This window comes from Mya arenaria, chromosome 6 (assembly GCF_026914265.1).
Source record: "Mya arenaria isolate MELC-2E11 chromosome 6, ASM2691426v1".
NCBI classification, from domain to species: Eukaryota; Metazoa; Mollusca; class Bivalvia; order Myida; family Myidae; genus Mya; species Mya arenaria.
Window position 1 is genome coordinate 45,463,672 of NC_069127.1, and position 121,896 is coordinate 45,585,567.

Below are 121,896 nucleotides of genomic sequence, written 5' to 3' on the forward strand. Positions count from 1 at the left end.
CCATGCCCGTCGTCATTAAATATTAGTCCACCCGTGTTTGGTCTTCGTCCCCTGTTGATTTGCGTTGCAATTTAAATTCGATCAAACTACGTAGTCCTGAACCATCCGGAACGAAACCTTTTCGTCACTCTATACATAAGACGATTTATATCCAAAGAATCTCAACAAATTACTCATTTCATGAAAAATAATTTTGGCCTTCGGTCAATGTGTGAGAGTGCAGCTTTTAAAGGTTGTAAAACGCTAATATTTTTCGCATTTTCTCCTTCGTTCAGTAACATTTATACTTGTATGGTTTTGAAACCATTCAGGGGCATGGAAACCATATAGAGAAGAGCACCCGCCATGCACGTCATCATTAAAAATTAGTCCCCCCGTGTTTGGTCTTCGTCCCCTGTTGTTTTGCGTTGCAATTTCTATTCGATCAAACTACGTAGTCCTGAACCATCAGGAACGAAACATTTTCGTCACTCTATACATAAGAAAGATTTATATCCAAAGTATCTCAACAAATTGCTCATTTTATGAAAAATAATTTTGGCCTTCGGTCAATGTGTGAGAGTGCATCTTTCAAGGTTGTAAAACGCTAATATTTTCCGCATTTTCTTGTGCATTTATAAACATTGTTTAAATGTCATTAGATAATTCAAGCCACAACGCGGAGAGCACCGGCCATATCCGTGATCATTGAATATTTGTTCCCTGCGCTTTGGCGTCGTCCCCGTTGTTTGAAGTTGCAATTTGAATTCTATCCAACTACGGTGTCCTGCGCCATCCGGAACGACACATCTTTGTCACTCTATGAGACGGTCATGTTAGACAAGAACGGTTTATGTAGATAGGATCTCATTAAATGGCTTATTTCAAGAAAAATAATTTTTGCAATCGTCAATGTGTGAGAGTGCAGCTTTTAAGGTTGTAAAACGCTAATATTTTTCGCATTTTCTCCTTCGTTCAGTAACATTTATACTTTTATGGCTTTGTTCGAAGCCATTCAGGGGCATGGAAACCATATCGGGAAGAGCACCCGCCATGCCCGTCATCATTGAATATCAGTCCCCCCGTGTTTGGTCTTCCTCCCCTGTTGATTTGCGTTGCAATTTAAATTCGATCAAACTACGTTGTCCTGAACCATCCAGAACGAAGTATTTTCGTCACTCTATACATAAGAAAGATTTATATGCTATGTATCTCATTAAATTGCCCATTTGATGAAAAATAATTTTGGCCTTCGGTCAATGTGTGAGAGTGCAGCTTTAAAGGTTGTAAAACGCTAATATTTTGCGCATTTTCTCCTTCGTTCAGTAACATTTATACTTTTTATGGCTTTGTTCGAAGCCAAATAGGGGCATGGAAAGCATATCGCGGAGAGCACCCGCCATGCCCGTCAGCATTGAATATCAGTCCCCCCGTGTTTGATCTTCGTCCCGTCAAACTACGTAGTCCTGGTTCATAAGAAAGATTTTAATGCAAATTATCTCAACAAATTGCTCATTTGATGAAAAAGAGTTTTTGGCCTTCGGTCAATGTGTGAGAGTGCAGCTTTAAAGGTTGTAAAACGCTTACATTTTTCGCATTTTCTTGTCCATTTAGTAACATTGTTTATGTTTCTTGAGATAATTCAAGCCACATCGCGGAGAGCACCCGATATATCCGTGATCATTGAATATTTGTTCCCAGCATTTTGGCGTCGTCCCCGTTGTTTTAAGTTGCAATTTGAACTCTATTCAACTACGGTGTCCTGCGCCATCCGGAACGACACATCTTTGTCACTCTATGAGACTGTCATGTTAGAAAAGAACGGTTTATGTAGATAGGATCTCCACAAATGTCTCATTTCAAGAAAAATAATTTTTGCAATCGTCAATGTGTGAGAGTGCAGCTTTAAAGGTTGTAAAACGCTAATTTTTTTCGCATTTTGTTGTCCATTTAGATGATAATTTAAGCAACATCCTGGAGAGCATCGGCCATGTCCTTGATCATTGAATATTTGTTCCCTGCGTTTTGGCGTCGTCCCCGTTGTTTTAAGTTGCAATTTGAATTCTATCCAACTACGGTGTCCTGCGCCATCCGGAACGACACATCTTTGTCACTCTATGAGACGGTCATGTTAGAAAAAAACGGTCTATGTAGATAGGATCTCTTTAAATGGCTCATTTCAAGAAAAATAATTTTTGCAATCGTCAATGTGTGAGAGTGCAGCTTTAAAGGTTGTAAAACGCTAACTACGGTGTCCTGCGCCATCTAACATTTTTCGCATTTTCTCCTTCGTTCAGTAACATTTATTCTTTTGATGGCTTTGTTCGAAGCCATTCAGGGGCATGGAAAGCATATCGCGGAGAGCACCCGCCATGCCCGTCAGCATTGAATATCAGTCCCCCAGTGTTTGGTCTTCCTTCCCCGTTGATTTGCGTTGCAATTTAAATTCGATCAAACTACGTTGTCCTGAACCATCCGGAACGAAGTATTTTCGTCACTCTATACGTAAGAAAGATTTATATGCAAAGTATGAGTCTCAACAAATTGCTCATTTGATGAAAAATAATTTTGGCCTTCGGTCAATGTGTGAGAGTGCAGCTTTAAAGGTTGTAAAACGCTAATATTTTTCGCATTTTCTTGTGCATTTAGAAACATTGTTTAAGTTTCTTTAGATTGAATTATCTAAAGAAACTTAAACAAGGTTTGTGGCTTGAATTAGCCACATCGCGGGAGCACCGGTCATGTCGGTGATCATTGAATATTTGTTCACTGCGTTTTGGCGTCTTCCCCGTTGTTTTGAGTTGCAATTTGAATTCTATCCAACTACGGTGTCCTGCGCCATCCGGAACGACACAACTTTGTCACTATATGAGACGGTCATGTTAAACAAGAACGGATTATGTAGAAAGGATCTCCACAAATGGCTCTTTTCAAGAAAAATATTTTTTGCAATCGTCAATGTGTGAGAGTGCAGCTTTAAAGATTGTAAAACGCTAATATTTTGCGCATATTTTTCGTAACATTCTGTTTCCAATCTTTCGAAATGTGAAGGAATTTTCATTTGAATTTCGACCTAAAGCTGCACTCTCCCACAAAATGGAAAATTGACTTAAAGAAATTAAACCATTTAAGCCATAAAACATTAATTTCCGAACGGAAATATGTAAATCTACGACTTTAATTTTTGTCAGCAATATCACATTATTTAATTTCGTATAAATTTGCTGTTTCTTACGAAAAAAAAGAAGTTGTAAAAATGGTATATCTGTGAGAGTGCAGCTTTAAAGTGCAGATTTTTTCCAAATATTGATGTTTTATCAGATCGTAGATTTTCATATCTGCGTTCGAAAGTTAATGTTTTATAGCTTACACCGTTTCTTACGATTTTAGAAAAGTACATTAAACATCATTTTTTGTAGTAAAATATAAAAATCTTCGACCTGATTTTTTGTCAGCAGTCTTGTATGTTTGTTTTTTTCGTTTTTCCCAAACTGTGCTCGTTCCACGACAAAACAATAAACAAAGGTGTCAAAACGTTCAATCTGTGAGAGTGAATCTTTAAGGCATTTACGAATGTTATCCTCATCACATGAAATAATATGGAAACCATCTGTTCATTTAATAAAGAATTCCTTATAAAACAAGCTGAAAATTTATATGCTTTCAACCACTGCCTTTGATTTCAACTTTCGAAAAACATACATGTTGAGATTTTTTACCCTCAACCCACATGCATTTAACTATTGATTAAAAATAATACGTGTTTGTTTTTTTATATTCTATTTTTCACTAGAAAACCATGGTGATATGCTGTAAGTTACACAATTCGTCGGAATAACAGATACGAATCAATCAAAATGTGTTTGCACAAAATCTTTAGTTAATGTTATATTTTTAACTGTTTATATCTTTTCTTTAATGAAACAAGAACCATCACATCTTATCGTGACAATATTTTACATTCAAGGCCAAACGATGCATACAAAAATGAATCAGGCTATCATTGAAAACATGTTTGTTTAACAGACCGTGGGTTGGACAGATTTTCAGCTGTTGGGACCAAATATGATCATAATATATAAAAACAGTTGAAGAAAAAATTACACAAAGTGGAAAATTAACCTACATAATAAATTAGAAAAATGAGAATGCAAGGATTTCGACTTAAAGGTGCGCTCTCACAGAAACTGGAAAATTATGATGTCTCCATATCATTTCATAACATTCTGCATCCAAACGTCCGAAATGTGAAGGAATTTTCATTCGGATTTCGACTTAAAGCTGCTCTCTCACAGAAAGTGGAAAATTAGCCTACATATAATATAATAAGAAAAATATGTATGCAAACAAAGTTATTTTTTGATGGACTACAGGCAGAAACTACAAGGCTAGTCAATCTTTGTATTGAGTTTCTATCTTGTATATCTTTTGTTTTTTTATGGACGACAGATAGGAAACTGCATTTGGATTTCGACTTAAAGCTGCTCTCTCACAAAAAGTGGTAAATTTACCTAATGAATAAGAAAAATATGTATGCAAAAAGAGTTATTCTTTTTGATGGACGACAGATAAGAAACTGCAAGGCTAGTCAGTCTTTGTATTTAGTTCCTGTGTTGTATATATATCCGGTGCAATTGATATAATATGAAAAACTGATTAGCATTTAATACTGTGTTTAAGCCGTAACCAAGACTTTAACGAAATATGATTTCTCAATATCTTTTCGTAACATTCTGCATCCAAACTTCCGAAATGTGAAGGAATTTTCATTCGGTTCTCGACTTTAAGCTGCTCTCTCACAGAATGTATAAAATTAACATATATAATGAATAAGAAAAATATGTATGCAAACTATGTTATTTTTTGATGGACGACAGATGGGAAACTGCAAGGCTGGTCAATCTTTGTATTTAGTTCCTATCTTGTATGTCTTTTCGGTGCCATTGATATAACATAAAAAACAACTGATCAGCACTTAATGCTGTGTTTTAGCCAAGACTTAAACGAAATATGATGTCTCCATATCATTTCGTAACATTCTGCATCCAAACGTCCGAAATGTGAAGGAATTTTCATTCGGATCTCGACTTTAAGCTGCTCTCTGACAGAATGTATAAAATTAACATACATAATGAATAAGAAAAATATGTATGCAAACAATGTTACTTTTTTGATGGACGACAGATAGGAAACTGCAAGGCTGGTCAATCTTTGTATTTAGTCTTATCTTGTATGTCTTTTGTTTTTTAATGGAGGACGGATAGGAAACTGCAAGGCTGGTCAATCTTTGTATTTAGTTCCTATCTTTTATGTCTCTTGGGTGCCATTGATATAACATAAAAACTGATCAGCACTTAATGCTGTGTTTTAGCCGCAATTGTTGTGCCGTGCGTTTTTATATCTATTAACGAGTAGATTGGAGCACCAATGGGGAATAGTTTTTCTTAACTATAAACCCGTTACTTTTGGCACAACGGGGAATTAGCTTTTAAAGTCCAAAACAAAATCCTTTTCACGACAACAAGTTCTTTTCACGATTTTATTATGTTGTTCTTTCATTACCAAATACTTGATGTAATAACACAGTGTGTGTAGTCCAAAAATTAACACCAAATATATTGTACAACAGCGACAACGCTATAGTTTGCTGGACTGTGGTAAAACCACCTTCGAGCTCAGACAAATTTCAAGAGTCCGTTTTCTATGAAGAACTACATTTTTTCTCCTCTCTTTTTTTCTAATTAAAAAATATGTTACCTTATATTGTGCAGCCCGGTCAAGCCTACCATAAATTAAACCAATAGAAAAACAGGAAATACTTCATAAAGACTGTCAGCTCAGCTCAAACTAATTACTTCTGATTTCAAATAGTTCTTAATCAAAACATATGTCAAGGTGCTAAATTAGATACAAAGGAACAATAAAACAGTTAGCTTAAGTCAATATGGCTTCGAATGACACCTCCTTTGATTGGCAATAAGCAACATCCTAAATCGTTGGCGTTTGCCAACCTGTTACAAACACAGTTGCATATTTCAAATAACAGGTGTAAAAACATCTAACAAATAATTTGTAAATAACCCAACGCTGAATTTATGAAAATGGTTTCAATTAACAAAACAATTTTATCCAAAGTATGACATGACGTACAGCATAACACAATCAAGACTTAAACGAAATATGATGTCTCCATATCATTTGGTAACATTCTTTATCCAAACTTCCGAAATATGAAGGAATTTTCATTTGGATTTCTACTTAAAGCTGCACTCTCACAAAAAGTGGAAAATTTACCTAATGAATAAGAAAAATATGTATGCAAACATTGTTAATTTTTGATGGACGACAGATAGGAAACTGCAAGGCTAGTCAGTCGATGTATTTAGTTCCTATATAACTTCAAATACATGAGGATGGGGGTTACGACGTTTATCAAGTGAACAAGTGACGTTTACATATACAAAATGACACCAGACACCATAAGATAGATATAGAAATGTTTGTTTCCTCGCCCAATCTGGTCACAAGCTTTTTTGACCCTCGGCACTTTTTTCACTTTTATCTATGTGCCCTTCACCCATTCCCATTGTTCAAATAAAATTTGAAACTCTCACATATTTGCATGCAGATAGTCTTTCAGCGCATTCGCGCTTTGATTTCTTAATTTCGTCCTCAATTACACACTTTCGTTTACAGAGCTATTTATAAACATTGCATATGCACCTATCGATATGCCCTAATTTTTGTTTCCATAGCAACGTACGCGTGTTAAGGATAACATTCTACAACCATTTTTCGAACGAAACACTTACGAAATATTATTGGAATCAAGCACCGCATTTAGTATACATTAAGGAAAACATACAGTCTCAGCTTCATACATATACTGCGGGCCTATGTTCTAGAGCCAAAGCCACTTGAAACGCCTCAGTTAAACTATCCATTTCAGAATGCCGTATTTCGAAGTCGTTACTTTTATGATAATGTATTCATATGAAATATTAACTTCAATGAAACGGAAGATTCTAATATTTCAATATGCAAATACAGGATGCAAATACCCTTAAAATAGTTATTAAATCATATTTTAGACGTTGTGTCCATGGTGAGGGACCTCAGTGCGAGTGTACTCACCATGACAAAGCGTTCCAAAAAACATCGGAAAATGGTACATACAGAACCCATATCGAATGCAACATTGGTGGTGCTAAATACCTCATTCAACGAGACCTTGAAGTTCATCTATCGTCCCACCCAGGGGAGAAAATGTATAAATGTATCTGTGGTACAGGATACGCTTCACGTTTCGGCCTGAGCTATTGAAGGGTCCAAAAGTGCGCAAATAAGTAATTGAGTGAACTGTTATTTTTAAATTGATTTGTTGTTTTATTACTTAATACATTTAAGAAAGGCTAGGATTTGAAATGAAACACTTTATCACAAAAACATAGTTCAATTGTTATTTACAGTACGCGCTTTTGCCATTGTCAAATTTCCTTCAGCATATATTTAAAACGTTACTTTAAATTTATCAAACTTGGTTTTATAATTCTTTTTCCGGTATCAAGAAGTCAACAAATTCATTTTGCAACGATAAGCGATATGCTTGTCATATTTTTATATATTAAATATCTTAAAAGTTCATACAATCTTTATCATTCACAAGTTATGAAGGTTCGCAGATTTCGGATTGAGACATATGTCATGGAAACGAGCTCAGATGTACAAGATGTTTTCGATAAAACAAATGTATACGTCGCATGCATGTTCAGAAGGAAGTTATACTGTTTATGTATAGTATTTTTTAACAATTCTTGAATGAAATAATGAACTATTGGTGTAAATATAAGGAATGAATTGAGGGGTTGATTATCGGTAATAAGAACGCAATTGGGCTGGTCAAAGTACGCGTGGAGTCTAGCTACTATATAATGAGCGATCAAGGATACTTTTTTTATTATTTTGACATTTCTTATGTATCGCTGTAACGAGTCTGCCATAGAAAAACAATCGTCAAAAGACTTGTTGACGGTCAATTAGGTGGACTAGCGTGGAGTCATTCGGTGACAATAACTTTCTAAAGATTTGTTGAATGAGTTTCAATTTATGACTCATAATGAAAATATATACATAATAATGTACAAGAATGAACATCAGAAAATTGCATTGTCAACTTTCAAATCGTGATGATCTTTGAAATTTTGGAAAACATTGGAAAAACACAATGTCCCACCAAAAACATAGGAAAAATACAAAATGCCCCGCAAATAAACCACTGGAAACACGTAATCAACGAGCCAAACTAATTGATTTAAAAAAAGAAGCCCACATAAAAACACGAGAAAACTTTCAGCAAAATATCATGAAAAAACGTAACCCATCTAGCACTTAAACATTGGGCCGATAGCAAGCCGATATCACAAGCCATATCGGCTCAACGTCGGATTTTAAGACGGACATACATCGTACTTACATATGTTTGCAACACGTTTTGATGTCGGCCCGATATTGAGTTGAAGTCTTAAAACTGCTACATAACCGACTGATCACCGCTTTTTTCCCGCTTTTACCGCGATATTTTTTTTTTATTATTCCGTTTTAACGGCATCAAACATTTAAAACGGAATAAATCGACCGGTATAAACAATGTCTTAAACGAATATTTCATTGAATGTGCCGAACACCTAACACGACCGCTGCAGATATTGTTTAATAGGATACTTGACTCTGGAAAATTTCCAAGTGTATGGTCAAAGGGAATTATCGTGCCAGCGCTTAAGAAACCACCCTCAGATGATGTGAATCACTATAGAGGCGTGACACTAATTAGCTGTTTCGGAAAGCTGTTTAAAAATGTTTTAAATAACAGGCTCAAAGACTGGGCATTGAAATATGAGAAGCTAACGGACGCACAATTTGGTTTTAAAGCTAACCATAGCACTACTGACGCGATCTTTGTACTTCATAACCTCGTCCAAATGTATCTAGATAAAAAGAAAAAGGTCTACGCTGCTTTCGTCGACTATTCCAAGTGTTTTGACCTGATCTACAGATGTGGGCTATGGTTTAAACTAATTAAAGAAGGGATAGATGGAAAGATACTAAAAATTCTTAGATCAATGTATAATGATGTTAAGTCATGTGTTAAACATACGAACAGGCTATCAGACTTTTTTGAGAATGGCATCGGCTTATTTCAAGGGGAGATGACTTCGCCGATATTGTTTAACCTATTTCGTGAATGACATTGAGACAATGTTACACGAGAATATGAACTCAGGATTAACGCTAGACCAGCTGTCAATATTCTTGATAATGTTTGCCGACGACTGTGTTTTATTAAGCGAAACAGCCAAAGGATTACAAAGTCACATTGACATGTTATATCGATACTGTGAACAATGGAAGCTATATCAACAAAACCAAAGTAATGGTGTTCCGCAAGGCTGGTCAGATACGACGAAGTGATATATTTACGTATATCGGTGAAAACATAGAAGTAGTGGACAATTACAACTACTTAGGGTTTGTTATGAACTCTGGGGGATCCTTTCGTAAAGGTATCGATAATATTGCGAGTAGGGCATTGAAATCAATTATGTCACTACGGAATATGACATTGACTTATATTTACCAATTAATATCACATTTGATTTATTTGATTCTTATGTTTCCTCGATACTTAATTATTGTTCAGAATTGTGGGGATAATCTACAGCCGATAGCCTAGAGAGACTGCATCGTAAATTCCTAAAAAAAGACACTTAATGTGAAAATGAGCACAAATAACCGAGTTTTATACGGTGAAACGGGACGTTTCCCTTTAATTGTTATCAGGAAAGTCAGAATGGTAAAATATTGGTTTAAACTTATGAATTGTTACACCTCAAACCATATACTGTACACTATGTATAACACGTTGTTACTTAGATGTGATCAATGCAAAAATAATTGGGTGAGAAATGTTAAGGAGATGACTTAACAATTGACTGGATTTAGTGATGTGTGGACATTCAGAGACTCTGTGGTCAATGTGCTCCTTTTCATCGAACAATTTAAACTCAGATTAAAGGACCTCTACATAAGGCAATGGCGAGAAGGAGTTCAAGCGCCGTCTGCATTGTCACTGTTTAGTGCACTAAAACCAAACTTTGATATGTCTCGATATCTGTTAGTTATAGATAATGTTAAACATCGACAAGAGCTATGTAAACTTAAATTGTCTTCACACAAACTATTCGTAGAACAAGGACGATATACGAACATTGCAAGAAATGATCGGAAGTGCAATATTTGTGGAAATAAGACATAGAAGACAAATTTCATTTCGTTCTTATATGCCCAACATATAGGGAAATTCGTGAAAAATATATTCCTTTGTATTATCGTAGAAGACCGAATATGTTCAAATTTGTAAACATGCTGAATACAACGAAAAAACACTTACTACACAAAATAGCAACTCATTTGATAAAGGCAAATAAAGTAAGAAACTCTGCTATCAACATCCCTGTGAGACATGTTATATTTTGTATTATACACTCTCATGTCAATTAACTTATTATTTTGTTTTCTGTGCTTGGTATCATTATCTATGTTATTGTTTGACTGTATACCATTTACATACATGTATATTTGAAAAATTGTGTGATTGATAATAAGCTGTACATGCTTACATCCGAATAAACTTTATGTTATGTTATTATTAATGTGTGTACATTACCATTTCAGTGATAGAAAGTTGAAACAAACGTTGAAACAACTTTCACGTATCAACGTTAATACAAAGTTCAGGTCATACTTCGATCGGCGCAACACTGAACACCAAACAGTTAATGCACATTTTCATATTATTAATTATTTTTTGAAGTTCAAAAGTTATTATACTATTATATTACAACAACAAGATGTCATAAATAGTGTAAATACATTTGAAATGTAATATGTGTTATATAAATACAACGTATAAGTTTCTGGAATTTTAAAATATGGTGTCCTATGTATACTAGTTACTTAAATATATAAAATCCATAATATAATAAAATTATACACAACCTTCGACCCGCAGTCGGAAAGATATAGAAGGAACAACCCTTTTTACATGCTTTTCAAGATAGATTTAATTCAGTTTCCTTTGTTGATATTCAATACACAGCGAACTGTCATGTTTTAATATTAATTCTTAAAGTACAATCAAAACACATATTCGGAACTCCTCGGCCATTTTATCGAAAACAACCTCGGATGTATGCCGGTACATCAGTAGTTCGTGAATTTTTGAATTATATCATTTATGAAATATAGTGTTTTAGAATTGTTTTTATTGATCCAAGTTTAAATTGATTGTCAGTGAAGTATATTATTGCAAACATAATTAAGATTTCCAAGAGTTAAGTCATAAAGTTTAACTGCTAAATAAAATTAATACGCGATCTACTTGCAGCGGACTTAAACGTTGCTCTTTTTGAGTATGTAAACCGTCCAAATACATCCGAGGTTGTTTTCGAAAAAAATGGCCGAGGAGTTCCGAATGTCAAAACACACAAACACATTCAGGTCCACCAAAACATGAGAAAATCGAAAGTCGCACAAAAAGACACGGGAACATAACATTTTCAGAAAAAAATAGACCATATACATCACAGATTGACCATTTTTACAACTTTTTTATTTTTTGTCTTGGAAAGAGCATTTTTTGCGTAAATATCTGCAAACCATTGATATAAGACTGCTGACAAAAGATCAGATCGCAGATGTTCATATTTCAGTTAAAAAAATAATGTTTTATGGCTTAAACCGTTGCTAACGGTTTAAGAAAAATCGGCATAAAACATCAATTTTCGAAGTTAAATATAAAAATCTGCAATCTAATTGTTTGTCAGCAGTCTTATATCACTGGTTTCCATGGATTTTCGCAAAAATTGGCTCGTTCCAAGACAAAAATTAATAAAGTTGTCAAAATGTTCAATCTGTGAGAGTGCAGCTTAAAGACATAGTCTTACAGAGAAATCGCGAGTTCAGTTACCCAACAAAAACACGGGAACATTTTGGGAAAATAAAATAAAACAAAACAAAAAAGAGAACAAATCCCTAAAGAACAACAACATAATGATAATTCACATTAATGTTTGATTTTTTTCCAAATCCACAACCAATCCTCCCAAATTAAAACCAAAAACGTATCGTCCTACAGTAAAAGACTTAACAAACATAACTCTAAACAAACACGACAGAAACAAAAACTCCTACGTAAAATAAACGCAAAATAGACATAAAAAAACCTTTAAAATAGATAATACAAACGAAAACGCACAAATAAACCTAGAACTTGAGATGAAGTGAAAATTAGCGTGATATTCGATCAATTCACTGTAGAAATAAGACCGTAGGTAAACACACCAAAATAACAAAACAACAAACATGTTGAACGGCAATCTAGACTTTTTTCTGTTGAACCCAACCAGGTCAAATCTCATTGAAATAGGGGCGAAGCAAACGAGCTCGTCTTAATCATTTCGATTTTATATCATATGATCTAACTGACTAAGATTATATAACGTTTCCAGCTTCTATGACGTCATGCGTGTCGGTAAGTTTTGAATACGTGATTTTAACGATTAAGCAAGGCATTATTCAAGGCCGGTATACGATTTCTTTGGCTAGAAATGTAGGTTATTACCATCCACATTACATGAAGTGACATTGACATTCTACATTTCTGTTCAACATCCGGGTCTTGTCAACTAGGGGCAAATAACTGTGATCTTGTGCAATATTATATTGTGGTATCTAACCTATATCGTTTCTTTTAATATGACTTGTTTTAAATCATATATGGGACTCAATATAAAATAATAGTAATTTGAAATTCTTTTCATCGTTGTTATCAATAGTTTTCGAGTTGCAATTAAAAAAGAGTATTTTACCTGGTTGACTGGTTGCTGTAAAGGACGATGTGCCTATTCGAAATTCTGTAATCCAGTCAACATTTCGCACGGTGGAAAACCAAATCGTTTGAAAAATGTAGTGATTTACAAACCAAGAAGTTAAAAAGGGTTGTCACAAGAGTCCAATAGGTGTTTTAACTGAAGTGTGTCCAAATTAAAGTACCTCACTTTGGTAAGGGATTGCTATTCTTGTATTATAACCGCTATTTTGTTCTTTAATAGCTTCATATTGTAACCGCATAGACTGTTGACACCCCTTCGTTTAATCTTAATCAACTGCGAAACTCAAATGCCTCGGAGATATGCTCGATTTCGGATACATTGCTATGAGCCTCTATAAATAAAAACATTGTACCTAGAAACAACAAAGAAGTCCTAAAAATGCTTAATTTACACATTAATTTTGTTAAGCTTAGGTTCTGCAATTTCTTTGAAAAATAAAAGCCACTTCAGTGTTTGAAACAAATTCCATGACGAAATATATATGCCAAGTTTTGCAAATACCATCACTATTCGTGTCTTTTTCACCAGCAATTGTGATACACCGTTACAGTAGTCCAAATAACTGTACGTTGACGGATTTTTTTTAGATTTTTGATATGGCAAATCCTTCACGTACAAATTGTTTAGTATCAAAAGTGGGTAGTTGTTCCGATCAGGATTCCGGGTTAAAGCATATAGCGTCTATAAAATATCATAAAAACAAGAAATATTACCAGATAATGTTATTTTATATTAGTTCCGTACACAAAAAAATAAATATCCAACTTATAATTATGAGTTTGACGGCTTTTCTTCATTTCATTCTGTCAAAACATAACGATATATACATGAAGGGCACCTGCAAGGCTTCAGGGCACAGTTTTAAATCGCTCGGAACATTTCGGCCATGGCCGAGTTGTTACGAATGTATAACGAGGTCTTTCTCGAAGCTTTGTCGGAGGAGGCCGAGTTCTTACGATTGTAACGAGTTGTTCCCCTTCGCATAATTGTTGTCAGTGTCAGTCAACTTTCGTTTTATTGGAAAGGTAAACAACTTGTTTTAATGCATGAAATGCTTGTTTAGTGCAAAATAACATTTCACTTACATGGTAAAATATGAATATAACTCTTTATGATCAATTTCAACCATAAATTACTTCACTTAAAAGAATTTCAATATTTTTAAAACACCCCCGTTTTTTGCACATTCCCGTTTAGACGTTAGGGATTGGAAGAATCCCGTATAACACGTCTATTATTTTAGACTAACCGCTACAGATATGGGTTTGTAATTGGCATAATTTTATATGGTTTACATTGAGCCAATTACGATATACTGGTTGACAGTACCTTTCCTAACATGTCACAAATCAAGAACACCTGTTAAAACACACATTTGTTCACCATGATCGATTATTCAATGATCTAGATCAATACAGAGGCTTGCTTTGGTCATAAAATCCAATTTATCAAAATCCGCTTTCCTTGGCGTTTTCACCCGTTCACCCTCCGAGGCTGATCAGTGTACCGTATAATTACAATCATCGCGTTACTTGGGGTGAAAACACTGCGAAACTCTGAGAAAACTGATAAGAATCCAGTCTTTGACGTAACACACTTGACCATCGACCATGTCGAGCTGTTTTCCGCTCGGTCAACTGAAAAAATCAAGTAACTAGCACGCCCTGTCGAGTGATTTTTCCCGAAAAATAATTATCCGAAATGTTTTACCTATCGGTATCCATATCTGTTACAACAGGCTACCTAGATGCTTATTGAAATAAGCTTAATGGACGTTTGCACTATGACTGGTTTACTGCTATTCGCATCAGATCGATAAACGCTTATTCAAAATGTAACATTTTGATTACTTGTTGAGGGACGCTTGAAAAATTGAGAATGGGATACAGTCTATTCCTGTAGCTGTCATTTCTTCACACTGAACGATGTCACTTCTACGTTATTTCGAAGGAGCTACCCCGAAAAGAAAGGCTTCTGCTGACAAGCCTGATGCTAAAAAGGAGGTAACTAAGGTTTACGAACAGGCAAGAAAACGAAAGTTCCAGACATTTTGGACTGTGAACAGGCCATGGCTTTGTTACAGTGAGGGTATTATGACGACTTGGAAACACACGACTGAATGATTTGATGGCTATCAAGATCATGTCTCCAACCATCGAGAAGTTCGACAATGAAGCAGCCATTGCTGAATGGATGGTAGGTTAAATAAAGCAAGAATTGATATAGTCATTAAAAAGTATATGAAACTATATGAATTCAAAAGCATGACAAACAATAATTGAATAATCTACATGTTTAATACAATGTACATGTTCACAATTTCAGACCTCTACTCCATCTAGCTAGAAGAGACGAGTAGGAGAGCGCATAAAGCAGCCTGCCAGACCCAAGTAGGTCATCACCCTTGCAGACTCTGATCTCAACTAGGCAGATGAGATGGACCAGGCAGACGAGGTGACAGACACAAGCTCTCAAAGTACCAGTGAAATCCAGGTATCACAATTAAACACAAGATCTCAGTTACAATAGAACTGTTTGTACTGAATTTTACAATAATTATTAAATACTATTTTCGGTTGAACAGTTATTTTGACAAATAAATTTTATGCCATTTCATGCATTACTTTTAGGCAACTACGACATCGCTGGTGCCAGAGAAGATGATGTATGATGGAGACGATAGTGACGGAAAAGCGACTGCAAGATGTCAGAAGACCTTGTGTTTTCATTGTTGATGGAATACAGTAGAGATTAAAATGAGAAAACAGTTTATTGGTGTTATAGCTTTATTGCCTTACACATATATTAAAATATCTCTGTCAAAAAGTTATTTTGGTTCGGGCTAGTGAAACTTGATTCTGGCTAGTGCTTTTTCCAGGCTACTAGCCCGACTGGGCTAGTGCATGAAAAAAATTAGTGCCAAGACTGAGAATCTCCTGCCGTACATGTATCTGATTTTATGTAATTTATTTAAATACTTTCTTTTATTGTGTTGTTTCAATAATTTTCAGGCTTACTTGCACATAATACGACTGGTAATCCTTTGATGGCGCAAAATGCAATATTTGTCGTTGTTTATTTTTGACCCAGTTCTAATTATATCTTTGTATATGACTTTTGTCCCAGTTGCTTAAAGTAATTTAAACATTCTGTTTGCTACATTAATTTCTCTTTTTTACATTTAAACTTCCAGTTTGATAACACAAATGCAATTTTCGCAATAACAAACATGCAAAAACCAAAAGAAGTCTAAATTTAGCCACGATACGTCACTCTGAAATTTGCATATCACTTGACTTTCACATTCCAAAAAATACTAGATTGCGTTTCATACTAATAATTTCTAGTAATTAACTAAGTAAGAAGTAATGGTTTCAATATTTTTTAAACACAATATTCAAACTAACACCATAACTTTCGTAAAATAGTTCAACTGAAAGCTGAATTGTATTAATTTAGAGAAGGAAATAGATTATGATAATATCTTCATACAGATGTAGATTAAATTGGTGATTTTTAAACCACAGAACATGAGTTACCTTCATTCTTTTATAACGTTATAATTAACAATGCAATTGAAATATTATCTGCAATGGTAAAAACAACTGATATGTATCACAAAAGAAATAGTGACAGGAAAAATAATCACTCTTACATGGTACTCAACACCTGAATTACTCTTTTCCAATTAAGTTCTCAAAAACACGATAAGAATATGACGTAATAATGGTAAACAAACATACACATGGTGTTATATCAGAAATACGTGGATATCAACAGGCAATTAGTTGAAAGGTAAATTAATAACCGAACGAGATATAAATGAATTGTTTTATTGAGTAAGTCTTCTTTCTGTCTTTACAATGAAAAGCTGACAAATGTGCAGGTAATTGATTTTAATAAACGATGTAACTGCAAATGTAATTATTTATTTTCAATAGTAGCAAGGTAGTAGCAAAGCATACAACTTGGAGTTCTGCTTTGAGGCCAATAAAACAACACGATTACCAGTGATAAAGGCAATAAAATGCTTGGCAGAAAACAAGCAAATCAGACAAACTCGGCAGATTTATCGGCAGTTGTCCACGACAAATTAAAAAAACCTCTGAGTGACTGAGGAAAGTGGTAGTTCCTCGTGGAGTGTACTGTAGCACACAGGGGAATGATGTCAGAAGGCGCATGCGCATCTTTGAGGCCATGCAGTTATGTTGACCCACGGGTGTAGAAATTAATTTAAGTAGCAGGAAAAATCCCAAAAGAAGGCGGGGGGGGGGGGGGTGTCTGGGTGTCCTCCCCCAGTCAAGGTCAAGGGGCTTGTGGGATGAATTTAAGCCTTTTTAAACCAAAATTTCTTGTGTTCTGGTGCATGTTTATTTTGTTACAAGGAAACAGGGAAACTATATGAAAATGTACTTGAATATGATACTGAATCTGAGAACTACCCCACTGAATCTGAGTACTTCACTCCACCAGTGAGGGCTAACTAATAAACCAAATAACTGTCAAATTCAGATTCAGGATAATATTATAACATTCCAGACCACATGCCTTGCAATTTGCTAGCAATTCCCTCCCAATGGTATACTGTGAAATCATTTATATTCGTTGGCATGAAATATCATGGTTTGCCGAAAAATTACATTTTTGTTGGTACTTGAATTCGTGGTTTTTCATTTTTGAAAAAAAAATAATCAAAACTGCGATCGTCTTACATCGTCTGCATTATCTCCACGCGCTGGCCCGTGGTTTCTGTCTTCTACGTCATCCGGTTTATGACACTTGCTAAAAGGGTATGACATGCCAATTAGTGCATATATCCATGTCAATTATCGATTTAATTGAAAATTAAGGTCATAAGAGAAGATGTACCCTGATCCTAAATACAGATAGCAGATAGGCGCCATTGAATGCCAATTAAGAATTTTGCAAACTGAAAACACCGAGAAGGTCCTCATATGGGTGCTTTTCAAAATAATGAGGCAAAAGTGGGGTTGAAAATTCAAACCCAGTTTTCATGATTGTCACCTATTTTACATGAAAGTAAATCCTTCAAATTACACGGAAATAACTTTGGGAAATTATCAGGAAATACAAATAAAAAAATATTTTGACCTTAAATCCAAACATTGCAAACATTTCTTACAATATGGGTGATCTATAAAAGTGTCTTATGACAAGAACCTAGCATAAATCAGATGCTTTTTCTAAATTTTATAATCAGTAATTGGTACCTCTGTGTAGTCATGTGCATAATAATTCAGTTGTTTAAGAAAAATAAAAAAATCAACACATTTTGTCTAAATTTGAAACCAAAAATAAATTGTTACCTCAAAGTTTTTGCTGTAATTAAAACTAGAATCAAATAAGGGAAAAATCTACATTTACTTCACCTTATGCATCTTTATAGACCACATACCAAATTTCAAGAATGTATTGTAATTTACAATTGCCAAATTTTCATTTCAAAATTGAACTATTTTTCGGTGCACATGGGACACAAATTGAAAGCCAATATAATATGCATTTATATTCACTTTTATGTTACACAAACATTATTTGTGATCAACTTAAGACATTTCTGTGTATATGTTAGAGTGTATTCCTCAAAATTTCTTCAGTATCACATTTTTCACAACAATTTCCTCAAAATTCAACAGCATGTAATGAATTATGATGCAAATGGAAAATAATGGCAAAGAGAACAACTTACAGCAAACAGTCACATATATATAAATTTATTACTTCAAATTGAGTCCAAAAATAAGAAAATATCATCAATGGTAATATAAAGTACTAGAATTCATACATGTTTAGTACTTTGTTATGTAATGGAAAGGGTGCACAGGGGACAAATCATAATGCAAGTAATATTTTTTAATTATGTAATTATTTTTGTAACTTAACTTTTCCTGGTAAACATTTTTATGCCCCCTTTTGAAAAAAGTGGGGTATATTGTTTTGCACATGTCGGTCGGTCGGTCGGTCGGTCTGTCTGTCTGTCGGTCGGTCGGAATACCAAATGGTTTCCGATCAATAACTTGAGAACGCTTTGACCGAGGGACCTCATACTTGGTATGTGTATTGGTCATCACCAGCAGATGAACCCTATTGATTTTGAGGTCAGTGGGTCAAAGGTCAAGGTCAGTGTGACCTTTACATGAAAAACGGTTTCCGATCAATAACTTGAGAACGCTTTGACCCAGGAACCTCATACTTGGTAGGTGTATTGGTCATGACCAGCAGATGAACCCTATTGATTTTGAGGTCAGTGGGTCAAAGGTCAAGGTCAGTGTGACCTTAACATGAAAAACGGTTTCCGATCAATAACTTGAGAACGCTTTGACCCAGGGACCTCATACTAGGTAGGCTTATTGGTCATGACCAGCAGATGAACCCTATTGATTTTGAGGTCAGTGGGTCAAAGGTCAAGGTCAGTGTGACTGTAAGCTGAAAAAAGGTTTTCTGATTGTCCATATTTTATTTAAGTGTCCAAATCCTACTAACAATTTGGCTCCCAAGGGGGCATAAATGTTTCACTAACATCTCTTGTTACAATAAGAGGAACTGTACTTTCAGTAAAGCTTGAAACAATACTGTAAATGTATGAAAGATTACATTAGAGCCTACAAAACTAAATTTCTAATCAATGGAATAAAATATGTCCACAGAGTGGAATAAAGTTTTTGGTCTCAATGCACCTGTTACCATTAAACACTTTGTGAACATGTCTAAATTAAAAGATGCCTCTTTGCCTTTGGCTTCCTACTCAATAGAACAGTATCTGTTTTATTAGGCATTATTCAAGAATTAAATTCAAGAAAATTCTCAACTTTTGGTTTCCACAAGGATTTAAGTTCACCTGGCTTTGACATGGTTTTACTTTGGTCCATTTTTAGGCGCTCAAATTGCCAAAGACTTATCTTGCAACTCCACATATTCTTAGCATTGCTTATAAGTGTATACTAGATGCCTTTTTAATATTTTCCTAATTTAGTTGGTGTGCCTACTTTTCTTATGACTATGACTGACAGACATCACCAATTGTGTAATTTTCTACGACATGATTTATTTTAAGACCTTCACTTCGGTTTACCAGACGGTTAGTTGTGGAGGCCCATGCCATGAAATCCCTCTGAAGGGGTTGTTTTGCATGTTGTGCTTTTTCTGAACTGATGCTGCTTCAACTGTGTGTGTTCATCCCTTCTCATTTTAACCTTTCTCCTTTTATTATGTCTGTCATTTTCTGGACTTTTATTGTTTCCTCATTTCTCTTAATTTTATTTCTTCTCTGCCTCTGCTTGTTTAGTTTCACCTTTTCTTTTATTTGTAAACCATATAAAGGATCTATTTGTCCTCTTTCTTAGGGTTTGAGCAATACCTGGCAAATTCTACTCTTTTTCTCTGAGTATCTTGATCTCTGTCATACATTTTCTGCAACTTTTGATCTTTCCTAAGTCATTCTCTGCCCTTCCTAGACTTCATTGTGTTAATGTTTTCAACAGTCTTTTCTTCATTTATTTTCATATTTTCTATGTGATCTCTGGAAAAGGAAGCTTAACTACAAGCCTTTCCATTAGTGTACTTATTTCCTGTACAGAATTATAATCTGGTATATCGATATGTGCTATCCATATAAAAAAATGTCCCCTGTGCACTGAATTGAACCATATAATACCTTGCACATATAAAAGCATTACATGAATAATTTCAATTTGATTCAATGTTTTTTAATTGTTATGATAAATCAAAATAGAATATTTAAACAAAATATGTTATCTTGTGTGCCTCAATATTGAAACTGTATTTAAATTAATTTGATAAACCTTTAAAAGTAAACATTTAATGGCTTTATAATTAAATAATAAAGTAACAGTATTTATAACACACTTACAATCAAGTTGCTAAACTATTAAGTGATGCCTAAATATAACATACACACTTCTAAGAATGTGGAAATAGCACCATATTTGTCAGTTATGACATTTTATTGAAATCTGCTAAAACAGGGTGCACAGGGGACATTACTTTAAACCATGCAGATGCTTCAAATCTCTGTATGTGAGAGGCTGAAAACTGTTTTTGCATTTGTTGTAACTTTCTTTTTTGGGAAATACAGCAGAATATCATTTTATTGAAGAAATTATAGAAATCTGACAACTAACAACCGAAAAGGTGCACAGGGGACATTTTGGAGTAATAAGACATGCATCTGAGTTACAGACAAAATAATGTATGAAATAATAAAACTATGTCATTTATATAAAGCTGACAGGTTAAAGTTATTAAAATAACATAGTAATGTAATATAAATAGTGCTTAAATGGAATGGTAGTGTTCTCAATGTGAATTGAATATTCTATCTTCTTTTTTAAATGAATGGGGGTCCGCCATATGACATTAAAATTTGGTTAAGTAAATACATATTTTTTTATTTGAAGTATGTTTTTTAAAATGAGAAAGGGTTCAGTTACATAAAAAACAATACAATTGTCAAATTCCAATATGCACCAGCGATTGTTTAATTGCAACGACATCTTTCTTACATTAACTTTCAGTTTCACTTTCACGTTTTTCTTTTTCTCGGAAGTAAACAAAAACATTCAACTTTGACCATGTGAGCTTTTTAGACCATGTGAGCTATGAAAAATGTTTATTTTTCTGTTATACATGAACAACTTATAAGATATATTTTAAATTGACACGAAATATAATAAAACAACTTAAAATAAATGAACAAAATATGTCTTAGCATTGTTGTTTTTCAAAACCATCATACTTAGTGAAAAAGCTATCAGTTAATTTGCATAGTGGGCTGAGTTAATATTACGTCATTGAGTTTGAGCGCTGCTAATGGACACGGTTACCGATCAGATTCCAGATCGATAATCACTTGTCACTTCGGATGTTAATTGCTCTCGCGGTTTAAACAAACATTCAGATCATGCATTGAGGCTCCTTTCAGATGATACCGACTCTCACACTGAAATTCTTAATAACTTAATATTGACAAAGGTCAGATTTTCATAGCCAATCGGGCAATCGGATTTAATTTTTTCATAGCCTACATTCAAAATACTTATAATTTAAATTGCATGCTTGAAAAAAACAGCGGAATAAATAGCATTGCAGTTATCTTGGATGTAAAATACACGTGTCTTGATGAATATGAAGAAACTTGTTAGGGACCTCTTTTTGCACAAAAATGATGGTTTTTAGCTCGACTATTCGAAGAATATGGAGAGTTATACTACTCACCCGAGCGTCGGCGTCACACCTTGGTTAAGGTTTTGCATATATAATGTACATGATTTTAATATGTGCATCTACACTTTTGTAGTGTTTTTAATAGTCACTGAAACTTGCACTGGCAAAACCAAAGACATCTGGCTCATTGTTTGTGTCTAAAATGTTGATTAACATCATTTTGGATATATAATAATATAATGAGATAAACAACACATCTGAGGAAATTTAATGTCTGATACAAGGAAGAAACAAGGTATGTAACTCGAACTTACCATGTTTTACGTTGGAGTCCAGTTTTTTTAAGTTTCTTAATCAACATACAAACAATCAATTTTAAAAAAGGTGACATGAAAAGAGGAGTCAATGCCCTTTAAAATGGTATGCAATATGTTGGTATATCTTTATTGCCTTTGACAAACAAGCCAAATCCAATGTCACATTCTCGTCTTTTTCTGTAGTCGGAAACTGTACAGCAAATTCCAATTTTCAGTGTGTCCCCGTGTAAACACGTCTACTCACAGAAATATTTAAGTGATTTTATGCTTTGATATAAAGAAAATACAATTCTTTTCCGATATCACAAAATGACAAACGCCACGATTTTATGAACAACAGTATCAGTCTTCAAACTAAATCCACTTTAAAATTTCGTAAAAGGCAGCCATATTCTTTACAAGCGCTTAGATGATGATAATAAGCAAGTTTCATTTTCATTATGGCATATAATATGCATGTGATATCACAAAGCAATGAAACATATTTCAGTAAACATTATAAGCAATAAACTGTGGCATCCGCCATCTTGGAAATTGTGCGCGATAATTTTTTGCTGTTGTGAAATTAGCGTTAGGTTAAATAACACTAAATTTTATTTTCTATCAGAGATCGAAGAAACAGGCGGCAGATTTTTTTTTTTATAAAGTTAGGAATTTGAATCTTTTTCTTATTTGGGTTTTGCAATATTTAGGTATGGCGCTCCCGTAAAATGAAAAATAAAAAAAACTCTGGCCTTAATGCAAATAATTGGCCTTTATTATTTGACTTAGAAATTCTGGTTAAGGTTTTGCGTGCAAGCACACATAGGTTTATATCTCATCGACAACTTCATGAGGTTTTGCATTGAGACATGGCACAATGGTACTCAACCATCCAACCTACTTAATTAACCAAGTAAGATAACTCATGTTAGCATTTAATCCAAGTAATTGCTCTTTATTACTTGACTTAAAAATTCTGGTTATGGTTTTGCATGCAAGCACACATCAATTAATATCTCAGGAACTACTTGAGGTATTGCATTGAGACTTGATACAATGGTACTCAACAATCTAACCTACTTAATTAACCAAGGAAGATAACTCAAGTTTGCATTTAATGTATATAATATCCCTTTATTATTCAACTAAGATATTCTGGTTAAGGTTTTGCGTGCTAGCACATATGGGTTAATATCTCAAGAACTACTTGAGGTATTGCATTAAGATTTATACAATGGTACTCAACAATCCAACCTACTTAATTAACCAAGTAAGATAACTCTTGTTTGCAAAATTATATTAAATAATGGCCCCTTTTTTAGACATAGAAATTCTGGTTAAGGTTTTGCTTGTTACCACTTTTAAGTCAATACCTCAGCGAATACATCATGTATTGCATTGAAACTTTACACACATGCTCCCAACCATTTAACCTTCTTCTTTTATCAAGTAAGATAACTCTATCTTTCGTATTATATAATTTTTGCCCCTTTATTATGCAACTAAATTCTGGTTAAGGTCTTGCATGTTAGCACACATAGGATAATATCTCAGAAAAACTTAAAACATGTAAACAAAAATCACCAACAAAGAGTGTAGTTATGTTACACAAAACAACAAATTACTTCTAGAATCAAATGATAAATAGACAAAAGGTATTTAAACTGTGAATGTATTAACTAACAAGCCTTTTCTTAAACCTATGCATGACCATGCAAAATGGTTGAATTGATGTCTTTTTGTAGACAGTTAAAAAAATATTATCTTATGAGTATGCAATTAATGAAAATTGCCTGGCCAATTCCGTTGCCGTACTGGTAAAATGAACTTTTGTCTTCGTCATTGACTTATGATTCAATGCCGTCATGTAAATTTATTTTTGAAAACGAGTATTAAAAAGGTCATACTTATACCGATCTGTCAGCTAGTAAGTCATATAACTCTGCCTACCGACGCTACAGGGTACCTTGATGTACGGGTTAGTCAACGGTTTTTAACACTGGAGTTGGGAGTGTTAGATAGATAGATAGATAGATAGATAGATAGATAGATAGATAGATAGATAGATAGATAGATAGATAGATAGATAGATAGAAAGATAAGATAAGATAAGATAAGATAAGGTAAGGTAAGGTAAGATAAGATAAGATAAGATAAGATAAGATAAGATAAGATAAGATAAGATAAGATAAGATTAGATTAGATTAGATTAGATTAGATTAGATTAGATTAGATTAGATTAGATTAGATAGATAGATAGATAGATAGATAGATAGATAGATAGATAGATAGATAGATAGATAGATAGATAGATAGATAGATAGATAGATAGATAGACATGTTTGTAGATCTACCAGAACCAGCTACTTCTGCCTTACAAATATTGCAAACGGTCTTGATATCGTTTTAATTTATGTCGAGCTATATTTTTCGAATATTCATACTTATAGTAAATTTACGGAATTGTTTCCTTTTGAACCGATATGCAACAATAACGATGACCGAATTTGAAGTAAAACATTGGTTCAAATTGATTTATCTGTATATTGAGCCAGCACTAATGTTCATGAAACTTAGTCAGAAGTTTATATTGATTAGCTCTAGGCCAAGTTTGAATCTGGGTCATGTGCAGTCAAAAACTAGGTCACCAGGTCAAATAATAGGAAAAGCATGTTAACACTCTAGAGGCCACATTTATGACCATATGTTCATGGAACTTGATCAGAATGTTATTCTTAATGCTCTTGCTTGTATCAGGTAGGCAATACAGGGCCTTCAGGGCCCTCTTGTCTTTTTATTTTTGGCTATTTCATCATACAGAGTACAGCCCCTTTAATTATTGCATCTCACAGTTCATAGGATATAATCACTAAGTTATTTTTTAAATACTTTGACTATTCAAATTTAAGGAAATCAACTTAAGTTATGAATTGGCATAAAGATGTTTTATGAATACTGCTCCAGACCTTTTCAAATTGTGATTTCTTTTAAATGTGAAATTCAAGTTATCTATTCAAATAATGGAAGAATGACATTCAGTTATAAACAAACACAAATATCAGCATTTGGGGTCCCTAGGGTCAAGGTCAAGGTCACTGTTACTAAAAATAGAAAAACAGTTGAAACTGAATAACTTTAGTTAGGGTTGACATATATTGACCAAACTTGGTCAATAGGAAGAGTTTATGGATACCTTTCATGGGATTGTGTTTGGGGTCCCTAGGGTCAAGGTCACTGTTACTAAAAATAGAAAAACGGTTGAAACTGAATAACTAAAGTTAGGGTTGACATATCCTGACACAACTTGGTATTAAGGAAGAGTTTATGGATACCTTTCAATTGATTGCATTTGGGGTCACTGTTACTAAAAATAGAAAAACAGACACAGGCTGAAGTTCTTCTGTCAATTATTAAAAACCTGGTTTCGTCACATTGCGGCGTTTCTTGTTTACCTTTATTCCAAATAAACCTTTGATTAATCAAGTTCAGTACAGTCAAACCTGGTTGAACGGTCACCTGCTTTAAAGGGTCACCTGCCTTATCGGGCCACTCAAAATTCCCCCCATGCGTTTATACTATATAAAGTACGTGCATTAAGTGGCCAACTGTCTAACACGGCCGTGGCCACTAATATTTGTCCCTGTGAAGCCATAAAAACACTAATGATGGCCACTAATCCCTTGTCACTGACACTTCCGCAAGTAATGTTTGCCAATACACAGCTTTAATTGATACTGAAGTTGACGGAAAAGAACGACAGTCTCGGATATTTCCGTTGTCCAATCAAAATGCCTATAACATCACATGATTACCATGCGTGTTTACTTATTGAGAGATCATGTTTATAACACGTCGTCGTTTCAATCAGAATTGACACACTTAATGAAAATATTTTAATAATTATGAAGATAATTGTCAAATACCGACAAAGAACGCCGGATATGATAATGATGAATTTACAGTTTGCACTGTCACTTGATGGTGTGAAACGAGTTACGATGTAAATTCATTTTTGTATTAATTTTCAAAGTGCTCGGCTTTATACTTCTACGAACATATACTTACATTGTATTCCTGATATTCTTTTCAATTTTGGTTATGGCTGACAATAAAATAAATCAGAAGTGTTTGACTCTAAAAGAAGTTGTCGAGCGTATTCAATTATTAGAAACGGCCGTAGTGCAAGAAGAACTTGTTTTTTTCTATATTTGCATTCAGCCTTCTTTAATGGTACTGATGATACTGATTGTGGGGTGAGGTGGTGGTTAAGATACATAATTGACCTCTGTTTGAACAAAGCCAAAGTGTCAGAAAAGTCCAACCTGGACTAAGTGGCCACCTGTAGTAAGCAGCCACTTTTACCTATTCCCAAAGGTGGCCACTTAATACAGGTTTGACTGTTATTGCTTTGATAGAAGAGATGTCTTTAGATTATAACACCGAATATATAATTATTGTCTCATCATTGCTAGAACAACAGAGGCCATACATGAGTGGGAAAATTATGTACTTAGGTTTCTGGAATTATTTATGTCCAAGCACTCCAACTTGAACCAAATTATTATATTTTCAGAAGGCAATGGCAGACGGTTCTCCATCACCTAAAAAGGTATGTATTGTAGGTACCCTAGTTGCCTCTGAATCAATTGTTTGTTTCAGCTTGTATTTATGAGCAGGATTTTCCCTGATACAGAATACCAATGTCCCTGCCTTCAGTTTTAGCTTGACTATTCGAAGGATAAAGAGGGCTTTATTACTCGCCCCAGCATCCGTGTCGGCGTCTGGTTCAAGTTTTCACTTATAACTCTAATACCCTTCATTCAATTCACTTACCGTAAATGACTGGTTATAAGACGCCCTTTTTTCCCTCAGATTTCAATGTAAAAAATGCCTGCGTCTTAGGCCAAATAAAAAAATAGGTCTGTTTCAGGTTACCCGACTGACCCTATTTTTTCCCACCGACCCTAACCTATTTTTCCTTAAAAAAAATGTGATTTGGGTACGATAAGCATTCGTTACGAAATGTATGTACGTAAAGTTGACAATATTAGAGTTGGATTTCTGAATGTATTTACCGTACTTCACCTTAGAGTTCGGACACCTTAAAATAATTAATTTTTCGCTCTCCGAATTCATAGAAAATAACCATTTTTACATGTTTATCTACATGCAAGGTAAACCTGCCTTTTTTCTTTATGTCTGCATTTTACCACTTATTAATTTATCCGTAGTTATCAATGATTATTACGCCTATAAGTGTAACTCCTTCATCAAGTTAATAAAAATCCCATTCAACACCATTTTTAAACTTTTTTATACATGCATTGAAATGAATAAACACCTTTTATTGGCTTCAGATCAAACAGTCACATTGTGTGACATCACATAACTCTCAGTTATACCCACGAGGATCTCGTGGAGAGCATGGGTATTGCTATGCAACTTATCACAGTGATGTATACGGTTAGGTAATCTAGCCAGGCATTGTAAAGATAAAGATCAATAATATTTGTCTGTGAGACTTAGTAACTGTAAAAGTTACAATCGATGTCCTTTGGGTGTCCGAAAATTAGATACCTAAAATAAATTATTTTTGAAAATGGATGTCCAAATTTTTAGATTGTCCGAACTCGTAAGGTGAATTACGGGTAGTTTGTGCTTGTGTGGCAGGTATATTTCAATTCTTGAAATATATTTTCTTGTCAGATACAAATGAGTCAGATACTGACTTTCGGATTGATATGTCAGACTTCAGTGTGCAATTTTGGCAATAAAACCTGCATGTTACTTGTTCTTCAAACCTGAACCCCCAGGTCCTCTTGACAGCATTGAGGTTTCCTTGGCTGATGGCTTATATGGTAAATTTGCTGTCCCACTCTTCATGTAATTATGTTACAGGGAGGTTAGCATTCTACAGAGGGTGATTGAAAGCAAAAGGGTGCATAAAGAAAAGTAAAACCGTTCCTGGAAAGTCTTAAATAATAGCAGAGTGGTGTACCATAATTTAGTTGAAATCCAACCATCATTGTCAAAGTATTTACCAGACAAATAAAGAATGTTTCCTTTGAAGGACGGAACATGTTTAAAAACTACTGATAAACCTGAAAATTGATTACTTTTATTTTTGTTACTTTCTGAGTCAACAGTTATTGAAATCAATATATCAAAAAAAAAAAAAAATAATAATAAACAAAATAAAAAAATATTCCGACCTACCTACCCTATTTTTTTTGGCAGCGTTACCTGAAACACACCTATTTTTTTATTTGGCCTTACAAACAGTAACAAGCATTTGACATTTTTTCTGAGGTGGATTTCAGCCCCAAATTGGCTCTTCAGAGAAATTAGCTAAATAACTTCAGCTAACACATTATAAACTACCTTTTTGGATGTGTTAATGTGTAGTAAACATAAAAAATATCTACATTAAAGTTTTGGAAGCCAGAACTACAGAGAAATAAATGGTGAAAAAACTAATTTGTTTAGATTTATGTAGAAAGGGATGTAACTCGTGTCATCTCGATCGAGTTTATACGGCTTAAAACGGCAGTTGAAGATTGTGATACGGTGTAACGTTAAACGATTATTATTTAAAATTTTCATTATTGTACAAATAAAATTAGGCCTTTTTTTAATTATTTGTTTTACTAACGGCCAGAGATGTTAAGTGTCAGAGGAGGAGGAAAAAAAAAAAAAATTACATTTCTGGAATTTTATTTTTTGGTCGGTGGAAAAAAACACACAGAAAAGCAAAAGCTATGATGTATCCTTGATGATTTTCTATTTGAATGTCATGTCAATATATATGTAAGTGTGTGCACATTTGTTTTTGTTTTGTCTGACAAGTTCACTTCATATTTTCATTAATCACTCTTTATACTTTGTTAAGGCCACTCCTTTTTTATTTTTGGTTACAAGAATTTTCAGAAAAAATGTCCACCAGGTGGTCGAAAAAAAAAAAAGGGAAAAAAGTCACAAAACATACTGTTGAAGGGCGAAAATCAGAGAACAACATAAACATTGAAAAATTATATCATTTACTTGACATTCTAAATTTTAAAACTGCTATTAATGCATGTTTTAATACACTCAAAGTTCTAATTAAACACACAGTTTAAATCTTACATACTGTGCATATAAAACATCAATGAAATTGACTATAAAACATGTTTACATGTATAAACTACACTTTTTTCAAAGATACATTGAATACCACTCAGCAAGACATTTGTTTAGCTTTAAGGGTATGCAGCATTTTTATTGTTAAAGCAAAAGTAAATGCAGAACACTTAATAACTGACTGATATTAAATTGAAAAAAAGAAGGCGAATTTTACGCATTAAAATACACAAAAATTGCACTGTATTAAAACAATACATTTCATTTTCTAAACATTGTTTCATTTAATTCAATGTTGGAAAATGTCAATGAAGTGAAATAATTACCTATTTTGTAAATAAGGAAGTAACATTTTAAGAAGACATTTGAGCTTTAATATTATGAAAACAATTCCTGAAAAACTCCAAACCAAACTAGACCTTAATTTGAGTTTTAATTACCCTTACCATGCGGGGTCCTACTTTTGTGTAACCCGGTCCATGCTAAGTCCGGATATTTTCGGACCGGGATATTTACCATGGGATGTTCACCAAATCCATTTCAAATTAAAATCTTGCAGCAAATTACCACATCAGTACATAAAAATCACATATCAAAATAATAAATCTAGCATGTGACTTAACTTTATGTACCAATGATAGTAAACTGACCGTGAAATCCATAATTATGTGTGGATATTTTCATCTTCTCCCAACTCTGCCATTTTGTGTATACATGAGTTCACAGGGCATCTATACTTGCTTGTTTATTTTTCATTTCAAAAAGCATTCCTTGGTTACAACAACAAATCTCATTTATAGTGAAATATCAAGTTCATAACAAATTAAACGTACTAATTCAAAAAAGTTTTCTGTGTTGTTTTATCTAAATGTTTTGCACAGTAATGTCATTGACACATGTGTTCAACTCTTTCATTGTTTTTACTTTACTTTAAACCCAAACATGAATAAATATGTAATCTAGAATAAACACAAGCTTTAAATTGACTCAATGACAAGTATTTCCAAACCAGTCTGTGATTTAAAATCCATAAACACCACCGATTGAACTTGTGAAACTAGGTCACCGGTGTCAACTTAGAAATTTTACTTTCGATTTCACCACTACTAATTCGATGGCAGCCGCTGACACTTTTATTTTTATCTATAAACAACAGTATTTTCATGACCTAAATTGGCGGGGAAAAACAAAAATCACCTGTTATTGTTAGTGTATGCTGTTAAATTTGCCAATGTTTTTACTATTGTTATTTTAACATTTGCATATTTTGATAAATTATTTCATACATAGAATGACTGCTATTGTCAATTCTGCCATTGCCAACGGCGCTGCCATAACAGTTGGATGGCTCACATGCTATCACTATAAATACTGCTACGGAACAACAAACCAGTCGAGATCTACTGCTTTCGTACTCTTATCTTTCATTTTTAGCTCCACTGGCCGAAGGCCATGGAGCTTATGTCGTCACAGATTGTCCGTCGTGAGTGCGTGCGTGCGTGCGTAAACTTTTACTTTAAACGACATCTCCTCTGAAACTGATAAGCGGATTTTGACAAAACTTCACAGGAATGTTCCTTTGGTGGTCCTTTACCAAAATTGCTCAAATGGTTCCGGTCCATTGCACAATATGGCCGCCAGAGCTAAAAATAGCAAAATCTTTAAACGACATCTCCTCTGAAACGGTTCGGCAGATTTTGATGAAACTTGACAGTAATGTTCCTTGGGTGGTCCTTTATTAAAATTGCTCAAATGGTTCTGGTCCATTGCACAATATGGCCGCCACAGCTAAAAATAGCAAAATCTTTAAACGACATCTCCTCTGAAACGGTTAGGCAGATTTTGGTGAAACTTGACAGAATTGTTCCTTGGGTGGTCCTTAACCAAAATTGCTCAAATGGTTCCGGTCCGCTGCACAACATGGCTGCCAGGGCAAAAAAATAGAAAAACCTTTAAAGAACATCTTCTCAGAAACCGATGATCAGATTTTGATGAAACTTAACAGAAATGTTCCTTGGATGGTCCTTTATCAAATTTGCTTCAATGGTTTCGGTCCACTGCACAAGATGGCCCCCAGAGGTAAAAATAGAAAAACCTTTAAACGACTTCTCCTCAGAAACCGATGATCGTATTGCAATGAAACTTGACAGAAATGTTACTTGGGTAGTCCTTAACCCTTTAGCGCATGTATACGAGATAGGCCGACATAGCTCATTACCAGATGTATACGCATTTGGCCGACCGTATCCATTACTGGATGTAAACGCATGGCCCGCATATTTCAATAGGGTCATTTCAATATTTCAATTTTGCATCTTTCTTTTTGTAAACAATATCCCGGATGTTTATAAAATTAAAGTTTAACCTTTTGTGTATTGATTTTTCCTTGAAAATATCGTCTGCTAAATTGAGAAGGTGTTTATACTCCCAATCGCAGGTGTGATATCCCATTGTGACGTAATAAGACCACGAGCTAAGTACTGTATGGAATTTCCCCCAAATTCATTGACGCGTAAATCATTAAATATATTACGTCAGTTCAGTTTACCATTAAAATCAATTGTGATTATATTTACTTAAAGGTAATATTTTGTTTACAAACAAAAGAAACAATTAGTAAACGAGAAAATGATGGGTAAATTTTCTGTGAAGCTTATATAATGTCCATCATAGTTTTGGCTGTAAAATAGGTCATGTGCAAGCGTTTTGTTTGATCTAGATCTTTTTATTCATACCGGAAAATCATTTATCGGCTTTCTTTTTTTGTAAACAATTTTATGAGGGGGTAATAAAGTTTAACAGACACCTTGGACTGGATCTCTCAGCTGGATGACACCGGATGTTCCTGACATATTTCTGTGTATTAATACACAAGAACATAAATTGTCGGCTTTTTAATCCAGATGGGTCTTTTTTATGATAGGGGTAATAAAAATTAGACCGATACCAGCATTTTATTACCCTTTGATTTAATGCAATTATGACATTTCAAAGAAATGTTACAAATCCATCTTGAAAATACATTCACAGCTGAAATAAAATAATTTAATATTTCATCATTGACACCATTTATTAAATAATTTAATTATCTATAAAAAATGAATTCACATAAAAAAGATTTGGACACAATTATTTGGAGTAACATTGATTTTAAGGTCATACTGCTGTATTCATTTTCTCATTTTCAAATATCCAGAAAAGTACCTATGCAGATAAGGACTGCTTATCAGTAAGATGGCTATTGACTGGGAGGTGTAATCTGGCCACTTGTCTATGTGCTAAAGGGTTAACCAAAATAGCCCAAACAGTTCTGGTCTGCTGCACAACATGGGCACCAGAGCTAAGAATAGAAAAAAACGTTAAACTACATCTTCTCAGAAACCGATTATCAGATTTTGATGAAACTTTACATAAATGTTCATCGGGATGCCCTTTAACCAAAATTGCCCAAATGGTTCCGGTCCGCTGCACAACATGGCTGCGAGAGTTAAAAATAGAAAAACCTTTAAGGACTTCTCGTCCGCAGTCTTCACGAAAAACATTTTAACCTACTAGCCAGTTGGACTAGCATAATGGCATATTTTACTAGTCCGAATGACAATCTAGTAGTCCGACTATTTTGCCACATTATAAAACTGTATGCTTGAGGTAAATACCTATTTCAATTGAGCAGCTTGCAGTTTGAGTAAACATTTCTTTATTATGATGCTCATGCAGTGATAGGGAGTGACATCCTTCTGTTGGGAATAGTGGTCCTTGTTTTTCAGAACCTATGGGTACTATGTAAAAACAAAAGGCATCTTGCTTGAATAGACTGTAATAATATCAACATGGTTAGAAAAGAAATGCCATGCTTTAATAGCTTTGATTACATTTTACTACTGAATTACCTCCCTTTAATAGAAAAAAAATAATGTCTTAATTTTTCACGTATAGCATCTTTAAATAATTTTTAAACAATAATAATTTATGAGTAAACATATAAGCATAAAGTTCTCACAAAAAGATCAATTTAAAAACCTTACATTTATACATAGGAAAGTATATATAGACTGAACATTAATTTTCGTTTAAGTGACATTCTGAAAGTTTATGAAACAGCTATTTTTAGTAACTTAAATGGCCGAAAAGTGTAAGTGAAACACCACGTCGATTCTATCTCGTCAGTTCTTGTTCAGGTTAGATATTTGCTTCATAATCTATTCAGATTAAATGTTAACCGATGATCAGATTTTGATGAAACTTGACAGAAATGTTCCTTGGGTGGTCATTAACCAAAATTTGTTAAATGGTTCCAGTCCACTGCACACCATGGCTGCCAGAGCTAAAAAATAAAAAAAACTTTATACGACTTGTCGTCGAAACCGATGACCTTTTTTCGATAAAACTTGACAGAAATGTTTGTTTGGTGCTCCTTTACTCAAATTGCCCAAATCATTTCGGTCCACTGCACAACATGGCAGCCAGAGCTATTAAAGTAAATTTTTTTTTTAAATAACTTCTCCTCAAAAATTGATGATTGTATTTCTATGAAACTTGACGAAAATGTTCGTTAGGTGGTCTTTGCTTGAACCTTTTGGCCAGTGGAGCACAGGCACTGATGTGCCTCTTGTTCTTTAGTTTCGCACCAAATCATTATGGTCAGAAAAATAATAAGTGAAATTCATTTTTATTTTTTTTGTACTTTTCGGAAAATTAGACCCGCCTGTTTTGTAAACCAATTTATATAAAAGTAGTGGCCTAATGCATGTTGTAATAGACAAGTGACATAAAAAAAAATCAATTATTTTCGGTAGACCAAAGCTTGTCCGAGTGATAACTCAACAATCCTTGGACCCATTGTCATAAAACTTGACATGTAGGTTAGGCCTGCCCAGTAGATGACCCATATTGATTTTAGGGGTCATCGGGTCAAAGGTCAAGGTCACAGTGACCTTCAATGGTAAAAAGATTTGAAAGCTTGTCGTGTGATAGCTGAACAATGCCTAAACCTTTGGTCATCAAAGTTGAAATGGAGGCTGGGCCTGACCAGTAAATGACCCCTATTGATTTTAGGGGGTCATTGAGCCAAAGGTCAAGGGCACAGTGACCTTGAATGATAAAAGGTTGTCCGAGTGATAACTCTATAACGCCTGCACCCATGGCCCTCAAACTTGATTTGGAGGTTTGGCCTGACCAGTAGATGACCCTTATTGATTTTAGGGTCAAAGGTCAAGGTCAGAGTGACCTTGAAAGCAAACTCGACAATTCCTTGACCTATTGACATCAAACTTGACATGAAGGTTGGGCCTGACCAGTAGATGACCCCTCTTGACTTTGGGGGTCATCAGGCCAAGGTCAAGGTCAGAGTAACCTTTAACGCAAAAAGTAAACAAATCTTCTCCCAGTAATATCTCAACAGTGCCTGAACCTATGATCAACAAACTTGACATGGTAGTTAGGCATGACAAGGAGATGACCCTTATTGATTTTAGGAGTCATTGGGTCAAAGTTCAAGTTCACAGTGACCTTGAGTGCGAAAATGTTAAGAGTGATAACTCGACAATGCCTGCACCCATAGCCCTTAAACTGGACTAGGAGGTTGGGACTGACCAGTAGATGACCCCTTTTGATTTTTGGTGTCATCGGGCCAAAGGTCAAGGTCACAGTAACCTTGAATGGTAAAAAATTGTCCGTGTGATAACTCAACAATGCCTGCACCCATGGCCCTCAAACTTGACTTGAAGGTTGGGCCTGACCAGTAGATGACCCCTATTGTTTTTAGGGGTCATCGGGCCAAAGGTCAAGGTCACACCTTGAATGGTAAAAGGTTGTCCGTGTGATAACACAACAATGCCTGCACCCATGGACCTTAAACTTGATTTGGAGGTAAGGCCTGGCCAGTAGATGGCTGCTATTGATTTAAGGGGTCATTGGGCCAAAGGTCAAGGTCACAGCGACCTTTAATCGTAAAAGGTTGTCCATGTGATAACTCGACAATACCTGCACCCATGGCCCTCAAACTTGACTTGAAGGTTGGTCCTGACCAGTAGATGACCCCTATAGTTTTGGGGGGTCATTGGGCAAAAGGTCAAGGTCACAGTGTCAGCAAGTACAGTTCCACAAAGTTGAGGCAAAATTGGTCATGATGTACCCCTTGATGAAATATAGACCTCTTAAAAAAGTGGGTCACATGGGGTTTTGTCAAAAACTTGGTCAGTAGGTCAAATCTTAGAAAAATCTTTGGAACATATTAAAAATCTTTGGAACATATTAAAAATCTTTGGAACATATTAGAGGCATTATACATGGTCAAATATTCATAAAACTTAATCAGAACGTTTTCCTTGATGAAATCTTGGACTTATTTGAAACTGGGTCACATATGATCAAAAAATTAGGTCACAAGGTCAAATCTTTCAATAATCTTGTCCGAAACTATTTTATGGTGGTGATTGGTCTGATTAAGTTCAAACATGGTCAGAATGTTCTTTTGGGTTAAATTTCGACTGCGTTTTCAAAGTGTGTCATATGGGTAAAAAACTAAGTCACTAGTTCATATCTTACAGAAATCTTGGGAACACTCTAGAGGCAATACATCTGCTCTAATTTCCATGAAACTCAATCAGAATGCCTCAATGAAATTTTTGAATAAATGCTTGCACCACGGAACTTCATACTTGGTATGCTAGTTGGTCATGACTAGAAGATGAACCCTATTGATTTTGAGATCAAAGGTCAAAGGTCAAGGTCACCATGACCTTGAGGTGAAGAAATGGTTTCCGCTCAATAATTAAAGAATGCTTGCACCCAGGAGCTTCATACTTCGAATGCTATTCAATGTTGGTTCGTCTCCAGTCCAAAATTACAAATTTCATGTCCATCATTTATTATGCCCCCGAAGGTGGGCATATTAAAATCGCACCGTCTGTCCGTCCGTCCTTCCGTCCGTCTGTGTGTCCGGCTCAATAACTCGTGTCCGGGCTGTAACTTTCCCTTGTATAGACAGATTTTAGAATAACTTGCCACATGTGTTCGGGATACCAAGACCACATGTCGCATGCAAGAACCGTGTCCCTACCTCTTAGGTCAAGGTCACACTTTGGTGTTTATTCACAATGGAATGCTGCATATAAGGACATAGAATATAGGTTGTCGTGTCCGGGCTGTAACTTTCCCGTGTATGGACAGATTTTAAAATAACTTGCCACATGTGTTCGGCATACCAAGACGACGTGTCGCGCGCAAGAACCGTGTCCCTACCTCTAAGGTCAAGGTCACACTTAGGTGTTTATTCAATATGGAATGCTGCATATAAGGACATAGAGTATAGGTTGTCGTGTCCGGACTGTTAATTTCCTTTGTATGGACAGATTTTATAATGACTTGCCACATGTGTTTGACATACCAAGACGACGTGTCACGTGCAACACCCATGTCCCTACCTCTAAGGTGAAAGATACACTTAGTGTTTATTCACAATGGAATGCGGAATATAAGGACATAAGAATGTAGGTTGTCAAGTATGGGTAGAATTTTTTATGTTCAGAGGCAATTTAAAATAACTTGATATGTATTTGTTTGATCTTTAACTTTTCATGTACTGACCTTGTTCATAGGTCAATGTCACATTCGGGGGCATTCGTCACACACTGTGACAGCTCTTGTTTTTTCTCTGATACGACCACACAATAGGGGAGACAAGCGCTTTTTCAAAAAAGCGAAACGAAAGAAAGGAATCTCACTCCAGGGGAACTACGGCAAACAAAAGTTTACAGCTCTTGGTTGGTTCTTTTTGTATGTGTCCGTAAGCAAATGCTTGTGAACACAATACAGCCTTCAGTTTTGATTTTATATTAATCAAACTTATACAATAGTTTAATATCTTTGAGAGCTCGGCTCCTTTTGTTCAACAGCAAGATTTGCTCATGTTTGACTGGAAAATGGCCCTTGAAATTGGCAATATTTCTTTTCAATAGAGGCTCCATATTCAGATTGCATTTTATATGTTAAGACGAATGGGGGCACCCATTAACTAACATGAAATGTTCCAAGTGAATTATCGGTATGTTGCCTATTACCCATATGTACATGCTCTGGATATTAGTGCTGTCGACAGAAGTGCTGGTTATTAGTTGTAGAACTTAGCCTGTTGACTAAGAAAAAAGTGTTTGAGACGGTTGTGTTGTTGATTAGTTGTAGAGCTTTGCCTGTTGACTGAGAAAAATGCATTTGGTATCTACTTGCAGTGCTCTTGTTATATGAAATGTTAGCATGAAAACAGTCTGCTTGAAAGGAATTTTTGAAGCTATTTAATCATTTGTACTTGTTATTAAAGTAATCAATTCATACATGTTAGATAAACCTGTAGACCTAAAATGAGTTGAAAAATAATGGCCCAATGGCCTATAGTATAAGAATGACTTCAAGATCACTAGAATTTAACCATTCATGGAACCATGGAATTTCTTGCTGACTGTTTCAATTCATTAGCTTAATCATAGAAAAAAATTGACATAAATTTTATTTATAGTATTTGATATATTTTTCAGGTTCATCCTGACAATCCAGACCTAGAAAGTCTAAGCAAGGCTGACCTGATAGTTAGGTAATATATATATATATATATATATATATGTTATGTTATCTGTATGTATACAAATATTTAATATTCTCTTCCCATGTTAAATGGAAGGAGACATTCATGTTGATTTTTGGCTGTCTGGAAGAGTTTTCAGACTACTCCTGTCAATGTTCTAGTCAAGGTTTGGACAGGTCTTGAAAGTACTTAAATGTGATGACTAACCTTGACAAGTGTTTAAATTTTATCCTGACCAAATTCGCTTGGTTATTTTCAGATCAGGGTAATAATTTAATTATCTCCCTTGACCAAGCAGTGTTAATGCATTCATAATACATTGATGAAAGAGATATTTTACTACTTTTAGCCTGTGTTATAAAAGGTGTAAATTTATATGAAAATTTCTGCATTCACCATGGCGCTTAAAATGTTACTACTAAATTTAAGTTCTACAATTATACATGTTTACTCTACCGCGCTACGTAAAACATACCGCTTTTCACACCCCTCTACTGCTTTACCGCTTTCCGGTCGAAAATTACTGCTCTTAAAAGCTTTTTTAAAAACCTCAAATTTCTATCAAATTGGCCTTAAAATTTGTTTTAAAGGCTTAGTTAAAGGAATTTTGGCATGATAATCGCCTGCTGTGCATCTCCTGCTAATTCCACTGGTGTCACAGAAGGATCCAATTTCCTGTGTATTCGTATATTGGCTCAGGGCCATTTAGGGTCGATTTTTATAATAAAACATTGAAAACTGCACAGCAGGATACTCAGATTGGAGATCTGATAAGATAATTAGGCAATAAGATTAAGATCAATTAACAGAGGTTGTGTACAAATACACGGTTTTGGGGGGGTGGGGGGGGGGGTCACTTATAGAAGGCTTAAACTAGACCTTAAAAAACCTCAAAATTCTATTAACCATACTTAAATACCACAATAATCAGTCACTTTAAAGAACATGTTGCAATAAACAACTTGTCAAATCACTTAACACTTCGGCCGAGATCGTTACTTAGTTACCAGTATGGTACAAAAGACTACTAATCAGCATACATGTAAACTCTACCGGCAGTAGGTAAAATATACCGCTTTTGACACCCCAATACCGCTTTCCCGTCGAAATCTACGGCTATTGAAAGCTCTTTTAAAAACCTCAGAATTTGATCAAATTGGCCTAAAATTTTCTTTTAAAAACCTCAAAATTCTATCAACCATGCGAAAATACCCTTTTTATCTGTCACTTTAAAGAACATGGTGCGATAAATAACTTGTAAAATCGCTTAACACTTCGGCCGAGATCGTTGCTAAGTTACCAGTACGGTACAAAAGACCACCAATCGGCATTCTTTGTTCATTGGCATCCTACTATTCAGCATTTTTGTAAATATCAAAAACATTATAAAACTGGCAAAACATTAAAGAAATCAACATTTCCAAGGTGTTATTAATTATCTTCAGTGTATAATTAGCAGCTCTACTGAATTTAAACTAGTTTTATAAGGCAGTGGTAATATTCCTTCTATTTCTTAATCAAAAACACTTGACATTTGAAAGGACTCTGAACCATGACGTATTTTATGCATATTTTCCGAAAATCTAAAAATAGTTACAAATATCAAGATTTTGTTTACATTGTTTCTGTCATTGTTTTTGACTGAAAATCAAAGGAATAAGAAATTCTAGCGCTTTTGAACCATATATACTGCTTGAGAGATCTAAATCTACCTCTCTGTCATTGCCAAGAGTTCACATGTCTGCTACAATGATGGGTTTTTCTGAGAGACCACTTGTCAGATTTGTTGAATTCTAGTTATGAATGGCCCTTCAGTTTTCAAAATGTCTCCATCTCTTGTGTTTGATATTACATGTTTTACTATCTGATTAAGTTCAATAATGAAATATATTGATGCCACCTATAATTCATAAAAATTATTATGCCCCCCTTCGAAGAAGAGGGGTATATTGCTTTGCACATGTCGGTCGGTCGGTAGACCAAAGCTTGTCCGAGTGATAACTCAACATATGGTCATGAAACTTGACATGAAGGTTCAGTCATCATCTGAACATGATTCAAAACTGTACCTACTGTTCTCACACTTGGAATGGTCATAATCTTAAACTGCCTCAAAGGCATGCAATGTCAATGACAAATCTGCTATCATTTTGCATAATGTTTGACAAACATCTCTTGTTGTTTTGGCATTTGTCATTAAAAAAATAAGAGCTCTCCAAGCAGGAAACATATTTTGCATAATGTTTGACAAACATCTCTTGTTGTTTTAGCATTTGTCATTAAAAAATAAGAGCTTTCCAAGCAGGAAACATATATTCTATTAGGCCTAAAAAAAATATGTCTGTTTCCTGTAACATGCTGAAAAAAGATGGGTCGGTAGGTAGGGATTTTTTTTCTTTTCTTTTTTAGCTCACCTGTCACGTAGTGACAAGGTGAGCTTTTGTGATCACTCTTCGTCCGTCGTCCGTCCGTTCACAATTGCTTGTGAACACAATAGAGGTCACAATTTTGACCTAATCTTTATGAAACTTGGTCAGACTGATCATCTCTATAAAATCTAGGTCAAGTTCCATATTGGGTAATACGCAGTCAATAACTAGGTCACTAGGTCAATTATTAGAAAAACCTTGTGAACAAAATAGAGGTCACAATTTTAGCCTTATCTTAATGAAACTTGGTCAGAATGATCACCTTAACATAAGCTAGGTCAAGTTCCATATTGGGTCAACCCAGGTCAAATACTAGGTCACTAGGTCAATTAGTAGAAAAACCTTGTGAACACAATAGAGGTCACAATTTTAGGCTTAACTCAATTCAACTTGGTCAGAATGATCATCTCTAGAAAAATATAGGTCAAGTTTGATATTGGGTCATTCGCGGTCAATAACTAGGTCACTAGGTCAATTAGTATAAAAACCTTGTGAACACAATAGAGGTCACAACTTAAGCCTAATCTAAATGTAACTTAGTCAGAATGATCATCTCTATAAAATCTAGGTCAAGTTCGATATTGGGTCATTTACCGTCAATAACTAGGTCAATAGGTCAATTAGTAGAAAAACCTTGTGAACACAATAGAGGTCACAATTTTAGCCTAATGTTAATGCAACTTGGTCAGAATGATCATCTCTATAAAATCTGGGTCATGTTCGATATTGGGTCATCCGCAGTCAATAACTAGGTCACTAGGTCAGATATTAGAAAAACCTTATGAACACAATAGAGGTCACAATTTTAGCCTAATCTTTATGAAACTTGGTCAGACTGATCATCTTTATAAAATCTAGGTCAAGTTCCACATTGGGTCATTAGCAAAGCTACAGGTGAGCGATACAGGGCCATCATGGCCCTCTTGTTTAAAATGTCAGATTGATCCAATATACATGTTTATTTCAGGTTAATTATTTTAAGCCATTGTACATGTATTTCAGTTGTAGAATGCATCCTTTTGAAGGGCAAGCCATGGGTTCGACTCCCAGCGGTGGCAACATTATGTGCAATTTTGAGCAAGTTCAGTATGTTTACCAGGGAAGCAGTTCATCTTTACACTTTGCAAATATAACCCAGTGAAAAAGTGAATCAAATAACATTTAGACAATTTATTTTTGGCAAATGTTTTAAACAAAACTTTCAAAATGCATACTTTTTGTAGTAATAAAACATGATATTACTGCACAAACTATTTTAAAATAGACTGTGTAATAATATCAAGTTGTATTACAATTAAATGTACATGACAACTATTATGAAATAAAATGCTGTTACAACAAGAACTGGCAAAAATCTCCAAAAAACATATATAAATCAATACTTCGAATGATAAATAACTAGAACAAATGACTAAACCATTTAACTCTTAGAGCGCTGTCAGAATTGTACAGGTCTTTGTGACCAGTGTAGACCCATGGTACAGTACCTTCATTACATAGTTTCCACAAATCATTTTTTTTTTTAACAATTTTCAGTGTTTTGAAAAGATCTGCTATATTAGATCCACTGTTCATTCTGTAAAAATCTCAAGCACGAAGAAAAATAATCAATATAATTTAATTTTTAATAGAATACCTTGTCTTATTTCCTTTTTTGGACTTGACTGGACTACGGTGGTTAAAAACTTCCCAGGGGCAAAATATGTTCTGACTCTGACGAACGCATTATTTAGTTAATGCATCTTCGTTATGTAACCCAATGCATCCTTGTCAAATTCCAATATGCACCAGCGATTGTTTAGTTGCAACAACATCTTTCTTACTTTAACTTTCAGTTTCACTTTCACGTTTATCCTATTTTCCGGAAGTAAACAAATACATTCAACGTTCCTTTTGCCAATATAGTAACATAGTATTTTTCATAAATGGCATAACCATAACCATACAATACTGTTTTGTTATAGAAGTTAACTATAACACTGACAACGATCTACACAGCTCTCCTTTCACTTTCATTAAAGTTGACAGGAAGTTACGTGCACTGTTTCCCCGCGCTTTTTAGACCATGTGGTACGAAAAATGTTTATTTTTCTGTTAGCTCATTAAATACTTATTGGAATTATTTTTTTAATTAACCGGGGATATAATGAAACAACTTAAAATAAATGAACAAAATATATCTTAGCATTGTTGTTTTTCAAAACCATAGCACTTAGCGAAAAAGTTGAAGGTATCCGTTAATGTGCATTATTGGTGGAGTTTATATTACGTCATTGAGTTTGAGTGCTGCTAATTGACATGGTTACCGATCAGATTCCAGATCCATAATCACTTGTCACTTCGGGCGTTAATTGCTCTTGTGGGTTAAACAAACATTCAGATCATGCACTGAGGCTCCTTTCAGATGATACCGACTCGCACCGAAATATCCCGGGTCAAAACTGACGCATACAACGAATGTATGATGCGTCAACTTCGGGTCATTTACAATTTCTGTTCTTCAAAACCCGGGAGCTCGGGTCAATTGAAAGCCCTGCAGTTTAATTACACTTTTTGCCATCGTATTAACTTGTCAAAACAGAAACATTTGTATCTGTGCAACGAGTTCGGACACTACTTAATTATTAAAATTATTGTTGTCATCACAGGCCAGAGATCGCTAACAATCTGACTTTGTGAATTTTGGGGCATAAAAAAATTGTGGTCGGCGGTAAAAAATTACGGTCGGTCAGGTTACAGGAAACAGACATATTTTTTTTTTAGGCCTTACAGATTTCTAGTTATTGTGTATGTGTGTTCAAGCAGATCACGGAATACTAACATTTATCCTGTCACTTGGAAAGAAATCAGTCCAATAACAAGGTGCCGTGTAAATTTTAGTTTATTAGGTTAGTTGACCACGTGATGTTTATCTTTAGTACAGTCAGTTGGTCATGTGACCGCGAAAAGGGACTTTTTCTATCCTAAAACGTCAGAGGGAAAGCACAAATAATTGTTCAGTATCTTATCAATAGTCCGCCAACAACCGACCTCAACAATCACTCGCCTATAAATCCCATCAATCTGCATAATAATGACACTTGCAAAATAACCAGAAAATCTACATGTGACGTGAAAATCTTACCCCAACCGCAAATTCTGGAACGATAGTTAATTCCATTTCTGTGGTGAGTGACAATCTCACTTACAACAGAAATGAATTATCTCTTTCCTGGTGCAGGTCTAAACATCCAACACCATCACCATGAATTAAATCCACCTGTGGCGATTGTTTGTAAAAACTCGTGATCTTGAACCATGACCTGTGTACTGTACTATGTGAATTGCGGAATAATTGTTACATCATCAAATAATGATTGGTGACTGATTGCTGGTTTTTTTTCCGGCAATATTCTAGCCGGTATTCGGTCATGTTCCCAATGGCAAAAAGTATCTTTTTTTCCCAATTTCCGAATAAAAATTCCCTATCTGGAGTTCTAAAATTTCAAAGGACAATGAAAATATAAACAAAACAGTTATTTTCCTTACATGCAAGCGCCTATTCGCAGAGACATACAATGATGCAATATCCACGTCATGATAAAAGGTGGATTTTCATTGGTTGAACTATATTTTTTATCCAATCAAAAAGCATGTAACAAATTTAAGAGTTCTTCACATTCTGTTCATGTGTCATTGACAACAAAAGGATTTATAATTTGAAGTTGACAGTAAATTATTCGGTGCAGAAGGGTATTAAAATAACTAATAGACAATGCTGTTCTTTGTCATGCCTCACCTACATGTTTACATACATGACATTGGCCTTCATTGCCAATATCGGAAAATGAGAGAACTGAGAAGTGAAACTGAAAGTAGTCAACTGGGTGAAATGACCAAGTATTTATTTATTATAATGATGGTGTATTTACTTTTTGATGAATGCTGAAGAAAACAATTGTTAGTGATATTTTACAAAATTCATTCATTTGTTTTTATACGCCCATCTTACGATGGCCGTATTATGGGAACACCCATGGTGGGCGGGCGGCGGGCGGGCGGCTCCACAATGTTGTCCGCTCTCTAACTTGAACATTTCTCATCCAATTTCCACCAAACTTCATGAAAGTGTTTGTTAGTGAAATATCTAGGTCAAGTTCGATAACCAGCCAAATCGCTTTAGGCACTCCAGAGTTTTGGCCCCCTGAATTTGTCAAAATTGGCCATTTTAGCTTTCTCCACTCTCTAACTTGATCATTTCTCATCCAATTTCCACCAAAGGTCATGAAAGTGTTTGTTGGTGAAATATCTCGGTCAAGTTCAATAACCAGCCAAATCGCTTTAGGCACTCCAGAGTTATGGCCCCCTGAATTTGTCAAAATTGTCCATTTTAGCTTTGTCCGCTCTCTAACTTGAACATTTCTCATCCAATTTCCACCAAACTTCATGAAAGTGTTTGTTGGTGAAATATCTAGGTCAAGTTCGATAACCAGCCTAATCGCTTTAGGCACTCCAGAGTTATGGCCCCCTGAATTTATCAAAATTGGCCATTTTAGCTTTGTCTACTCTCAAACTTGAACAGTTTTTATCCGAATTTCACCAAACTTGCTACTATAAATGTTTGTTGGTTTATATGCTGGCAAAGTTCTATAACCAGCCAGGCTCTTCAGGATTATGGCCCTTGAATTGGTCAAAATTTGCCATTTTTGCTTTGTCCACTGTCTAATTTGAACAGTTATCATCTGATCTTCACCAAACTTGCTGAAAATATTTGTTGGTAAAATAAATCGGTCAAGTATGATAATCAGCCAAATGCCCCGAAGCACTCCAAGAAATTATTGATGGGCGTATTTTGTGAGTGTCACTCTTGTTTGATCAATTGCAAACAAGTCTTGACTATTTGGAAATTGGAAGAAATTAAAAATATTGATATATTCATTTCATTCTCTCTATGAGTCTGAAAGTCATCAAGTTTAATAGACAGCAGATTTTGTATCAAATTTAAGGGGAAGGTAAGCCCTTCTAAGAGAAGGTAAATTGTCTTTGAAATTTTTAAGAACTTGTTAATCAAAAAATTGACTATTTCAAAGAGTAAAAACAAGGGATTAAACGATGTAAGGTGCTAACGGAGTCAGCGCATATTATGTTGAAAATACCAATGTTATTCATTATAGTATTATATAAATTATATCCTTTGTAATTATTTATGAAGAATTTCCCAATTTTGCCAAAATTGACACGAAAATTCCCAATCTCACGGGTATAGGTTATATTCCCAAAATACGGAAAAAAAACCCTGGATCGATGTTTTAAATTGATATTGACATATCAAAATGCAATGACTTTGACTATAAGCGTATTGAAAAAAAGTTGAACAGGCTTGAGAACTTTTTTGGGGGCGATTTAAACATCAGGGATGGTAAAATTCCGGATTAATCTGGAATTCCGGATTTAAGGTCTCACGGATCGATTTTGAGATTAATGTAAATCCGTTGAGTTTTTTCTAGGGGGGGGGGGGGGGTACAGGGAGCGATTCTAGCTCAGATCGAACAATATGGGTACGAAAGGTGAGTTTTCCGGAAGTGTAAAGCCGGAAATTATCGAACCTATTTACGTCTTGGCAGTCGAGCTATATGATTGGTTAGGCTATCATCGGGTGATTACGGAAATTACCGATGGGACTAGAAGACAGTATCCGAATATGACAGACGACGAAGACGAATAAACGAGTATTGGAAAAAAAAACGACCACCACCAACTTCTAAAAACATTGATTCGTCGATTTAAAGGTATATTTGCTATTTATTTTTAAGAGAAATTCCCGTAACGTTTCTTTTTAAGTTAATAGAATGTGATCAAACTGAGAATGGCTTTTGCGCATGTAGCAATATTTCGGACATCGCGATTCGGATTGTGTCATAATAATCGATTTTTATTTTACAAATTTTATTTGGCCGATTGAAGTTTATGCTGTTAAACCGTTTCTTTATTGTTCCCATAATGTTTGAAGCATTGTTCTCAATAAGAAGTGGCTGTTGACTATACATAATGGAAGGTTCAAATGAAAATTAAAAAAAAATGAATACATATTTTGTAGTAGTATAATATATATTAAGTAGGAGCAGTCAGTTTATTTTCTATTTGAGACAGTTTAACAAAAGTTCCTGAGGACCCAGTTTGAGTGAGATTTAATTACTATAGTTGTAATTTGAATTTCCAGGTATGTTGATGGTTCCAAAAGTCAGGGATGAACAGACAGCTCGGCCAGTGCATCCAGTTGTTCCTGTCAGTGACTGACAATTCAATACAGAGGCCATGATACTTGGATTTATGGCTGAACATGACCTTCCATACTCCCTGGCACCACATGTAGTGAGTCTTACTTAAGACACTTGCCAAAGATACAAAAGCTCTAAGTGAATTAAAACTTCAAAGGTGTACAGCATCATATAAGATGACTTATGGAGAGGCAAGCCATTTCAATGATGAACTTGTGGAGGAGTTAAGTGAAACTCGGTTTTGTTTGAACTTAGACGGGTCAACAAACACAAACAATGAGAAAACTGTTGCAGCTATTTTTCTGCTAGAAAGAAATAGTGTTGAGACATTTGGCCTCCCAAAAAATCACAAGGGCTGATTCTGAATCAATTTTCAAGGAGTTTGAAAGACTGTTTGAAAGACTTGAACTGACGTGGGACAATCTGGACAATCTAATTTGTGTGCTACTGGACTCATGTAACACCATGAGGGGAAATTGTTTTGGCTTTGAGACCAGAATACGTCAACTTGTCCCTCACCTCATAGACATTGATGGCGACACAGTCCAACATGACCACAACGGCTCACTGCCAAAGCATTTACACTCCCGTTTGGATATTACTTGGAATAATAATTAATAATATTATATTCTCATCAAATGTGCAGATAATGGAATAAATACTCTTTATGATATATAAAAATTGAATAAATAACACTTTTACAATAAACATTTGCAAGCTTGATTGATATGTTGTTCATTATTATAAATCAAACATCCCACAGTGTAGACTGTTCATACACAGGCATTTGATCATAGCCAGTTGAGTTTTATGGGAAGTGGACAACTGAACCAAAATGTCAGGTACATGTCTTATGCCTGTGACTTCAGGTAAAAAAGTAAATTTAACTTTGTTTGAAGACAAAGGTGTTTAACTTCACTGCTAAGATTCCTGATAATTGTTCTGATTGCGGATGTCTCCTGTTGAACATAATTATATCTACCAAACCGAAAGGTGTACTCCTTGAACACTATTCTAAGGCAAAAAAGGGTATGAGAAACCCTGAAATACTGAAAGCTTCGGGGGGCTTTGCCCCCCTTGTCCCCCCACCGCCTTTAGCGGCCCCCTGAACCCCACGCAGACATTTTCAGGATTGGCAACTTGGCTCTGTTATCATCCCTGAAACATGGATACCGAATGTGCTGACATCACCTGGGAAAAAACAGTTGTCCCCCTAATTTTTAAAGATACTTATTAATTTTAAGGTTATTTATAGTGTTTAAATAAACAAAGTAACAGGATAAATAGAATACTAGGTTAGTGCCGTGGATGGAGAAAATTTATCTGGCTCGGCTGTGGAATTTAAATTCCTCCACCTTGCCAGATAAACTTCCTCCATCTACGGCACTAACCTAGTATTCTCTATATAAAGGAACAGAAGTTTGGCAATATTTATCAAGCTACACCTGGATTTCTGGTATCCATTATAACACACATATATGTAATTGAATCTGATCTAGACTTTCTCAATGTTTGCAAAAAAATGAAAAGTGTACACTATGAAAGAACCAAAATTTGATGTTTAATGTGGCTATTAACCCTTTAGCTGCTAAGGGCGTCACAAGTCGTTCACCGATAATCCCATACACAGTGCTAAGTGCATCATATGTCGTTCTCATTAGTGACTCTGTTTACATCCTTTCCGCGATATAAATAGAACGACATGCGCAGTGAATCATATCCGTAAAAATGGCTTCCGACTCAGAAGACGACGTTTACAATGACTGATTTGTTCGCAATTTATTAGATAGTGACGATGACTCAGATGATTCTTTCGATGGATTTGACCCTGTTCGACCACGACAAAACTACAACATTCTTCTAGAGATGCCATTGTGGCCAGAAAACAACGTGGAGATCGAGGCTGATAGGGAAGCAGGGTGGACTGGAAATGAAACCTTTCCAACTGTGATGCCATTCAATGGTGGTGGGACGATAAACGTTGAGATGGACTCGCATAATCCCCTTGACTATATGAAATTGTTCATTGACAACTAATTTTTAGCTCTACTGGCCAACGGCCAGAAGAGCTTATGCGATGGTAATGTGTACGTAGTATGTGCATCCGTGCGTCCGTGCGGTCGTGCGTCTGTAAACAATTGCTTGTGAACACGATACAGTCTTCAGTTTTGATTGTATCTCGATGAAACTTGTACAGTATCTAGATATCCATTAGAGCTCGGTTCCTTTCGAAAACCAGCCAGATCCGCCCATGCATGCCTAGATTATGGCCCTTGATAGTATAAAAAAATGCTATTGTGTAAACAATTGGTTGTGAACACAATACAGTCTTCAGTTTTGATTATATCTCGATGAAACTTGTACAGTATCTAGATATCCATTAGAGCTTGGTTCCTTTCGAAAACCAGCCAGATCCGCCCATGCATGCCTAGATTATGGCCCTTGATAGTATAAAAAAATGCTATTGTGTAAACAATTGGTTGTGAACACGATACAGTCTTCAGTTTTGATTATATCTCGATGAAACTTGTACAGTATCTAGATATCCATTAGAGCTTGGTTCCTTTCGAAAACCAGCAAGATCCGCCCATGAATGCCTAGATTATGGGCCATGAAAGTTTTAAAGAAATGCTTTCTATTTTTAGCCAGGTCTGCATGAGCGAATTCTATTTTTAGCCAAGTTTACATTTATATGTTAATTCAAGTCTAGAGTTAAGGGAGACAATTTGCAAGTCTAGGATTTTGAGAGACAATTTGCTTTTTGCTTCTGCAGTTGATTTTGTGAATTACTCTGCCTTGTTCTTTTTGAAAGCCCAAAGGCCATTTTTTAGCTTTAAGTTCTGTAGTTTGCGCATTCATCTTAACAAAATTGGTTGTGAATGTTTAAGTTATGCACCTGGTGTCATTACTGGCCACACCCAGGGTTCACAGGTTTGGTAAACATAAATCTGGAAAGGTTTGAAAATCTTTTTGTGTGTTCGTGCATCCATCTCAGCACAATTGATTGTGAATGATTGATCAATGTTGTCCTAGGATGCCCTTGACTTTGACCTTTTGACCAACTTTTTTTAACTTTTAAAACTACAAAAATTTTTACTATGAGTACAGTTTTGAAAGCATTTTTTTTTGTCAGATGACTTTTACTTGGCACATATTAAAATAGTTCATGCAACTAATCTGCTTACAATACTTTCTGGGCTCAGATGTTGAACGTGCTACGTTTTCAGGTAACCCAAACACAAAACATAAACTATATGTCTGTTGCCTTTTACCCATACATACATGCTCTGGATTGATATGACCACAAAAGCCATGCCAGTAGAGCATAGGCCCTTTTGGGCCTCTTGTTTGAAGTCATGTGTAATGAGACCAATGCGCATGCAACAAACCAGATGGCAAACGAGGAACTGGCAACCCACAGTCGAATGAGGAAATGGGAGGACACAGGGCTTCCGTTAAAGGAAGTTTGGAAGTATATTACTCCCTAGAAATGGGTTAAAACTTCCAAATTGATTCCTTAGAAGTACAAAAACTTCCACATTTTTTAAGTAAACTTCCAAAGTTGAAAGCTTGGAAGTTCAAAATATCAAAACCTGGGAGGACGTCACCCTTAGTGAAATAAAGGTCTTTTTCGCGCTGGTCATCGCCATGGGACTAGTCTACACGTCGGACCTAGATGATTATTGGACTACAGATTATGTCACAGAAACTCCATTCTTCTCCAGATCTATGTCAAGGGACAGGTTTGTGCCATAAAATTTTATACATGTCTTTTTGATTCCAGATAATACAATTACGAGCTAAAAAAAACACAAGTCATATGTTTTATCAAAGTCCTTTTGTTGGTTTATCATTGTAAATAGTTTCAACAATTATTTAAAAGGTCAAGTAATAAGACAAACACACATGACAAAATATATTTCTGTAAAAGAAATGTACAAATATAAGCACAGGTACCACCAGCTGCAATGAATGTCTGCCATCCGCAATATCCGTCTATCTGAAAGAAAGTGTAAAGATATGAAATAACAGAATATTTTATTACCTTACAATCAATGAATGTTATTTTCTGTTTACAGATTCCTGAATATCCTGTCCAACTTTCATATTTCAACTGATGAAGATCGGACTGATAAGCTGAGACAGATCAGCCCCATAATTATCCGGACGTTGCAGCGCTTCTCTGAAGTGTACACCCCTGACGAAAACCTCATCTTTGGTGAGGCAACTTGTCCTTGGAAGGGTCGATTGAATATAAAGGTGTATAATAAGAACAACCTGCCAAGTTTGGTGTAAAGCTGTACACTGTTTGTGAAGCAGGTAGTGGATACTGCTTGGGTTACGACATTTACGCAGGACGCCAAGAAAATCAACATGCCCCGGACTACTATGAGGCCTTGACAGGAGAGACTCAGCACCTGACCAAAACTACATGCATTGTTATGAACTTGATGTCCAGGTGTGGGTTGCTGCATAAAGGCCATAAAGTATACATGGACAACTATAACACGTCCCCTGAACTCTTTCAGGAACTTGAACACATATGCGTGTGGAACCGAGTTGGTACACCCTTGGCCATCAAGAGTAAGCTTAAATTGAATGAAGGTGAAGTTCAATTAGGAAAAAAATGACTGATAATGTGTAAGGTTACATTTCAATACCTCCGGCTGGAGTCAATGGACGTAATTGCAGAGAAAATGTGTCAATAAAAGCATTCAAAACTTTTAAATTATATAAAAGTGTTTAGTTTAACAATATTCTTTATATCAAATCATATGGTGATGACAATGAACAGCTACATCAAAAATTGTCAACAAAAATAAGCTTTAAGATTTCTTCAAAAAAAATGTCACACCTGACATTTACCTGTACTGTAAAATGTCCATTTCAATGTATTTTTATGTGTTATCTGTGTAAATTATTATGTTGTTTTGTTATCCCCCGCCGAATCAAAGATTTCGGGAGGAGGATAATGTTTTGGCGTTGTCCGTCCGTCATTCCGTTCGTCCGTCCTCCCGTCCATCCAACCGTCCGGTACCATATCTTGGTAGGCATTGATCAGAAAATGTTTAAACGTGTTCAGAATGTTTCCCTTGATCATATCTCGACCTATTTTAAAAGTGGGTCACATGGTGTCAAAAACTAGGTCACTAGGTCAAATCTTAGAAAATCTTTGGAACATACTAGAGGCGTTGTACATGGTCAAATATTCATGAAACTTTACCAGAATGTTTTCCTTAATGAACTCTTGGTCATAAATAAAACTGGGTCAAATATGATCGAAAATTAGGTCATTAGGTCAAATCTTGGAAAAATCTTGTCCAGAACCATATCATGGTAATGATTGGTCAATTTATGTTCAAAATTGGTCATGATGTACCCCTTGGAGAAATATGGACCACTAAAAAAAGTGGGTCACATGGGGTCAAAAACTTGGTCAGTAGGTCAAATCTAAGAAAAATCTTTGGAACATACTAAAAGCATTATACATGGTCAAATATTTATAAAACTTAATCAAAATGTTTTCCTTGATGAAATTTTGGACTTATTTAAAACTTGGTCGGAAAATGTTCAAAGTTGGTAATGATGTACCCCTTGATGAAATATGGACTGCTTGTCACTAGGTCAAATTTTAGAAAAATCTTATATTCATGAAACTTGATCAGACTGTTTTCCTTGATGAACTCTTTGACATGTTTTAAACTGGGTCACATGTGATTAGAAATTAGGTCACTAGGTCAAATCTTTCAAAAATCTGTCCGAAACTATTTCATGGTGGTGATTGGTCTGATTAAGTTCAAACATTGTCAAAATGTTCTCTTAGGTTGAATTTCGACTGCGTTTTAATAGTGGGTTTATGGGTCAAAAACTAGGTCACTAGGTCATATCTTACAGAAATCTTTGGAACACTCTTAGAGGCAATACGTCTGCTCTATTTTCTATGAAACTTAATCAGAATGCCTCAATGAAATCTTGGAATAATTTGAAACTAGTAGGTCATGTGGGGTCAAAAATGAGGTCACTGAGTCAAATCTTAAAAAAACCTTGTGGACACTCGAGAGGCTGTATTTTTTGCATATATCTGGACCAATCTTCATGAAACCTGATCAGAATGTTTGCCTTGATGAAATCTTAGATTAGTTTGGAACTGGGTAGCATGGAGTCATAAACTAGGTTTCTTTGTCAATTCTAAATGCTATATATATATACAATATTATTTTTTTTTTCAAACTCATATATATATATTTCATCAACAATTGATTTCCTTTCCTTGACTTAGCCCAATCAAGCAGGGGATATCAATTCAACGAATTTGCTTGTTTTTTCTTTAAATGTACAAATAGATAAATAAAATCTAAGAAATTGCTCAATAAAATTGTAGAACATTTGAAAACTTTTATTTTCTTGCCAATTAACTCACCCGAACAGGTAAAAAATTCTCAAAGTGTGTCGTCGAAAATGTCATGGTTGGAAAGAGTGATCTTTCGTGATTACACACATATAAGTCTTATGACTGTGTCTCTATTACTTCAATAGTTAGCCTTCATTACCAATTATGGTCAATTACTAAGAATTCCTGGTTATTTAATCAGCACTAATAAGCCATATTAGGCATTAATTACATAGCGGCTTAAGGGTTAAGTATGTGATGGTATAGATATGTCTTGACATCATTTCCTGAAAATAGGGAGATGCTCCCAAAAGCAGTAACATTTAGCTTCAAAATCATTGTTTCATGAAACCCTTGTTGTAAATGTTTCAATTTCCAGTGTCATATATCATGTTTTTTATTGCAGGTTAAAGGAACAAGAGCAGTATATAAAACAGTTGGAAAGTAAAAAACCCAAACTTGACAAAGGTAATTTTTTTATTTATTTAATAGTAATAGTATGTATGAAATTTTAGCAGCGGTGGAATTAAGCCCAAGCCCACACTCCTGATCCAGGCATGTGTTCATCTTGTCCTTGAACACAAGATAGTTTGTCATTTAAAAAAGAGCAATTTTTAGCTCAACTATTCAAAGAATAAGGAGAGCTATACTACTCACCCAAGCATCAGCGTTGGCGTCACACCTTGGTGAAGGTTTTGCGTGCAAGCACACAAAGGTTAAGATCTCAGCAACTACTTGAGGTATTGCATTGAGACTTTATCATGGGTAAAAGTTTTCCGTAAGTTAATACGGAATTCCGTATTTTCGGTCTTTCGTGGTAAAATTCTGTCGGCGATATCAGCCGAACGTTTCCAAAAATAGTCGTTTTTTTTTTCGTAAAAAAGCATTGTCATTCCAATGTTCTCCGAATAACCTTGCCAGTTTTCGCGCCAACAAAAACTGGGATGGCGGAAAAAGCCAGTTTTCGCCGAATATTTACAGTCAGTATCCTTTACGACTTTTACGACATACCGCAAATTGGAGGCAAAAATAAACAATGAAATAAATTGAAATACTGCTGTCAAAATTGAACAATGAAGTTTGTACCCCCAGGGTATAATACTTAAGGGCTTGAACAGCCTGCAAAAAACAAATGGAGGTGGCAATGGCTGTCAAAAGTCGATTCGAAGGGTGTGAAATGGTTCGATTGGTAACTTAATAAAAATACAAAACACTATTCAATATAAATCTTTAATTGTATTTTGTTTTTCATTTTTTAACTTTTATTGAATGAGTTCCAGAGTTAAATGAATTCTTGATTAATGAGCAAGAATTAAAGTATTGAGGTATGTTTCTGTCAGGGGCCTTATGTACATGTATCACGGATGATAAAATTTCGGATGTATTTTCACGGATCAATTTTGAGATTAATGTAAATCCGTTCAGTTTATTTCTAGGGGGGAGGGGTACAGGGAGCGAATCGAGCTCAGTTCAAACAATATGGGTACGAAAGGTGAGTTTTCCGGAAGTGTAAAGCCGGAAATTAACGAACCTATTTACGTCTTGGCAATCGAGCTCTATGATTGGTTAAGATAGCATCCGGTGATTACGGAAATTACCGATGGGACTAGAAGACAGTATCCGGATATGACAGACAACGAAGACGAATAAACAGGTATTGGAAAATTGGAAAAAAAAACGACCACCACCAACTTCTAAAAACATCGATTCTTCAATTTTAAGGGTATATTTGCCATTTATTTTTAAGAGAAATTCCCGAAACATTTCTTTTTACGTTCATAGAAAGTGATCAAACTGATAATGAATTTTGCGCATGTAGCATTATTTCGGACATCCTGATTCTGATTGTGTCATAATCGATTTTTATTTTACAAATTTTATTTGGCCGATTGAAGTTTACGCTGTAAACCGTTTCTTTATTATGCTCATAATGTTTGAAGCATTGTTCTCAATTAGAAGTGGCTGTTGACCATAATGGGAGGTTCAAATGAAAATTAGTTTGGTTCAAATTTAAAAAAAAATGAATAAATATTTTGTAGTAGTAATACATATTACGTAGAGGCAGTCATTTTATTTTCTATTTGAGACAGTTCAACAAAACTTTTTGAGGACCCAGTTTGAGTGAGATTTAAATTCTATAGTTGTAATTTGTATTTCCAGGTATGTTGATGGTTACAAAAGTCAGGGATGAACAGACACCTCAGCCAGTGCATCCAGTTGTTCCTGTCAATGACTGACAATTCAATCCAGAGGTCATGATACTTGGATTTATGACTGAACATGCTCCCTGGCACCACAGTAGTGTGTCTTACTTAAGACACTTGCCAAAGATACAAAAGCTCTCAGCGAATTAAAACTTCAAAGGTGTACAGCATCATACAAGATGACTTATGGAGTGGCTAGCCATTTCAATGATGAACATGTGGAGGAGTTAATGGATCTTGGTTTTGTTTCAACTAAGACAAGTCAACAAACACAATGAGAAAACTGTTGCAGCTATTTTTCTGCTATAGAGAAAGAAATAGTGTTGAGACATTTGGCCTCCTTAAAATTCACAAGGGCTGATTCTGAATCAATTTTCATAGAATTTGAAAGCCTGTTAGAGAGGCTTGAACAGCCGTGGGACAATCTAGTTTGTGTGCTACTGGACTCGTGTAACACCAGGAGGGGAAAAATCTGGCTTAGGGACCAGAATACATCAAAGTCCAGGGCTTTTTCTATAGTACCTACGGGTCTAACTATCGGACCCATTCCCAAAGCAAAATATAAGATATTTTTCCCAATCTCCAGAAAAAAAATCCCAATAAAAAAAAAAAAAAAAAAAAAAAATGAATAATTTTTTTTTTTATTTTTTTTATTTTTATTTTTTATTTTTTTTTTCGCTGTACTGGTTCATTTTCAACATCCTAATAAATTATGTGATGTAAAGTTTTTTTGATAATTGACCTCTGAAATAATTGATTTTCATCACATTCAGAGATCAGTATGAAATATGATCTGTCATGATTTATTGCAAAAGATATTTACACCCCAAAGATTGATATTTTTGGGGTCTTTTAAGGGGAAAATTAACTATTATTAAATCATTTCCTAAATCGCAGGAGACTAGACAGCTTTTTCTCCCACCTCAGATAAGTAGATCCAATAATTTAACCATGCTAGAAATACTTACCTTGCCCACGGGCGAAGATAAATTGCCTGTATGGAACTCCTTTAAATGGTCACCACATTGTAATTACCTCCCTGGTTGAAGACTGTCGTCTGTAGCATCATGGAAACCTTGTCTTGTGGCAATATTTAGAATGCTTATTTAGATACTTACATTCTTTTAACTGTAAAATTTCCCAATTTCGGCATTTTCACGACTCAAAATTTCCCAAAATGATTAGGGTCTTTTTCCCAATACGGGCAGAAAAAGCCCTGAAGTCCACCATGTCCACAACAGCTACGCTGCCAAAGCATTTGAGTCCTGTTTGGATATTACTTGGAATAATATATATATATATAATAATTGATAACATTATATTCTCATCAAATGTGCAGAAAATGGAATAAATACTGTTTACTGTGAAATCATTAATGTTCGTGGGGCATTAATGTTCGTGGTTTTCGTGGGTTGGGTGATCCACGAATTCAAGATCCCACGAAATATAAAGCCTTTATTCACTTTTTCAATTGCCTTGTTACGTACATACTCTAGTATACTATTTACAGAGGTCGCAGTATACAGTGTTAAAACCTGTCTCACTGTATAACTTACGATTATTATTCTGTTAATATAATATAACTGCCTTTAACAAATAATGAACCAAATCAATTAAATGTGTTTTATGCAGCAAATGACAGTTGTTTAAAAGTGTGCTGTTAATAAAAATCTCCAAGTTTACAAGATGTGCGTGATGAGTGTCTGTACTCGATTTTTTTATTTAACGAAATAATTAATTGATTACTATTACATTGAAGGTTACTAAGCACCGAACGTGACAATATACGCACATTTTCGGTGTTTTCACAGTTTGCAAAATTCTTAATTGGCATTCAATGGCTTCTGCTATCTGTATTTATGACCAGGGTACATCTTCTTTTATTACCTTTATTCCCCATTAAATCGATAAGTGACATGGGTATATGCACTAATTGGCATGTCGTACCACATTAGCGAGTGTCATAAACCGAGTGACAAAGAAGATGGAAATCACGGGCCAGCGCGTGGATATTGTGCAGACGATCTAGGATTTTTTTTCATCAAACCACGAAATTTCATGCTCACGAACATTAATGATTTCACAGTATATGATACATAAAAATTGAATAATTATCACTTTTACAATAAACATTTGCAAGCATGATAATCGATATATTGTTCATTATAATTCAAACATCCCACAGTGTAGACTGTTCATACACAGGCATTTCATCATAGCCAGTTGAGTTTTATGGGAAGTGGACAACTGAACCAAAATGTCAGGTACATGTCTAATGCCTGTGACTTCAGGTAAAAAAAGGTAAATTTAACTTTGTTTAAAGACAAAGGTGTTAAACTTCACTGCTAAGATTCCTGATAATTGTTCTGATTGTGGATGTCTTGTGTTGAACATAATTATATGTACCAAACCGAAAGGTGTACTCCTTGAACACTATTATAAGGCAAAAAAGGGTACTAGAATCCCTGAAATACGGAAAGCTTCGGGGGGGCTTTGTCCCCCTTGTCCCCCCACCAGGGCTTTGCCCTGGACCCATCGGAGCCCTTAAGCAGGCCCCTGAACCCCAGGCAGACATTTTCAGGATTGGCATCCTGGCTCTGTTAGCATCCCTGATGTATGTTGACAAAAGCTGCCAGAAATATTATATATATACAACACAGATTTGATTGATTAAAAGACAGGAAAAGCTTTGAAATGTGTTTTAAAATGCTTAATTCCTGGAGCTTCAGAGGGCCTCCGGCCCCCTGGACCCCTGGCCAGGGCTTTGCCCTGGACCCACCAGGCGCCCTGCGGCCTGGCCCCCAGCTGAATTTTTCAATACTTGCAAAATTTGCAACTTTCACCCATGCTTTATACAGTCAGGGATGTGATTTGTCCGCGGATTCGCGGAATTCCATGGATCTAATGGCGCCAGGGAGCCACCCTCCCCCCCCAAAAAAAATCCATTTTTTTCAGCTGATTTAAAAAGTTTCTAGAGTGCTTTTGGTTGTAAGAATTGCTATTCCAGTTAGCTTCAAATTTAAAGTCAGAAGAACCCTCAAAAGATCTTATAAAAAGCCAGTTTTTCTTTTACGGCAGTGTGCTTTTTGATCCCAGAACCCATGGCCGAAATGGTTTCAGCCCTACAGTTGCCAGATCAATCACATCCCTGACAGTGGTACTCAACCTTCCAACCTTCTTAATTAACCAAATTAGATACCGTATTATGCATAGGACACTCTTTTTTACCCAGATAATCGTCTTAAAAAATTGCCTGCGGCCTTTTTATGCTATTAGGATTTTATTCGTTTTAAACAAGTCCATTTCAGGCCGAAAATGTCGGACAGGAGACGAACGCAGTAATGGTAAATACCGATACTGTGTCCACCAAAGAGAACAACTGACGTAGATAAAATGACGCAAATTAACACACGCAGAAACATATTTAATGCTTACTTTAAAATGATTTATTGAGAAATAAATTGAAACCAAAACATGAGTATTTACTTTTTAACAAAAGGGGTGCTACTCACAAAAATTAGATGTGAGTCAGCGCTTTAACTGGATTGAGTTATAATGGCAACGGAAAATAGGGATATGAGGTAAATAATATCAATTAAACGTTGTTCACGATTATAGCGTTTCGATATTCTACAAAAAAAAATTGTTGTATGTTACTGTTTTAAAATAATAATAAAGGAATGTGCATACCGCAAAGTAGCATTATTGTCACTATCAAATCTTTCAAATGTGCGAAGGTGTGAAAACACTCGCTGTCTATCATTAGAAAAACATACGATAAACAATAGAACGAACTATTACCAATATAAAACAATAATAATATCCCAAATACACAAGACAGTTATCGAAATATGCCTTATATACTATTTTTATGCTCACCTGAGCACGAAGTGCTCAAGGTGAGCTATTGTGATCGCCCTGTGTCTGTCGTCATCCATCGTCAACAATTTGACTGTTAACCCTTTAGCGCATGTATACGAGATAGGCCGACATAGCTCATTAGCAGATGTATACGCATCTGGCCGACCGTATCCATTACTGGATGTAAATGCATGGCCCGCATATTTCAATAGGGTCATTTCAATATTTCAATTTTGCATCTTTCTTTTTGTAAACAATATCCCGGATGTTTATAAAATTAAAGTTTAACCTTTTGTGTATTGATTTTCCCATAAAAATATCGTCTGCTAAATTGAGAAGGTGTTTATACTCCCAATCGCAGGTGTGATATCCCATTGTGACGTAATAAGACCACGAGCTGAGTACTGTATGGAATTTCCCCCAAATTCATTGATGCGTTAATCATTAAATATATTACGTTAGTTCAGTTTACCATTAAAATCAATTGAGATTATATTTACTTAAAGGTAATATTTTGTTTACAAACAAAAGAAACAATTAGTAAATGAGAAAATGATGGGTAAATTTTCTGTGAAGCTGATATAATGTCCATCATAGTTTTGGCTGTAAAATAGGTCATGTGCAAGCGTTTTGTTTGATCTAGATCTTTTATTCATACCGGAAAATCATTTATCTGCTTTCTTTTTAGGCCCCGAAGGTGGGCATATTAAAATCGCACCGTCCGTCCGTCCGTCCGGGTCTGTAACTTTCCCTTGTATGGACAGATTTTAAAATAACTTGCCACGTGTGTTCTACATACCAAGACGACGTGTGGCGTGCAAGACTCGTGTCCCTACCTCAAAGGTCAAGGTCACACTTAGTGTTAATTCACAATGGAGTGCTGCATATAATGACATAGAGTATAGGTTGTCGTGTCCGGGCTGTAACTTTCTCTTGTATGGACAGATTTTAAAATAACGTGCCACATGTGTACCACATACCAAGACGACGTGTCGCGTGCAAGACCCGTGTCCCTACCTCAAAGGTCAAGGTCACACTTAGTGTTTATTCACAATAGAGTGCTGCATATAAGCATAGAGTATAGGTTGTCGTGTCCGGGCTGTAACTTTCCATCGTATGGACAGATTTTAAAATTACTTGCCACTTGTGTTCCACTTACCAAGACGACGTGTCGCGTGCAAGACCCGTGTCCCTACATCAAAGGTCAAGGTCACACTTAGTGTTTATTCACAATGGAGTGCTGCATATAAGGACATAGAGTATAGGTTGTCGTGTCCGGGCTGTAACTTTCTCTTGTATGGACAGATTTTAAAATAACTTGCCACATGTGTTCCACATACCAAGACGACGTGTCGTGTGCAAGACCCGTGCCCTACCTCAAAGGTCAAGGTCACACATAGTGTTTATTCACAATGGAGTGCTGCATATAAGGACATAGAGTATAGGTTGTCGTGTCAGGGCTGTAACTTTCCCTTGTATGGACAGATTTTAAAATAACTTGCCACATGTGTTCCACATACCAAGACGACGTGTCGCCTGCAAGACCCGTTTCCCTACCTCAAAGGTCAAGGTCACACTTAGTGTTTATTCATAATGGAGTGCTGCATACAAGGACATAGAGTATAGTTTGTCGTGTCCGGGCTGTAACTTTCCCTTGTATGGACAGATTTTAAAATAACTTGCTACATGTGTTCCACATACGAAGACGACGTGTCCTGTGCAAGACCCATGTCCCTACCTCTAAGGTGAAAGATACACTAAGTTTTTATTCACAAGGGAATTCTGAATATAAGGACATAACAGTGTAGGTTGTCAAGTATGGGTGGTATTTTTTATGTTCAGAGGAAATTTATAATAACTTGCCATATGTATTTGACACATAAAGGCAAGATCAACTTTTCATGTACTGACCTTGTTCGTAGGTCAATGTCACATTCGGGGGCATTCGTCACATACTGTGACAGCTCTTGTTTGTTAACAATTTTATGAGGGGGTAATAAAGTTAAACAGACACCTTGGACTGGATCTCTCAGCTGGATGACACCGGATATTCCTGACATATTTCTGTGTATTATACACAAGAACATAAATTGTCGGCTTTTTAATCCAGATGGGTCTTTTTATGCCCCCGAAGGTGGGCATATTAAAATCGCACCGTCCGTCCGGCCGGCCGGCTCTGTAACTTTCCCTTGTATGGACAGATTTTAAAATCACTTGCTACATGTGTTCCACATATGAAGACGACGTGTCTTGTGCAAGACCCATGTCCCTTCCTCTAAGGTGAAAGATAGTGTTTATTCACAAGGGAATTCTGAATATAAGGACATAACAGTGTAGGTTGTCAAGTATGGGTGGTATTTTTTTATGTTCAGAGGCAATTTAAAATAACTTGCCATATGTATTTGACACGTGAAGGCAAGATCAACTTTTCATGTACTGACCTTGTTCGTAGGTCAATGTCACATTCGGGGGCATTCGTCACATACTGTGACAGCTCTTGTTTATGATAGGGGTAATAAAATTTAGATCGATCTCAGCATTTTATAACCCTTTGATTTAATGCAATTATGACATTTCAAAGAAACGTTACAATTCCATCTTGGAAATACATTCACAGCTGAAATAAAATAATTTAATATTTCATCATTGACACCATTTATTAGATAATTTAATTATCTATAAAAAAATGCATTCACATAAAAAAGATTTGGACACAATTATTTGGAGTAACATTGATTTTAAGGTCATACTGCTGTATTCATTTTCACATTTTCAAATATCCTGAAAAGTACAGAGAAGGACTGCTTATCAGTAAGTTGGCTATTGACTGGGAGGTGTAATCTGGCCACTTGTCTATGTGCTAAAGGGTTAACACTCTAGAGGTCACAATTTTGGCACAATCATAATGAAACTTGGTCAGAATGTTACCCTCAATAAAATCTTGGACGAGTACGATATTGGGTCATCTGAGGTTAAAAACTAGGTCACCAGGTCAACTTAAAGAAAAAGCTTGTTAACAATCTAGAGGTCACATTTATGACTGTATCTTCAGGAAACCAGGTCAGAATGTTAATATTAATGATCTCTAGGTCAAGTTCGAATCTGGGTCATGTGCGGTCAAAAACTAGGTCACCAGGTCAAATTGAAGGAAAAGCTTGATAACAATCTAGAGGTCACATTTATTAATGTTTCTTCATGAAAGTTGGTCAGAATGTTTATATTTATAATCTCTAAGTCAAGTTTAAATCTGGGTCATGTGCGGTCAAAAACTAGGTCAATAGGTCAAATCATAGGAAAAGCTTGTAAGCACTCTAGAGGTCACATTTATAACTGTATGTTTATGAAACTAAGTCAGAATGTTTATATTGATTGCTCTAGGCCAAGTTCGAATCTGGGTCATGTGCGGTCAAAAACTAGGTCACCAGGTCAAATTTAAGGAAAAGCTTGTTAACACTCTAGTGGTCACATTTATAACTGTATCTTCATGAAAGTTGGTCAGAATGTTAATATTATTAATCTCTAAGTCAAGTTGAAATCTGGGTCATGTGCGGTCAAAAACTAGGTCAATAGGTCAAATCACAGGAAAAGCTTGTTAGCACTTTAGAGGTCACATTTATAACTATATGTTTATGAAACTTTGTCAGAATGTTTATATTGATTAGCTCTAGGCCAAGTTTGAATCTTGGTCATGTGCAGTCAAAAACCAGGTCACTAGGTCAAATTTAAGGAAAAGCTTGTTAACACTCTAGAAGTCACATTTATGACTGTTTGTTCATGAAACTTGATCAGAATGTTATTCTTGATGGTCTTTAGGTAGAGTTTGAAACTGGGTAATCAGAGGTCAAAAACCAGGCCACTAGGTCAAATCATAGAAAAACTTTATAAACACTGTGGAAGTTACAATCTCTCTTTGATCACCATGAAACTATGTCAGAATGTTTGTGTTTATGAAGTCTATGTCAAGTTTTAAACTGGGTAACCTGAGTTCAAAAACTAGGTCACGAAGTCAAATCATAGAAAACATTGTTAAAACACAGTTGCGGCCATATTTTCTACTTGATCTATATAAAACCTGGTCAAAATGTACTTATTACAGCAAGGTAAGGTTTGCAACTGGGTCATCCGTGATAACACTTATTTCACACTTGAATTGGATCAGGTGAGCAATACAGGGCCTTCAGGGCCCTCTTGTTTTTATTGTTTTTACCTTTAGATATGTTATAAATTTTTTACCAACCTTAATTTTTCGGCTCCAATTTCAACATTTTTCTTGTGTCCTATCTTATATATAAGTGGTTTTACCCGTTATTTGCCTGCGTCCTATTTATGCTAGCGTCCTATACATAGTATAATGCGGTAACTCTAGTTTGCATTTAATGCAAATAATTGCCCTTTATTATTTTTGCGTGTAAGCACACATAGGTTAATATCTCAGCAACTACTTGAGGTATTGCATTGAGACTTTATACAATGGTACTTAACCATCCAGCTTACTTAATTAACCAAGTTAGATAACTCTTGTTTGCATTGAATTCAAATAATTGCCCTAATCAAGTAAGATAACTCTTATCTTTCATAATATATAATTTTTGCCCCTATATTATGGGACTTAGAAATTCTGGTAAAGGTCTTGCATGTTAGCACACATAGGATAATATCTCAGCAACTACTTTATGTATTGCATTGAGACTTTATACAATGGTATTCAATCACCCATTCTAATTGAATAACCGAGTTAGGTTACTATATTTTGAAAATAATGGCCCTTTATTATTAGACTTAAAAATTATGGATAAAATTTTGCATGTAACCACGTTTATATTGATATCTCAGCATATTATGTATTGCATTGAAATCTAATCTAACAGTGATCAATGCATTTTTCGCCAAAACTTTTCAATCCTTACACTGAAGCAGCGGAATAGTCGAGCGTGCTGTCTGTGTGACAGCTCTTGTTGATAAATCATTTACATCCATCAGCAACAACAAAATTGACAATTAGAACAGTGCTTGAAATAAGCACAAGCCAGTATCCCTGCACATTTGTGAAATGTTTTCTTGGCTTGCTCAAATTCTATGTTTTATAAAGCAGAGCTTGCTAAGGCCTAAAAAAAAATACATTTGGTTCGGTTTACCCGACCCTACCTACGGAATAGGCGCTGACCCTACCGTTTTTATAGTCGGTTTGAAAAAAAATAATGAAAAACTAAAAAAAATAAAAATAAATATTGTTTTTTCTTTTTTAGCTCTACTGGCCAAAGGCCAGAAGAGCTTATGCGATGGTAATGTGTACGTAGTATGTGCATCCGTGCGGTCGTGCGTTCGTGCGTCTGTAAACAATTGGTTGTGAACACGATACAATCTTCAGTTTTGATTGTATCTCGATGAAACTTGTACAGTATCTAGATATCCATTAGAGCTCGGTTCCTTTCGAAAATGCTTTCTATTTTTAGCCAGGTCTGCATGAGCGAATTCTATTTTTAGCCAAGTTAACATGTACATGTAAATTCAAGTCTAGAGTTAAGGGAGACAATTTGCAAGTCTAGGATTTTGAGAGACAATTTGCTTTTTGCTTCTGCAGTTGATTTTGTGAATTACTCTGCCTTGTTCTTTTTGAAAGCCCAAAGGCCATTTTTTAGCTTTAAGTTCTGTAGTTTGTGCATTCATCTTAACAAAATTGGTTGTGAATATTTAAGTTATGCACCTGGTGTCATTACTGGCCACACCCAGGGTTCACAGTTTTGGTAAACATAAATCTGGAAAGGTTTGAAAATCTTTTTGTGTGTTCGTGCATCCATCTCAGCACAATTGATTGTGAATGTTTGTTCAAATTGATCAATGTTGTCCTGGATGCCGTTGACTTTGACCTTTTGACCATCTTTTTTTAACTTTTAAAACTACAGAAATTTTTACTATGAGTACAGTTTTGAAAGCATTTTTTTTTTGTCAGATGACTTTTACTTGGCACATATTAAAATAGTTCATGCAACTAATCTGCTTACAATACTTTCTGGGCTCAGATGTTGAACGTGCTACGTTTTCAGGTAACCCAAACACAAAACATAAACTATATGTCTGTTGCCTTTTACCCATACATACATGTACATGCTGTAGATTGATATGACCACAAAAGCCATGCCAGTAGAGCATAGGCCCTTTTGGGCCTCTTGTTTTAATTGCTTTTCAATATGTAGTTTAAATCCTTAAATGCTTATACAGAAGATAACTTTAACTCCATTCGCCAATGATGAAAATAACATTCTTATATAAAGCCTAATAAAAAAAAAAAATATATATATATATATATGTATATATATAGTGTTTTAGCCAAGAATTAAAAAGGGCAGGGTGGGCAAAAAAAGGGCAGGGTGGGCAAAAATAGGGGCATGGTGCTTTCTGAAATGGGAAAACAATGCGCAGAATATTAGCTTTGTATTGTTGTATAATGACCATGTATCTTATCAAAGTACATGCATGTTCATGCACACATTGTAGTAATATCCCTACAGAGTACTCTTAATTCTTCTTTCTTGTTCCTTTTCACTTCAGACACATTCTTTGCCATCACCAGGGCTCTCACAAGGCTGTTTTTTTTTGCGGGGGAGAACTCACTTCTCCCAACAGTCAAATTAGGGAGAAGTGGGGAGACTTTAAGGAGAAGAGATACTTATCTTAAAACCTGATATAAATATTGTGCCATGCCACAAAACTTTAAATTCATAGTCGAGCGCGCTGTCTCTGTGACAGCTCTTAATTCATTAATATAACATTTAAGCATTGCCTAAAATAAAATGTGACAAAATGTTTATGGACATGAATTTTTTTTGGTGGGGGGGGGGGGGGGCAAATAGAAGCCAAATCATCCATGTACCCATCCATTTATCATTCCTTTAGGCCGCCCATCCCACATTTTGTTAGGGCTATTTCTCAGCAACATCTGGCTTCTCTTCACTGAAAGGATGTGATGCTTCACTAACAAGAGGAGACACGCATATTTCTGTCTCCCCCATTCATGGGAAGCCATATTGTTCTTGCCCTGTCTATCAGACAGTCAGTCCTTCCGTCAGTAGGTCACACTTTGTTTCCGCTCATTGACTTGAGAATGCTAAGAGCTAGGAACCTACATACTTGGTATGCAGATTGGTTATGACAACTGGATGATCGGTATTGATTTTGAGATCAGAAAGTCTAAGGTCATGTTCGTGATGACCTTGAGGTGAAAAAACAGTTTCCGCTCAATAACTGAAGATCCTGGGTATGCAAGTTGGTCATGACTTGGAGATGACCCCTATAAATTTTGAGATCAGTAGGTCAAAGATCCAGGTGATCGTCAGGTTAAAAATGATAAGTTGGAGGTGACCAGAAGCCGAAAAATGGTTTCTGCTCAATAACTAAAGAACACTATCTTGCGCCCAGGAACTTCATACCATGCCAGCTGAGGGTTTTCGCTAGGCCTTTATGACTTGTTTAGTCTGACGTGCCTTCCAGCGAGGAGGCTTATTACCGACACGCATTCATTGCATCGATATGCCTTAATCCCCACAGTGACTAGCCTTATCAAAACAGTATTCAATATTGACAACAAAGCTTCGACTTTCATACAAGTTGACCGATAGTAAGAAGGCGTGTCGGGAATATTTTGCTTGATGCATCATCCAATTGCTTTCGCGGCTCGCCCCAACTCCTCCCATAATAAATTGGCATTAGGTGTGAAATTTAATGGATCTTCATCTTTCCAATCAATAACATTATTGGCCTTCGTTTAAAAATAAACAATGATGAGTTAATTGATGGACATACTCCATTTGTAATTTAACGCGAAAATTTCACGCCCCACACAGCAATAAAATTCCGTCAAGTTGAAATTTTGGCCAAGGTTTGCATCTTAAAAATACAAGCAAATCTTAAATAGTTCTCAGGTGTAGAAGAAGAAAATAGCATAGTCATTTATAGACTGAGAAATATTTTCATATCTTTTCTGTCAAAAACATTATTTAGAAATTAACATGGTTATCTTGTTTGTTCATCAGTTTTTACCTGTGGTGACCTATCTGATAACCCTGTGGAATTCATGTGATTCCTCACCCTGACATTGCAAATGTGTATCAGAAATCAAGCATGACAAATTAAGTTGAATTTTTGATAGTCTCCTATCTGAATGAATGAGTGTTTGATTTATTACTTTATTGCACGTTATTATTATTTTGCGATTTCACATGATCCCTGATTTTTATGTACAAGGACAGCAGATTCGAGGGAGGCCACGTTTTACTCATTTCAGTGGGTACGTCGCTGGTGTCGTAACTACTCACTACCATGTGAAATTGTTTATTACAAACACTACATGGAATACATAAAAATATGAAGAACGAGAACTTTATAGTTGGACTATATTGCGGATTACTTTAGCAAAATGTATAGTTGGACTATATATAGAAGATTAGTTTTGCTAAGAACGCAGGAAATCGCACCATTTGCATTAAAATTATAAAAAAAATCTCAATGTAAAACCCCATTTGTTAGTCCCGACAAGCCTTCAGAAAATCCTGGCAGAAACACTGTGCCAGTTGGTCATGACTAGTAGATGACCTATTGATTTTGAGATCAGAAGGTCAAAGGTGAAGGTCGTGGTGACCTTGAGGGAAAAAAAAGGTTTGTGCTCAATAACTGAAGATCCTTTGGGTCCAAAAACTTATCTTTATACTTAATATAAGTTGGTTTTGACTGGTAGATGAGATCAGTAGACCCAAGGTCAATGTTGTGGGGACCTTCAGGTGAAGGACGATATGTTGGCGGTAATCTTAAGCTGAAAAATGGTTTCTGCTCAATAACTAAAGAATGCTTGCACCAAGGAACTTCATTCTATACATTAAAGTTGGTCATGACCCCTATTGAATATGAGTTGAGAAGGTCATTAGGTCAAGGTTGCGGTAACTTTGAGGTGAAAAATTCTGCTCAATTTACTTAAGGTTCTTTGGGTCAGGAACTTCATACTTAATATGCAGATTTGTCATGACTAATAGATGACCCCTATTGATTTTGAGATCAGAAGGTCAAAGGTGAAGGTCACAGTGACCGTGATGTGAAAAAACTTAAGAACATTTTGGCCTAGGATAGTCATACTTCGTATGCAAGTTAGTCATGATAAGTAGATGATCCTCAATTATTTTAAGGGCAGTAGGTCAAGGTTGTGACCTTTAGGTGAAATTGTTTATTACAAACACTACATGGAATACATAAAAATATGAAGAACAAGAACTTTATAGTTGGACTATATTGCGGATTACTTTAGCAAAATGTATAGTTGGACTATATAGAAGATTAGTTTTGCTAAGAACGCAGGAAATCGCACCATTTGCATTAAAATTATAAAAAAAAATCTCAATGTAAAACCCCATTTGTTAGTCCCGACAAGCCTTCAGAAAATCCTGGCAGAAACCCTGTGCCAGTTGGTCATGACTAGTAGATGACCTATTGATTTTGAGATCAGAAGGTCAAAGGTGAAGGTCGTGGTGACCTTGAGGGAAAAAAAAGGTTTGTGCTCAATAACTGAAGATCCTTTGGGTCCAAAAACTTATCTTTATACTTAATATAAGTTGGTTTTGACTGGTAGATGAGATCAGTAGACCCAAGGTCAATGTTGTGGGGACCTTCAGGTGAAGGACGATATGTTGGCGGTAATCTTAAGCTGAAAAATGGTTTCTGCTCAATAACTAAAGAATGCTTGCACCAAGGAACTTCATTCTATACATTAAAGTTGGTCATGACCCCTATTGAATATGAGTTGAGAAGGTCATTAGGTCAAGGTTGCGGTAACTTTGAGGTGAAAAATTCTGCTCAATTTACTTAAGGTTCTTTGGGTCAGGAACTTCATACTTAATATGCAGATTTGTCATGACTAATAGATGACCCCTATTGATTTTGAGATCAGAAGGTCAAAGGTGAAGGTCGCAGTGACCGTGATGTGAAAAAACTTAAGAACATTTTGGCCTAGGATAGTCATACTTCGTATGCAAGTTAGTCATGATAAGTAGATGATCCTCAATTATTTTAAGGGCAGTAGGTCAAGGTTGTGACCTTTAGGTGAAATTGTTTATTACAAACACTACATGGAATACATAAAAATATGAAGAACAAGAACTTTATAGTTGGACTATATTGCGGATTACTTTAGCAAAAGGTATAGTTGGACTATATAGAAGATTAGTTTTGCTAAGAACGCAGGAAATCGCACCATTTGCATTAAAATTATAAAACAAAATCTCAATGTAAAACCCCATTTGTTAGTCCCGACAAGCCTTCAGAAAATCCTGGCAGAAACCCTGTGCCAGTTGGTCATGACTAGTAGATGACCTATTGATTTTGAGATCAGAAGGTCAAAGGTGAAGGTCGCGGTGACCTTGAGGGAAAAAAAAGGTTTGTGCTCAATAACTGAAGATCCTTTGGGTCCAAAAACTTATCTTTATACTTAATATAAGTTGGTTTTGACTGGTAGATGAGATCAGTAGACCCAAGGTCAATGTTGTGGGGACCTTCAGGTGAAGGACGATATGTTGGCGGTAATCTTAAGCTGAAAAATGGTTTCTGCTCAATAACTAAAGAATGCTTGCACCAAGGAACTTCATTCTATACATTAAAGTTGGTCATGACCCCTATTGAATATGAGTTGAGAAGGTCATTAGGTCAAGGTTGCGGTAACTTTGAGGTGAAAAATTCTGCTCAATTTACTTAAGGTTCTTTGGGTCAGGAACTTCATACTTCATATGCAGATTTGTCATGACTAATAGATGACCCCTATTGATTTTGAGATCAGAAGGTCAAAGGTGAAGGTCGCAGTGACCGTGATGTGAAAAAACTTAAGAACATTTTGGCCTAGGATAGTCATACTTCGTATGCAAGTTAGTCATGATAAGTAGATGAACCTCAATTATTTTGAGGGCAGTAGGTCAAGGTTGTGACCTTTAGGTGAAAAACAAATAGTTGGTCAACAGTCTGTAAGTCATACTTCATTTCTGCTTAATAACTAAAGAATACTTGGTACCAAGAACTTCATACCTGGACTCAGGAACTTCAAACTTAGTATGCAGGTTGATCATGACCAGTAGATGACCCCTATTGATTTTGAGATCATTAGGTTAAGGGTCAAAGTCCTAGTGACATGGAGGTGAAAATAATTCCGCTCAATAACTTAAGATCCTTTGGTTCCAGGAAGTTCATACTTGGAGATCAGGTTGGCCTTGATATTAATCTAAAAATGGCTTTTGCTAAATAGCTGAAGAAGGCTTGCACCCAGGAACTCCATACTTGGTATATTGATGGGACAAACTCCAAGGTCACTGTTTGTGCGTCTCCTGTCCAAAAGTACAAATTTCATGTCCATCATTGATCATTTCTTAGATACGACCATGATGGGGGAGATGAGCGTTTTTAAAAAAAACTTTTTTGAATCTTACATACATGACGGTTTGTAGTCCAGTGATGTCATGAATAAAAAAAATTGGGAATTCCATTTTATGCCCCCGAAGGTGGGCATATTAAAATCGCACCGTCCGTCCTTCCGTCCGTCTGTGTGTCTGGCTCAATAACTCGTGTCTGGGCTGTAACTTTCCCTTGTATGGACAGATTTTAAAATAACTTGCCACTTGTGTTCAGCATAACAAGACGACATGTCGGGTGCAAGAACCGTGTCCCTACCTCCAAGGTCAAGGTCACACTTACGTGTTTATCACAATGGAATGCTGCATATAAGGACATAGAATATAGGTTGTCGTGTCCGGGCTGTAACTTTCCCTTGTATGGACAGATTTTAAAATAACTTGCTACATGTGTTAGGCATACCAAGACGACGTGTCGCGCGAAAGAACCGTGTCCCTACCTCTTAGGTCAAGGTCACACTTAGGTGTTTATTCACAATGGAATGCTGCATATAAGGACATAGAGTATAGGTTGTCGTGTCCGGACTGTAACTTTCCCTTGTATAGACAGATTTTAAAATAACTTTCCACATGTGTTTGACATACCAAGACGACGTGTCGCGTGCAAGAACCGTGTCCCTACCTCTAAGGTCAAGGTCACACTTAGGTGTTTATTCACAATGGAATGCTGCTGCATATAAGGACATAGAGTATAGGTTGTCGTGTCCAGGCTGTAACTTTCCCTTGTATGGATAAAATTTAAAATAACTTGCCACATGTGTTCGACATACCAAGATGACGTGTCGCGTGCTAGAACCGTGTCCCTACCTCAAAGGTCAAGGTCACACTTAGGTGTTTATTCACAATGGAGTGCTGCATATAAGGATACAGAGTATTGGTTGTTATTTAAACCTTTTCTTGTATGGACAGATTTGAAAATAACTTGCCACATGTGTTCGACATACCAAGACAACGTGTCACGTGCAACACCCATGTCCCTACTTCTAAGGTGAAAGATGCACTTAGTGTTTATTCACAATGGAATGCTGAATATAAGGACATAAGAATGTAGGTTGTCAAGTATGGGTGGTATTTTTTATGATCAGAGGCAATTTAAAATAACTTGCCATATGTTTTTGTTTGATCTTTAACTTTTCATGTACTGACCTTGTTCATAGGTCAATGTCACATTCGGGGGCATTCGTCACATACTGTGACAGCTCTTGTTTAAATTTGTTGTGTCATATGGACATCACATTAACATAAATTATGCCTGGATTCTATTGACAGCATGTTGCAGACAAAAAAGCATATATATTGCCTAGAAATCTTCAGTTGGGATAATGTATGCTGATGATTTTTTAAGTGGTAAACAGATTTAGCTCAATTATATCTTGAGTAATAAAAGCAATCTCATAGGAAGCATTTGAGGTTGTCAGGAACAAAGGTGAAATTCACTGCTTGTATTAAATTTTAGAAACCCTAAACTTATATTTGCCAAATTTCATGATAACCCAAAAATTCTAAAACTTCTAGTTTGTTGCATTGGAATAACCCTGGAAGAATATATCGGCATGTTTAAAATGTTGTGTGTTTTGCACCATCTCTGGATCTTATTGTACAGGTGATGATGATGTGGACTGGACTGAGCGATTGAAGCAGCATCAACGAGACGCTGCCCGCCGGGAAAACACACTCGTACACCGACTGACCACAAAAGAGCAGGAACTCCAGGACATGCTAGTATGACATTATTCTCCTATGTTCTAGTATGATATAAACATCTCCCTACACATATATGTTGAGTTTGGGGTGTCTGTTTTTAGCTCACCTGAGACAAAGTGCTTAAGGTAGCTATTGTGATCGGCAATCGGGTCTATGTCGGCGGGTCCGGCGTTCGGCGCGGCGTCAACAATTGGTTATAATCATCTTCTTCTCCTAAACCGCTTGGACAATTTTGATGAAACTTCATAGGAATGATCCTTTGTGCTTTTCAAAATTGTTCAAAGAAATGAATTCCATGCAGAACTCTGGTTGCCATGGCAACCTAAAGGAAAATGTCAACAATTGGTTATAATCATCATCTTCTCCTAAACCCCTTGGACAATTTTAATGAAATTTCATAGGATTGATCCTTGGTTGGTGCTTTTTCAAAATTGTTCAAAGAAATAAATTCCATGCAGAACTATGGTTGCCATGGTAACCTAAAGGAAATGTCAACAAACGGTAATAATTATCATCTTCTCCTAAACCCCTTGGACAATTTTAATGAAATAGGAATAATCCTTGATTGGTGCTCTATTGGAATGATCCTTGATTGGTGCTTTTTCAAAATTGTTCAAAGAAATTAATTCCATGCAGAACTCTGGTTGCCATGGCAACCTAAGGAAAAGCGTCAACAATTGGTTATAATCATCATCTTCTCCTTAACCCCTTGGACAATTTTAATGAAACTTTATAGGATTGATCCTTGGTTGGTGCAATTTTCAAAATTGTTCAAAGAAATGAATTCTATGCAGAACTCTGGTTGCCATGGCAACCTAAAGGAAAAATTACAAAACTTTTTTTGCAAATACTATGAAGCTAGTGCTTAAATATTAGGTGTGTAACATTGTTGATTGATTATCTACCATGTTTATTCAAATTATGCCCCTGGAGAAAAATTGGCCTCAACCATGGGTTACAAGTTCATTATAAATAAATTTTGTTAAAATCTGATAGTTATGTAAAGTTTACTCTTGAAGCAAGGGCAGCAAGTCTTGTTATATGGTCTCCCTTTTTGTTGGAAATTCCACTTCTTTCTATTTTTAGTAACAAGATTTTAAATTTTATTAAGTCTTCAACATAGTCACTTCTGAGGTAATTATTGTTCTTTTTTTAGGTTCATAGATTCAAATAACAGCCCTTTTTTCAGAATTTGGGGAAGCATGGCGGGGCCTTTTGAAAGGGGAAATTTGAGTCGCGAACTGACAAATAAAGTAGATGTAAAAAAAACCCAGAAAAACAACAACTGAAATACACACTACAATCTATTTTGGGTCATCCATTAAACATTATATTAGTAATCTGATACACTAAATACAGTATTAAACTTGGATAAAAATGAACTAACTGGAAAATACCGTAAATGACTGGTTTATAAGTCACACTTTTTTCCCTCAGATTTTGATCTTGAAAAAATACCTGCGTCTTAAAAACATTAACACGCTTTTGACATTTTTTTCGGAGGTGGATTTCAGGCGGAAATTGACTCTTCAGAGAAATAAATGGTGAAAAAATAAGTTTGTTTAGGTTTATGTAGAAAGGGATGTCACTCGCATCATCTAGATTGAGTTTATACAGGTTAAAATGGCAGTTGAAGATCGGGATACGGTGTATTGTAAAACGTTTATTTTTTTAATGTTTAATTATTGTACAAAATATTTATTCAATATTATTTTGTATAAAACAATAATTATACATGCATATAAAAGAATAGCTGTGCACTGTCGAAATGTTTTTTGTTAGCGGTGTGTTAAGGTGTGAAAAACTCGCACTGCCTTTAAAGCCCTTTAACATACCAAAAGTACAAACTGTTGCGATGATAGTCTTGTTTTTTCGCACTTTGCCACGTTCTTTATTCTTTCCTGTAGGTTTTGACATTTTCAGAACAAACATGTTCAAAATAAGGTTTTTGCTTTACAAAACTTTTCATTCTTGACCTGTTATCGTTTATGATACACTGTCTGCAAGAATATTTTTCTTTGTATTAGTATTGAATGGTTTAAAATAACCATCCATCTTATATCCACTATCATCTTATAACCAGTCATTTACGGTATATTTTGCTATTTTTCTTTTTCAAATGGTCCCATATTCACATTCGTAACTGACGCAGAGCCTATTTTTCTGGCTTTTGAAAATTATAAGATTTAGGCCTCACCAAAATAGTAACTTGTTCATCGGATTTCCCACACCTATTTTTTCAGAAAGACCAAAAAATATAAATTATTTTGCGCCTGCACCATCTAAAAAAAAGGAGCCTTCTCAGCGTAAGTGGAAGAGCGCCATAGCCTTCTGCAGTCTAAATTTACTGCTCTCAAACCTAAACCCGCGTTTTACGCCGGCTACATGAAAACAAATTTTACTTACTGATTCTTAAAAATATGTGAACAAATGACAATTTTGCAGCCAATTAAAGGTTGATTAAAGTTTGGACAAATGTGTTTGTTTCAATATGGCTCCCTCTGAAATGAAACATATATCTTGTGGGCAATAAGTGCTGAATTTCATCATGAAAGATTGTGACCACAGTGATTTGGTGGGAATGAGCTTAATTTTGACCTTTACAAAATTTAGTGACATTTAACCTAAAATATTTATTTTTTCTTCAGATTCATCAAAGGGGTCACTCCTACCAACTATCTAGCATAAATAACTATGAATTACTGCACTTTTACAAAGTCAGAAAATCTCGAATTGTCTAAATAGAGTAAAGTGAAACAACTCCAATTTCATCGAAATGTGACAGCTAAGAAAAACATGCCTACAAAAGCACCCAAACGAAAAGTTGCAACAAAAACATGCAGCCAACATGCAGATAAACCTTCAATCTTTCAATTGCAACCACTATTCTCACCTGAACATGCATCTAGTTGGAGAAATTTGATCAAGTTTCTGAAATTATCCCTAAAAAATCTCAACACAAACTTGCGATTCACAACTTTTAAAAAACAGTCTATTTTTTTTTATAATATTGTATTTCGATAATACATCAACCTTATTCCTATTTCATTTATTGCCTTTCAATTATACACGAACACAAAAGCCTTTACTTGTGAAATAATGTGTAAATTAAAATAATATAAAATACATGTTGTGGTTACATTACACTATTACTTCTTCATTGCCGAATTTGGGGAAGAAGTAATAGTGTAATGTAGTCACAACATGTATGCTATTTTTTTTAAATTCACATATTATTTCACAAGTAAAGGCTTTTGTATTCGTTGGTTAAGGTTTTGCGTGCAAGCACACATAGGTTAATATCTCAGCTACTACTTGAGGTATTGCATTGAGACTCTATACAATGGTACTCAAACATCCAACCTACTGAATTAACCAAGTTAGAAAACTCCAGTTTGCATTTTAATGCAAATAAAGGCCTTTATTATTTGACTTAGAAATTCTGGTTAAGGTTATGTGTGTAAGCACACATAGGTTAATATCTCAGCTACTACTTGAGGTATTGCATGAGACTCTATACAATGGTACTTAACCATCCAACCTACTTCATTAACCAAGTTAGATAACTGTAGTTTGCATTTAATGCAAAATAATTGACCCATTTTATTCGACTTAGAAATACTGGTTAAGGTTTTGCATGTCACCACATTTAAGTCAATATCTCAGCAAATATATCATGTATTGCATAAAGCCATTGAAACTTTAGATATGTATTCCCAACTATCTAACCTACTAAATTAATGAAGTAAGATAATGCCTTTTTTGAATATAATGCAAATTATGGGCCATTATTATTTGACTTCTTCCTTGAACAAGACAACTCTTACTCTCTTGGATGTATTGAGGACGTCTCAAACTTAATCAAACTTGTATTAACAAAGAACAGTTTTCAATTCAACGATGCAAACTACCTACAGATTTTAGGAACAGCTATGGGCACGAAAATGGTCACCGTGCTTTGCATCTTTGTTTATGGGAAAGTTTGAACAAGAGTTTCTTAAAAATTGTTTCAAAAAACCGTTACTATGGTTGCATTTTCTTGATGACATTTTCTTCATATGGGAACATTCTGAAGATGAATTAACGGCCTTTCTTCACGATATCAACAAAGTCCACCAAAATATTAAATTTACAAATAATGTCTCTAAAACATGTGTTTCATTCTTGGAACATGACAATATTCATTTTTAAAAAATGAAATAAGAAAACACAGGAAACACAAGAAGCAAGGAAAAATCAGAAAAATAGCCAAGTTAAGAAGAATCTTTTAGAAAACCCCAGAGCTTGTGCCAAGACAATATTTAGCTTTTATTGAATAATGCAACTGCTAACAGATGATCAAAGTTGGTTGACAAAGATGATGTTGTGGAGGAAACACTTGAAGTAAGCAAAGTTGGCAATCCAAAAGTATGAGAACAAAAATGTCAAAAGTAAGTTGGCATCTGCAAACAAGAAAAATAGTCAGGCCAGAAGAATGTCATGTCTAAATAGATACAAGAAGAGGAAAGATACTCAATTGAAAAGTACACTGTCAAAACCAGCGGCTTGGGAAGATAAGCTGTACACCTTGAAGCTGCATTCAAGAATCATGCCCAACAAAAAAGACACCATGCATATAAATTGAAGTCATGTACCAGTACCTAAACGCCATTTGCCAAGTTCAAAACTGATGTCTAAAACAGCAGATAAATGTGTCTAAAAAGGCAGCCCAGGCAAATTTACTGACCATAGAGAGCTGTCTGACATATCAATATGACAATTTCCTTTTGACACTATACCTGGGACTGTGAGAATTGGGGTGTGGACTATATTCATAATCTGTATGAGCCATAACTTTCAATTTTGTACCAGATCATTTTGTGGCTGATAATTCAACAGTATGCAGAAAGAAGAAGTCTCTACAGTGACACAGATGTGACATTACTTTATTTATATTGTAGCCACAACTTAGTTACTTGAGGGCACAACTTAGTACCATGTGGCCATGACTTATTAAATCGTGGCCACAACATAGTAATTAATAGTAGTTACTTAGTTGTGGTCACAAGTAACTAAATTGTTGCCACATTTTAATAAGTTACGGCCTCAATTAAGTTACTAAGTTGTGGCCTCAAGTTACTAAGTTGGTGACACCATTTACTAAGTTGTGGCCACAATATATTTAAAGTGTTGCGAATGTCACCCTCAGTGCCACTGTATAAGTCTGACTTAATGTAGCAAAGGTAAAATAAATATTCAACAGTAGATGTGCAATAAATTTATATTATTACCGGGTATATTAATCATCATATATGATAGAAGGACAGATATTTTATGAACATGTTGTGAAATATGACTTTCTACTGAACATGGTTGTCTTAAAAATGAATGGCTCAGATATTCAAATTAGATTAATGCAGTGAGCTACCTTCAATGGGATGTACACCTGATCAAATTTCCAAGCATGATATACAAGAAAACTATCACTGCCAACACTTATGTCTCAGTTTTGGTTAAAATTGAAATTTGATACATAGTAACCTGAACATGAAATATTTCGTCAGGAGTGTAACAATTTGAAACAGTTGTATTTAGTTACTTACACTGAATACCATTAGTTAAATGAAATAAAAGGATTACTGTTGTAGTGCTTTACTGTTATTTCAATTGAGTTTTACAATTTTTTACAAGTTGAGCAAGAATTAAGTAACAGTAGACTTTTTGTATGGTTTTGAAAAACTTTTCTCAAATTATGTAGAATCGCAATGAGTCAATGCTAAATTTGTTTTATAATGTTTCACTGGCTATCAATTACTTTGTAATTGCATGTCTTTTGATTTATACTGAGAAATTTTAAGTGAAATCTATTTAATGGTTGTAATCTACATATGTCAGGAGTGTAACAATTTCTTAAAATATTGTTTCTGTTTTTATTTTTGCTGCGTGAAGTGAAATCATAATGCCTCCTATGATGTCTTTGTTGACTTGTTATTGTTTGAATTCTATGAAAATGTATTTTTTTTTTAGTTTAATTGCACAATTTAAATAGAAAATAAAAAAAAAACCTTTGAATATTACATTTCATTGGTAAAAAAAGTACAAAAAATCAAATTCTCTAGAAATTTGGAGCGACTGAGTAAATTCAACATTCTATTAATGTATGCTGACATAAGAGCTACTAAAAGAATAATTGGGAGACATGTTAACTCAGGTTATTTCAAGAAAAAATGACATTGAAAGTGTTCATGTATCGTGGTTTTTTATTCCATGTTTAGTTAGATAAAAGTTTGATAAAAATGTTAATATGAGTTGTTTTCTCTATACAAAACCAATTTTGTACACTACAAAGATTGTTCATCAAAACTAGGCATACAGCCTTGTATTTAATGCTGATTTAAATTTAGACCATTTTTCAACTTTTCTAACCATTTTTTTAAATAGCCCTTTTGTGTGTACTTTTAATCCATCATTACCAAACATTGGAAAAATTATCAACCAATATTGGGGACTACTCAGATATTCAAAAAGTATAACTGTCCAAGATCTCATTAACTACAAACCAATTGTTGCATATAAGCGGCCTAAAAATATTCAAGATATACTTGTGAATTCTAAACTTACAAATGTTGTCACTAACGGGTTCTTTACTAAATGTAATAGATCCAGATGTTCACATTGTTGTACTATTTTTAAAAATGACAAATTTTCAAGTACATATTTTTGAACAAATTTAAGATAAATCATGAATTGTCCTGTTCTTCTACAGGTGTTATATATGTTATCAATTGCAAAAAATGTAAAAAGCAATACGTTGGTCAGACACAACAAAAATGTAGTCAGAGAATGAACAGTCATAAGTTTGATATAAAGCATTTTCCAGATTCATATACAAATGTGTCTGAACATTTTAATGCTCCTGACCACAGTATCAATGATTTTTCTTTTAAGCCAATTGATAAAATTGGAAACGATTATTAAAGGAGAGTAAATAGATGTACATTCTTGGCACAGTCATTCCTAATGGTATGAATTCTAAAATATTACTTTAATTCTTCTTACAGAATTAAAAAAAATCACAAAATTAATCTGGTTTATAACTGTTTTTAACCTATTTAATGTTGCATAGTTTATACTTGTTTATTGGTGTTTGTTTATGCATTTATATTGCATTTTACCAGTTCATTATATACATACAACCTGGCGAAGGCCGAATGGCCGAAACTTTGTTTCATAAATAAATAATTTGTGTTGAAGTTGGACTTCTTTAATTATCACCATATTATTTGACTTTAATAGAGATTCTGGTTTAGGTTTTACATGTTAGCACACATAGGATAATATATCAGCAACTACTTGAGGAATTGCATTGAGACTTTATACAATGGTACTCAAATATCCAATCTATTTAAATTACCAAGTAAGATAACTCTAGTTTGCATTAAATTCAAATAATGGCCCCTTTTTTATTCCACATAGATATTCTGGTTAAGTTTTTTATGTAACCACTATTAAGTTAATACCTCAGCAAATACATCATATAGTGCATTGAAACTTTACACACAGGCTCCCGACCATTTAACCTTCTTATTTCAGTTTTTTTTTACCTTATATAGAAGGGGCTGTTTAATGGCCCCTTCCCCTCGGAAAATAAGCCTAGTTTTCCCCCTAAAATGAAAATTCCCCTCCGATAAAATTCATTATTTCATTGCCGAATTGCGAAGAATTGTTTTTTCATCTGTGAGGGGAGGTAAGTCATGCTGAACTTAATTGATTAAACTTATAATTATACACAGTGGTCTCCCTTGATGGTTTACGACATACCGTATTCGAGAAATGTCACATAACTGGAAGTATTTCAACAAAAAATGATGCAAAAAAAATATTCAGAAAAATGATTCTTTCTTCACCGACTGTAAGTCCGCACTCAGCAGGTACATCTTGTCAATCCACTAGCACACAAAATGTGACCGAGTCCAAACTTTCTGAACCGGATCATTCTGTTTCGGATGATGTGGAACCCCAGTCCCAGCAAGATCCTGAATATTCTGTTGAGCCTAGTGGCCCTGAAATTTCGGAACCACGGAGCAAATATGTCCAACTGTCTGGAAGTTATGATTGTGAAAGCGAGCTTGAAGTACATGAAATCTCCCCACCGAATAAAAAACTAGAAGAAGTGCTAAGGGTAATTTAGTGGAGGAGTTTAAGAACAGGAAAAAAAGAGAGAGATGGACTTGTAATGTAACAATTAAATATAATAAGATGTATGATAGTAAAATAAAAATAAAAAGTTAAACATGCACATTTTCCCCCCTTTTTACTAAAACTTCTCCCACCTCAGTTAAACAAAATTAATTAAAAATGTATTTTTTGGTGGAACTCTTTTGTGCTTAGTGAAAATAATTGCGTATGGATATGCGATAGCACGTGGTTGTCATGGATATGAGCGCAGTGATCCAGTTAATGTTAATAATCAAGTCGGTCTTTTTAAATAGTTCTAAGGAAAATGAAGCATTATTTCTTGAATGGTGCGTGGAAAACTGTTTTATGGTGACATTTGAAGCGAGAAATAATTAATAAGCGTTCTAAATACTCCATAAGACAAGGTTTCCTTGATGCTACTGACGACAGTCTTCAACAAGGAAGGTTATTATAATGTGGTGACCGTTAAAAAGGAGTTCCATACGGGCATTTTATCTTCGCCCATGGGCAAGATAAGAATATCTAGCATGGTTAAATTATTGGATCTACTTATCTGAGGTGGGAGAAAACTCTTATCTTTCATATTATATAATTAGGACACTTTTATTGGAGGTAATTTTTAATGTGTGATTGACCCAAGAATGTTTGTGTATTTCAATTTCTACAATTTTTACTTACTTAACCGTTTTGGACTGAAATCATTTAAAATGAGAAAATTTTGGACCAATTTTTTCGACACTTTTTGAAATGAAATCGGTTTGGCTTGGTCAAAATCGGTCCAGACCAGCAAATTGCCGGTTTTTAGAAGCCCTGGTTGCAAATAATGGCCCTTTTTTATTAGACATAAAAATTCTGGTTAAAATTTTGCATGTAGCCACATTTATGTTAATATATCAGCACATCATGTATTGCATTGAAATCTAACAGTGATCCATGCATGTTTCGCCAAAACTTTTCAATCCTTACACTGAAAAGCGGCGTAATAGTCGCGTGCGCTGTCTCTGTGACAGCTCTTGTAGTATATATGTTTATGTTTCCTTTTTCTCCAAATTTGAACAAATATCAACAATAAAAGAGGAAAATATACCTGTTTAAATAGGTAGGCATTAAATTCTGAGAAAGCCTGATATAAACTTGGCGCTGGCTGGAATTTTCTGTGACATATTTGGCGCTGAAAGGGTTAAAGTACAGTGTAGGTTTTTTTGTGAATTCTCTACCAAAACTAAAATTGCTACGTGAATTGTGTATTCATTGCAAGAGTGATAGCTGTAGTTTATATTCGCAAATTGCAAATGCCTATATTTCATTTTGTGAGTTATTTTTCAAGTCACCTTGTCGAGTCATTTCCATGGCATGAGATAAGACAAGTTTTTTGAAAGATAATTATTTTTAGCCAGGTATTTGAAAGTAAAAGTTGGAAAACGTTGGTTATTAGATTTGGGTATGTCATCTGGCAGGCAGGTGGCTGTGACATGATGATTGGCGCTCTTGTGTCCTGGCTTAGCCATGCAAAGGTTTGTTTTTTTTTAAAAACTTTGCAAAATTGTTTAACATCTAGAAAACTGTGGTTTTGAATGATTTCATTTATTAAATAGTTTAAAGCAATACATTTGCTTGATCTCAAATAGCACTTTTTTTTTTTTTTTTTTATCTCATTCAGATGTTATCCTTGTACTGTTTACAATATCAATGTTTAGTTCATAAATGAATAAAATGTGAATAAAACTGACTAAATAAAATTTGTTCACTCTTTGCTCGATCCTCTTTTGCTAAATGCAAAACAAATATTTTTATTTTTATTTTGCTCGCTTGTCCTATTATTTTTTTGAAAAAATCTGATGAACAAGTTATCAATTTGGTGAGGCCTTACAGAAATGAAATTTACCAAATGTAGCAGTGCTTGGCACTAACAGTAACCAGGTGACCCGAGACACCCAATAATATGACAAGATTACCACAGCTTATTGGCGAGAGAATCTGCCAGATCACCAAATTAAAACACTGCCACTGTGACAATTTCATATTTTTTGCCAAAGTAAAAAAAAACAAAAATAAATGCAAAACTGCCATAACTGATAAATTGCACATGTATATATCAGTGAAACACTGCCTAGTGGGATATCATTATATGTACTGAAGTCCGGTCTCAGTGTTGTTGTCCTCTACAGGCATTGGAAAATTAAGTACATATAGAGAAGCCAGTCTGCATCGAAAAAAGCCTTGTTTGGGTATTTAAGTGATTATCTGATGTGTTGGGTATTTGTCAGCATTTAATCTTATGTATGATAGATAAAAAATGACATTATTTAAAAAAAAATTGAAACATAGTAACACCGAGAATTCTGTCACACAATTTCACGATGTGAATTTTGTCACTGATTTCTCTGGATGTGGTGATTCATAAGGGAGCTTCAGAGCCATCCCCCCCCATACCCACAACAATAACTAAAATGTTCAAACACTTTTTTGTAAGTAAAATTGCAGGACACCCTGTAATTCTTATAGAACACCAATTTTTGGGGGTAGTAGTAAAACTGTTAATAATTGACCTTCAACGTTTACTGCAATACATCGTACAGCTAATAGTAAAAGCTGGTAAACACATATACAGAGCTACAGATAAGGGTCATAATGGGCGTAAATACACTTTAAAAATCACCAATTACAACCTAAAATCAAACAGCTGTTCATACCGGTTTTTTTAAAAAAAGAATAGGGCGTAACATTCTTCCCAGTATATTTGACCCTTTTACGCTAGCCATTTTGACTAAGTATTTTCTGCCCATTTTATGAAGTCGTTTTTACTTAATGTTAAACCGGTTTATTGAAATCGATTCACTATGTGTAAATGTAAGGGGACGCCAGGGGACGTAACCACTGCGTAGCATTTTTTTTTTAGTTGATTCTATTCTGTGTAAATCAACTTACACAAAATTGGAATGTTGCTCAGCAAATTAAACAGGACTTGTAATTTGCTGATCAACATTTCAATTTTGTGTTAATTCTTATATATGTGCTTTAAAAGTTCATTAAATAAAATAAGTCATTCATACTTGTAATATAAAGCTGCACTCTCACAGATTTAGAGTTTTTCCAACTTTTTAATTTTTTGTCTTAGAATTAGCAATGTTTTGCGTAAATATCTGCAAACCAGTGATGAAAGACTGTTGACAAAAGATCAGATCGCAGATTCTCATATTTCCATTTCAAATTTATTGTTTTATGGTTTAACCCTTTAGCACATAGACAAGTGGCCAGATTACACCTCCCAGTCAATAGCCATCTTACTGATAAGCAGTCCTTATCTGTATAGGTACTTTTCAGGATATTCGAAAATGAGCAAATGAATACAGCAGTATGACCTTAAAATCAATATTACTCCAAATAATTGTTTCCAAATCTTTTTTATGTGAATACATTTTTTATAGGTAATTAATTTATCTAATAAATGGTGTCAATGATGAAATATAAAATTCTTTTATTTCATCTGTGAATGCATTTCCAAGATTGAATTGTAACATTTCTTTGAAATGTCATAATTGCATTAAATCAAAGGGTAATAATATGCTGGGATAGATCTAAATTTTATTACCCCTATCATAAAAAAGACACATTTGGATTAAAAAGCCGACAATTGATGTTCTTGTGTATGATACACAGAAATGTGGCAGGAATATCCGGTGTCATCCAGCTGAGAGCTCCAGTCCAGAGTGTCTGTTTAGTTTTATTACCCCCTCATAAAATTCTTTACAAAAAGAAAGCGATAAATGTTTTCCAAGTAATGAATAAAAAGATCTAAATCATCAAAGCTTGCACAAATGTTGTTTACTTGACCTGTTTTACGACGGAACCATGCTGGCCATTGATTAGCTCAGCAGAAAATTTACTCATCATTTTCTCAGCTACTTATTGTTTCTATTGTTTGTAACACAAAATATTATCTACAAATAATTATTATCTTTATTGATTTCAATGGTAAATTAAACTGACAATAATTTCATTGATTTATGCATCAATGTTTTTGGGGAAATTCCATACTGTACAGTACTGCCATTCCTCCAGGTTTTATTATGTCACAGTAGGATCTCACACCTGTGATTGGCAGTATAAATAATGACCTTCAAGTTTTAGCAGACGACATTTTCGAGGGAAAATCAATACACAAAAGGTTAATCTTCAGCTTTATAAACATCCGGGATATTGTTTACAAAAAGAAAGATGCAATATTGAAGTATTGAAACGACCCTATTGAAATATGCGGGAGATGCGTTTACATCCAGTAGTGTATAGGGTCGGCCAGATGCGTTTACATCTGCTAATGAGCTATGTCGGCCTATCTCGTATACATGCACTAAAGGGTTAAAGAAAAATGCATAAAACATCAATTTTGAAGAGGAAATATGAAAATCTGCGATCTGATTTTATTTCATCAGTCTTTTATTGCTGGTTTTTAGATATTTATGCAAAAAACTGTTCATTCCAAGACAAAATGTAAAAAAGTTGTCAAAACATTCAACCTGTGAGAGTGCAGCTTTAATGTACCAGTACACTTTAGAAATCACCATTACACTTTAATGAATGACCCATTAAAGGGTGTACCATACACTTTACTAGATTGCATAAGGATGTAAAATACACTTTAAGTAAAAAGTTAATCTGTAGCTTTGCATATATGTCAAGGTTTATTATCCTTCGCCGAATCGAAGATTTCGGGAGGGGGATATTGTTTTGGCGTTGTCCGTCCGTCCTTCCGTCCGTCCGTCTGGTACCATACCTTGGTAGGCATTGATCAGAAAATGTTCAAACTTCAAGGACACACTAAGTGATGCAGTTTTTAAATGAAACATGTCTCCAAGACAGGTCAGAATGTTCCACTTGATCAAATCTCGACAAAGTGGGTCACTTGGGGTCAAAAACTAGGTCACTAGGTCAACTAGGGGCATTATACATGGTCAAATATTCATTAAACTTAATCAGAATGTTTTCCTTGATGAACTCTTGGTCGTAAATAAAACTGGGTCACATATGATTAAAAATTAGGTCATTAGGTCAAATCTTAGAATTTTTTTGTCCAGAACCATATCATGGTAATCATTGGTCAAGTTATTTTCAAAATTGGTCATGATGTACCCCTTGAAGAAATATTTATCACTTTAAAAAGTGGGTCACACGGGGTCAAAAACTAGGTCACTTGGTCAAATCTTAAAAAAATATTTGGAACATATTAGAGGCATTACACATGGTCAAATATCCATGAAATTTAATCAGAATGTTTTCCTTGATGGACATCTTGGTCATAAATAAAACTGGGTCACATATGATCAAAAATTTCGTCAGTAGGTCAAATCTTAGAAAGATCTTGTCCAGAACCATATCATGGTAATGATTGGTCAAGTTATGTTAAAAAATGGTCATGATGTACACCTTGAGGAAATATAGACCACTTTAAAAAGTGGGTCACATGGGGTCAAAAACTTGGTCAGTAGGTCAAATCTTAGAAAAATCTTTGAAACATATTAGAGGCATTATACATGGTCAAATATTCATAAACCTTAATTAGAATGTTTTCCTTGATGAAATCTTGGACTTATTTGAAACCTTGTCATATATGATTGAACATTAGGTCATAAAGTCAAAATTTTCAAAAATCTTGTCCGAAACTATTTTATGGTGGTGATTGGTCTGATTAAGTTCAAACATTGTCAGAATGTTCTTTTGGGTAAAATTTCGACAGCGTTTTAAAAATGTGTCATATTGGTCAAAAACTAAGTCACTAGGTCATATCTTACAAAAATCTTGGGAACACTCTAGAGGCAATACATCTGCTTTGATTTCCATGAAACTCAATCAGAATGCCTCAATGAAATCTTGGAATAATTTGAAACTAGTAGGTCACGTGGGGGTAAAAAATGAGGAGGTCACTGGGTCAAATCTTAAAAAAACCTTGTGGACACTCTAGAGGCTATATTTTTTGCAATATATCTGGACCAATCTTCATGAAACTTGGTCAGAATGTTTGCTTTGATGAAATCTTAGATTAGTTTGGAACTGGGTAACATGGAGTCATAAACTAGGTTTCTTGGTCATTTCTAAATGTTACATTAAATACAATATTTTTATGCCCCCGAAGGTGGGCATATTAAAATCGCACCGTCCGTCCGTCTGTCCTTTCTCTTGTATGGACAGATTTGAAAATAACTTGCCACATGTGTTTGACATACCAAGGTGACGTGTCGCGTGCATGACCCGTGTCCCTACCTCTAAGGTCAAGGTTACACTTTAGTGTTTATTCTCAATGGAATGCTGCATATAAGGACATAGAGTATAGGTTGTCGTGTCCGGGCTGTAACTTTCTCTTGTAGGGACAGATTTTGAAATGACCTGCCACATGTGTTTGACATACCAAGACGAAGTGTCGCGTGTAAGACCCTTTTTCCATATCTCCAAGGTCAAGCTCACACTTAGTGTTTATTCACAATGGAATGCTGCATATATAAGGACATAGAGTATAGGTTGTTGTGTCCGGGCTGTAACTTTCTCTTGTAGGGACAGATTTTGAAATGACCTACCACATGTGTTTGACATACCAAGACGATGTGTCACGTGTAAGACCCATGTCCCTACCTCTAAGGTCAAGGTCACACCCAGTGTTTATTCACAATGGAATGCTGCATATAAGGACATAGAGTATAGGTTGTCGTGTCCCGGCTGTAACTTTTTCTTGTATGGACAGATTTTAAAATAACTTTCCACATGTGTTTGACATACCAAGATGACGTGTTGCGTGCAAGACCCATGTCCCAACCTCTAAGGTGAAAGATACACTTAGTGTTTATTCACAATGGAATGCTGAATATATGGACATAAGAGTGTAGGTTGTCAAGTATGGGTGGTATTTTTTATGTTCAGTGGCAATTTAAAATAACTTATTAATTTTTTATGTACTGACCTCACATTCAGGGGCATTACTGTGACAGCTCTTGTTTTTTATTTCAGACAGTTGCAATCAAACTCAAACTCACTTATATATATATATATTTCATCAACAATTGATTTCCATTCCTTGACTTAGCCCAATCAGGCTGCGGATATCAATTCAACGAATTTGCTTGTTTTTTTTAAAAAGATGATATTTCTTAAATGATTTCTGCTACTTAAACTTGTATCCTGACCATGCGTTATAGAATTCTCAAAAAAACTTAACATAAAGGTTCACTTTGATGAGGTGGCATGAGGTGATCTCAAAGGTCAAGGTCACACTAAGAGTTCAGAAGTCAAGATGAGTATTGTTCATAGGACAGGTCTGGACTAAACCTTGTCCGGGCTGTATCTTTACCATGCATTATTTGATTTTTAAAAATCCTGCCATAAGGGTTTATTATGATGAGGCGTGTCGCAGGCTCTGTCTGTGTGCGTGTGAGTCTGTCTGGCCTGAGTTTTTTAGTTGGGCTATTGTGATAACCTTCAGGTGTTGTCATCAGCATCATGCAAAAATTAAAAAAAGTTCAATAAATTCAATCAAAATTTTAAACTTAGTACACATGTTGCCAGACACAACAACACATGTCTAGCAAGGTGTCATACTTGGCCCATAACTATGAATTTTCATGTTATGCCCATTCAACATAAGGAAACCTGTGCAAAAATGTTTCAGATAATTAAATGAATCTTGGTACACGAAAGAAGAAATATCTCCTGCACTTATTAGATGATAGTTGCAGGGCTTCTAAATGTTCAGTATTCATCCTGAAATCAGACTTTAGAGCTTTTAACATCAGACTATTGTACAGTTGTTAAGATTGATTTTTGCACGGCTATTTGCATAAAAAAACAGGAGGAAATACCTTGAAATGAATATAAACACTACCCAGACATGGGCACGTTTGTACTCTAACAGAATGCTGGCTGTTTTTCAGGAATGACAATTATCCGCTGTTTGAATCCCTGTAGTTTTATTCTACTTCCAAAAATGATGCACTTTTGGATGTTACAAAGTTACTTCTTCAAATTGTTTCAGACGCAGATTGCAGAGATTAAGCAAGCAGAGGGCACAACTCAACTGAAGTCTATGCTTCTAGACCCAGCAGTCAACATTGTGTTTCAGAAAATGACGAAAGAAATGGATGATGCACAAGAAAAACTGAAACAAACCCAAAACGAACTAAGTGCATGGAAGTTCACCCCTGACAGGTGCATATCTCCCTTCCCTGCTACGGTAACTTTTGTAACTTAGACTGCTCGAGAATTGCGAAGCTCGTGGGCGACACAGTGCCTGGAGCTCAGGGAAGGCGGCGTGAGGCGTCCCAGTGATCCACTGGACGCAAGTTGACTCTCAATATGAGACTCACTGTCACGTCACTGTTCTCATCAAGGGGCATGATGACGCTAGGGATAACCGTGTGAAAATATTTTTTATTTTGTTGGCAGAAAAGTAACATTCAGAACATTTCTAAACATATCTTTTGTGAGAGCAGGACGGTGACTGGTTGATGTTGTGACTTGTTTTAATTCTTTTATCTTCCCTACTTTTAAATTTAACCAAATCTTGTTCAGATGACAATGATCACATTTGTACATGAAAACATGACACTTAAAATCAGAACTTTGAAGACATTCATTTATGTCCTTGCTTTTGATGCAAAGATTAATAGCAGAAATGACACTATTCCAACATATAATGGAGAAAGACCAATTTTGACAAAATGGTATTGATGTGTAGCTACAAAAATAACATGGAAACGGGTAAATACATTTTGTTTTTTAAGTTTTTAACTTAAAATATTTTGTTTTACAACTTGTTTTGATTGTTAGAAAGATCATGCATTTAAAAACTAAGAAATGCACGTCAAATATTTGTAATCCAGGGCCTTCAATCTGCACACTTAGGGGCAAACTTTGATGCCATTCCCCTCTTCAGAAATGTATCTTATTCCCCCACGAGAGTTGAAACTTCCTTCTAAATGTCCTGAAATATGATAATCATAATTTAAGACCTATCTTTACATATTATGATAAACAGATACATGTGTGTAAAAAAGAGTGGAATTTTTTAAATAAAGTTGTTTAAGTCGACTTATTATTGATTTTAGTCAAATATTTCCCATATTGCTCAGAATTGACTGTCTCTTTCCCCAAAATGTAGAGTGGAGGCTCTGTAATTAGAATTTATATCTTCACATAGTTTTCCAGCATTTTCCTCTGGTACAAATAAAAAAATCTTTAAAATAGATTCTTCTATTTTACCTTGCAAATTCACAATCTACACCTAGTACAACATGACTGTACTATTGTTGCCAGTCCCTTTAAAAGGATGAATGCACTGTGTTGGCAACTTAAGCCATAAAAACTCTTAGACTAGTGCTGAAGTTTGGATGTTTCAATAATTAGGCATGGACATGCTTGATAGGTCTGTCTTAAATTAATCCACCAGTGTACTCTATAGTCCAACACTGCAGGCAGCACATTTGTGTAAATAAGAAGTTTCTACTTTCCATTGTAAATTAATATAAGGTATTATACTGTGTATAGGATGCACTTTTTTATCCCAGAATTTTGAAAAAATAATTGCCTGCGTCCTATCTTTACTATTAGGTTTTCTTCTTTTTTCCAGTCCATTTCAGGCCCAATTTTTTTTTCAACAGTGATGAAGGGTAAGTACATTGTCCACCAAAGATACAAGCTGACGTAGGTAAATTCATGTAAGTAAACACATGTAAACAATTGGAATTTTTTGTTGTGCTAATGATCGATTATAATTGACAATTGATCGGAAAGGCCTACGTCGGCGACAATCGATAGTGAAATTTGAATAATCAATTATGGAAACAAGGGACGTAACCGCAACCGACTTTGTAACCAGTAAAATAAATGTCATGAAAATATGTTTTGTTTCTGGTTAATGCTAGGTAATGATAAAAGGTCAAGGTGGATATATGTTAATTTATCTAGTCATATTCCTCTCAGGTCAGTAAATCAATACAGTACCTTATTACAAATTTTCTTTGTAATTTAGCTGCTAAAGAATTGGTTCCCAACTTCTCATGTTTGTGGTTAAAAAGTGATTTTTATGACATGAAAACGTTTACTTCTTACCATGTAATTTAGTGTTTTTTTTTCAGTTTTCTTTTAAAACATATAGAATTTTAACCGCTTGATGTACTTGTAACTGACTGATTATTAAAAAGAGATTGATATATTTCTCTGTGTTTATTTCACACATGTATACACTACTAAATGTAAGACAAAAATAAAGCCTGTGGTCTCATGTTCTGTAATAGTAACTTGTAAACACTAAAGGAAAGTTGCGTTCTGAATAAATAATGTAATTTATACATATAAATGTACACACAGTTGTAAGGGGACATTGGTTTTTAAAACAGATGCATGTACTGTGTGTGTTGACCAAAGATAATTAAATAATGATTAAATCGATTAATTAATCGATCATTGATCGGTTTCATAAACCAATTATCGATAGTTATTTTTCTGCCCGATTCCCAACACTAATCGGAATGATTACTTTAAAATGATTTAATGAGATTTAATGAAAAATAAATGGAAAACAAATATCCCGGTAGATTGTTTACTTTTTGTGTCGCCTGAAAAGGTGGCATAAAAGGCGGCATATAGGGGTTTCTTTTGTTGGCGGCATCAGTGGTGGCGGCGGGGGCGGTTGTGTCCAGGGCATATTTCTTAAACTATTAGTGGTATCAACTTGAAGTTTCATATATAGATAGATCTCATTGAGCACAAGTTCAGAGATCAAGAACTGTTACTCTTGCTTCCATATTTTCGGAGTAATTGCCCTTTGTTAATTTTCATGCTTATAGTTTTGTCCGGGGCATATCTTGTAGAATATAAGAGTTATCAACTTGACACTTCATATGTAGATAGATCTCATGGAAGGCAAGTGCAGTGCAGAATAACAGTAACTCTTAATTTCTTAGTTTTAGAGTCATTGCCCTTTGTTAATTTTCATGCTTAAAGTTTTGTCCGGGGCATATCTTGAAGAATATAAGAGTTATCGACTTGGAACTTCACACGTAGATAGATCTCATGGAGGGCAAGTGCAGTAGATAAGAACTGTAACTCTTGCATCTATATGTTTAGAGTAATTGCACTGTGATTATCAACCTGAAACTTAATAGGTAGATAAATCTCATTTTCGTTGTTAATTTTTGTCCGGCTTAACGCTGTTACCTTCAGTTTAAATGCCACCTGCCTTGAAAGTTAAATGGCAACATCAATGTCTATAAATGTATAAAATGCCAATCTTACAGCTATAATGTTGACAGTAAATAATTCATCAGGCGACACATCCGACTAGCAGAGTTCTAGTTTAATATCAAAGGGATGTTACTCACATAACACTGTGAATATTATGAGTTATAACAGCAGTTGTATTTCGGGATACAAGGAAAATATAAATAAAACGTTGCTCATGATATTGATAAACTTTGTAGTGTGTTTCTGTTTTAAAATGATAAGAAAGGAAAGTGCATACTGCAAAGTAGCATTATTGTCACTGTCAAAGCATTTCAAATGTGCTAAGATGTGAAAAACACTCTGCCTTGTACAACTGTTTTCTCGAAGGGTTATTGTTTACGATCCACAATCAGAAAGAATACTTACAAATAGTAATTCACAGTACTTTTTGTTCTGTCTCTTATGCAACTGTTACTTTCCATGCTCATTTACATGAAATAAACAAAAAAGCACATATGATTTTGCTTTTAAATATCACATTTTTTATATTTACCTTTGCCATTTTCATGATACAAAAATAAATAGTTAAAACAAATATGGTGGCTGCCGATTTTTCAGCTCCAATTTTGACATGTTTCCACTGCTACCTTTTTTATGCCCCCTTTTGAAAAAAGTGGGGTATATTGTTTTGCACATGTCGGTCGGTCGGTCTGTCTGTCGGTCGGTCGGAATACCAAATGGTTTCCGATCAATAACTTGAGAACGCTTTGACCGAGGGACCTCATACTTGGTATGTGTATTGGTCATCACCAGCAGATGAACCCTATTGATTTTGAGGTCAGTGGGTCAAAGGTCAAGGTCAGTGTGACCTTTACATGAAAAACGGTTTCCGATCAATAACTTGAGAACGCTTTGACCCAGGAACCTCATACTTGGTAGGTGTATTGGTCATGACCAGCAGATGAACCCTATTGATTTTGAGGTCAGTGGGTCAAAGGTCAAGGTCAGTGTGACCTTAACATGAAAAACGGTTTCCGATCAATAACTTGAGAACGCTTTGACCCAGGGACCTCATACTAGGTAGGCTTATTGGTCATGACCAGCAGATGAACCCTATTGATTTTGAGGTCAGTGGGTCAAAGGTCAAGGTCAGTGTGACCTTTACATGAAAAACGGTTTCCGATCAATAACTTGAGAACGCTTTGACCCAGGAACCTCATACTTGGTAGGTGTATTGGTCATGACCAGCAGATGAACCCTATTGATTTTGAGGTCAGTGGGTCAAAGGTCAAGGTCAGTGTGACCTTAACATGAAAAACGGTTTCCGATCAATAACTTGAGAACGCTTTGACCCAGGGACCTCATACTAGGTAGGCTTATTGGTCATGACCAGCAGATGAACCCTATTGATTTTGAGGTCAGTGGGTCAAAGGTCAAGGTCAGTGTGACTGTAAGCTGAAAAAAGGTTTTCTGATTGTCCATATTTTATTTAAGTGTCCAAATCCTACTAACAATTTGGCTCCCAAGGGGGCATAAATGTTTCACTAACATCTCTTGTTTTCTTTTCTTTTTTACTATTTTTTATGCCTGCATCCTATCTATTCTAGCGTCCTATACACAGTATAATATGGTACCAATATTTTTATGGGACGCACTAGAAATGTTTTCAACAATTACATTTTGGTTTGAGGGCATGCAATCAATGAATGGGTTGACGTTTAATCCATTTGAGACACTATTTTTCTCAGAAAAAAAGATATGTAAGGGAGCTCATTATCTGCTATATTTTATAGAGCAATTGATTGTGAATGTGATACAGTCTTCAGTTTTTACTTAATCAAACTTATGCACTAATTAGATATCCATAAGAGCTTGGTTCCTTTTTTAAACCAGCCAGATTCATGCATGACTGGATTATGGCCCTTGAATTTTATGCTACAGCCTAGCGAAAGTTTTTGTCTAAGGGAGACAATTTTTTACAGAAAGTTGTGTATTATTGCAGTAGTTCTTTCTTTGTGAGACATGATTCACTGATTACTTCCCTTTGATATGAAAAGTAATACTTTTGTTGATTTTTGCCACTAATCTTACTTTTTCCCGAAATTCTTATTCCGCCAGAAGTGTCATATCCTTGATAATAACGCCCAAATTATTAAGAGTTCAGTGTTATTTCATATGATTTGTAAATATAAAATTGATTAAATACAAACAATTAAACTAAGGACACTTCTTTTATTATAGGCCTATCATTTTCCTTTTCATGTGTATAATACGCAGAAATATGGCAGGAATATCCGGTGTCATCCAGCTGAGAGATCCAGTCAAGGGTGTCTGTTTAACTTTATTACCCCCTCATAAAAATGTTTACAAAAAGAAATCTGATAAATGTTTATCCGGTATGAATAAAAAGATCTAGATTATCGAAACGCTTGCACAAATGTGTTTACCTGACCTATTGTACTATCTATCAGTTCCACAGAAAATTGACTCATCATTTTCTCAGCTACTTATTGATTCTAAACAAAATATTATCTTTAAATAATTATAATCTTTATTGATTTTAATGGTAAATTGAACTGACATAATATATTTAATGATTTAGGCATCAATGAATTTGGGGGATTTTCCATTCAGTACTCAGCTTGTGGTCTTATTACGTCTCAATGGGATATCACACCTGCAATTGTGAGTATAAATACCTTCTAGGAACTTGGTCCCGAACATTTTTCCTTCTATTTTCATATAAAATATACCTACGATGCGTCAAAACCTAAATATGTCAAGGAGTTGAGCAATATAGTCGGTCCCAAGTATACAAATCTTGCACAAAACCTTATGGCTCCTTCAAGGTCATTATTTCACACTTTTTCCAGAACGTGTGTTCCAAAATAAACAAAAAATTGCTAGGTGTTAAAATTTTGTTGTAAAAATTGCAATGACAGATGAAAGGCAATTTGATAAGGTGTGAAAACCCGTTTGTCAATGTTTACGCATGACCGATAGTAGTTGATATGGGCATTTGAGAAGTTAATTGTGAGAAATGTAAATGAGTAATAAAAATATGAATAAACACTACCATATCGATCCAACATCGGAATCTCTGAAAATAATTCCTTCTTGTCACTTTGTTTTGCAATATGTTGATTTTGTAAAAATAAACATTTCTATTTTATCATTTATTGATCTTTCTTTTATATTTTACATTTAGTATACGACAGCCTTTGAACATATGAGTGATTTCCACAACACAACATATAATCGATGTCTTAGTAAACAGTCGGTTTGACGACTTCAAACTTATAATACACTGAAAGATATTTCATAACGGTCTGGAAAATTGAAATTCGGATCGTTCGAAACATCGTTTCCCTCAAGGTTTTAGCTTGGTCCCCTGCATCCTGGAGCAAATGCAGTTTTACTGTAACGTAATACTTATGATAATAGTGTTCCCCCTAGGTGTCACCATGCTTCCCCATTGACTGCTTAAATATGCCATACTGCCCTTTCATCTTCCAATATGCCTTTTGTCATGTCATATGACAGCTTATTGTGTATTTGTGTAATGAGCAGACGACCTGTGTATTCACAATTGGTCATTTTCTATTCCAATAATTCGTTAGAGTAACAGCCAATTAGTGAAACAACACCTGGAGCTGGAGCTATTGAATGTCAGCCAATCAGAATATACATTGACAACTTTTTCTTGAAACAATGAAAGTTCGTAAAATGCTATAGAAAATGCGAAGGGATGGCGAAAAATTATGTCTTTTTTTTAACCTTTTAAAATAATTGTTAATTGTATTAAACAAACCATACTCGCCATTTTAAACATTGTTGATTTGAAGCAGACGGTCACTACAGTTTTGTAAACATAGTCCTGAAAAAAATGTTTTTTAAAAGTTTATTTGTAAAATATTCATGATGAAAATTTCTTTTTAACGCACAAAAATATTTTGATGGATTATTTACCTATGATGTCTATGATCATGTCAAAATTGGGTGAAACCGCCATTTTGTTGGAATGATTTTCAGAGTTATATTGTCAATGTGCTTTTTAGCTCACCAGAACACGAAGTGCTAAAGGTGAGCTATTGTGATCGGTCTTTGTCCGTTGTCTGTCCGTGAGTCAGTCCGTCTGTCTGTTGACAATTGCTTAAAAAATATCTCTGAAACTACCCGGCCAAATTCAATGAAACTTCACAGGAAGCTTCCTTGGGTGCCCTCTACAAAAATACAACAATGGGTCACGATTGATTAACAAAACAACAACAACAAAATGGCCAACTTCCTGTTTTGCTTTAAAAAAACATCTCTGAAACTACCTGTTCAAATTCAATGAAACTATACAGGAAGCTTTTTTGGGTGACCCTCTTCCAAAATACAACAAGGGGTTACGATTGATCAACAATAACAACAACAACAACAGCAACAACAACAAAATGGCCGACTTCCTGTTTTGCTTTAAAAAAACATCTCTTTTGAAACTACCACTCCAAATTCAATGAAACTTTACAGGAAGCTTCCTTGGGTGACCCTCTACAAAAATACAACAAGGGGTCATGATTGATCAACAACAACAACAACAAAATTGCCAACTTCCTGTTTTGCTTTAAAAAAACATCTCCTCTAAAACTATCAGTTCAAATTCAATGAAATTTTACAGGAAGCTTCCTTGGGTAACCTTCTACAAATAAACAACAAGGGGTCATGATTGATTAACAGCAACAACAAAATGGCCGACTTACTGTTTTGCTTTAAAAAAAATCTCTGAAACTACCAGGCCAAATTCAATGAAAATTTACAGGTAGTTTCAATGCATGACCCTTTACAAATATAAAACAAGGCATCGTCATCAGTAAAGATGTGTTTAAATTGCAACATTTTTATTAATGCTTTATCACAGAGTTGTGGCCCTTTGCTTAGGTGAATGTTTAGGGCGATCATGACACTCTTGTTTTGATAAGTAATTTTTTCAGCAAGGGCAGTCATTTTTATTGTCATTTGATTCTAAAACATCAGCGATTTAAGCATTATCTTACCAAAGACAATTAAATAACAGCCAGGCTGAATGTAAGATTCGTACCCAATCCCGATGGTACCAAACTAAGATTTGTGCGTCTGTAAACGATTTCTTGTTAACACCATACAGTCTATAGTTTTGATTGTATCTCGATGAAACTTGTACAGTATTTAGATATCAATTAGAGCTTGGTTCCTTTCGTAAATCAACCAGATCCGCCCATACATGCCTAGATAATGGGCCTTGAAAGTATAAAAAAAAAGTATGTACTTCTGTAAACAGTTAATTTGAACATGATACAGTCTTCAGTTTTGATTGTATCTTGATGAAACTTGTACAGTATTTAGATATCTATTAAAGCTTGGTTCCCAGATCTGCCCATGCATGCCTATATTATGGGTCTTGAAAGTATAAAAAAATGCTATTTTTAGCTAAGTCTATTTTTAGCCAAGTTTACATGTAAAGTCACAATTGCATGTAAATTTTTGTTCAAATTATGTCCCTGGGGTCATAACTGGCCATGCCCAGTGTTCACAGGTTTGGTAAACTTAAATTGGGAAATGTTAAAAACCTTTTTGTCTGAAACAGCTGTGCAGTTACTTGCTATTTTGAACAAGGCTTTATTTAGCAGTCCACTACCATGGTTGTTTAAATTATGCCACTTGGTTCAAAACTGGCACTGCCCCATGGGTCACAAGTTTCCTAAAGACTTATTTAAGAAATATTTTCAAAATCTTCATGTTTCAAACCACAAGGCTGATTTTTGTTGTGGAGCATCATATGATGACTGTCAAAACATTTGAAATTATGCCCCTTGGGCAAAAGCTGGCCCCACCTTTTTAGCTTGACTATTCGAAGAATAAGGAGAGCCATCCTAGTCACCCGAAAATTCCCTGTCAATGACTTGCAGAAACAATTAAACAAATAATAATCTAGAATAACTAGAGATGAGCTGTATTGTTGGAATGTGAATAGCTTTACCAGTATTTTGGGAAAGTTTGGATCAAGAGTTCAATGCATGAATAAAATGTCCTTGTAGCTAATTTTGTTTTTTTAGCTCGACAATTCGAAGAATAAGGAGAGCTATCCTAGTCACCCGAGCGTCGGCATAACCACTTATGTTAAAGTTTGCATACAACCTCAAATATTTTCAAAGTCCATTGACATATGGCTTTGAAACTTTGCACTCTTGTTTACCATCATGTCCCTAACCTGTACAAATAAGGAGGTAACTCTATCAAGCATTTTGACAAAATTATGCCCCTTTTTCTAATTAGAATTTACTTGAAGTTTGTGTACCACCTCAAATATATTCAAAGTTCATTGACATCTGGCTTTTGCTTTATTAAATGTAACTTAGAACCTTTTTCGCATTCATCACTTGATATGGGGCCCCTAAGGGTCAAGTTGGAGGTCACTGTTACTCAATATTGAAAAACAGTTTAAACTAAATCTCACAGTGATGACTGAATTTGTTCAATCAATCATTGAAAACCTGGTTTTGTAGCATTGCAGTTTTTCTTGTCCTTTTCAGGATGGTTTAATAGAAATACAACTAAACCTAGTATAACCCAGAAAAATAATTATTTTGGAGTGACTCTGTGGTCGGTTGTTTTGTCAGTTGTTTGGTCAGTGTATTGCAATTTTCCTTGTATTTATAACAACAGCATAACTTAACTTGAAAACTACTGGATGGAATTTAATTAAAACTTAATAGAATGATATAAAATAGTGGGAAGAAGTGCAGTGTACAGGAACCATAACTATTTTTAAAGTACAGTCGAAACTCGATGGCTCGATATTCTAGTGACCGGCCAAAATACTTCGAGCCTCGAGAATATGGAGCCAAGCGGGATTGCTTATAGAATGTTATTTTTTATTATTTGTTACAAAAAGTCTTGTTTACCTAGTTTGTTATTGGTTTCGCTATCTTCGCAAGAAAAGACATAGTTACACATCGCACAGTTTGTAACATAACTTATTCGATACTTAGAAAATACCATTTGATTTTTATGCCCCCGAAGGTGGGCATATTAAAATCGCACCGTCCGTCCGTCCGTCCGTCCGGCTCTGTAACTTTCCCTTGTATGGACAGATTTTAAAATAACTTGCCACATGTGTTCCACATACCAAGACGACGTGTGGCATGCAAGACTCGTGTCCCTACCTCAAAGGTCAAGGTCACACCTAGTGTTTATTCACAATGGAGTGCTGCATATAAGGACATAGAGTATAGGTTGTCATGTCCCGGCTGTAACTTTCTCTTGAATGGACAGATTTTAAAATAACTTGCCACATGTGTACCACATACCAAGACGACGTGTCGCGTGCAAGACCCCTGTCCGTACCTCAAAGGTCAAGGTCACACTTAGTGTTTATTCACCATAGAGTGCTGCATATAAGCATAGAGTATAGGTTGTCGTGTCCGGGCTGTAACTTTCCCTTGTATGGACAGATTTTAAAATAACTTGCCACATGTGTACCACATACCAAGACGACGTGTTGCGTGCAAGACCCGTGTCCCTACCTCAAAGGTCAAGGTCACACTTAGTGTTTATTCACAATGGAGTGCTGCATATAAGGACATACAAATGTAGAGTATAGGTTGTCGTGTCCGGGCTGTAACTTTCCCTTGTATGGACAGATTTTAAAATAACTTGCCACATGTGTTCCACATACCAAGACGACGCGTGCAAGACCCGTGTCCCTACCTCAAAGGTCAAGGTCACACTTAGTGTTTATTCACAATGGAGTGCTGCATATAAGGACATAGAGTATAGGTTGTCGTGTCCGGGCTGTAACTTTCCCTTGTATGGACAGATTTTAAAATAACTTGCCACATGTGTTCCATATACCAAGATGACATGTCGCGTGCAAAACCCATGTCCCTACCTCAAAGGTCAAGGCATAGAGTATAGGTTGTGGTGTCCGGGCTGTAACTTTCCCTTGTATGGACAGATTTTAAAATAACTTGCCACATGTGTTCCACATACCAAGACGACGTGTCGCGTGCAAGACCCGTGTCCCTACCTCAAAGGTCAAGGTCACACTTAGTGTTTATTCACAATGGAATGCTGCATATAAGGACATAGAGTATAGGTTGTCGTGTCCGGGCTGTAACTTTCTCTTGTATGGACAGATTTTAAAATAACTTGCCACATGTGTTCCACATACCAAGACGACGTGTCGCGTTCAAGACCCGTGTCCCTACCTCAAAGGTCAAGGTCACACATAGTGTTTATTCACAATGGAGTGCTGCATATAAGGACATAGAGTATAGGTTGTCGTGTCCGGGCTGTAACTTTCCCTTGTATGGACAGATCTTAAAATAACTTGCCACATGTGTTCCACATACCAAGACAACGTGTCGCATGCAAGACCCGTGTCCCTACCTCAAAGGTCAAGGTCACACTTAGTGTTTATTCACAATGGAGTGCTGCATATAAGGACATAGAGTATAGGTTGTCGTGTCCGGGCTGTAACTTTCTCTTGTATGGACAGATTTTAAAATAACTTGCCACATGTGTTCCACATACCAAGACGACGTGTCGCGTGCAAGACCAGTGTCCCTACCTCAAAGGTCAAGGTCACACATAGTGTTTATTCACAATGGAGTGCTGCATATAAGGACATAGAGTATAGATTGTCGTGTCCATGCTGTAACTTTCCCTTGTATTGACAGATTTTAAAATAACTTGCCACATGTGTTCCACATACCAAGACGACGTGTCGCATGCAAGACCCGTGTCCCTACCTCAAAGGTCAAGGTCACACTTAGTGTTTATTCACAATGGAGTGCTGCATACAAATACATAGGGTATAGGTTGTCGTGTCCGGGCTGTAACTTTCCCTTGTAAGGACAGATTTTAAAATAACTTACTACATGTGTTCCACATACGAAGACGACGTGTCCTGTGCAAGACCCATGTCCCTACCTCTAAGGTGAAAGATACACTAAGTGTTTATTCACAAGGGAATTCTGAATATAAGGACATAGACAGACAGACAGACAGTTTATTGACATGCACATAGTACATCGTCACAACACATACATATTATAATACAATTTGTCAACGTGTATAGGCAATGATAATAAACAATAATAAATACACATTATAACAAACAAATATGTAGAAAAAAAGAAAAAAGACAATAAATAATAAATGAGAAGGTGAACATGGTTTATAAATGAAATTAAGTATTGACATTTAGTAAGTTTGATCTTATTTTAAGAGATTCTTTAACAAAGATACAAAGTTTTATAAGTTCCGTTCTGTTAGTTGAATTTATTAACTGGATATATTTAAATACTGACGGCTTTACAAAATAGTATTTCTTTAAATATTTTCTTCTAAGAGCATCAAAATGAGAACAGATGCATATAAAGTGAAATTCATCTTCGATATCCAATGAATTACAGCATTGACAATATCTTTCAGCTCTAGGTATGTTATTTCTGGCATATCTACCAGTTTGAATACGAAGCGGATGAACAGATAGACGTAATCGACTAAAGTAAAATCTTAAATTTCTTGGTAAAATATCTAAGTAAGTTTCATATGCAAAACATGATTTAACTGTTCTATATATATCCTATACGCTACTATTTTCAACTGTTCTGAACCAATCTTGTTTGAAAGTATCGTATAATCTACACTTGAAAGATTCAATAAACACAGCTACATCAATATTTAGAACATTATCAAAGACGTGGCTAAAGCCAAAATCATTTAACATTTTTTTAACATTATAAACCCAATTGCGACAACCTTTAGTGCAATAGTACACAGCTCGGTTATATACTGTTTTGATAATAATATTGTCAGTGGTAACAATCTTGAACCAATATTTTAATATATGAATGTATCTATGCAAATACAAAGGGTATCTGCCTAATTCCCCATTAACACACGCATTGCAAGTATTAGTTCTAACTTTCAATAGTCTTTTACAAAATTTTAAGTGAATTTTCTCTATTTCTTTAGATTTAGTAAATCCCCAGACCTCTGCTGAGTAATTTAATATGGAACCAACAAAGGCGTCAAAAAGTTGACACATAATCTTGGGTTTAAAATCAAAATCATTACACTTATGAAATAAAACATTCATTGCCTTAAGGGCTTTTCCAATCAAATGTTCTTGGTTCAAACTAAAATTACCAGTATAATTAAATACAACACCTAACTAATTAAAATCGTTAACCACTTGTATATCCTGACCATTATAAGTCCATCGTTCGTTAGGCAAAAGCCCGCCTCTTTTTCGAAAAACCATAATTTTTGTTTTATCAGTATTTACCTTTAATCCCCATGCATTACAATAACTTGATAAATTATTTAATTGAATTTGAATATCTTCAGGAGATTTGCCTACAATGGCCATGTCATCAGCAAATAATAACAATATTAAAATAATATCATCTAAGTGCAGACCAGAGTTAACATCATTCTGTAAATACAACTCTAGATCATCTACAAATAAAGAAAATAATAAAGGAGACATAACTTCTCCTTGGCGTAAGCCAACAGCGTAAGAAAAGAAATCAGAATATGAAGACATTGATTTTACACAAGATTTGACTTTTTTGTACATGTCGCGAACAATTCTAAGTATTTTCCCTTGTATTCCACATTTGTACATCTTTAACCATAGTGCATTTCTATAAATAGTATCAAAACACTTCATCATATCGACAAAAATAACGTATAATCTTTTTTTCTCAAACAAATAGTTACACTTGACAACCTACACTGTTACACAAAAAGTTCCAACAAATCCAATAAAATTCCTCTTGACGAATTCCATAAATACTTTGAAAATATAAGTAACAATGATTTTGGTAATCATAACTTAGAAGCGGAGGATTTTAATGAACAATTTGATTTCAATACAAACAATACAGTTTTCCCAGAACTTGATGAAACTATTTCTGTTGAAGAAATTAAAGTTGCTGTTAAATCATTGAAAAGATGTAAAGCATTTGGGAATGACTTTTTACTAAATGAATACTTTATTGAAACCGTAGACATTTTATCATCGCATATTTGTGACCTGTTTAACAATATATTAGATTCGGGGGGTTTCCCAGAGCAATGGACGGAAGGTATTATTATCACCCTGCACAAAAAAGGTTCTGAATCAGATGTTAATAACTATAGGGGAATAACATTAGTTAGTTGTTTATCAAAAATATTTAATTCTGTCATTAATAAACGTATAGATAAATTATGTGACGATCATAACATTATTTCGGATGCTCAATTCAGATTTCGAAAAGGGCGATCTACAACGGATGCTCTTTTTTCGCACCTTTCATAGTTAATGCATTGTTATTTTAATAATGAAATTATTTATAGCAATTTATTTATAATATAAGTCAATTGAAAAAAAACACACAATCAGTTAAGTATAACTAAAGATAGGCAGCAGGCAATTTTTTTTCAACATTCTTGCGTAAAAAAGTGTGTCCTATACAAAGTATAATACGGTAGATCTCATTTAGGAGAAGTACAATGCACCTTGAGGTGAAAAAATATGGATTCCTCTCAATTCAGGATCTTCATACTTGTTGTGCAAGTTGAACATCACTAGTTGATGATCCCTAATGATTTTGGTATCAGTAGGTCAAAGGTCAAGTTCAAGGAGACCTAAAGGTGAAAAAACGTTCTTTCCATTTAATAACTTAAGAACCCTTGGACCCAGAAACTTCATACTTGATAAGCCAGTTGGTAATGACTAGTAGATTCTGATGAACATTAAATATTTTGGGATCAGTAGGTTTAAGGTCAAGGTCGTGGTAACCTTGAGATGAAAAAACATTTTCAGCTGAATAACTAAAGAATGCTTGCATTAAGCAACAGGATATTTGGTGAGCAAGTTGGTCATGACTAGTAGAGATGAACCTATAATATTTGGGATCAGTAGGTTTAAGGTCAAGGTCGCGGTGACCTTGAGGTGAAAAAACATTTTCAGCTGAATTGCTAAAGAATTCTGGCATCTAGGAACTGGAAACTTGGTATGCCTGTTGGTCATGACTAGTTGATGACCCCTAATGATTTAAAATCAGTAAGTTAAAGGTCAAGGTCGTGACATAGATAGCAGTGTTGAAAAACAGAAAATGGCTACTCAATTACTAAAAAACACTTGCACCCAAAAAAACTTCATACTTGGTATGCAAGGTTGTCATGACAAGTAGATTACCCATATTGATTTTCAGGCCAGTAGGTCAAAAGTCAAGGTGATGTTGAGGCAAGATGACAGTTTGGGACACTTCATACTTGGTTTGCTAGTTGGTCTTTTTAAGTAGATACTCCCTATTGATGTTTATGTCAGTAGATCATGGTCACCAGTCTCTAGGTCACACTTCTTTCCGTTCCATAACTTAAGAAAGCTTGAACCCAGGAACTTCATACTTGAACCCAGGGACTTAATACATGGTATGCAGGTTGGTCATGACCAGTAGATGACTCCCATTTTTGTTTGTCTCCAGTCCAAAAGTACAACTTAATGTCCATCATTGATTATTATTTCTCACCTATGAGCACACAATAGGGGAGATGAGACATTTTGCAGAAAAGCAATGTCTAGTTTTAGTTACTGTCCATTATTAAATTGAAATCCTTTGCTGTAAGGCAAAGTTGATACTGTTCTTATTTCGGTTGGGATATGGCTGTCTGTGACTGCTCTTGTTCTTTTATTACTTCCCGCCATAACTTATATGTTTTTGAAGTATTGCTTTCAACTGTACAAAAGAATTTCTTTTTTTAGTTCAACATAATTGTAAACTGTGCTATGCTTTTAAAAACTAAAAAGAAAAGTTTATGCCTTATTTCATAGATGTTATAGTCCTTATTTTTATATAGTAGGATCATAACCTTAATTGATGCCATCTCACAAACATAGGGCATTCTATGAGCATACATCACTACCAGTAATACTTCTTGTTACAAGAAGGTAGCGATCGGGGGTATCAATCACATCCAGTGATGGCTTTAGTTCTTATTGGAATTTTTTTTTTTAGGAAAGAGTCTGATATTTGTACCCTGAGAATTTTGAAATATTTTTGAGAAATATTTGAACCCCTGTAAATCGAGCAATATCTTGTCAATTTGATTCTCTTATGTACATGCAAATTAAAGGGGCTGTACTCCGTATGATAAAATAGCGGAAAAAAAAGAAAATTGTCGAAAACTGACATAAACTTGGCATCGATGTGTGCAATGCATTGAAACTTATCAACTGAAGTACCACAAAGTTTACAATTTATTTATTTTAGCATTTGTTTATTTTTCGTATTTTTCCTTAAAAAAAGGTGTAAAGTCCCTTTAAGAAAAGAATCATTTCAATCTTCTTGCATGAATACATCGATAATTTAATGCAAGTTTAACAAATATAATTATCAGTAACTGCTTTATACAAAAAATCAAAGTGCAATCGTTTTGAATGATTGTAAAATGGAATGGCAAAACTCAAGGATAAGAAAATGGATAAACTCAGAATTTTGCCTGATTTTCTCCCAATTCAACAAGACAGATTGGCTTGCTTTATCTGATAATGAATAAGTCCAAGAGTTATTTTATCAGACTCACGCTTGCAGGCTTGTAAAAATTTGAACACTGTAAGACCCAGGACTGTTCCTCAAAGTTCAAGGTCACACTTAGGGTTTAATCATGTCCCGGCTGTAACTTTGTCATGCATGGACTGATTTTAAAATTGATTTGCACATAATTTTGGTACATAAAGATGTTTAGGGTGCAATACCCATGTCCCTTACTCCTACTGCATCACACCTTCACACTTGACTCAACCATCACTCATAAAGTTTGTGATAGCTCTTCCTGATTGTAGGTATGTAAGTAATTGCATAATCAATTGAACTGGATCGCAATTGGTGGTCACGTTCTGTGACAGCTCTTGTTAAAGATATTTCTTGTTTCTTAAAAAACATTAAGTAAAAAGTAGCTTATGCTTATAGTATGTTAATTGTTTTAAGCTCATCTGAGCACTTTTGGTGCAAACTTTTTAGCCTGTGAATCAGCATTTTTCAACCAGAAAAAATTAAGGCAGAATAATTGTCTTTATGAAATCAAGGTCAAGACAGAAAATGCATATTCATGAAACTTGGTAAGAATGTTTTTCTTTGTGAAATCAAGGTCAAGTTAGCTTGCGCAATATTCAGGAAAGTAACTCGGAATGTTTGTCTTTATAAAATCAAGGTCAAGTTAGATTATGCGATATTTAGGAAACTAAGTCACAATGTTTGTCTTAAAGCCACACCAAATTAATGTTTTGTTCCTCGGATTAAAAAAAATAAATAAAGCGAGCGAGTGAAAAAAACAAACAATTTTGTCAGTTTCCATAAAACACAAAGCAAGAGATGAGCAAAAAATATTTTTTTATGATCAGTATAAAAAAGAAAGATTGTTCAATATAATTGCCCTTAAACCCATTTAAATGCAATCTTACACTGAACCTCTAATGGACATTGGGAAACTGTCGGAATACCTACTATTTATCATCCGTGTTAAGTACAAACATTATATGGATAAATCAAATTTCTAATATAATTAAGACGTATTTTAATATGACAATCATTCATAATAATAAAATAACCCTGCTTTTAGGAAAAAGTTTGAAACAACTTATATAAATCGACCTGAATCACTTTAACATCATTTGCAACTGTATTAAGACATTCATTAGGATTGATTTCGGATGTTTAAAAAAAAAATATTTTACCCTCGCATCATCAAATATCAGACTCCATATACATTTAAATTTCTTGACTTAATTTTGTTTTTATTATCACAGAAAATGCAATGGCATGTGCTTATTAAAATAAAAAGAACAGGGTATGTTCAGAATACTTTTATGGTAATAAACATGTTTTTATGCACCAGCCAAGTGCAAACACCCCCCTATGTCTGGAATGGCGGGGACTTAAACTCCGGTTCATCCAATTCTGGGTAAATACCCGACCTGCAGGGACAAACTGCTAGGTAAATCCCTGCCAAATGCCCCCGCACCCTGGGATATCTAGGTAAGGCCCTTTCCCCGCTATTTTCCGAGTGAAAACAAAAACACCGCATTCACTAGACACTGCAGGCCCATCTGAAAGGTAAAAACACGGCCCATTGCCCCTGCTGTCCTCGGTATACCACCAGACCGGGAGTGAGGGGTTGGGCCCAAGGGCAGTGGTTACAATTGACTGGTCCATTATAATCCCAGATTATGCTGCAAAAGAAAAAGAAATTAAGGTGATAAATTTAGGCTCACCTATGTTTTGGTCTATCCAGATGAATGGTTATATTGTTATTTGTGATAAGATATTTGTTCAAAACTGTTGTTTTGTCAGAATTTTGTCGAAAATGTAGCCAATACTAATCAATTTGTACCAAACAATGACTCATATTCCTGTTAAGTGGAGCTGTCATCTTCAGCATCGTAGTAATAAGGTAAAATTCTGGATTACTTGACTGTGTTTTGACTTGAATCAAATAATACTTAATTGATTATTCCGCTTTCCATCCAAAACGAATCACTAACAACGCAATATTATAGCTACCAGATACATATGCTTATTGCATAATTACTGCTTTAATTAATGATCTTTAAGTGCATGAGAAGATGAACAATGACTTCAAGCATGCTCAATTAAATTGATCACATTTATTGTCAAAAATAAGACTTAATTTCCAAAATTCGAGCCACATTGTTTATACCTGAAGCGACCATTTTGATTAAAATTATTGAAACCCTAAACCGATCAATATACAGTATAAAAACCCCACGCATTGGTAGCTTCCCTTTACAAAAACACTTAAACTAGCGTAGAAAAATTATAATTTATTATTTTTCAGTCATTTAAAAAAATATTACCAGAAAATTCTGGTTGGCGATCAAAATGTAGGTGCGGGCGCACAATTTTTTAATTTTTTTTTACATTTTCAAAAAAATAGGAGCGGTAAATCCGCGGAACGAAACATCATTTGGTGTGACCTTTAAAATCAAGTTCAAGCTAGATTAATCAAAACAGGGTTACATGGTAACATAAAAGTAAATACTTAATAGCATTCTAGAGGCCATATTTTATATCCAGTCTTCACAAAAGTTAATCAGAATTTGCATCTCTATAAAATGTAAAGATAAAACTCCCTTTAAAAGCCATTTTTCTTTTTAATATTCATCAAACTTGGTAAGACTTCTGTTTTATTGTAGTCCAATTCCAATGAGTGGTGTGTCAAAAATAGGTTACTTGTTAAATCATTTAACATTTCTTGCTAATCCTCTACAGGTCACTTCATCCGCCTATTGTATCTTCGTTATTTGTAGGCTGCATAATTAACTTGGTAAGTATTGGTTTCATTTCATGAAGTCTGTACTGTACTTTGTAAACTAACCTGGTCTTGTGTGTGTGTGTGTTTACAGCCAGACAGGGAAGCGGCTGATGGCGCGCTGTCAGATGCTCCTGCAGGAGAATGAGGAGCTGGGGAAAACCATCGCGTCTGGCCGCACTGCCAAGCTGGAGGGCGAAATCGCACTGCAGAAAACACTCGTCACAGAGATGAAAAACAATCAGTCAGGTATAATATAAAAATCACGTTACCTACCAGGTTATTGACTTGGAAGTTTGTGAAGCACCATCAGTAATAATATTGTTGAGAAAATCAATACAAATACTAGGAACTATTTTGGTCAGAAAGCATATATCTGTTATTGGGAAAATTCATGTTGTTTCAAAACATTAGGGCACACTAATTGATAAGCTGCATTTTGTAGCTTTTTATTGACATAAAGATGCCTCTTTACATACATATTAGAACTTTATTTTCTATTCTTTGTGCAATAGGCTCCATTTTGAACTTAATTGAAATCTATATTTTACGTTGTCAAAATTAAACTCTAGCAATAACACAAGTTCTAGAAGAAATCTCTGAAGTGAACTCCCTGTAAGCACCACACAAGAACTGATCAGATGTGAACTCCCTGTAAGCACCACACAAGAACTGATCAGATGTGAACTCCCTGTAAGCACCACACAAGTACTGATCAGATGTGAACTTTCTGTAAGCACCACACAAGCACTGCTCAGATGTGAACTCCCTGTAAGCACCACACAAGAACTGAACAGATGTGAACTCCCTGTAAGCACCACACAAGTACTGATCAGATGTGAACTCCCTGTAAGCACCACACACGTACTGATCAGATCTGAACTCCCTGTAAACACCACACAAGAACTGAACAGATGTGAACTCCCTCCCTGTAAGCACCACACAAGTACTGATCAGATGTGAACTCCCTGTAAGCACCACACAAGTACTGATCAGATGTGAACTCCCTGTACCTCACACGTACTGATCAGATGTGAACTCCCTGTAAACACCACACACGTACTGATCAGATGTGAACTCCCTGTAAGCACCACATACGTACTGATCAGATGTGAACTCCCTGTAAGCACCGCATACATACTGATCAGATGTGAACTCCCTGTTAGCACCACACAAGTACTGATCAAATGTGAACTCCCTGTAAGCACCACACAAGCACTGATCAAATGTGAACTCCCTGTAAGCACCACACAAGTACTGATCAGATGTGAACTCCCTGTAAGCACCAAACTAGACTGATCAGATGTGAACTCCCTGTAAGCACCACACAAGCACTGTTCAGATGTGAACTCCATGTAAGCATCTCACACATACTGATCAGATGTGAACTCCCTGTAAGCACCACACAAGCACTGCTCAGATGTGAACTCCCTGTAAGCACCACACAAGCACTGCTCAGATGTGAACTCCCTGTAAGCACCACACAAGTACTGATCAGATGTGAACTCCCTGTAAGCACCACACAAGTACTGATCAAATGTGAACTCCCTGTAAGCACCACACAAGCACTGATCAGATGTGAACTCCCTGTAAGCACCACACAAGTACTGATCAGATGTGAACTCCCTGTAAGCACCACACAAGTACTGATCAGATGTGAACTCCCTGTAAGCACCACACACGTACTGATCAGATGTGAACTCCCTGTAAGCACCACACACGTACTGATCAGATGTGAACTCCCTGTTAGCACCACACAAGTACTGATCAGAAGTTATCTCCCTGTTGGCACTACACAATACATTCATTACAATTAATCGTTAATACACCTGTGGTGGTGTCTGCTTAACTGTTAATTAGGAATATCAATTGGTTTGTTGTATAATTATATTTTGCCAACTATGACTGTTTAGATGCCCTGTCAATTTATTGTGTTCTCAATAATCGAGACAGTGAAATTTGACTGTATAGATAGGTCAGATAAAATTGACAGTTGGTATACTTAGAGGATGCAGAGGATAGTCTAAACTGTATTTCAATTTGGGGTTAAAATCTGTCAATGCTCAAACAAAAATAACATCATTTTCAATATCTCTTTATAATTGATCTCTTGGTCCATCACAGAAGAGACTAAAATAATGTGTATTTCGTTATAAATATTAGCATTGTTATTCGATGTTTAAACTAAGTAGCCTATCCACAGACCTAGTTTCATGAATGTATCTTTTATATTTATGTCTCCCCCTCTCTGGGGGAGACATATTGTTTTTGCCCTGTCCGTCAGTCCGGTAGTCCGTCAGTCCGTCCGTACGTCACACTTCGTTTCCGATCGATAACTGGAAAACCGCATGACCTAGGATCACCAAACTTGGTAGGGAGGTTGGTCGTGAGGTGTAGAGGATCCCTATTGTTTTTGGGGTCACTAGGTCAAAGGTCAAGGTCGCGGCGACCCCCAATATAAAAAACATTTCTGCTCAAAATCTTGAGAACGGTTTGACCTAGGTTCACCAAACTTGGTAGGGAGGTTGGTCATGAGGTGTAGAAGATCCCTATTGTTTTTGGGGTCACTAGGTCAAAGGTCAAGGTCGCGGCGACCCCCAATGTAAAAAACATTTCCGCTCAATATCTTGAGAATGGTTTGACCTAGGTTCACCAAACTTGGTAGGGAGGTTGATCATGAGGTTTAGAAAACTCCTATATTTTGGGGGGTCACAAGGTCAAAGGTCAACGTCGCTGTGACCTCTAATGTAAAAAAATATTTACGTGCAATATCAGGAGAATGCTTTGATCTAGGTTCACCAAACTTTGAAGTGAGGTTGGTCATGATGTCTAGATGATCCCAATTGTTTTGGGGGTAACAAGGTCAATAGTCAAGGTCGTGGTGACCTTCCATGTAAAAATCATTTGCGTGTAATATCTTTATGTCTCCCCCATTCATGGGGAGACATATTGTTTTTGCCCTGTCCGTCAGTCAGTCCATCAGTCTATCAGTCAGTCAGTCAGTACGTCACACTTCGTTTCCGCCCAATAACTATAGAACTCTTAGACCCAGGAACTTCATACTTGGTATGCTAGTTGGTCATGACTAGTAGATGACCCCTATTGAATTTGGGGTCACTAGGTCAAAGATCAGGGTCAACGTGACCTTGAGGTGAAGAAACGGTTTCCACTCAATAACTAAAGATCCTTTGGGTCCAGGAACTTCATACTTGGTATGCTAGTTGTTCATGACTATTAGATGACTCCTATTGATTTTGAGATCAAAAGGTCAAAGGTCAAGGTTACCTTCAGGTAAAAAATGTTATGTTGGCAGTGACCTTAAGCTTAAAAATGGTTTCTGCTCAATAACTAAAGAAAGCTTGTACCCAGGAACTTCATAGTTGTTCATGACTAGTAGATGACTCCTATTGATTTTGAGATCAGTAGGTCAATGGTCAAGGTCACCGTGACCTTGAGGTGAAGAAACTGTTTCCGCTCAATAACTAGAGAACGCTTGCAACCAGGAATTTCATACTTGGTATGCTAGTTGGTCATGACTAGAAGATGACCCATATTGATTTTGAGATCACTAGGTCAAAGGTCAAGGTTGCCATGACCTTGAAGTGAAGAAAAAGTTTCCGCTCAATAACTAAAGATCCTTTGGTTTCAGGAACTTCATACTTGGTAAGCTAGTTGTTCATGACTAGAAGATGACCCCTATTGATTTTCAGATCAAAAGGTCAAAGGTCAAGGTTACCTTCAGGTAAAAAATGATACGTTGGCGGTGACCTTAAGCTTAAAAATGGTTTCTGCTCAATAACTTAAGAACGCTTGTACCCAGGAACTTCATTCTTGGTACGCTAGTCGGTCATGACTAGTAGATGACCCCTATTGATTTTGAGATCAGTAGGTCAAAGGTCAAGGTTGCCATGACCTTGAGTTGAAGAAATGGTTACCGCTCAGTAACTAAAGAACACTTGCACCCAAGAACTTAATACTTGGTATGCAAGTTGGTTATGTAGATGATCCCTATTGATGTTGTGATCAGTAGGTAAAAGGTCATGGTCACGATGACTGTGAGCTGAAAAATGGTTTCCGATCAATAATTGAATAACGCTTGCGCCCAGGAACTTCATACAATGCAAACTTCGTTTACATTTTCCATGATTAATCAACAACACTTTCTTCTCTTCACTATTTAATATAATCGAATAAACCAAACTTCACTGTTGGTTTGTCTCCAGTCCAAAGTTACAAATTTCATGTCCATCATTTATTTTTTCTCAGCTACGACCACACAATAGGGGAGACAAGCGCTTTTTCAAAAAAGCAATCTCTAGTTTTAGCTAATTTGAGCACAAAGTGCACAGAGTGCTCAAGGTGAGCTATTGTGATCGTTCTATGTCCGGCGTCAACAATTGCTTATTAACATAATTTCCTGCCTAGACAGTTCCGATGAAACTTCACAGGGATGTTCCTTGGGTGATGCTCTTTCAAAGACGTTCAAATATATGAATTAAATACAGAACTGCAATGGCAACCTAAAGGAAAAACTACAAATCTCTTCTTGACAGAAGCCATGAGGCCTAGAGCTTAGATATTTGTTGTGTAACACTGTGTATTTTCAAGGTAGAGCAGCAGAAATATTATCTAAGTGTCTTGGTTCTTATTACACTGTAGCACAGGTGGTAGAAATTGTCTAAGGGTGAGCAATATTTATTAAGCATATGGAGAGCTGATTTTTCTACCTTCTGTACCCTGTGCGTAGGAGTGATTATTTCTCCCCCAATCAATGAGGTAGACACATTGTCAGGGTTCGAATTTAGACTCGCATACTCGCAAAATGCGAGCGACATTTGGAAATTGCGAGTGACTTTTATTCAAGCTCGCAAAATTCTGCGAGTGGCTTTTTCTAGACTACAAAATGTTAAAAGGAAAGTAGAATAAACATGAACTTAATTCCGCTATGTAGTCGAGTGTAAACAGCCTATAAGTGGCATGTTTACACTACAGGTATAAAGAAGACAGTACGGAGTCACGCTCTAGAAGGTTTACAAAAATAGAACAAATACGGAAAAGGCCGAGTTTTATCTCGAATCTTTCCGAGATGCTTCGAGGCGTGCATAATACAAAGTAAATACGAATGACGTAATCACCTAGCTCAGTCATTGGCTAAATTTAGCGCTTTTGCGCACTATATGTAAACCCCATCATCCTGTCTAAATGAATAGACTTCGTTGATCGATATATTTCATGATCCAAAGTATCCACGCTACATTTACTGTTGCTTTTTTATTTTAAATTTATTATTTTATTGTTTTTAATACTTATAGACTTAATGAAATCTGTAGCGTGCTTGTCGAATGGGTATTAAATTACCCGATGGCGAGGGTAAATATACAAAGTGAACAATGTCAAATTATTGGACAGCTTTGTTATCAAAAAGCTGCCAGCATCAGACGAGTCTTTCCATAACCCCCAAATAGAATAAGCCATCAACAAGTTCTAGTAGTCGAGTCACTCAAGATTGATACTTTTTAATATTCATAATATGTCTTAGGTGTTAATTTCTACTTTAATTAGACAATATTATAAGGGAATAAAGCAAATAATAAAATTGCAAGTTGATTTGTCATTTTGCGAGTTGCCTCAAAATGCACTCGCAAAATTTTGCGAGTGCTCCTCAAAGTTAAATTCGAACCCTGATTGTTTTTGGCCTGTCAGTCAGTCCCAACGTCATACTTTGTTTCTGCTCAAAAACTTGAGAACGCAAAGACCCAGGACGTTCATACTTGGTATGCCAGTTGGTCATGACTAGTTCATACTTGGTATGCCAGTTGGTCATGACTAGTAGATGACCCCTTTTGGTTTTGGGATCAGTAGGTCAAAGGTCAAGGTAACAGTGACCTTGAGAGAATAAAAACCGTTTCCAATGATAACTAAAGAAAACTTGCCTCCAGGAAACATACTTAGTATGCAGCTTGGTCATGACTAGTAGATAACCTCTATCAATTTTGGGATCAGAAGGTCAAGGTGGCAGTGACCTAAGTATTTCAGTTGGTCATGACTAGTAGATGAACCCTATTGATTTAAGGATCACTAGGTCAATGGTCAAGGTCACAGTGACCTTGAAGTGAAAAACCCGGTCTCCACTGAATAAATTGAGAATGCATGCTCCTAGGAACATCTTACTTGTTATTCCAGTTGAACATGACAAGTTGATGACCCCTATTGATTATGGGATCTGTAGCTTAAAGTTCAAGGTCACAGTCTAGGTCGCATTAACTAAAAGTATGCAACCTCCATCTATGAATCTTTGTGTACAATTGTTGGGCCAATATGGAAATTTTGCACATCATTAAAACAAATATAATATGTTACTTTGGCATCAAAACCAGAATTGGACTATTGTATTGCTCACTGACTTGTTGACTTTGTGTTGTTGTTTTCAGAGCTGGATGAGTTTTTGGGTGACCTGGAGGAGGATGTAGAGGGCATGCAGACAATGATCTATGTGCTGCAGACCCAGCTCCGAGACACCAGGGACACCATCACCACACTGGAGGAGGAGAACACAGCACTACGTGCCGGCCACACACCACCTCCCCCACCCAGACAAACCCCACCTCACACACGCATCAGCAGGGGAGGTGTAAAGACAGAGAGATATGAGATCGAGGATAATAACAGGAATGCTGGTGATGGTGGGAATTATGTGGAGATGGAGATGAAATATTATGAGAATGACCGGACAGACAGTGACCTAGAGGCAGAGTACAACTATGAGGGTTTGTATGAGAATGATGACAGGTACCAGGAGGAGTTGGAGAGACAACAGGCTGAATATGACCTACATGAATACAGTCACGGTCAGAAACGCACTCAACATGAACCAATGGAAACCGACAGTATGCAAACAACCAACAGTGCTGAAAGGATGTCAAACTTAGATGGCAAAAATCTCACACATGGTGATTTAAAATCCTATGTGGAAGTAGTGAAATCAGCAGACCAAGATCGGACTACATGTTACAGGGAAGAGATAAGTGACTCTGGCTTTGGGGGGATAGAAGCTTCAAATAGAACAAGCCCAGATACCACACACAGACAGTCAAAACAACTTAGAGAAGGCAATTCTGAAAACTCACAGAGAATTCCAAGTCCTAAATCCACCAAACATAGCCCAGTTCCAACATCTGACTCATCAAAAGCAAGGACTACAGTCGATGAAAATCAATTGACAGAACTTGTTAGAAAAGTAACATCAAATGGCAGTCCTTCAGGGAAATCAAGTCCTCAGAGAGTTTGTTCAAGCTCTAACCAGTTGACTTCAGGTGAAGATAAGGACCCTGCCACACCTGACCCATTTCCAGAAAACAGTCACACAACTTACGACTTGGCTACTTCACCAAATAATCTTGAATCAGAAAACCAGAAATTTGTGAACGGAGTAACTTCAACAGTTGATGATATAGAGGATATTTAGGATATTTTTTTTTGTTTTTATCTGTAAGTTATTATGAAATTCTCAATATTTCTGTCTTTTTAATATCTTCGGCTGCAACAATATACCAATATACAGTAAAACTGTTATTTCTTGAGGACTGCAGATTGGTCAAGGTCAAGGTCGAGACTAAGCCTTTGTTCCTTTTTTTTTCATATTAAATAAACTGACGATACATCTAAACCTAAATAAGTCCAGCACTCAAGCCCCATTGCCTGTCCCAAATACTGAAATCACAAAAGCTTATGATTTACTCAAGGTCGTAATTTAAGACATTTTTCTGAAAACATGATCCAATATAAACAATTGACAGGCATACATGCCATATCCCCCGGCGGGGGGAAAAATCCCCCGGAATTTCAACCCATCCCCTGGTCCCCCACCGGGGGATCCATATCCCCTGGAATTTAAAAAAAAAAAAATATTTTCAAAACTTACTTAAGGTTGACAGTGAAAAGCATCAATAATATTATGGTTGTGAAATTCCATGAAGGACCATGATGACTAAGTCGAAAAATTATTGTAATTTGAGTGTATTTCTGTATTTATTCTTATATTATAAATGCAGATATCCAATGGTGTAATATCAAAATCCCCTGGAATTCAGACCAAAATCCCATTAGAAGCCTATTAGAAATATGGCATGTATGGACAGGTTTAAAACAATTTGCATAGTGTAAAGTGAATTAGGTGTGAAAACTGATAAACACCATTTAGGCATGACCGATATTAATTGATAAGTGCTATTGAGAAGATAATGGTGAGAAGGTAATGATTTAATTTGTCACGCCATATTATGATTCAACAGTTTCGTGAGACAGACAAGATGCGCCAATCATCCATCCTTGATTTTGCAAAAACTTGAGTCTGACTTGTGCCATAATATGCCATTTCAATTTCCAATGTAGCTTGTTAAGATAATGTGTTTTTTGGTTAAACAAACTTCGCTTTTCATTCACTGTTTTGTTTTACTTTCACAATTTCACATTAAGTATCTGAAAGCCTTTGAACATATGAGCAATTACCACAATGCAATACATTAACGGTGCCAGTGTGACGTAAACAACCAGTATGACAAACATACATTTAACTTGTATTGGTTGGAAAAGAAAAATACATGATGTGATTAGACAAAATATTACTTAGTAACAGATGTGATTTTGCTTTTTAATGATGAATGATGAAATAAAAGAATTTATTACAAATTTAAATTTGGTAATATAAGTACAGTAAAATTGCGGTCAATCGAGAACCAGCGGTCCCTCGAGGTCGGAGCTTGGTCCCAACCATTTTTCCTTCTATTTCCATATAAAATACACTGACGCTGCATGGAAACCGAAATAAGTCGAGGAGCCAAGCACAATATCCGGTCCCATATACACAAATCATGCTCAAAACCTAATGGCTCCTTCGAGGTCATAATTTCACACTTTTTCCCGAACATGTGTTCAAAATGAACAAGCACTTGCTAGGTGTTAGAAATTTTACAAGTTGTAAAAATTTGGATGACAGAAAATGTGCTTCTTGTAAAAAATGAACATAACTATTTATTCATTTATAATTGTTTTTTTCTTTTACATTTAATATATGACAGCTTTTGAACATATGAGCGATTTCCACAAAGCAACACATAATCAGTGTCCTAGTAAACAGTCCGTTTGACGAGTTCAAACTTAAAATACACTGAAAGATATTCATAACAGACAGGAAATTGAAACTCAGGTCGTTTGAAACATCGGTTCCCTCGAGGCTACAGCTGGGACCCCGTCGTTCTAGAGCGATCGCAGTTTTACTGTATGAGACAACTTAGAAAATAAGGCATTTCATAAAAGAATAAAATGGAAACTCAGGATAGCTTGAACATCGGTTAAATCGAGGTTTTAAGTCAGACCCCATGGTAATACAATGTAACAATATATGCAAGTATTCTGGTTTTAATAAAGATATTGGATTGTATAGTTTTCATACAGGGATACCACAATATCCTAATAAGTGAAAAAATTCCCTGTCAATGACTTGCAGAAACAATTAAACAAATAATAATCTAGAATAACTAGAGATGAGCTGTATTGTTGGAATGTGAATAGCTTTACCAGTATTTTGGGAAAGTTTGGATCAAGAGTTCAATGCATGAATAAAATGTCCTTGTAGCTAATTTTGTTTTTTTAGCTCGACAATTCGAAGAATAAGGAGAGCTATCCTAGTCACCCGAGCGTCGGCATAACCACTTATGTTAAAGTTTGCATACAACCTCAAATATTTTCAAAGTCCATTGACATATGGCTTTGAAACTTTGCACTCTTGTTTACCATCATGTCCCTAACCTGTACAAATAAGGAGGTAACTCTATCAAGCATTTTGACAAAATTATGCCCCTTTTTCTAATTAGAATTTACTTGAAGTTTGTGTACCACCTCAAATATTTTCAAAGTCCATTGACATCTGGCTTTGAAACTTAGCACGCTTGTTCACCAACATGCCCCCTACCTGTACACAGGAGGAGGTAACTCTATCAAGCATTTTGACAAAATTATGCCCCTTTTTCTACTTAGAATTTACGTTAAAGTTTGTGTACCACCTCAAATATTTTCTAAGTCCATTGACATCTGGCTTTGAAACTTTGTATGCTTGTTCACCATCATGCCCCCAACCTGTACACAGGAGGAGGTAACTCTTATCAAGCATTTTGACAAAATTATGCCCCTTTTTCAACTTAGAATTTACGTTAAAGTTTGCGTACCACCTCAAATATTTTCAAAGTTCATTAACATCTGGCTTTGAAACTTAGCACGCTGGTTCACCATCATGCCCCCAACCTGTACACAGGAGGAGGTCACTGTATCAAGCATTTTGAAAAAAAAAATTATGCCCCTTTTTCAACTTAGAATTTACATTAAAGTTTGCGTACCACCTCAAATATTTTCCAATTCAATTTATGTAAATATCTCAGCACATCATGTATTGCATTAAAATCTAATCTTACAGTGATCCGTGCATGTTTCGCCAAAACTTTTCAATCCATACACCGAAAAGCGGCGGAATAGTCGAGCTCGCTGTCTCTGTGACAGCTCTTGTTTACTTACTGGTTTAAAAATATCAAATTTATGATGACCGGGCTTGAATGATTTGTGCCCAGTGTAGTTTTAAGAATATATTGTGATATATTTCCTAACTTGGTCTGCATATTGCAATATATGATGTATTTTTTGGTTTATTGTTATTGCCCTTATAATTACTATCAGTATCATAACCAGCATATGTTGAAAATATTCACATAAAACTTAGTATAATTTTTGCCAAGGACTTGTGTCACATTGTGTTACTCTTTGAGTTAGGCAACCTGTTATCTGAAAAAAACAACTTGAATGACCTTGCCCTTGAGGCTTGCCCCTTTTTCAACTTAGAATTTACGTTTGCGTACCACCTCAAATATTTTCAAAGTTCATTACTTGGTACTTGTTGGTACTTATGGTGTACAGTGTTCCGGGGTAGTTATTTTTCAAGGATATATTTTTCATGATATATATTTTTTTGAAAACATGGTGACAGTATAAACATTCTGTCCATCCATATGTCTGTTCATTCATAGGTACATTATGATCTTGTCCCTTAACAACTTCAACTTTTAAGGAAATGATCTCTATTAAGCTCAGCTGAGCATGGAGCATTAAGTGCTCAAGGATCGGTCTATGTCTGTTGTCCGCTATGCATCCTCAACAGTTGCTTTAAACAACATCTCCTCCTAAACCCCTTGGACAATTTTGATGATACTTCACATGGATGTTCCTTGGATCGTGCCCTTTCAAAATATTAATCCATGAAATTAATCAAATGCAGAACTCTGGTGGTCATCTTCTTGACAAAAAACGTAAAGCCTAGAGATGAGATATTTAGTGTGTAACATTGTCAAGTGGTCCCCTACCAAGATTTTTCAAATTAATGTTTTTAATGGTGCCCTTTTGCAAATTATTCAAAGAAATGAGTTCCATGCAGAACTCTGGTTGTCGATCTTCTTGACAAAAACCATAAGGTCTAACTGTTAGATATTTAGTGTGTAACAGTGTCCCCTACCAAAATGGTTAAAACTGGCCCCGCTGTAGGGATGACAAGTTTCTTTCATACTTATATAGAAAAATCTTCTTGTCTGAAACCACGAGACCCTGACTCTTGATATTTTGTTTGTAGCATCATACAGTAGTCCTCTATCAAGTTTTTTTCAAATAATGCCCTTGGGGTCAAAGCTGGCCACGCCTTGGTCACAAGTATTTAATAGACTTGATTAGGGAAGTTTTTGAAAATTTTCTTGTTCAAAACCACTACTCGAGACCCTTTGTTTTGTATGTACATGTAGCACTATACCTATCGACCCAATCCAGGAGTCAGAAGTTTCCTCAAGACTTATATAAGAAAAACTTCTTGTCTTCAACCACAAGGCACAGACCTTTGATATTTGTAAGAAGCATCATAAGATAGCCCGCTTTCAAATTTGTCCAAATTATGCCTAAAGCCTTTTGACCTCTTCTTAATTTTGAAGGTAAAGTAATAAGATTTGGACCAAGTGTACAGTTTGGAGAACAAATAACACATTTTATTCTTTGATGACCTTGGCTGTGACCTTTAGACCAACATTTAAATTTTTGAAGCCACAGTAATGTAATTTTGACCATTGGAAGAGATTTGAAAACTAGTATCATTGTTATGCTTGGATGACCTTGATTGAGTCCTTTTGACCTACTTTTTTATTTTTGAAGCTACAGCAATGAAATTTCAAACATTTGTACAGTTTTGAGAACAAATATCAAGGTAATTGGTGTGTAGCATTGTCTTATGGTCCTCTACCAAGATTGTTCTAATTATGACCCCTGGACTTGAAATTAACCCTGCCCTGAGGGCCATCTGTATTACGTTAAGATATAAAGTAAAGGTACAATATTCTTGTCTGAAATTAAAAAAGGCTTAGAGCCAAGATCATTTGGTGTGTAACATTGTCTAGTGATAACAGTGGTTTAAGACTTTCACTCTGGTGAGTGATTTTGGATCATTATGGCCTCTTGTTATTGTATCTCAACAAATCAAACATTTACAGCCGTTTGATATCCATGAGAGGGAGACAATTCTTACAGATAGTTGTGTATTATTGTAGTAGTTGTCTTCCTTTGCCCTTTGAAATATATGGCTCACTTTGAATGTGTGTTCAGTACATTGCCTGTTTCTAGTATGAACATGCTTTGGATATGAACTACTGGCACTTAATAATAAAACAGTTAATCCAACTAATCTACTTACTACATTTTTCTGTCCTCACATGTTGAACATGCAACATATTCAGCTAACCCAAACACAAAATTGTTCAAGTGAACTATAAGTATGTTGCCTATTATCAATACATACATGCTCTGGATTGAAAATGAATACAAGAGTTATACCAGTAGAGCATATGCCCTTATGGGCCTCTTGTTGAAAGTTGAGTAACAAAAAACATGTGCATAATTATAAGTTTTGCTTTTCTTTTAAAGAAATGTGTCTAATGCAAATAAAGAAGTGTATGTAAAAGCTTCACGTTCTTTCTTGAACTTTCTTTGTTAAGGTTGACCCTGTTTGACTTAATTATGTAATGTTTAAAGTTCCTTACACTCACTGTTGGAACAGGTTATTCAACAAGTTTGTCAATTCTATTTTGTGCATTCAACAATATACAGCTGTTTGTAATATTTGTTATCTGCATTATGTTTGCATCTTACTTCTTTATTGTGTATTTTTACAGTATTTTTCCTGAAGGCTTTTTAAAGTACAATATAAGAATATTTATATTACCAGATCTAACAAAATATCATGGAATATGTACAAGAAAATTTGATGAAAATAACTGTTTAGTAAAATCTGTACTTTTTCTGTAGAAGAGTTGTTGGTAAATTATTTGCTGAATAAATATTGACGACTGTTTTGTTGGTTGGTTAGTGCTTGATTCAAGAACATGTGACTGGATAACATCAGTACTTAATTCAAGGACATGAGAATGGTTAAAATAAATGCTTCAAATAAAGACATGAGAATGGTTCGCAAAAGTGCTTGAAACAAGAAAAAGTGACGGTTGACATCATGAGAATGGTTTACAATAGTGTTTGATACAAGAACATGAGAATTGTTAACACAAGTGCTTTAAACAAGAACATAGGACATTTCAACGTTAGTGCTTGAAATAAGACCATGAAAAAGGGCTTTACACAAGAATATGAGAATGGTTCACCAGTGCTTGATGCAAAAACA

General features: G+C 35.4%; 1 protein-coding gene across 1 annotated transcript; it reads left to right on the forward strand.

Annotated features, from left to right (window-relative positions):
• The first annotated feature begins 12,886 nt into the window (after positions 1-12,886).
• LOC128238893 (pre-mRNA-splicing regulator WTAP-like) lies at positions 12,887-121,570 on the forward strand. The gene is made up of 8 exons (XM_052955201.1): positions 12,887-13,098; positions 27,006-27,041; positions 38,083-38,138; positions 53,613-53,674; positions 72,310-72,428; positions 88,606-88,778; positions 108,241-108,395; positions 114,578-121,570. The coding sequence occupies exons 2-8, from the start codon at positions 27,012-27,014 to the stop codon at positions 115,609-115,611; spliced, it is 1,629 nt and encodes a 542-aa protein (XP_052811161.1). The 5' UTR covers positions 12,887-13,098; positions 27,006-27,011; the 3' UTR covers positions 115,612-121,570.
• The last annotated feature ends 326 nt before the right edge of the window (positions 121,571-121,896 follow it).

Excerpts from the sequence above, each read along its gene's own strand:
- LOC128238893 (XM_052955201.1), top strand. The coding sequence starts at position 27,012 with ATGGCAGACGGTTCTCCATCACCTAAAAAG. Across the intron at positions 53,675-72,309 it reads AAAACCCAAACTTGACAAAG|GTGATGATGATGTGGACTGG; the intron begins GTAATTTTTTTA and ends CTTATTGTACAG. Across the intron at positions 108,396-114,577 it reads GATGAAAAACAATCAGTCAG|AGCTGGATGAGTTTTTGGGT; the intron begins GTATAATATAAA and ends TGTTGTTTTCAG.